Source organism: Ambystoma mexicanum, chromosome 3q, assembly GCF_040938575.1.
Source record: "Ambystoma mexicanum isolate Mex_15411 chromosome 3q, UKY_AmexF1_1, whole genome shotgun sequence".
NCBI classification, from domain to species: domain Eukaryota; kingdom Metazoa; phylum Chordata; class Amphibia; order Caudata; family Ambystomatidae; genus Ambystoma; species Ambystoma mexicanum.
Window position 1 is genome coordinate 840,045,166 of NC_090926.1, and position 144,179 is coordinate 840,189,344.

Genomic DNA, 144,179 nt, shown 5'->3' on the forward strand with positions numbered 1-144,179 from the left:
ATGCCAAGCAGCTTAGTCAAAGCTCTCCAAAAGCGAGAGGTGAACTGCGACCCTCGGTCGGAGATAATGACAGAAGGGAGCCCAAACAACGTGAAAACAGATTCGAGAAACAAATCAGCCAAGACCGGGGCTGAAGGGATCCCCTTACAGGGGACAAAGCGAGCCTTTTTGGTGAATGTATCCACCACCACCCAGATGGTATTGAAACCCAGCACCCTGGGGAGATCGGTCACGAAATACATAGTCAGTGTGTGCCAAGGTCTTGGTGTACCGGTAGCGGAAGCAGCAGGCCGATTGGGCGACCTCTTCGATGTTTAGCCTGAGCGCAAACAGAGCAAGAGTTGACATAGCATTCCATGTCTCGCTTCATAGAAGGCCACCAGCACGAGCGCTTTAGGAGATCCATGGTGCGCTCCTGGCCAGGATGGGCATTAAAGGGGGCATCATGAGACCATTCAAGGGCCAGGTTACGGGTGTCAGGCATGGGGAGAAACAAGCGATCATGCACGAAAGGCAAACCGTCACAATACACCGGATCCCAATCTCACAGTTGGTCAGAGTGACTGCTCGTCCATGCTCTCACAGAATCCAACAATGAGAGAGAGGGAGTGCAGAGACAAATCACGTGACTTTGACCTAGAACAGTATCAGGGAAGGTTGGCAATGAGACCCCACCCGGAGAGCGTGACAAGGCGTCTGCTTTTCCATGAGTGACCCCAAGACGATGAGTGATGTGAAAATCAAAGGCGGAAAAGAAGAGATGCCATTGGACCTGTCTGCTGTTGATGCACTTTAGGGAGGTCAAGTCCTGCAGGTTCTGATGATCGGAGTAGACAGTGATTGGATGCTTAGCCCCCAGGAGATGATGGCGCCAGACACGAAAGGCGTCCATGACAGCCAGAAGTTCCTTTTCTGTTACAGTATAATGGGCCTCAGTACTGGAAAACTTGCGGGAGTGGTATGCCACCAGGTGCAACTTGCCAGTAGTTGGGCATGTCTGAGACAACACCGCACCGAGGGCGAAAGAAGAGGCGTCCGCCTCGACTATGAATGGAAGTTCGGGATTGGGGTGCTGAAAGATCGGTGCGGTGGTGAAAGCGGTCTTCAGAGCCTCGAAGGATTCCTGATGTTCCTTTTGCCACTGATAGGGTACTTGAGGGCTAGTCATTGCCGTGAGTGGGGCCACAATTGTAGAAAAGGATGAAATAAAGCGCCTGTAGAAGTTGGCGAAATCCAAAAAGGCCTGCAAGGCCTTGAGTGTCCGAGGAACCAGCCAATCTAGGACCGCCCTCACCTTGGATTCGTTCATGGATAAGGCCCCAGGGGTGATGTGGAAGCCCAGAAACTCAACAGACATTTTATGGAACTGACATTTCTCGGGTTTGGCAAACAGCGAATGTTTCCTCAGACGGGATAGGACCTCCCGAACATGCTGTATGTGGTCATCAAGATCCCGCGAAAAGATCAGGATGTCGTCCAGATAAACAACGATGTATACGTCCAGAATGTCCCTGAATATGTCATTCATAAAACGCTGGAATGTGGCCGGGGCATTGCATAGGCCGAAGGGCATGACTAGGTATTCATACAACCCATAACGGGTACAAAAGGCAGTTTTCCACTCATCGCCCTCGCGGACGAGCACTAGATTGTATGCGCCCCGAAGGTCCAGCTTGGTAAAAACTGAGGCATGGGATAAGCGGTCCAGGAGGGGGGTGATCAGAGGTATTGGATACCTGTCCTTTTTCGTAATGGCATTAAGGTGCCGGTAATCCACACAAGGACGTAGATCTCCATCTTTCTTGGGGACAAAAAGAATAGGACTTGCGGCTGGTGAAGTAGAGGGGCGGATGTGGCCTAGTCGTAGGGCGTTCTGGACATACTGTTTCAGAGCCTGTTCTTCCGAGGGGGACAGAGAATAGATCCTGCCCGAAGGAACGGTAGAACCCGGGATTAGTTCAATTGGGCAGTCATATGGTCTGTGGGGAGGAAGCACCTCGGAAGAACCGCGATCGAACACTGATTCAAATGCTTTGGGGGGAATTCCGCTAATTACCCTCCGATAGTATGGGAATTCACAACCACAGATCCACCGTCATTCAATGTGAGCTGAGCGAGGGCTCCCAAGGCTCATGACGGAGTATCTGTTTCCTGATGGGTTGGGAGACAATATTTCTGGCAGATATCTGACTCAAAGAGGACCATGCCTGTTTGCCAATTAATGAGGGGATTGTGCTCATGCAACCAGGGTATTCCTAATATGATACCGAACTGGGGTGTGGTAATCAGGTCAAAACTTAACGTCTCTGTGTGAATATCTTGTATGGTCAATATGAGGGGGGCAGTTTGGTGCCTAACGGGACCAGAGACTAGGGCAGTGCCGTCTACAGCCTGAACCGGTTCGGGTCGGGTTTTCAACACTAAAGGCAGGTTGAGAGAATGGGCTAAAGCAATGTCTACGTAGTTCCCCGTGGCACCAGAATCAATAATGATCGTGACTGCGTGGGAGATACCCGCAGAGGGACAAAGAGTGGCCTGTACAGAGATGGGTTGAACACGAGCGAAAGCAGGAGAGGCACCCGGAGATGAGGACTGGAAGCTCGACCTGGTCTCTGGGTCTAGGGTGGAGCTGTCCGAAAAACCTGGGACTTCTTGGGACGTCGAGGGCATTCCTTAACATAATGACCCGTGGTGCCACAATAAAAGCATGCATTATCCACCCTCCTACGTTCTCTCTCGGATGTCGTGATGGGACTACGTAAACCTCCCACTTGCATGGGTTCTTCAGTGTTGGAGGTGGAAGTACTGACCGCTGTAGGATTGGAAAAGCCCAACTCAGCCCAGCGCTCTGAGCGACGTGCATCTACCTGCAGGGCAAGATCCACTAGTTCTTGATACTGAGTGGGCACGGAAGGGACCACTGCTAAGGCATCTTTCATTGGATTACTCAACCCTCTATAGAAGACGACCGCCCACTTGCTTTCTGGCCATGATGTCTCGGCAACCTATTGGTTAAAGCGGGTGATGTAGACTATCAAGGTCCCTCTACCCTGGGTTAGTTCTAACAACTCCAGATCCCTGGATTGTGCCTTATGTCGGGTGTCGAAGACTCGGGACGTCTCGGTAACTAGCAGATCAAAATCATAGAGAACCGGGCTATTGTTCTCCAATAAAGGATTAGCCCAAGCGGCAGCCGTTCCGGCCAGGTGTGAGAGGGTAAAGGCCACTTTAGCAGTGGAGTTAGGGAAGGCCAGAGGTCTGCACAGGAAGTGTAACTTGCACTGATTGATGAAGGTCCTGAACTTCTTGGGGTCGCCTTGATAACGTTCAGGAGCAGCCAAGGGAGAAGGGGCTGGAAGGACCACCGGGATTGGAGCTGGGGTACTAGCCAATGGAGGAGGTGTGGCTGGAGTGGCAACATCCCCGAATTCAGAGTCTGCAGGGAGGGAATGCTGGACACTCTGTATGGAATCTAGCCTTTGGTGAATCACAGTGTTTGCGGCGGCCATATCTGCCCTTAATAATGTAATTGCCTGTAATAAAGCAGCAATGGGTTCTTCCGTGGATCCCTGGATTGGTCAACACGACTATACGGCTTCTCAGTCTGTTCTGACTTGAGTGTCGTGTAGACCGTTGAGACCTCCGTCCCCAAGTGACGCACAGGGGAATCAAAAGAACCCCACTGTGCGACCTTTGGAGCCACAGGTGGGAGATGTTACTTCCCGGATCCACGGAACCTCTGGAACACCGATGCTGCTGAAAGAAAGCGGGGTTAAGTACCAGGCAAATACAATGGAATACAAGAATCACAGGATCAGAATAATCTTACCTATCCGGTGATTGGAAAACCCGGGAGACCTAGTGAGGGAGGTTCGAGACTCAGATGAGAGGCGGTCCCCAGCACAACAGGGACCGGAGTCACACGTGGACACAGGACAGCCCACCTGAAAGTAGAGCTGGAGGCGTAGTGTGAGTCCCCAAAGGGCAATGGCGTAGAAGTCCAACAAAGTTCCAAGGGAAGATCCAAAGGCAGGTAAGTGACGGGCCGAGGTTCAGCAATGAGTAAACAGTTCCAAGCAAAGGTACAAAAGTATAATCCGAGGGAGTCCAGGTGCGTGATCCAAAGTCAAGGTAACCAGCAGAGTAAGTTCAAACGTAGCGCCAAACAGAGTCGAAAGACAGCTGAGAAGCGGTGAGTGCTTCGTGCATCAAGCGTTATATACTGTGCTCTTCCGAGTCATGTGACGCCTTCCATCGTCACGTGGAAAACGCCGCTCTGAATCACGTGAGCGGATGAATGATCGATGCGGAAGTGTTCCGCCGCCCCTTCTGCTGTATGCTCTCCATGGCAACAGCCAATGCAGGAAGGGCTGCAACCGGGCACGTACATTGTACCCGGTACGGAGTTTTCGGTCCTTTGGGGTAACCACATCACGTGAGTCTCGAAACCTGGAGGGAGTAGTGTGGGAACCCGGGGAAGGTGTTGTGGAGATGTTAGCAGTGTTCTGGTGTGCAGAGGAGCGTCTAACAGGTGGTGGCATGATTTGGTTAGCTGACCATAACTGGCAAATTTCAGGGGTTTTTCGGTTTTACTTGGAACCAAAATGTCCCTTTAACAAAGTTGTTTTACTGAATTTCATAGGTTTTTAGTAGCGCAACTTAACCATAATGTCCCTTTAACAAAGTTTTTTTACTGAATATATAAACGGTCAATTATGCAAAGGTCAATTCAGACTCTTGAAATTCTGTCAATTCGGGCATTCTAACAATTGTGTTTGAACAATTTGAGTAATACCTGTGTGCCGCCAGATATGTATAGCTTTACCGCCAGGTATGCTGTTGTGCTACTCGTGACTGCTTTGTAGATGATACATGCAGTCTTGAACTGTATCCTGGACTGGAGTGAAAGCCAATGCAGTTTGCGTAGGATATGGGTTATTCGGTCAGATTTCCATGCTCCCTTAATAAGATGTGCTGCATCGTGGTGGACTGCTTTTAGGAAAGCCAAGAGTACAGCTGCAATCCCTGTCAGCAGAGCATTTCCCCCATCAATGTGCGAGTCATACGGTAGGATGAAGGGTTTGATTTTTCAAAGAGTAGAAATTCTGAGCCAGGCTATTTGGTCCCTCTTGGCTATGTGTTTCTGGAAGGACAGATTGCTGTCAATGGTGAAGCCTAAGGATTTTGCTGAGTCTAAGACAAGAATTATGTCTTGCACACTATTTACTCTCATGTACAACTAAGTATCACCTGCTTATTAGTGGATGGCTATATTGGGATCTTTGAGGAGAGTGCCCAGAGGCTCCATGTAAAAGTTAAAAAGGATTGGTGAGATGATGGAGCCTTCAGTGACTCTGCAGGAAACCTGTAATTGGTTAGAACACAAAGAGTTCATCGGACAGCCTGGTGTCTGCCGGAGAGGTAGGAGGTAAACCAATTCAGGACAGTGCCAGAGAATCCCTGTCAGCAAAAAGGGAGGGAAGGATGCGGCAGTTGATAGTGTTGAATGCAGCAGAGAGGCCAAGGAGGACAAGGAGGCATAAGTCACCGTTAACCATGATTTGGAGAGTATCATCCACCACCTAAAGGGTGGCATTCTCTATGCTCTACTTTGGGTGTAACCATGACGGATAGTCATTTAGGAGGTAGAGTTGTTCGATTCTGGCAAGTAGTTATGCAGCAACTACTTTTTCCAAGATTTTGCCAATAAACAGGAGGTACGTAATGGGCCTGTAGTTGGCCGGGTCACGTAGATATAGGGTTGGTTTTTTCAAAAGAGGTTGTATGAGACCAGCCTTGAGGGTGTCCGGGAATTATCCTTCTGTGAGAGAGGCATTGATGATGCTGAGGGGTGCGTTGAGCACCAGGCCCATCAATTGTTTAATGATGCAGGCCAGAATTATATCGTCAGAGTAAGAAGTAGGTTTCAGGGAGGCAATCATTTTTAGAAGATCCGGGGGTAAGAGAGGAGAGAATTTGGTCCAGAGTGGCAGTGTACGGGCCGGGGTTCAGCAAATACTAATGCTGTAAGAGGTTGATTTGATGGTCTCTCACTTTTTTTTCACAAAAAAAATGTGTTGATTCTGTTGCATTTTTCCTGCGTTGCTGGTACCTCGGGGTCGGGTGAGACAGTACAATGCTTTACTACTTCAAAGAGGGCTTTGCTCCTGTAAGAGGCTGCTGGAATGGTGGTGGAGTAGTAAGCAACTTTGGCCTCGTTAATCAGAATCCTATGGTTTACGTACAGAGATTTGAGGTTGGTGAGGTCTCCAAAGTTATGTTTTTTGTGCCACTGTTTCTCTAGGGCTCTGATTGATCCTTTGTTGGAGGCTAGCTCAAGAATGTAACATGGGGTGGATGGTGTGGTCTTAGCCCAGCTGGATTTTAGGGGGACATGATTGTCCACCAGTTTCATAGCAGAGTTGCTGTATAATTCCAGGAGATCCGAGGCACTATCTGTGGTCGGGAAGTCTGCAAAGTTTGCTTTTAGCTCATTGACCAGGAAGGTTTCGAATGAGTGGCATTGAGCAAGGGGGTGTTTAGCCTGACCTTTGTGAGCTGTACTCGAATGGGTGACCAATAATGGGATGGCAGCATGATCAGACCAGTCAAGTGTTTATGTTTATGTGGGATAGGGACTGCACAAGTGATGCAGGCAAATGATGTGAAGACTAAGTCTAGGGTGTTGCCTTTGTTGTGCGTGGGGGAGAGTACAATTTTTTTAAGATCCATGGAAGTGGTCAGTGCGAAACATCTGCTTTGAGTGTGGTTGGCAGCCTGTTACTCTGGAATGTTAAAATCACTGGAAAGACATTATTTGAATATGCTAATATGGCAGAGGAGAGTTAGTTAGAGATGTCTGCAATGAAAGAGTCACTCCTGTGAGGTTGTCTGCAGATGAGGTGGAATGTGATGGATTCCTTGTGCGATAGAGGGAACCGGCAGTCGAGGGATTCAAATGAGCTTGTTCTGGGAGAAGAGATGATGAAGCATGGCCAATCTCTCCTGTGGATGGTTGCCACTCGGCCTCCTGCCCTATCAGGCTAGTTGGCATGTTGGATGCAGTAGCCTTGGGGTAGGAGGATGCAGAAAACATGTGGGGAGGATGGGGTAAACCATGTTTCAGTGATGAACAGGGCATCAAGGCTGTTGTACGAGATGAGGTCAGCAATCTCTGCAGCGTGAGTGACTGCTGAGCAAGAATCTATCAACATGAGAGGGCATCTGCATGTGGTCCGTGGGTGTTGGATGGAGCAAGGGCAATATTGATGAGGTTTGCTAGGGTAGCTTGCTGGGGCTGACCAGGGCACTTGGCCATTCAAGCCCTAGTAAGAATGGTGGTGTCTTTTGATAAGTAGCAGTAGTAGTGATTAGTTTGTAGTTGAAATGCAGAATAGCAGGTCATTCCCTTTACCCTATCAGGACCAAACTGGCACGTGAGTTTCTTGCCTTTGCACAGCCTTTGCTGAGGACGCCAGCGATTATTAAATAGGTTGTAGGTGGAGCAACTGAGTGGCAGGGCCTGTTCATTTGAACCACTGCCTACTCGTGCTGTTTGCCTGAAGCTGGCCTGCATTTCTTAAGTAAAGGCTTGGACGGGTTGAAAACTGGAGGTGGGTGGAGCAACTGAGTGGCAGGGCCTGGTCACATGACCAGCAACCTGATCAATGCTGTCTGCATGAAGCTGGCCTACAGTCCTTAGGTAGAGGCTTGGAAGGTGCAAATACTGGTGGTGGGCAGAGCAACTGAGTGGCAGGGCATGGTCACGTGACCAACAGCCTCCTTTTGTAGCAGCCTTCTGTGTGGTTTATCTGCTTTCTGTTTTTGTTACCCTGTACAGTCTTCAGGATTCAAAAGCTCATATTCCTGTAGAACAAATACAATAAACTGTAGAAATCTAAAATACATGAAATGGTCGGATGGTCATAGTTTACACAAATCTAAGCCTAACCATCAACTAAACCAAATTTTAGATTTCGGTACTGAGAGTTATACAATGTACCAATAATTAAAGCGTTGTCGATGTGCAACGCCCCATTAAGTATTTTTGAAAATCTCACAGCTTTTGCTAATCAAGCATTTCTCTGCAAACATGACATATTTTGACGTGTTTATTATGTGAACGATACTGTGAAATACAAAGAGCCACAACAGTAAATGTTTTTATCAACTGTACTTTTATGAAAAAACACATAAGATGTCTAGTATCCAAATACTGAAAGAATTGTTATTTAAAAAACAGAAACAATGTTTAAAAGCTATATACAAATATTCATACAAAAATACCCTCTAAAATATTTAGCAGCACTGAATATTTATTATTTTAAATGAAACACATTTTGATTTCATATTTATTGAAAATGTGACAAAAAAGTGCTAAGTTTAATAAATGTAAAGTTAATATCTAGGACTTTAGCTCACCTCATACAATGAGGTCCTTACAGCGGACACAAACATTTACTCTGACTACATTTATTCAACATTTAAACAAGCAATTCATATTGCATGAAATAGTAAAACGAAGTACCACAAAACAGTTATTCACTGTAACATGCAGATTACTGGCATGACGAGGCAAATACAAACAGTTGCTTACATCGAAATAACATGAAAGCATGAATCAAACTAAATGTTTGACATTTTTAGTGTTCCAGATACTACAACTGTCTTCCCTCACATTATTATTTTATTTTCGATCCAGTTACTGGAGCACTGTGTCCTTATGTTCCTTCAATTCACTTGCTATATTCGTTTTTTATCGAAGAATCCACTTTCGTCACAGACTTATTCTTAACCATAAGTTCAGAATTTTGCTTTGAGAAAGTACAACATAACCGTGATCAAAGAAGTGCAGGTTTTTCCAAAGACATGTCACAGGGCATCTGAATTCCAATCCAGTAGATACATTGACCCTTTCTGTCTAAACACATGCCAGGGAAGCACTTCCTTGAATGGCAATATGTGCATATATCAATGTCTGTCCTTTCATAGTGCGGTCCTTCTAAGCAAATAAACTCCTCTGATTGGCCATAAGAGCAGTCTGGCTCTCTCTCCTTTTTGCCCTTTTCTTCCTTTGTCTGATTTTCCAGCACAATGCACTGGAGCACACCAAAAGAAGTCCAGAAGACAGAAGGACAAGTCCAAACACTGAAATGATTGATCCATGGGAATTGAAACTGTATGCCACTGCAGTGACAACAACACCAGCTATGAGGATGACCACACCAAAGGGAATTGTGCAGCGATAGCACGAAAGCTCAGCTCCCCCAGTGGCCGCTGTCAGCTGAGTTTCACTGACCCGAGGAACTGTTGCAATGACAACACAATCATTGTTGTTGGTCTTCTCCACTATGACTTGCTCTAAACATTTTGGCCCTCCAAGAATCTCCTTTATTGGATCTTCATTCATATTGAAATACTTGTTGATCAATGCATTTTTAGCACATGCCTCGTTGGGACTCAGAATATGTTGTGCTGCATAAAAGAAGGGCACATGTTAGATTTACAAGTAAAATCGTTTTACATTTGAATTATGCTTTAATTGAAACACTGAACAGAATAAGACGTGAGATAAATAAATGGCATACGAAATATAAATATTTCATCTAAAGAAACAAAAAATCTAAATAATATTGAATGCATTTCTGTAACTTTTTGTGTGGAAATATTGCATTTGTAACAAGTTGAAGCATTGCAAACAACAACATTACATGATGGAAAGAGAACAAAGGCAATTTAGATGTTCTAAGGATTATAATACCTTTTGGGAATACATCACCCATTCCAGGGTTAATAAAAAATATCAATATGTACAGCTCAAATGTCATTTTGGTCTGTTCATAAAGAGAACAAACATTTACAAAGTCAATGGGGGTCATTATAAGTTTGCTGGTCTGGGAAAAGTGCCGGTAAACGTGCTGGTTATCCTGTGACTGGCACTTTAACCTGGACCGTTGTGATGGGGGTGCACTGATTTACCTCCAGCCAGGCGCTGGAGGTAAATGAAGTACCCACCGGCAAAAAACAGTCAGTATTTCTGGCCTACATGGAGTCCTATGTGAATCCATAGAATGAGGAGTTTTTAGTTACCACCCTTTCCCCCGCCTGATATCATGCGGCAGAAACTGTAGGTTAGTTTGCTGGTATCCCACTGGAATCACCGGCAGAATACCGGCAAACATATAATAACACCCAATGTGAATTTGTGTTTATCATGAAAATGATTTGTGTTGTGAACTTAGAGTTGGGGGTGTAGCCTCAGGTGCGGTGAAGTATCGGGGTAAATGTTATGTTATCAGTGAGAGTTGTCTCCTCTTTGGGTGAAGGAAATGTGCTCTAGCGGTCAACCTTGTGCCTAAGGCTGAGGTCTGTGGTCTAAAATTGAAGAGACTCTCACTGGAGTCAATATTGGTGGTGGGATTCTAGTATGCAGGTGTGGTGTGTGATTTCACAGTTGTGTTTGCCATCACAGTTTAATGCACGTAGCCTCAGAGATTGTGTGCTGTTACAATGGACTGAAATTACAGTATGTTCTGTAGTCTCAACGTGTTCGTGGACTGAAATTACAGTATGTTCTGTAGTCTCAACGTGTTCGAAATCTAGTCTCTTTGATACTCAAGCAAGCGAGAATGATCTTGCTGACAATATGAATATATCATTGATCAGAACACAGTCTCACACCACATACGGGAGGGCTATATTATAGAAAAATCAATCATTTCTTACCACGATCATGCCCTAAAGCTGACCTTCCAACTAGTGCATACTTTTTTAACACTGGATCGAGCCTTCAATTAAACCACCACCCATTAATTCCTATAACATACAAGACACCAACAAGGACATTTCAGCCTGTGTTAAAGGGTCTGCTTGATGCAGTTGTAAACATTTGCAAGGTGAAGGGGAGAAGGAAAGGGTAAAGAGAAAGGAACGCACGTTTACTGTTCCATTTTCCTCTCAATCTTGTGAAAAGGAAAATGCTGACTGCACATACTACTTTCCAGGCAGCATTTACAAATGGATTTCTATGAAATCCGCTCGAGTTTGACCATGTGTAAGGATCCATTTATCTGTGAAAATGAAAGGCACTGACAAGATGAATCAGGAAAGCACGTAGGAGATCAGTGGCCAGATTACAGAAACTTTGCACCGGTGCAAGTGCAAGGTTTGTAAGGTATCAGCACTAGGGCAAAGTTTGCCCTATTTTTAAAAACACTGGGACATATTAGAAAACTAATGCACCATGACAAGTGCAGTTTGGCATGGTAAAAGCACCAGGGGAAAAATGTACCTAAAAAAACTCACGGCGGAAGCCTTGGAACCTTGGCTTGTGCCTATGACACAGGAGGTGAAGAAACCTGTAATAGCGATGATATTGACAGTGTATACCTGCAGTGAGTGCAGAAAGCCGCAGATTCCTTGGCCATCCTAAGAACCAAGCTGGTTGATGAGAAGGAAAGTAATGTCTGGTTTTCTTAGGACTTTCAAAAGCTTAAAGCTAACAAAAGCAATGCTTCTACAAATGGCGATCTTCACAAGGTGTCCATGAGAAGGCAGTTTAATGGATGGCGGCTATGGATTTTAAATTAGCAGTCATTGCAACCGAGAAATGTATGTTTGATGATAGGATTGGAAGTGCACAATGAGACTACAAGGAACTTTTTAACATTCTAAGGGAGTTGAAAGATCCAGGCAAGAATACATCAGATACAATTGCAAGATGCTGCATGGTGTGCTCTAATTCAGGAAGCCATGTTAGGGAAGTTGGATAGGATAAAAAAGAAAATTGAGGTCAATAGGAAGTCCTGTGTTGGGGTAGCCATTTCTGAAGAGGCCTCTCAGGTGCCTAAGAGTCAAGACCATCAGTTTCAACTTCAGATGTATTTCTGAGACTGAATTGGCTATGATCATTGCAAAGCTAAAACTAACAGCTGCAAGAGAGACCCTTGTCCGGCTATGATAATTAAGGACTGTGGCCCCATATTGGTGGGCAGGCTCTGCAAATGTGTCAATGCATCGTTCAATGAGAATCATGTTCCTTCAGGATTAAAGAATGTGTGTATTACACTGTGATTAAAAAAGCCAAGCCTATTTTTTTTATTATATATTTATCACGCATCGCAGCTCATAGCCATCAGGGCGCACATTAAGACAAGCACAATGGCAGGTGGAACTTTTGCTGAAGGTGGTTTAGTTAAATAGAAAAGTCTTCAGTCTCTTCCGGAAAGTGAAGAGGCATTTCTCCTTGCGCAAATCTGCTGGAAATCTATTCCTGGTCTGATCGGCCAGCACAGGAAAGGAACGTCCTTTTCCTCTTGTTCTCTTCACCTTAGGGCACAGGAGTCAAAAGGTGTCAGTAGATCTGGTCGTTCTTCTCAGGCTTTGGAGATTGAGGCTGGCTTTAAGATAGATAGGGGCTGAACCATGCAGGCATTTGTGATGTATGGTACTAATCATAAAGAGGATTTGTGACAATACTGGCAGCCAGTGTAATTCCATCCTGTCTGGAGTAATGTGCTTGCTTCTCAGAATACTCTTGATGATACATATGGCATCATTTTGGAGCACTTGAAGCTTTTGAATATTGTTTTTATTACTGGCACCCAGGAGTGTGCTGCAATAATCCAATCTAGGCATTATAATGGCCCGGACTAATGTTTTGCAATTTTTACTGGTCACAAATGGCTTCAGAAGTCTTAACAGTTTAAGATGATATTGCGATTTCATAAAAACACGATCTACCTGCACGTCGGCCACAATTGAGCTTTCAAATAAAACTGCCAAAGTCTTGACATTATTTTGGACATCGACACGATGCCCATCAACTAAAAAGTCACTAAAACTGAGGTGATCCGAAAATGTGTATCTCCATTATTGGGCCATTGAGGCAGAGTTTGTTAATTGTCATCCAGTCCTTAACTAGTTTGTACGTATTTCGGCTTTTTTTAGAGTCTTTCACATAGTTTCCACTCAGTTCAAATAACAGCTGTGTGTTGTCAGCGTAAATTGCAAATGGCAGCCTCTTTATGTCAAGAAGATCACACAAAAAAGTGCTGGTGACAAGCAAGCACCTTCAGGTACTCCACAAGTTGAGATTTCATAGTTTGAAGAAGCTTGTTCCCAGAAAATTCAAGATTTTCTGTTGGAAAGAAATCCTACAATCCATTTAATGGTTTCCAGTGAACATGGTCTGGAGATCTAACAGAGCGCTTTCTGTACCATGATTAGATCTAAAACCAGACTGCCTGGGATGCAATATGTTTGCTTGATCCAAATAATCCTATAACTGTACTGAAGCTGTTTTCTCAATCATTTTTAAAAGAAATGATATGTTAGTAATCGTCCTAAAATTATTTGTGTCTTCTGGATTCAATCCTGATTTTTTTCAAAAAAAAGAATAACAACTACATTTTTCACAATTGACTTGTGATAAAAAGTAGCATTTGCAAAATGTAAAAAGTTTTTAAAAGGGTGCAAAAAGTGTAAAATTCTCTAAAATGACTTTCTACTCAATGACATCCCCTGGTCATGATGTGGGATGCATTTTCTTTAAAATAATTTCCTTGTCCGAAATAAGGATAGGCTAAAAACTAAACAAGGGACCACCAACCATCACAGTTTTTAGAGTTTCACCCGCTGGTATATTAGAAGCAAGTTCTTGAATAATGTTCTCATGAGATGTAGCTATTTTGCTGGCAAATGCGTGCTGCATATTTATACAGTGCTCTGTAGTAGTGGATAATGTATTATATTTCACATTTTTTTTTCTAGGCTTCTCAGGATTTCAAAACGTTTTTTGTATTATTCCCTGAATTTTCAGTTTCACTATTGAAATAGTTTTTCTTAGCTCCATATATTCCTTTATTGTATTGCTTCTCAATGGCTTTCAAGGTAGAATTTCTGTTTTATTTTTAATCCAACAGCATTCTGCCTGCTGCTTTTCCTATTTAAACTTGGTTAGTTTGTCTGAGAAACATTTATGGTGGTTGGACCGATCCCTGACTAGCTTGGTCTGGGAGGATCCAGATCAGGCGTTTTGGACATAATGTCCTGCAAACACTTATCCACATCTTGTACTTACATTTCTAATAGTAATATTCTTAAGTGTTTTGCATTGCAGGGCCTGTTTTTCTTGCAAATTGACATGAATATTAGCAAAGAGGTGTTCAGACCAAATACAGGGCTCAGAAATGATGGCACTGATCTGTAGTCTCTGTGAGGCTACCCAATCCAGGACGTTGCCTTTAACATGTATCGGTGCCTTATTTTGGAATATAAAATCATTATTTTTAAAGTTTGTTCCAAACGAAGAGCTTCTTCATCAATCTTATTGCCTCTCCATCTGTTAAAATCCCCCAGCAATAGGGTTGATGAGTTAGGTTTAATAAGATCCTCATTAAAACTGTGCATCTTGTTGTGAGGGCGATAAATCAGAATAATGTTAGTACAATGTACTGGTGAGGAGATGGTGGTAAAATGCAACATCTCAAAACCCTCACAATTTACAGGAGATCTAAAGAGATTGAGATCCTCTGTGGCGATAAGTGCAGTTCCCCCTGCGCAACATCTCTATTTCCCCCCCCAAAAAGTGTCGCCTTTTGGAGTCGCTAGATCAATAATTGGTCCGCTCGAGTCTTTAAGCAATGTCTCAGTGATCGCCATGATATCAAGCTTTTTATCTAATATATTGTCATGACATCAATAGTGGAATTTCCCCAGGAATGAGTATTTATTAGTGGAATTGTTTATGTAGGACCACTGAAAGTGCATGTCATTAAGGGATCAACACTTGTGTCTTCCACATATATATACTTGGGGGAGGCAATTCCCATTTCCATGTGTGCTTTCAAACAGGAGAGAGGCTCCAATATGTCTTCTTGCGCTATTATAGCTGGAGAAGGAATCTGGGTGTTAGTTTCACCTTTAATGTTTGGTGAGGGTTGTTGTTGCAATACAATGCCTGCCCAGAACTGCTACCTGTGCTTTCTCCCCTGGTAACAGAATTAGGCAAATTTTGTATATTATTCTCAGACAAATCAGCAACATACATATCCTAGTATTTGTTTAAAATAGTTTGCCTAATTTGAGTCCGGACCTCCAGAGTGGATGACATACCTTAAAGTGGCAATAAAAAAGAGGTGAGAGTAAATATTGCACCAGGATCGGGGACAAACTGCAGAGTTGCAGGGTCTACAGGGAGGGTCTGTCAAGCACGTAAGCACAGACTTGCTTGGCCAGAGGTGCTGGCATTGACGCGCCTTACCGGAAATTAAATATTCACCCGGACTACAAAACAGAAGGGTTTGTAGTTTCGGAGTGCCGGCGTACAAAGTTAAGGAATCAAGTAAAAACGGGTGTTCAAAACACTCGAAACACAGCGTGCTGAAAATTTGAAAACACAAAACAAAGTCAAATGCTAAAAGTTTGATTCTAAAAATAATGTTCAAATAGCTTTGTAAAACATTATTTACAATTCTAAAATGCAGCCCAGATTACTCTAAAATATACAATATAAGTAGTGCAATCAACATAATACATATGAAGGGTTCTATGTCCTGTTACCCCAGCAAACTGCCATCCCATTAATAGTATGCCATTTCTTTTAAAGATTCTGAATCGTGTGGCCTAGGTGCACATTTCAGCATATCTGAATGAATACAGTATTTTAAATAAATGGCAGTGTGGTTTTTTGGGAGGGACATGGCACAGAGACAGCTTTGTTTGACTTGAAATCAAGACTACTTCAGTATATAGAAAAGGGACAGACAGCCATGCTCATGTTGCTGGATATGTCTGCAGCTTTTGACCCAGTGGACCACACTAAGCCGGTCACCAGGTTAAAAGAGGTATTGTTTCTTTCGGATAATGCTGTTCTGTGGATTGCATCCTTCCTGAGTAACCAATGGTGTAGAGTGTGTAGTAGGGAGGCTGAAGGCCACCCAGCATGCCTGGTGTATGGTGTGCCTCAAGAAGCCTGTTTATCTTCATCCTTATACAACATTTTTACAGTCCCTTTCTTCAATCTCTTGGAAGAAAATAATGTAGGTTTTAAAAACTATGTGGATGACACTCAATGTGTCATCCCACTTTCGGGATCTCATGCAGATGATGGAAGAACCATAAACAAGATATATGAAATCATCCAAACACGGATGGCGGAGAATGGTCTTGCACTCAATAAAGAAAAGACAGAGTTGATGGAGATATGCACAGAGAACAAAATAAAGATGTGTGCACAGAATATGACACTTTTTAGTGCCAGGATGCGATACTGAGACCAAAAAGAAGGTGAAGACTCTAGGCATTGTACTGGATCAAAACCTGAACTTGTGGGCTCAAGTAAGTAGTTTGGTGTCCTCTCCTGCCTACTACATCAAACTGTTAGTGCAACACTGAACTTACATCCCTCAAATAAATTGCGAGACTCTGGCTAGGGCTATTGTTGGGTTGAACATTGACTACTGCAGCAGCCTTTTGGTGGATAGCGATGTCTGACTACTTGCGGCTACAAACCATACAAAATAGTGCTGTCAGAGTTATTTCTCGACTGAAAAAGAGATATCACATCTCAGATTCTAGACACAACCTTCATTGGCTTCCCATTGAAGCAAGGATTCACTTTTTGCTGTTGATGATTACTCATAAATGTTTGGTGGGTGCTAGTCCCTGCTATCTGGCTGAGGCTTTATGCAATAAAACAAGTGTTAGGACATTGAGGTCCAATAACTCTAACCAGTTAAAAAAAAAAAACACGGTTTTGTAATCTGGCTCAGTTCATGAGATGCCATTCTGCCGGATCTAAGAGAATTAAAATCTACAGCAATTTTCAGAAAGAAGATTAAGACACTGCTATTCAGATAAAGGGGCCAGTTCCTTCTGCTTTTTTTTGTCTTTTCATTCTGGATGGATCCCCCCTATCTTAGGTCTTGGATGTGTGTATGCATCAGTGGTTTACTGTTGATGCCATGTTAGTTGTTCTATGTTGCACCCTTAATCCTCTGGGTCATATGGTGCGTATTACAAATTAATAAAGTAAAGAAAAGTAAAGGGTGGGGAACCAAGGAAGGAGGAGGCTGCAGATGGGACACCAGAGGCTTTTCCTGACTGGTGTTGTTGCTGCATATGGCAGCCACACAAGCACATTGTGGGAGGTCTCTCAGCAAAGACCACCTTACATGAAAGCCCAAGCAAGCAATTTCCTGTTTAGGATCTTGTGAATGGAGGAAATAAAATTTGCTGCCCACAGTTTTGCCAGTTACCATTTCATCCACCTATTCTACTAGTTTAAACCACTTTTCCCCCTCTCCTCTCTATAGCAATGTGTTGGACATATTTTGGTGGTTGTGCCTCCAAAATGCACCAAAACCAAAATTGAATTTCCAATGTCATGTAAAGTTATTTCCCCCAATAAATGAGTATACTGATGTTAATAAAAACCGAGTGTAAATATACTCTGTGGGATACAAAATTCAAAAAACAAACAGAAGATTGAAAATAGTTATACCTGTCAGCAAAAGATAAACTCTGTGGGTTAGCCTTGAACCTAGTTTCTAAAGGGACAACAGGAACATGGAAAAATCAAGTAGTAGTTGCAGTGCTGTGGATGATTTTCTTTACAATATTGCCATTTATAATGTAGCTTTTCCTGAAGTCCGTAGGCCGAACAGTGCATTGCTGATCATTTCTGTGGGAACTCAAGAATGTATACAATTTGGCCGTAGCAGAATTCTTCATAGCCAAATTGACTGTGGTAAATGATGCCGCGCTGACAATATTGCTGTGGGCACATCCGGCCAAACTTTAACCCCCCAATACCTCCCCCCACAAACCCCCTACTTACCTTTTCACGTCCAGTTTTCTTCTGACCCTACAGCATCAGTTCTGTTCCTCCTATGCAGTCGTAACTGATGCCACAGGGTCCCCTTTTATTCTTTTTTTTCCCCGTCCTCCGCCTCCAAACCTCACGAAGTGGGTGACACCCCTGATACCCCCAAAGGCCATCACTACCCAACACAACCTTCACTCCCCATGTTTGGTAGTGTTGACCCGATTTGATTTTTTTAATCAATCGAATGGTACTGGCCGAATTCAGCGAGATGTACCATAAGATCAATTCAAAACAATCAAATTGGGTACCTCCGGGAACTCAATAGTGACTGGTAGTGATCCCATTTTAGCAATGAAATAAAACTGATGCTACAGGTAATACATTCATTAGGAGCAGATAAATCACATGGTACTGATGGCATCCCCCTGGACTTATTTAAATTAGATATTCTATTTACGCCCTTAATGTGACAAATGTATTGAATTGAGTTATTACTAACGGGAAAATTATATCTACTGGAGACATGCTGTTGTTTTCCTTTTTAATAAGTGAGATAGTCTGGATCAGGGATGTCACCACCCTAGCTCTCTCTCTTTTTGACTCTTCTTCATACAGTCTTATAAAGAATCATGTATTCAAGATTATATGAATGGTGTATGTCAATAACATTTTGAAAAGTGCACAGTCAGATGCTGCAAGATATGTAGACATTGGTCTCTACATTTTGCAGCAAAAAAAATATATTGTGGTATTTGTATATTTTATGGCATTTAATTAGTAAATTGTAGTGTCACCACAGTTTTGGTTTTGCTTTTGCATTCCCACTGTTGTCACTCTTATCCTGCATTACTTTTAATTGCCATATGAACCTTTTTAATTTCTTCAGGTTGTCTTCTTGTCAATCAGACGTGGACTCCCTGCTCACTGTGCTTAGAGAAGCTCAGCTTCAACTCACTGATGATGCCCAACTAGGCTGAAACACGTGTATGGGGTTGCTGGTGGTACTCTTGTTCAGAGAGGAATTGCATAGCATTTCGGTGCTGGACTGCCCATTTGGGTGGGACAAAGACTGATATGCAAATGGATATTTCCCATCTGTGAAAGGTACAATGAGCAAAAAGCAGATGGCTGTGAACTCTCAATGTGGTTAACAACCACTGAACAGGTTATCATGCCTTGTTCTTCTGAGAGAGGGGCGCCTGCTACCTTTGTTGAATTTGTTGAAGGAACTTGGGGTTGGTCACCCTAGGTTACCTGGGGGCAACCAGACGTGGACTCCCTGCTCACTGTGCTTAGAGAGGCTCAGCTTCACCTCACTGATGATGCCCAACTATGCTGAAACACGTGTATGGTGTTGCTGGTGGTACTCTTGTTCAGAGAGGAATTGCCATAGCATTTTGGTGCTGGACTGCCCATGTGGGTGGGACAAAGACTGATATGCAAATGGATAGTTCCCTTCTGTGAAAGGTACAGTGAGCAAAAAGCAGATGGCTGAGAACTCTCAATGTGGTTAACAACCACTGAACAGGTTATCATGCCTTGTTCTTCTGAGAGAGGGGCGCCTGCTACCTTTGTTGAATTTGTTGAAGGAACTTGGGTTTGGTCACCCTAGGTTACCTGGGGGCAACCAGACGTGGACTCCCTGCTCACTGTGTTTAGAGAGGCTCAGCTTCACCTCACTGATGATGCCCAACTAGGCTGAAACACGTGTATGGGGTTGCTGGTGGTACTCTTGTTCAGAGAGGAATTGCCATAGCATTTCAGTGCTGGACTGCCCATGTGGGTGGGACAAAGACTGATATGCAAATGGATATTTCCCATCTGTGAAAGGTACAGTGAGCAAAAAGCAGATGGCTGCGAACTCTCAATGTGTTTAACAACCACTGAACAGGTTATCATGCCTTGTTCTTCTGAGAGAGGGGCGCCTGCTACCTTTGTTGAATTTGTAATGTTTCTGGCACATTTTTTAAAAGACCTGTCAAACCAGCAGTTATTTGAGAAGTTTGATGGATCCAGAAAAGTGCTGTCCTGTCAAACTTGGGAGTTTGAGGTCTGGAAAATGCAGATACGTTCACCGGGGAAGGTATTTCTTTTGGTAAATTCGCTTCAGCAGAATTCACATCTGAGGGTGAGTTATGCTGCCTAAAACATACTTCAGTAAAGTTTGTAATTGCTAAAAGTGTGCATAAAGTAGTGTACAAGAAGATTTCAATATAGAGGGTATTAAACAATGTATCATGATTCTCCAATGTACAGAGCCACCCCTGGGGAAAACAGCAGGTATAGATTGGTCAATAGTATCACCTGCAGCTCAGACCCAATTCATGGAGCAGGGGGCAGAAGAAGGGAATCACATTCATGAAAGACCTGGAGGTTTGAGACCAGTAAAGGGTTTTCGGGTGAGGTGAGAAGGTGTGGAGGAGGATTATGAGACCAGGCAAAGGATGCACGTGGAGCGGCATGCCGAAGAGTATGTAGACAAGTTTGATGAAGGTACAGGTGATATATTGAGTGTGAGATGGAGTGTATTAAGTGGAAAGAGTGTTCTGGGGATTGCAATAGTGTATGTGAGAGTGATTAGTAGTAGAGAAGGATTTAGAAGGGTAGTATGAGAGTACACAGTATAACGGTGATGGTACAGTATAGGACGGGAGAGTGAGAGAGTGCAAGAGAGGGAGAGAAAGGGAGGGTGAGAGAGCAGAAGAGAGAGACACATGGAGAGGAAGTAGTTGAAGAGGGGTAGACAGGAGTTGTCAGAGGAGTAGCAGAGTGGTAGAGAAAGAAGAGACAGAAAAGGAGAGGAATGTGAGAAGATTGGAGTGACAGGAGGCAATAGAGGTAAGATGAGAGAAAGTGAGATGAGAGAAGGGATGAGACACAGAGAGAGAGAGAGAGATAGAGAGAGAGAGATAGAGAGAGAAAGAGAGAGAGAGAGAGAGAGAGAGAGAGAGAGAGAGAGAGAGAGAGAGAGAGAGAGAGAAAGTGAAAGGAAAAGGCGCACACTACTTGCTATAAATTATAAAATCAACACTAACTTTGGTCACTTGGGACAAATGTGTTAGGGTGGAGGGATTGCACAGGAAGTTGAGGCATCAACCAGAGACATCCCTTAGCCAAGCCTACCTGCAGTCTCGAGAACTTTGAAACATCAATTTCAAACTACTGTTAATAAAAACTCTTGAACCATCTATCAGTCTTAAAATTGCAAAGGCTATCTGTGACACTGTTCTGTGTACCATTTCCTCATCTAGAACTTAAGTCCAAATGGCACAGTTCTTCAATTCTGACTTCAATAGCTTCAAACATGCATACATATCCTAATTAAAATGCCTGACTTTAAATTAAATCTACGGAAGGACAATCCCTTCCATCAGAAGCAGGATTGGTGATACTAAACAGAATATTGACTTTGTAGATGCAACAAAATATCATCACTGTAGGAAAGCAAGTCCAGGCTTCTTTGAGTTTTGTAACACAAAGTGTTTGTGGTACGTGCATCACAGAAAGTGAGTTCAGATAATCAGGCCTCACTTTCATATTGTTCTACGCTAAAAACAGTGCAGTGCAAACATGTATCACTGCTGGAACATTCTGCTGACATCCCCAGCAGCTGCCATGTAGTTTGTGACATGGCAGCTACAGAGTAACTAACGTGTATATTCCTATAAAGAGCCAGCATGAATCCAAAATGTCCACAGCCAGTCCCTGCCCTTAACCATGGGCACCCCTTATCCAAATTATACATAACTGTACATCCAAAGGGCTGGTGAAAGATTAGTTGCTAAAATGTAAATGAATAGCAATATCTGGTTTCAAGTGGTGGACTATTGGGAGACCAGTTGTGTTAGCGAAAACCCCTTAGTTTCTAGTTACTCATACTACTCTCAGAGTTTGTGTGTATCACTGTATGGGGCTGAATAAACCCCATAACACAGTGTTGGGTCCAGTGTTAAATTTCGCTTTCTTCTCTGCTGGGAATGCTTGCCTTGTACCCAAGATTACCGGATATACCCCAGGTGTAAGGTGGGAACCAGTGCTTAAAAGGCAGCTTTACCGGCTAAATGGGAAAATCTCACCAGAGGTTTGTTTCTTGAAGCCTCTTTGATGTATGGCAGACAGGGGTAGGAGAACTTTAAAGTAGCACTTGAGAGAAGTTACAAACACCAGAGGGTTTCCACTGCCTCAGAACTTCTCAGGCTACTCACACTTTCTGTGTCCCCTCCCTACTTCCTAAAGACAAAGCATTCTGGGAGCCAACATCAGCTGGCAATTTCCTTGTTAAATCAGAAAATATTGGCCCCTTAAAGGAGGCTTCAAATGGACCTATCCTCTGTGGAGAAATTAATATACAAGGGGGTGAGCTTTGGACTCAAGAAGACATTTTAACCTGGACCTTTATTGGGGTAGAGACTGCCCAAATCCCACAGCCATTGAGGTGACCATAAAGCATTCCAAAGAATTAGTCAGATCCTCCCCTCATCCACTTCAGTGGAGCAAATAATGTGACCTGATGTTGGACAAGTCCTGTCTGCTTTTGAGACAATGATACATAGATCCCTGCCTACTGTGCAGGAAATGCTTGTAAGTGCTCTCTGGCAACCTTCCTGGCATGGAAGGTCAAAAGAAGGACTCACCTTATTCCTTGAGACCGTGAACAAAGGTCAACAACAACCCAGAAGAAAAGCATGAGCATTAGGATTGGTGTTCCGCTACAAAGTGCTTGTAAACTTATGATTCATATTGAAGCCACTGCCAGACAAAAGTGCTGCCTTTTACACGCAATGCATTTTAAACCTCTTTGAGCCATTGTGAGCTGCTGACAAGACCAACACCTACCTGGTTCCCAGCCAATTCAATCCGATCCCCACTGCAGACTTACATCTTATCTCTGGACTGTGTCGAACTGACTTGAGTGTTTTGAGCCCCCGACTCAACCAATGCCTGCCTGTTCTCCAGCTGGTTTGAGTCAATCACTGATACATAACGGTATCACATTGCTGAGACAAATCAACTGTCTCAACACTGACTGAATCCATTGGGAAGCATGCGACTCAAAATATCAACACCTATTTGTACCACTGGAAAGTGCTAAGAAGGGAAGAAGAAGATTTCACTGTGGACCTGTCCCATTGGCGCTAGTCAACATTTAAGGCCTCACTCTATCCCTTTTTTTAAATATTGTTCGACCATAAGCATTTCTGCCAAGAAAACTGCCTGTATCCCCTGGACACCATACACAGAATGCCTCCTTTTATCGGAAGTCTGCATATGCTGTGTATTTCTTTCTAAGAATGATGGGTTATTAGTATTTGTAATAGTGTGTTTGTATTTTACATTTTAACGACGTCTATCTTTCTATGATCTTGATTGAACATTTCTTTTATTTTGCTATATCAATGCTATTGTTGTTTTGGATTCTTCCATTCTGGCTCACATATCCCCATTGAAGGGGATAGTCTGCACTACCCAAAGAGGTTAATAAGGTATACCATACATGTTGTGCCTGTTTCAACTTTTTGTTTGAGGTCACTGCTAGTTTAGTGGTGTTGTATGGGTGAGTAGGAGTGTAGAAACAATTCATATTCCCTGGGCTCCTTCAGGGAAACAGTCATTCATTGTAGAAGGGCTTAGGACACACTAGCATTGATGGATAGTGACTGCATTGATAGATGCCGAAGGAGGTATGCTTCAGAAATGTCTCACTCAATATACACCATTCTTGAAATACTGGTTGATGGCAATGGCAAAGATAGCTTGTTATGTGAGACTTATATATTTACTCCAAAATGCAGAATCTGTTTTTAGGTTTGTTGGTCACCCTTTTGGATACCTAAGCAATGTGTCATTATTTGCAATGTGTTTATCGATGAGACAGTCATCTTAAGCCCTTTCTGAATCACCTTGGTGTATAAAATCATGGATTTCTTTAATGCTTCTAGGCCTCCTTGTTGTTTTAGTTAGATTTGTATTTTGGTAGAATAACCTTGCTCATACACTGGAACATGTTTTGATTTTGTTTATTTAATCTACTTTACCCTGGGTGCAACCTCTTTTAATTTGAACATTTGTATTCATAAGAATTTCCATATCCATACAAACAAGTAAATCAGCACTCCATAGCCATAAAAGAGGAATAGAATAACACACATATAGAGCATTACATATCCTGGAGCTGATTACCCGTTCTTCTCCAACAACAATTCATTAACAACGCATCCAATTTTGGATAACACATTTGATTAAACCACATCTTCCATGCCAACCCTCCCTGCTTATAAGGAGAGGGGGAAGGGAGAAGGAACAAGGAGAAACAAGGAGAATGAAAAAGAAGCAAAAAGAAGAAGCAACCAAAGACAGGCAGAAAAAAACCAGACAGGATAGCAAAGCGAAAGAGAAGGATGGATAGAGGGTTGAAAGAGAAAGAACCATGAAGAGAGGGAAGAAAAAAAAGATGAAAGGCACAATACACAGAATTTAAAAAAGGATACCTATGAGGAAACATAGATCTACTACCGCCACTTAAAACGCCCACGCCTCAATACTAGCAAAGTGCTCCAGACATCCAGTTCTCCCGTATAAGCCTGCATAACCTTCCTAGGTGGTGGCGCCACATCAGGGGACCCAGTTTGTCACCCCATGAAGTCCTTGAGAATGGCCCAAGCCTCCAACTCATGCTCCTTGCCCTGCTCCTTTTGTAACAGAAAGGAGTCCATCCTGTGTGTATATAGCACCATGTTCCACCAGCCCATTTTGGACAAAGAGTTCACGGACTTCCAGTTGGGTGCAATGAGCATGAGAGTGATGGCAGTAAGCATGTCCAATAGCCGCACGTGAGAACCATTCCCCATGAAGTTCGGGTGCACACTGCCGCACAACAGAGAAGCCAGGGATAGAGGCAGCTGAACCGCACAAATCTGTAATATCTGTGGCCACACCAGCCCTCAGAACCCAGCATGTATCTACAGTCCAACAACATATGCCTTGACCTATCCACTGTTTCTTTACATGAGCAACCAACCCGATCTTGTGCCCTCTTCTGCCCCACTCCCAGCTCTGATGGGGTAAACAATGCTTTTTTATATATCAGAAACAGGGTCTGAGTAAGAGAAGCGAACATGGAATCTCATTTTCAACCATATGTTGCTCCACACATTCACCAGAAACTCCCAGCCACACATCCTTGCCCATACCTCCTCCTCCGCAAAATTGGCCTGCCCTCCTCTGTCCATATCTGGTTGGTGAGCATTAGTCCCAATGCATGCTACTTTGGCCAGTATACTGCTTTCCCTCTCACCTGTATGTCCTCGATATAACACAGCGGCCAAGTCTCCACCTCCCCTCTGCCAAACCCATCACCCCAAACCATGTCCTCAGCACCGCACTGTAGCCCCGATGACAGAGCACCCCTGTAGCCCTTTCTTCCCCTCAAGCTACATAATATCCCTAGTCCCATAAGGCCACACCATGGCTGACTCCCAATCAAGCCAGCAAGGTGTAAACCAGTGGGGGGTCTCCGGGAACCACTCCTGTCCCTGTTTTATGATAAAAGCACTAGATATTTCTGAAAGTGAGGGAGGTTCACTCCACACTCTGCTGGAGGTAAAGACAACAGCCACTGCAGTAAGATTCTGGGTCTCCACTTCCCCCAGAGAAATGTGGACACCAATGTATTAAGAGTCTTGAAAATGTCCCGCAGTCACCTTACCAGCAACACTGAGAGGGGATACCAGAGCTATGGACATCTTGACTGGTTCCATCCTACCCCACTACAATAAGCAGAGAGGGGACCATTTTGATAGGAGGGCCTCCACCTTCGACACAACCACCTCTCCATTTGCCTTTACTGTGCTCCCCATCTCCATCCAGAATTGTATACCCTGTAACTTGATCCCTCAAGGCTTCCACAAAAAACCATCCCCCGCACAATGAGATTGGACACAAAGAGAGTTCAAGGGCATAACTTCAGTTTTCTCTAGGTTAAGTTTGTACCCGGATACCTCTGGTATTATTTGATTTCCTGCAAAAATGGGGGCAAAGAGGGCTGCAGGTATTCCAATTGGGCGTCACACACCGGACCAAGACCATTAGCCTAGGATGTAGCGCTCAATTAGAATACTTTTTCTTTATTTCCTAGAATTCAGATTGAGCTGGCACCCAACCAATCTCACACCCCCTTTTACAAATACCTTGGGTCACAATGGACCATGAACCAGGCCGTTTGGTGGGAATGCAATATTTATTTATTTTAAATTCAAAGAAAATGACACAATTTTAATATTGGGCAGCAATCACCATAGGGGGTGATAATTACAATGTAAACTGATGAAATACACTTGGTTCGACCTTCTACTAGAACATATCCAAAGCACAGATGAATAGGAGCAATTTTACTGTTCGGGTAAATAGCACCCGAGTTAGGATTTCCCCCTGCAATGTTCCCTCAAACCCCAACTAATTGAAGGTTGAGTGGATAGAAAGGAGCAGCAATGAGTCAGGGATATTAGGCAGCAGACGGAATTAAAATCCGACCTTGCCTCACGAAATGGGAGGTAAAATCGGGTTTGAAAACCTTTGCTATTGCATAGAAAACACTCAGATTTGGTAAATAATGAATTTAATGTGCGGTTGAATACATGAGGTAAATATAAGTTATCACAGTATTAGGGATGTAATAACACTAGCAACTACAAGGCGAGGTACTAACAAAGGGCATACAATTCAAAAATCAACTTTGAAGTGACAACACAGTGCAGCCAAAATCACACCCACAGAATTTGCATTTTCCTAATTACACAGGTTTAAATGTCAAAAACGGTTTGAAAAACGGGTGAAATAGAGAGAATCGGAATATGGTGTTTATGCTGGGTGATAGATGCACATCACAGTGATAATAGGAAAGTGAAAGAGTGACTAGCTGAAGAACTGGATGAGATTTTTAAGGTGAAAGGAAATTCGGTTTTAAAAATAAAAGCAGTTAAATAAAGAAAATCGGTTTAAAAAGGAAAGGACAAGTTTCACATAAACTAGATTTAGTGGCTAGATTGTTAAAGAAAGATATGGTACGCTCCAAGGTTAATTTTCAAGGTTAACCTTTTCACCCCACGTTCAGCTGTATGTGGGAATTAATTAAATTATTCAAAATATGACTAAGGATTTACGCAAAAGAGAAATGAATGGAAGAATTGCGCTAACACTAGAAAATCAAGGAACAGAATACACATAGGATTCCGACTATCTTTAACAAGTTATCAGGGTATGGATGGGATTACTTAGAAGGTGGAACAAAGACAAGGTATCAAGTTGGGGTATACTATGTGTTGCTATGGGATGGGGTAATGCTCACAATCAGCGCTTGAGTTTGGGATTTTGGGACAGCCAACCGAGTTTCTGGACAGCAAGGCAATATCTGGTCACTGGTCACAGCAGCGGGCTCTCTTAACAGAAAACAACTGGGCAAAGGTCTGGTCACAGCACAGCAGCATGCAGGTATTGGGGCAAAAAGCCAGTCTGGTAACAAGATACTCTCAAAAAGGGTACCACAGCTTTTCCCCCTTTCTCCCTGAGTTTGTGGGATTTTGGTATGGGGTTTAGTTCTGAAGGGTGGTTCTGCCTGGATAGGAGGGCTTGTATCAACTATCCCTTTTCTGGCAGTAGAGTCTGGAATCTGCAGGGTGAGTCTGGAATGTCTGGATATGCACGATGCACAGGAGCTGGAAAATTCAAAACAGTGTGTGTCCTTTGTCTCTGTGAGCTCCCCCTTTTTATAAGGCGGATGACATTTGCATCACACTTGCCAATGCTCTTATAATGTCCAAACTTGACTATTGTAACGCGCTGTACGTGTGCATCAAAAAAATTCTTAGACAAAATTCAAAGACTACAAAACAACACCCTTAGAGCAGCCCTAAACATTCCTAACAGGGAACATATCTCCAACTTCAGAAGAGATGACCGCTGGCTAACAATAAATGACAGGATTCTCCTTAAAACATTTTCACTCACATCCAAATGCCTTAACAATATAGCACCCCCATACCTGACAGACAGAATAAAGAGGAGACCTTCAACACGCCCACAAGATCAGCCAATGCCCACCTTCTCGAGATACCGAGATTCAAACGAACCTAAGCAGGTGGATCCAGCTTCCCGGTCAAAGTAGCTACATCCTGGAATGCACTTCCCTCTAACCTGAGATCTGAACAACCTTACCGTAAATTTAGACGCAACATGCTAAATTGGCTACGTATTTCCAACCACTAATACCAGCCCAATCATAATCCATCTCTGTCCCATGGTATATGACGTTCTCTAATACTTTTATCCTTGTCTATCACTGTACCTACTGTATCTTCTGTAACCTAGCCATTAGTCCTACTGCACGTTGTCTCCACAGCACCCTGGCACTTCTGTAACCCGCACCCGGTGACTAAGGTTTTATGTTGTACCTATTGTATTTGTTGTAACTAAGTTTAAAATATACTTATCTTTGTTGCGCCCAGCTACCCAAGGGTTAGGAGCGCATTATCAAATAAATAAACAAACAAACAAACATCACAGGATTATACGGTGGAGCAGGTGTTTCTAACAACTGGATTGGTCAGGGGTGATTGTTACCGCCTTGCTTTAAGCCGGTTGGGTTTCAGAGGCATGACAACGGATTTATGATGCGTGCTTTACAATGTATACGAACATCCCACAGTTACTTTTGCTAAAACCAGCTTTGGCACAAACATGCAACTTTTTACAGTTGTGGCACTTTTGAAACTTACATAGGCAGATTACATATTTCACACAGAGCATGACAGTCCAACTCCCAAGTTTGAAGGACTTTGTTTTGTCCTTCTAATAATTTTTCGTCATTTTCAGTGGGAAATATTTTACCTACAATACTATAACTTTATACATGTACACATTATCATAAGGCATGTTAATATTGAATTGCAATGTGACACCATATACAGCTTCCTCAGAATATAGAATTTTCTGTCATTTCCGTCCCCAATATCCTAGTGAAGGCTACCACGTCTTAATTTAAAGCCACACAAATTGCATTTAAACTGTTAAACTTTTGCATTCCTGTTTTTCCTGATTACAGAAATAACAGTCTTAAAGTTTATTAATTAAAATAGTCTTTTGAGCCAGATGGCCAGCATTGTCTCCCAAATAAGGGCATCACTTCCAAGGATGCCCTGAAGTTGTCTTTGAAGCCACCCCGTTGAACTTGAGGGGAGGTTTTATTTGCAATTTCACACCTAAGTGTCCTGGAACTCTATTGTAACAGACCCAATCCCAGACACAAAGTCTGACGAGTTTATGATATGCTTCCTCTTGGTCCATTCAGAGTTTCCAAGGGGGTGGTCCCTTTTGGGGGAAGCCAACTCCTGTTCCCAGCAAGCAAATGTCCTTTGAAGCCAAGCAGGAAAACCTGTTTTTCTGGTTCCCCAGTAGAGCAAATCGATTTATTTATTTATTTTTTCTGAATCAGAAGCAAGTCTGTTGAAATAAAACATCCCATATATGTTTTCAAGCAAAACCCCCTTTACATTTCTAGGTAAGGACAGGGCCTTATTCAACATTACACTTTTAAATATACATTTTTCTTGTTTGCCAAAGCAACCATTTTTACACATGGTTAATGCTGCTGGGATGTCACTTTCAAATGAAGCCTTCTTACATCCATTTTCTGAATCTTCCCAAATCCCCAGTCATATTTCCAATGCACAAGCATCTGTCAAAATAATGATCCCTTGAAACTGACATATGCACAGAGAGATAGAGTTTCTTTTTGAAGAGTTTATCTGGGATATTTTGTAGCAAAAAGTCAAGCATTTTTCCATATGGCTGGGAGTAAAGTTGTTTGTGATTTCACAGATTTTTCCTGACACAGCCTGTCATTCAGTGAGAAATGCAAACTTTAGCTGGGGCACAACCTGAATATGGCTTGGCATAGCTGGGTCTCAATGGATCAGGACTGTGTATTGTTGAACAAATGAAAAAGGGCATCATGGCAGCATCATTTTAAATGTCAAATATTTCCTTTTTCAATGGGAAATTCTGAGCTAGCGTCAAAGCAGTGCTGCTTTTCTTTCTCTTCTTTGGTGCACATCAGGAAAAACTCTGGCAGCCTTTCTTGGTGTGTTCCTGGTTCCATCTTGCCCCATATGTGCTTTGCAAAGACAGCATAGTCATTATTTTGGTGACTGCAAAATGCAGGTTTTAAGCCAAGGCAATAGTGCTCAACAGTGCCAGTGCAGCCATTTTGCTGGTAACTGCTGAAGTGCAGATTGGTGTTCGAGGGGAATTCTGCTGGGTGGGTAAATGTACCCCACATTCCATCATGCCAGAATATTATCCACGTACACTGCCACTTTAACCTCGACCTCCCTGACCCCCACCCCTAGAATGTCCTCCCATGAGCTCCAACTCCAGAGAGAGCACGAATAAGAGCGGCAATAACGGCCAGCCCTGCTTCATCCCCCGTTTAAAGGGGAAGAATGATGACATCTGGCCATTTACATATACTGCCGATCTGGGGTGCTGATACAGGGTACCCACCAGTGCAAAAAAGCAAGGGTCTACCCCATGCCACTTCAGGGATTCCATAAGAAAAGTCCATCCTACCCTATCAAAGGCCTTTTCGGCATCTAGCATTATTGCCCCTCATGGTTTATCCGCAGACTTTGCAGGACCAATATAGAGCACAGCAAGCAGGTACCTGTCTTTATGGGTCAGTACCAGCAGTACTGGTTCAAGTTTCAAGGACAACACCTTGGTGAATATCTTCACCTCAATATTAATCAAAGATATTGGTCTGTAATTCTTCACTACCGTGGGATCTCTCCCCGGCTTCTGCATCTCAGGAATCATTGCCTCATAAAACATCCCCTGTTGGTGCTCCCTGTTGTTATACCCTCGAAAGAGATCCATAAACATAGGTGTAAGCAACCCTGAAAAGGTGTGGAACAAGTCAATCAGCAGACCATCGGGACCCGGGTCTTTACCTCCTTTCAATTTTGATATTGCAAATTCCACCTCCTCCTTTGGTGATAATCTGCTCTGTATCCTCCAGAATCCCCTCTGGCACCTTATCCTTGTTTGAGCAAGGTGCACCCCCTAGATAGTGACCAATCTGACCAATCGTAGGCTTGTATTCTGGAGTGTAAAAGAAGCAAATTCACTGGAAATTCACTCATCATCAATAATGACCCGATTTGAGCCTACCACTCCCACCACCTGGTTGTTCCGCTGCTGTACCTTCAGGTAGTTCACCAAGAGATTCCCAGTTTTGTTCGCCCCTCCATAAAATTTGGAGTTGTATTTGAGCAATATCCCAGCCACCTTTTTGGAGCACTTCTTATTATATTCAATGTTCTTGTGCATCAAGGATAGCAACCAGTCCTGGGTCGGCGATTTAACGTATTCCACTTCATTTCAATTTATAGTCAGCAGTGCCTTGTAAACTTCATTCTTTGTCACTTTATTCTGCCATGCAACATACACATTTATATTCCCTCAGAGTGCAGCCTTGTAAGCATCCCATACTAACCCCACTGTGAGGTTGCTGGACACATTGTGCCTATAGAACTCTTCCATAAAGTCTGGGCACGCCAAGAGATCCACATTTAACTGCCATCTATTACCCCTCTGCCTATCTCCCCTCCACTCACACTCTGCCACCACTGGGGCATGACCCGAGATAAGGATTGGGGAAATGATTGTGCTATGCACCCACTCCATTAGACTTTTACTTATAAAGATATAGTCAATCCTGGATTGCGAACTATGGGGGCGGAAGAAAAAGGTGAATTCTCGTGCCTCTGGGTTGCGCACCCTCCACACATCTGCTAGATATTTGTCTGACACCATCCGCTCAAACTCCTTATGCATCTTGGTCTTTCTCATCGGGCAGCGGGATTCCCTATCCAATACCAGATCCATAGGCAAGTTGCAGCCCCATCCCCCACAATGAGTGATTCCCTTTGCCCTCACTGCATTTTCAGACTCAAGGCGTTCCACAACGCCTATGTTGCTGGTTCGGCACGTACACACTCACCACAATTAGTGGAGTCCCCTCTAGCTTCCCTTCCACCAACAACCACCTCCCCCTGTATCCACCTGCAACCCCTCCACCTGGAACTGACAACCTTTATGTATCAATATCGCCACTCCCCCTTTACACCCCAAAGTCTCTGATGCCACCACCTGCCGACCCACTGGTTCTTCAGCCTATTACACCCATCCCTCGAGAGTTGTGTTTCTTGAATGAGGGCAACTTCAGCTCCCAACCTCTGCATATGGGTCAACACTTTTTGTCTCTTAATCAGTGAATGCAGGCCATTCACATTCCACAATAGGAACTTCACCATACTTCCTTACGCGCCCAGTATGTTACATGCCCAGGCCCATGAATCTTGTCTCCCTTAGAGAGCTTAGATAAACCATCCCATAGGACTCCACACTCCACCCCCATATGACCACACCAACTGTACACTCGCTCTCCATCCCTCCATCAGTAACTCCACCAGGTATCCAAGCAGAAGAAAAAAGAAAGATAAGAGATAACTTAACCTACCATTAACCAGAACCTGCGTCGACACAGCGGACACCTTGCCAGGGCACACCCCTCTCACTACTCTCATCCCTCTATGGCCCCCTTTCAGAGAACCCTGAGGATACCCTGATCTGGTGAAACATGCCCTCCCTGTCCACACCCCATTCATCGGGCCTCAGGAAAGAGGAAAAAAGGGGGAAGCTGTATCCCCCACACCAGCTAAATAGCCTCCAATAACATTGCAGCATAACGTTCACATTTTAGGACCCCCGACACCTATTACTTCCCAATCGTACCACAACCCCAATTTGCTCATCCATACCCTGGAGGAAATAAATTACTTCAAGGGGTATCGGGAGCAGCAGCTTAAACTTCAATGGGGAGTGGGATTTATCCCTTTCCTGCCCCCCCCCACCCTCTCTGATGGTTGCAACCGGGGACCTTGACCTGGCCCTGTAGGGCAGGTTCCTCTGAAATGTGTACCAAGAGAGGCGCAACAATGCCCCTGATGGCTTCCCTGGTTCAAACAACTGGGTGCCCCGTGCCCTGGGTGGACCAGTGATGCTGGGTGAGTAACATATTTCCGTATCTGCACTAGCCAGATCCATCTTGGATGCCTTTAGGTACATATTAAATGACCATCTTTAATATATGATTTGGAGTACATAAAAGTTGTATATTATACAGACTATTGAACAATTGAGCACAGGATATCTAAGTGACACTTGTGTGGCAAACTAAACTGGATATAATATCAGTGACAGTATTTGCAGATGTTTAATTTTACTTAAAATAAGGATATATAGAGAAATACAGGAAATGACATGTAAGTTCCAGTTCATTCTAACGTACATATATTTCATTTGGAGTCATTGGGCCTCATTCCGAGTATGGAGGTAATCATGGCACTTTTTGCGCCATGACTACCTCCCGTACCGAGTCCGCCCTGGTTCAATGGGGGCTTACCGGTCCCTTACCGGTCCATTCCCATTGAAAAAGGCAATCCCCATTCCCATTGAGCCCCTATGGGGCTCAATGGGAATGGGGAGCGGTACCAATATTTGCTCTCTGGCCCCTTTGTGGCTCCCTCAAATGTCCCTCAAAAGTCTCATCTCAAATGTTAATCAAACCCCGATCATCCCCACACTGTCCATATCGATTGATCAGGGTAAAATCTTGAAAGACAAAGAAAATGAGATTCCAGTGAATGCGATTTTGAGAGATGAAGCACAGATTATGGTATTCAATGCCCCTGCGTTTCCCCATCTATAGGCAACACAAAATGAAATGTTGTCAAGTCTACTTTGTATTGAGATACTTAATGTGTGCTTTAATGTGGAATTGCCTTTGTAACATTAAGTACAACTTAAAATATAATTTGTGGCTTAAGCTGCTCCAGAGTCATGGCATTTTTGCAAAATACCATTGCCTATGGTGATATTGTGTGGAGAAGCAATAGTCATTTGCACATCAACAATAAACTCTGAGGGAATTAATCCCATTCAATAAGAATTGTTTTAAATGCATTCCTCTATTTTTCAATGCACAGACAGACCGATGTGTAATATGAAAAGGAAGGGAGTTTTTAACATTGCACATGTTCCAGGGGAATTGTATATTTTCATCACGAAAATACATGCAGGCTGAACACCACACACAGATACATCAAAGTAGTTCAGGCATACATAGATGACAAGTTGCACAAACAAGTAGCTTGAACACAGTACATACGCGTACATGTTAAGCTGCATACATAGCTGTATTCACAGCCATACACACACACACACACACACACACACACACGTACATACCACAAGTAACACACTCATGTTTAGTCAAAATCACACATACATGGTTAGAGAAAGCTGCACCCATGTATTTTGAGAACACAGTATACATGCGGGTCCAGAACAGGTTAAGTAAGTCATTGAGAGCATTTTTTTAATTTAAAACTGCAGGAGCCAAATTAGGTTGACCGTTGTAGCCATAGCCAACACACTCAGTACCTCACAACTTCACATGGGAGTTGGTTGATTGTATGTAATACTATTAAGTAATTATTTGACCAACTTTCTCTGATGCCATATTTGTCTTGATACAGAGATTTTGAACTGCTAACATTGAAATGGTTCGTGTTGTTTGGAGAGAAGTCAATGTAGAATAGAAATGATTAATATGCCAAGTATCTTTTAGACTACATTATACATATCTCGCATTGAGAATAAATGCCTTTGGGGACTTATAATGTCAGATTCTAATAGGTAGGGACATTTCTTCAGTCCACTATTTGATTTTTGGTTTCGCTACATATAGCTTTGTATTGCTGGAGACCAATTTAGTTGACGTTACATTTTTCTTTTATATATGTCGATTTCTGACTACCTCACTGTCTGTGCTTGCCCAGAATTGTGAGGTGGGACTGTGTAAATGGGGATGTGAAATTGGCATGCCACAGCTGCATGAGCAAATAATTAATAACATATGGTTACATTCTTTTGTTCCCATTTTGCGATGTTCAATGGCATGTTGAACCATCCAAAGTGGGGACCAGGTGTGTGGCTGCAACACTGATCAGGAGGCGTTACCTCTATAAAAGAGCAACATTAGCAGGGCCTGTTGTGGCCTTGTCCTCTTTAACAGTGGCCACGTATGTACGAATTAACCTTTCCAGTCTCATTTGCCTTAATATGCTTAACAGTCCTTCACAGTACCCTTATCAGTCATCACTGACTGTTATATCATTATCACTGTTTTTACTTTTTCTGAATAGTGTATTAATGCAATCATGAACCCGAATATTTCAGCATTATACTGAGTGTAGAAGACACACTTATTATCATTACATATTTTGTTATTCTTATATTTATTTATTTAATTTGTTTTGACATGTATAGCAGTGCACAATGCCCTGAAGCATATAGGCGCTAATTACAGTACAAGTTTGAAAGCACAGTCCACAAGTGCAAGACATCGAAAGGCTACAAAAACGTGAATGCTCACTCTGGGAAAAGCCTCACTTCATGGTACAGGGGGCTAAGTTGGGTGAACAAAGAGACATGGAGAGCAGCAACTGAGTAAATGGACATACAGATGAAGCCACACCCCATGAATGAATATCTAAATATACAATTTCCAACCTAAATTGGGAAATCTGACAATTATCTTGCTGGTGCAGATGATATAGTCTTATTCGACCTGACCCCGATCAGTCTTCAAAGATCACTGACAGCAATTTACTCCAATTTTACATCGTTAAATTTACCACTGCTTGTGCCTAAATTCAAAGGTCATGCTAAATTACACTAAAAAAAGTAGACAACATCTGAAATAGTCAATAAACCACATAGGAAGTGGTTCCTAGTTTTACATACTTAGGAGATGAAATCTTTGAAAGACACTCAGGTCGAATGGATCTAATGAAGATGAAAAATAAAATTAGATTCAATTCTTTCGAATTATCAGCCTTTGATAAAAAAAAGTATGGAGGATTTTCAGCTCTCCCAGTCCTGAAATATTTTCATCAAAAGTCAATTCCACGTCTGTTTATTGGCAGATACAGGGCTTCTCATTAATCAATGTGACAAACTTGAGTGTATGTTATTGACGACCCTGCTTCTAGTGCTTAAGGGAACTCCTATTGCAGTTCTCTGACACACAATGGGTTTGATTTCTCTTGAGGCCTGTCCCGACTGGAGGAGACTGCAACTATTAAATGTTATTATGCAGCCCCCTGAAAACTATTTAATGTTTGAACAGCACATGGTATTGTTCACAAGTTCATGTAAAGTTCTGAGAGACTGGGTATACGACTTGTTGTTAATCATGAGAAGATACCATCTAGACCCACTAGCTCTGATGATTCCATCAATCAATATACAAAAGCTCCTCTTTTAATTTGATTGGATAAGGAATATATATTTAGCTATGTCCTATTGTCTTTTTATCATCTCAAATATGAAATAAGAGCTTTTAACACTCTGCCTTTTTATCTAAGACAACATCCATCCAGACAACACAGATTTGATATGTTATGTTTTAAATTTTATCTTTTTCCGACTAAGGTGGTTTCTGGTGCAAGGCAGGGCATTCCTCGTTTGGAGAGTGCTTGTAGCTATTGTGCATTGTGCTTTGAAACTCTTTTACATTTGATTATAGAATGCCCTGACCTGATAAATCTTCTCCGCCACCTCCTTGGTCATTTTGTGCGTGATGTTTCTTCTGGGCCCGAATTTTAAATAGCAATGACCTCTCTTTAGATATTTTTATTAAAAAATGTATTACCTCTGTATTGATTTAACCAAATTGTTGTTTTCTATTGTATCACTGATTTAATTCTGATCAATTATTGTTTATCTATCTTTTATCTTTACTATGTGTTGTGATTTTTAAATGGATTGAATTGTATTGTACTTCTACTTTTAACAAACTTTTTGATTTTATTTACAACTGTTTATTGCAAAGGTTTTCTGTAACTAAAGCAATTGATAAAATAAATGAATATCCAAATAAAACAAATATGACGTAAACATTATATTTATTCTTTGCAGTTCAACCATTGGTAGCCTCTTATTGAAATGCTTCTGTTAACCTGCACATGTATATGGCTCTTTAGCATATTTTATGCATTGCCATCTTTTTGATAAAGTCCCTGCTTCTGCTCTTTACATTTTTGGGAACATTCAGCTAAGGCAATGATATCACTAAAGGGCACAAGAGATTAAATTGAGAGGTTTCATTTTGGCTACTGTTGCTACATCATATGTCAAAGATATATATACCTGCAGTAAGGTCTGCAGATTGGCTTGCAATGGAGAGGTCAAGGGCAGCAAAGTAAAAAAGTGTCTTAATATTAAAGGAGACAGAGGATGACACATATTAGCATTTCTGGCCTCAAAAAGACTTCTTCAGCAATTGTTTTTGCAACCCCTTGTTAGAATTTGTTTATTTATATATGTTTAACATTTATAGAGCGCACCTAACCCAGAGGCAACTGGGCTATAGGTTGCATGAGGTGGCGGTTACAGTTGTTACATGATACAGTAGGTTACAGGTTATGGTTGCAACTAAAGTACATTGTATGCATAACATAGTAGTTGCGGTTGGTTACATGTACAGGTACAGGTAATTTCCAGGTTCAAAGTTTAGACAACAGCTGTATGTGAAGGAGAGTGTATAATTGCAGTTCCTCTAGATATCTTGGGAAAAGAGCCAGATTTTGAGGCCTTTGCGGAATGACCAGAGGGAAGGATCTGATCCAAGCGCTAAGATTAGGGCATTCCATTGTTTTTCACAGGGAAGCTGCTACCTCCAGCTTTTTGTCGCTTGTATCTAGGAATGGCTAGAAGGCAGGAATATGCAGATCGAGTGGGTCTGTTGGGTTGGGACTTGAAGATTTGTCTTGCTAGGTAAATCAGGGAGCTGTTTGATAGGTATTTGTGGGTCAGCAATAATGAATAATGTTATGAGGAGATTGTAAAATCTATGCAGCATATATTGACATGGAGCATGCTTTCAACAGTATCACCAGAGAGTGCCTGTGGAAGAAACTGATAACCATGAAATGACCACCAGATCTACTGTTATCCAATAAGAGTCTGTACACTGGGACATCACTGAAAATCAGGCTACACCAAGAAGGACATGACTCCAGGAGCATCCCAAACTTTAATGGATTGAAACAAGGATGCCCCCTAGCTGCAGCACTATTTAACATCTTTATTACCAACATGCAAGATGTCACAGATCCCCCGCCCTAATGTTCTCCAAAAAATAATGGATTCATGGTTGGGTGGCTCCTATATGCCTATGATCTGGTTATCCTAGACAGAAGGCAGCTTGGTCTGCAAAGGAAACCAGAAATCTTGCAACAATATGCAAACAAAATGGATTACTAATAAATGCTAGTAAGCCCGAAATATTAGTTTTGGAGAACAGACAAAGCCGAAAATTGAAGAATCTGATTTGGATCCTAAATTGACACATAATTCTGTCAGTGCCATCCATAAAATATCTGGGTGCAATGATCAGCGCAAGTGCATGTGAAACCCAGTGTAAAGAACACTTAAATTGCAAAGTTAAACAACTAACTGCCCTGGGAATCTTAATTGAACGAAAGTACAGAAGGTTTTCACTCCGCCCAGTAATCAACTTCTATGATTAAGGGTGACACCGACCCTCATCTATGCTGCTGTAGCTTCTCATGGATTGCCATGGGGAGTATGGGATTGTCTTGGGGGTAGATTTTGGAGGTGAATCCTGCGCCTGCTTAATGCCATTACAGTTCAAGTAATCAGGCACAAGATCAGCTTCCTATCACTACAGGTCTGGGTAGTCTGGAAATCACTACTTCTCTTTGCCAAGCTGCAGGCACCGGACTGTCTATCCAAATTCAAGATCATATCAACAAACAAAGCTGCAATCCTAGATTAGTCGCTGAATATGTGGCTAGAAAGATGCAACAAGTTCTTGCTAAATCTTTGACTATCTGTCAACATCTTATTACAAAACCCTACACTTGTTAAAAGGACATTGTGGGCTGATGACTGGAGAGTCACAGAATTAAAAGAGCTAACTGTAAAGTGCATACGCTTTCAAAAACCCTTTTTGCTTTGCCCAAAGTGACTCCTTCATACCTTAAAAAGTTCCAGAGTGCAATTAACAGAGATCTGTTCCTCAGATTTATATATATGGACTGACCGCAGGATCTGACAAATGTAGACTGTGTAGTGATCAAGTGGAAACTTTGAAACAATTAATCTTGTTATGCCCGGAGTTGAGATCCTATAGAACCTTGCATTTCTATAAACAACAGTTTATAAAAGGGTGCAGTCGATGCAGAAGCATGGTGGGAGGCCCTTTATGGTGGGACAAACGTGGGGTTGACTTGTGTGTTGGTCAAGTTCTTAGAGATGCTTTTTTCTAAACAATTCAAGGGAGTGGAATAATAAGAATGATTTTAATGTCTTCAATGTGTCGAAGAATTTTCGGATTGTGATTGGCAAAGGTTTGTAAATAACTATATACCTAAATAAAAAATAAAAAAGCATTTGTTGAGATGTTCCTGATTGGGTACCCCAAACCAAATTTCAATAAATGCCTGGAGTTTAGGCCGAGGACTTTGAAATCAGTAAGGTTTGGTACTTGTAACCAGTGCAATGCTAGGGTTCATCTTCATCAGGCCTCATTACACGGTAGGCGGAGAACCATGGTGCTATTAGCGCCATGGTTCTTGCCGGTAAAATATCGGCACCGCCTTGGTGGAAAGGGGGAATTACCGCCCCATGCCAAGGTTGGCGGGGCGGTAATTCCCCCTTCCACCATTGCGGTAGCGTAATTAGCTCCACTGGTCCCTTTGCGGGTTGGTCTTTAACGCCTGCAAAAAGCAGGCGTTAAATTCCCCAACCCGCAAAGGGACCTCGTAGTAAGGCGGTAAGGATTTACCGGTACCGGTAAAATACCGGTACCGATAAACCCTTACCGCCTACCGTGTAATGAGGCCCTATGATTTAGATGAAGATTAGCTTAGATACCTAATAGTGATTTACAAGTGAAATTCAGTGGTGCATTCAGAGATTGACATGCTTTGGGGAGGTGCTTATAGTGCACCTGATACCAAAGGCTCTCCAGATAAACAGAATCTGATTATACTTCTTCCATATTAGAGGCAGCTTTCAACAAATAGAAACATAATTTACACTGCCTAATCAGCTGCTTTTTGTGTGTACACCAGTGAGGAATGCTAAGATGACGCATCGGCTGTAGGTGGACAGGCCCTGCACGGTTTCCTGTTTGGCAGAGATCCACTGGCATTTTGATCAAAGGATCCAAGAAAGGAAATGTGAAAACATGAAATGTGGAACTGGGTGCATAAGTGACATCTAGCAGGACCCTTTTACGTTGCCATTTCAGTCTGACTCAGCTCCACAAACTGTCTGAATCGGAAAGAAACGGCCATATCCAGCCTCTAAATGTCTGCCTTGCGTTGAAAATGAGCACTTCCTCATGCTGCCCGCATAAAAATGGAAATATACTTTAGCAGAGAAATTGCCAATGGTGATTAGCGGCGAGGGACTCTGTCCAACTGAAGCCAATGCTTTATCGCAGCCATGTCACTCACTACCTTTGCTTCAGTGCAGCCTAACCGCCATAGGACATTGTTTTATCGAGGAGTAGCAGCGGTATTGGTTGGATTGGCCACGTGAATATACTACCTGCATGAGCAATATTCCCTTCCAGGGAAGTAGATTCACCAATGGCTGGCAGGTCAAGAAAAAGACTGTGGTAGATATGCCTTTGTTGCAACTGGTGCTCGTTCCATTAGTCTCCACACCATGCAACCAATAATGAATTATGGAAAGCAGCAAAGAAAACTTAACAAGGATGACGTAGCAGCCAACTATTGTACCACCATCTAACCTGAATCATTACTGACATAAAAACCAATGTCTTAAAATGTCAACACAAATTCGGGCAAACTGTTCTTCCATGGCTGCATTTGTGGAGAAATCATTTGTCATTGGGTACTTTTGTATTTGTAGTTTTTAAGTTCAGGCACCCCAGCACACACAAGATCAAAGAGCGTTAGGTAGTTCGTTCGAAGTACTTAGATGTTTTCAAGAAGAAACGTGTGTAGCAGTCTCATGAAGGCTGAAAGCCTTGTTTATGTGATGGCTGGTTCTCAGCAGCTTTTTGGGAATGTTTTGTTTCAGATATTAAAGATAAACGAAAACGGTGAAATGCTATGTTCTGCTGTCATGGGTAAAGGGCAAATTCATAAAGTCATGTGCCTCATTGGATGAACAATATTCCAGGTAGACAGGAAGGGTGGTTCAGATTCTGCAAATAGCACAGAACTCTAACCAAAACACGTGATGGGTGTATGGCTATGCATTAATCATATTCCACACCTTCGGTTTTTAGCCTATCTGCGCCTTTGCAGAAGGTGATAAGCCATGTGCAAAGTAGTCTTGGTCCCGCAAGCAATGGAACCGGTTGAGCTAGAACTGCTAGGCCATGTCCACGCTGCACAAAACTCAAGCAACTCCAAACATGTGTCCACCTTGTTGGGCCTCACCAGTGTGGTGCAGCTTGTTTTACTATGTCACATCCAGCAAGACCAGCCAGCATGCACAACAAACATTGACTATAGCACTTCTCTTGCCTTTGTTAGCCTGCCTATTGTGACAAGCTGAATTGACTGCATATGGACCCGTGTACAGGGTTCTTGTAAAGAACAAAGCACAACAAACCAAGCACTAAATCTTTTTCTTTTACCTGCAAATACATTGTAGCCCGAGAATTCCCATTCCTCTGCAATGTATATATTAAATAATAATAATAATAATAATAATAATAATAATATTTATTTGTATTAGTTCGAAATTCAGTTTTACAAAAATTAGTTATGCCACAAATACATATTTACCAGTATATTTACAAAAATATTTACACATTAATAAATCAAAATCAAGATACTGATATTAACGTACACAGCCAAATTTAAAGAATTAAAATGAAAATAAAAAAAAAACAAAACGTTCTTGACATTCTTAAAACAGCGGAGGCAATCAATCCGAAGTTTTTTTTTCTCCCCACCATTTTTAACTATTACAAGGGTAGTCACATGTTTATAGTGAAGCTGTGAATAGACAGTTTATTTATGAACATATGTTGAACAGTGAAATATGTACTGCATCAGAGTCTGTATTTTGGCAATAATGCCAAAAATGATCAGATCTGATGTCGTCATAGTCACCAACAAACTGTCCCAATGTACACATATATTTTTAACCCAATTTCACACATTGGGTTAGAATATGTTGTGGGCTTTCAAGTGTATCTATTCTTTTACAAATGCGTCACAGTCGGGATTTTCTGGGCATTCTTTATATAGGCGCTCTAGGTCACAAGCAATGGGAGTTGGTTAGTTCTAAGATGTAGCATGCAACTACATAGACGCGGGTTTGGGCACTTGATCAAGTAATGCTTTGTCTTAATATATTTGTGGGAGACTCCGTTGTAGAGATATAATTATGCAGCATTTCCAGGTGTACATGGTTAGTGGCGTTCCATCTTCCTCTTAAATATGTTTTAGCATTGGGAAGCCTGTACCACGTTCAAAATCTGGTACCCAGTTGATCTCACGAAAGCTTTCTACATTAAGTCACAGTAGGTTAGTTCTAAGACGTAGCATGCAACTACGTGCACGCGGGTTCGGGCACTTGATCAAGTAGTGCTTTGTCTTAATATATTTGTGGGAGACTCCCATTGTAAAGATATAATTATGCAGCATTTCTAGGTGTACATGGTTATTCAGCCAGTCGTGGCTTACCATCTTACTCTTAAATATGTGTTTTAGCATTGGGAAGCCTGTACCACGTTCAAAATCTAGTACCCAGTTGATCTACATTAAGTCACTGAAAATCCAGTGTTTTTGTTTTAGTTGTACCTTTTTTGGCACACCCAAGTATACTTAATAAGGGACATTTACCATTGGACCTTGATTCTATGTATAACAACCCACGGTGTAGCATACACTGCATTCTCACTGAGGTCAGACCAAATTCAAGTTGTAGATAAGCCATAGGTGTGGACTGGCAAAGGGACAGGATTTTCCTCCAAAAATTCCCCTCTAGAACGTGAAGCCATTTCAAATCAGGTATAGTCAGCGCATCAAGACCATATAAGATGGCGGGAGCAAAGCACTGATTGTATAGCTTGATAGTTCCAGAAAGGGAAAATCCTGTAGTAGATTTGGTGAAATTGTTTATAGCGTAGGTCAATTGACAGGCCTTACGTTTCTTTAGTTCAATAGGCTATGGTAACTACCTCCAGCCGATAGCTGAACTCCTAAATATACATATGACTACACATGATCAATAAGGCTGAGTTCAGTTTCTAATCGAACCCTTTGTACCTTACCCCCTGACACCACCATAATTTGGATTTTATTGATATTAATTTACAGCTGGTTTTACTTGGTATATTCAACCAAGATTTTGAATTTTGCTTTCACCCCTGTGTAAGGGATTTCAATCAGGCACACACCCACGTCTCGCCCAGCATGTAGTGCGCAAAGGAAACCCTTATTTATTTTTGTCTATAAGTTCAATATTCTGAATGATATACCACTCATATCACACCCTTCTCAAAATACCCTCCACCTCCCCCCCCCCCAGTCACACTGAACCAGGAATCAGGCTAGTTTGTAATGGTAAATATTTATTTATGGATTGAGAATTTAAAATTTAAAACACAATATATGTTTAATAGGTAACAACAATCACCAAGGGGTGACAATGACAATGAATAAGATCTTTAATGCACTGGGTATTAGGTTATTAACACAAAAAGAATGCAGCAAAGAAAAGAATACTTTTGGATTGGTTTGGAACAGATAGCACTGTGGTTAGAGGTTCCCCCTGCGACACCCCTCAAGCCACCAATAGAGAATTTAAATAGATGTGAGAAGAGAGACGGTACTCAGGAATAATACAGACCAAACAGAATATCACCCCCACCTTCCCCACTTAAACACAAGAGAAAAACGGATTTGAATTTTCAACTGGCAGGATGGCTTTGAAACTGGCTGAGCAAAAACACTAAATGTGGTCAAAATGCTTAAATTATTATAAATTTCTATGGAAGCCACTTTGAACAGATGCAAGCGATCAGAAGCAATGATTTAATCAAAAGAAAACAATTGGAATCTCAAAGGCAAAGTGGGAAATAATTTAAAGACAATTCACACGTGTAAAACTTTTGCAAAATGTAAAGTCGCGGCAAACTTTTACTATGCGATTTTTGATTAAAACGGGTCAACTACACTGTGGATGTAGTTAAGGATGTTAAGTATCAGTGGGTGTTGAAATTTCGTTTCTATCATTAAGACTAAGGCAGTTATGGAGGTTTTAGTGGGAGGTGTTTTTTTCAAAATAAAGACACAAATTTGGACAAGAACTTCAGTTTAAAACCAGAATTTATGGATTTTGCTTTTACTCAAGACTAGAGCATACAGGCTAGACAACCAGGTTGGGATGAAGTAAGCTCTGAGACTGATTCATAACTTCAGTAACAGATCCTCAGTGCCTTCCCCGGCGGAACCAGTCCAAACACTTGAAGTGGGATTTTTGGATCAGAGTTACACAAATAAAAATGACTATGAAACTTACGCTTTAGCAACTAGACAGAATAGGTTAGCACTAAAGATGTTGACACTGTCACTAGTTATGAAAGTAAGGATAGTTCAGATATTAGGGTGGAACAAGATAAGGCAAGGTATACAATAGTTCTCTAGCGTCCTGTTAATACTCACACTCCACTGGGATTTAAGATTTTTGGCCCGTCAAGATTCTGGTCAATGGATCGGGTCTATCAGGGAGCACATCAGCTAGGATCAGCTATGCCGGTCATGGAACTGCACGGGATCTGCCCTTCTTGTTTCTGGATCTTTCAGATCAGCGGGATGGCGAGTTCACCAGGCAAGCGTTATGGTAGCAAACCAGATAGTTTCAGGATGCTTCCCCACACCACAGTGCTTCACTGGGTTGTAAGGATTAGTTGAGAATTAATTGAGGATTGAGGCCTCGCTGAAAATGTTCAGCTACTGCTTGGCCTGGTGATTGGCATCTGGATCTGGATGGATGTTAAAGGCTGGATGTTGAATGCTGGATCAGAGTGCTTTGCTGGAATCAGAAGAGAGAGTGTGTATGTGTTGTCAGATGTCTCTATTTCTCCTTTCAAATGACATAACAAAAATGGGTGTATGGTCCGGCATAACTAAACTCGCCCATGTGAACTGGGATTGGATCAGAGCCTCATCTCTGCCTTGCAACCGAGTGATTGGATCAAACACAGATGATGTCAAGTTTATGGCTTAGTTTTTACAATCCTTAGAAACCTCCACTAGCCACTAGTATCAAAATCGAATTTTGTCCTAAATACATATTTATACATTTGTAACCTCTACGAAAATCGCATACAAGGATTACATATTTTATGGAGTATCTGTTCATCAAAATCCCACAGCTGTGAGAACTTGTTTCGCCTTTTTGCGGCATTTTGTCCATTTAGCTATGAATGCATTTGCCAAACTTTCTCCCAATTTCCACAAATATGTGTGTTTACAATAGGAATGTGTGTGCAAAGTTTAACAATTCTAGCATAAATACAGTTCCCATAAAACCACATACATTGCCATTCCTGTTCAGAATATGCTACGCAGTACCACCACCTTTTGAAATATAGGGCCAAAAATTATATTAACAAATCTGCCCTTTTTATATTTTTCACCACTACTGATAGCGAGTTTATAAGTCTCTAAAACATGTTCATTACATATTCTTAGCAGCAAATGGTCAGCATTGTGTCTGTCTCTGGAGGCAAGGAGCAGCCCCCACCTTTGGGATTTTCTTCTGCAAGCCTAGTTTACGACTTCGTCACATGTCCATTTCCTGGCCTGGAGAATATGCCATTGTTCAGTCCTTGGTAGCAGACAAAAGTCTGGCCTACCCCACAATTATCATGTGTCAGTGAGCATTTGCTGAGATCAATGGCCTCCCCTTGGGTGGAAACCTGTTTTTCAACCTCTTGCAGGCCCAGCCAGCCTAAGTACATTTTTAATTTCTTGACTTGAAATCCAGCATAAAACAAACTTGTTGCATCAAATGACATAGATACATTAAATTCTTAGGTTTAAACCTGTGGGATCAAAACAACTGAGATCCATGTGCCTTTCAAAAACAGTCCTTTTATATTTGCTAATCCGCAGATCTTTAGTTTTAGACAACTTTAAAGTTTAATCAGGCGAGCCCATTTGGCAGGGGCTGTCACTCACAGGTAGCACAGTGTAGCTGCACACAGATTTTTGACAGGAATTGTCATTCACAGGCAATCCAGTTTTGCTGAGAAAATGTTTTGCTCTTAACATTTCAGTCCTTTGTAAATTCACAGTGCTTCATTAGATTAACTGAATTTTAGCGGCAAGCAAGACTTTGAGTGTTGGAAATTGTTATGTACAGGCATTTTGAAGTTTCAGCAGCAAAGTAAATGTCATTTACAGGCAAACTTTGGAATTTCACTTGCAAAGCACTGCTTCTCCCTCTGTACTCCATGTTCACTTGTCATGGAGCCCACTGGCACTTTTTCTGCAGCATGTGCTCTGTTCCACCACACTTGCACCATGGGTGGCAGGCTGTGCATCCATCTTTTTGTGTGTTGAAAAAAAGCGGTTTTGGAGATTTTGGCGCGCACAAGGTTTTGCCGCCATTTTGCTGTTTCTTGCACCATAGATAGCAGAGTGAGGCCGCATAGTATAGCAAAGTGGGTCAATACATCCCACACCTGCTATAGTGTGATCTATAACTACAAGATCATCATCATATAAAATGCTAGATATAGCAGTATCGCCTATTTTAACAAAGCAGACACAGTTCGAGTCCAAAATCAGGGGAAGGTCTGCTAAGTACAAGTTGAACAACAGGGGTGCAAGAGACCACCCCTGTTTAACCCCCATATTTATTTCAACACTTGGGGACAGAGTTCCAGCATCATCCAACCATATGTATACTCCAGCTCAGTGTGCAGCATAATAAGCATATTCACAATCCAGTTAGGGCAACCAATAGTTCTCAGCTTTTGCCACAGTATGTCCCTATTTACCGTGAAAAGCTGCTCTGAAATCAACGAACATAAAATAAGTAGCAGAATTGCCTCTCGTTTTCGCTTCTTGGATCATTTTGCCCAGTACCCAGATATTGTGTATGGTACTTGACCCTGGTCTAAAGCCGGTCTGGATAGTGTGTAAGATGTAGCTTGTGACTCAATTTTGCAGGGTAGCTAAGGCAAAGGTAGAAAAAAGCTTCCCAGTAACGTCAAGGAGAGAGAGTAGTCTGTATTTTCCAGGTCTTCCTCTATCCCCTTTTTTGTATATGGGGAGTAAGATTGCCTGTTGCCAGAGGTACCTTGTTACAGACTTTTCTGAATAAGGTCTCTAGAATCTTAGCCCAAATAATCAGGTTTCCTTTTAGGACAGCATTTGATAAACCTTTGGGGAACTCTTTATTTTGGAAATTGCCTTAAGAATTGCATCTGCACCAATTTTCAAAGGAAAAGGGCTCCTCCCAGCTCCCCCAAGGGGTGCCCCTATGAATTTAGTTTTAAGAAAACTAATCCAATTATTCGCAGGAATGGGATTAGCTATCTGTCGTTTTGAATCACTGTTTCCTCCTGCTAACAGCTGCCATATTAACCTAGGGTTATTACCACATAATATGGAAAACATCTGTTGCCACCCCAAGGTTATGTTAGCTGTCCTTTTTCTCTTAAACCAGTTCCGATATTTATTTTTGATCTTCATTGTCCTGGCTTCTACCTCAAACTGCATACGCCCATTTGGTTGGCTTTTTAAATATGCCAACTTATTTGTCGTTTGGCATCTCTGATCTGTATGTCAAAGGTTTTTTTATGTTGGGTAGAGTGTGTACTAATGGGTTTGTTAGACATAGAGCAAGTAAATGTATATGGGCAGCCATTTCATTCGCTTCCATAAATGCAAAGCTAATGGATTCAAATTTTAACGGCCTCTATGCTGCACTTGAGGCCTTGTCAATGTTTCGAGGTATCTAGTTTAAGCTATTCCCAGCGTGGTTGATACCCGCCCCCCGGACCTCAACTAAGCATTTTTTTCAATTTGGGTATATGCAGAGAAAGGTGCTGCTCCTAATGGTAGGGTCATACTGGCAGGAGACAGCAACTCAGACTGCTGTCTGTCGAATAATGATAAAGAACCCTGGGAGGCCTTGCCAGATATGACTAAGGGAAATCATAAGCAACAATGGGGGAGAATGTGGAATCTATCACTTGAGTCTATGGGTTTGGTTTGTTTGAAAGGGGGACTGGATACCACTAACTCTATAATACCAACCTGGTAAAGAGGAGATAGCTTCTCAACCATAGACTACATTTTTGTCGATGTAATTTCCTTCAACCTCAATACAGATGTTAAGATGTTCCCTTAATGTGTGGAGTGACCATAGTGTTCTGAAAGTGGACTTATTAGTAAATAAGTTGGCTCTGTCTCTTTAATCTATATGTATCTGATATTGTTAACTATTTGGCTGAAGTAGGCCTGGTTATCCTGAAATTGGGGGAGCTGCGCATCCCTTGGCTGGCTAATGCTGATGATTTTCTGCTCATCAACTAGGTAGGCCTTTAACGTTTAATTAATACATTCTCAAATTATGCGGCAGAGAATGGACTGGTCGATAATCCTCGGAAGACCTGTGTTTTGATGCTGTCGATGGGACGGAAAAGAGAATGCAGAGCTGGAGTAGTCAAGGGGTCCCCTTAGAGAAGACATCTGGTGTGCTTTATTTGGGGTTTTACCTCCTGGCCCAGCCCTCAAAAAGAAAGCCTTAATTCTAACCAAATTGAAGCAAACATTTGGATGTTTCTCTACTAAATCCTCGGTCTGCTTCTATGAAGGAAAGGCTGTGCCTAAATTGATATATATGGTGGAGCTATTCTGGAAAACGTTAGAGGGAGGGATGTGGAGATGGACGCTAAATCTGCCTAACACTATTCCAGCAGTGGCTATCAGATATGAATTGGCAATAGCATCCCTGGAGGCCCGGATGAGATGGATATTGTTATCCGTATTTTGAAGTATGATAGCCCCACTGGCGAATACGCTTTATGCTGAGCTGGGTAAATTGGTGCCAATGTATGGATCGGGGCATGACTCTAGTAGGTTCTTTATTTCGATTCGGGACACATGTGACCAGTTTTTGCGTGACCTTAATACGGATAGAGAGACACTGATCTCAAATCCCAAAAGGGTTAAACGACTGTTATATGAGAAAGACTGGATCACAACCATAGATAGATTTCACTCTTATCCCTCTTTGAGTCATTTGCAGTAGGACCAAAAGAGACGTCAGGTTATCTCACTCCTTCTCCTACAGTTGCCAAATTGATACTATCGGGTGATTCTTTTAAAACTACATTGGAACATTTTGCCAACTCAGGAAGTGTTACTGCTCAGGAAAATTATAGTCTTGGAAGATTCATATTGCCGATTTTGCGAGAAGGAGGTCTACCCATGTGACCAAATTTGCTAAATGCGCAGTCAGCGGGGATGATAACTACATATTGTCCCGGTGTATTAACATTCAGAACACCTCAGAGGGTTTAGAAATTGCATCATTTATCACTTTGAACAGGATACAGTATAATTGGTCTTGTCCTCATTCTCTTTATCCTAAAAATACAGTAATCTATGTATCTGCCCCATATATAAAAATCAATTGGGGCAGAAATACTGTTGGAAAATGTTCCTATGATCTTTTTTTTCCTTTTTTTATATTTTATCACTTATTTGTATGTAATTTGTGATGAAATATTTGAATTTAATGGTTTTAATGTCTGGTTTATAAATGTTGATTGTGTGATATTGTTAAAAATTGATGAAATGTGCTGAAACTGTTTATCTTGGGGAATAACGCTTTTGATGATGAATTGAGATTTATGCAATGGTTTTAATATTCAGGTTTTATACATAAATACTATTTGTAAAATTGTTTATTCTGGTGCAATAACTCAAACTATGATGAATTGAGATGGATGTTATTGTTTCAATATCAAAGTTTTATAAGAGCGAGACTGTTTGATATCTTGTCTATATATAATAGAATGCACGAAGCACAAACCATGACTGTACACCTCATTACATCACTTGAGTACAACTCTTCATACAGACTCACATACACCAGGTGCTCATTCCTACACAAAATAGTAAGTACACTGTATTTATTTCTGCACATTTATTTTGCACATCTGCTTGGCATCTCCCACCCAAGGGGGTGTCTGTGGACAGCCGCTCCCTCCGCGGATATCTGGGGATGTCATCATGTGACCGCACCCATGCAGCATTACGCCCTGTCTGCGGACGATGTCTGTGACCGTGGACAGTTTAAAACTTCATTTTCGGCCAATCTACAATGTTTCAATTTGAAAGTTGACCCTTCCAGAGCTACTAGAGTCATTCTTAGTTGATCCAGCAACTTACTACCGCTTTCCAAGGCCTATTTTCGCCTTGATTGTCTGCGGACAGTCACACGGTCAGTAGAGAGTTCCTCTGAATGGACCCACCCATCACTTTTCCTCATTCTCTATCTGGCAGATCAGGAGAGAGCATATGTTTGCAGTTCCTAGGTTTCTTCTTTGATTTACCTGCAAAATACCATCTGCTAGGGCCATTCCTCCTCCCCAGCCACCACCACTACCACCATTACCATCTGCACGGCCTGGACAGGGGCACAGGCATGGAGATGTGGATGAGGAAGAAGAGGAAGAGCAAGAAGAGGTTGAGGAAGTGCCTACCTCCAGTGCCTGGAGTGGGTCATAGTGTGGTGGATTTTCACCACCGTCGGGAGTGTACCGAAGGCTCAGGCAGCCATGGTAAGATGCATTGAGTGCTGGGTTGCACTTAGTCGTGGAAAACCTGGGCTGTACTCCTACGGGTCCACCTCCATGTGCCGCCACATCAGATCCAACCACTTGGGTACTCTGAGAAAGGCTGTTACTTTCTCTGGAAGAAGCAGGTTGATGGCCTGTACCCAATCTTCCCAGACCGCTCCTGCCACCACACAGGCTACTCCTGTGGGGCAGAGGAGCGTAGCGGATGCCTTGGAGGCCATATAGAACACTGTTGCCCCTTACATTTTGAGCATCACATTACTATGTTTGTACTGTGATTAACTGATCTGCAGAGGGGAGCAATTTCAAAGTTCTTTCGAGTTTGCGGTCAATTACAATGAGAAACACCAAGACCTTCCTTAAATTTAAGGGCCGCTCAACATTTTCTCCTGTCCACCTGCCCCTCCATCTCTGTGGTTGGTGTCTCTTCCCTCCCTTCCCTCCCCCACCTTACCTTGCCTCTCCTGTTGAAAAACAAAAAAAGCCACAAAAAAGCAAAAATCACAAAATACAAAACAATATTGTTTATTAGTTGACTTAAATAAAAGGGAAAAACAGGAAAAAAAATGAGAAGCCATTTTTGTGAAAGTTAGAAAAAGTTCAGTAGAATATGTGTTATTTTAGTACATAAAACCAAGCATATAAAAGCCAGGAAGAAAAAGAAAACAGTTCCTTTAGGAGACACCTTTCACTTAAAATTTAGTACTTAAAAAATGTATTGTCGGTGGACAGTGTGGTAGTCCTCGGACACCTAGAACATTCTCAGCGTGGGGTCGGGGATTAAAAATCCTTTAAATTGTTTTTTGTTAAAAAATGGTGGCTCTTAAAAGAACCTTTGTTTTTCTTTCTGGCTTTTATATATTTGGTTTTATGTACTAAACTAACAAATGATCTACTGAACTTAATACTTTTTTCTAAATTTCACAAAAAGTCTTTTCTGTTTTTACTTTTTTCTTTACTTCAACTACTAAACAATACTTGAATCCATATTTTAGGTGATCACAGAAACTGCTTCAATGCATTTGGAAGGTTTTCATGAAAAATCTGATTGCCCACATCAGTCAGATCCACTCCACCTCTTCGAAAAATGTAGACAATATCAAATTTGATATTTTCATTATGAAAAGATGTCATGCCAACATCATGCCAAAAACCACATACAAATGTGTTCACATTGCGCCTTGATTTCAAAATTTTGGACAAAATAAATTCAAGCACACCCACATTTGTCTTTGAACTATGTAAGAAAAAAAATCTTTGCACGTGGAAATAGTTCTATCAACTTTCCAAATGTATCCTTCATTGCAAACTGCAACGAAATTCTGGTGACATAGCCCAAACTGTTGCCTCCACAGTGAACAACGATGATGTCCAGATGCTTGAAAGTAATCATATTCTCACAAAATGGAGCAGGATGGCCCACTTGATTTCTCAAACTCCATACCAGTAAATGTCAAATTCTTGAAACCCAAGATCTGCAGATAATTCACGCTGCTCACAATACACCTTCAACCAATGGACCCAAGAATTACCCATGATCCAGACAGTCTGCTTCCTCAAGGATATGGCCATCTTCACTGCACACAACAAAGATAACTCTTGCAACCCAGTCTTCCTGCTCACCACACCTACGAAACCTGATTGGCTGATCCCTGATGTCTGTAGTAATTTACGACTGTTGGCGGTTTCTGCAGTCCCCTTTAAAAGACCCGGATGGCATGTGCAGTGTCTGCAAACTACAGCGGTGTCTGCGGACACCATAGCACAGGGCAGCCCTTCTACCCTTTTTACTTTTAAATGTGTAACAGCCCCTTATTGGCTGCTTTCAAACAGTCACACATCCATCCACAAATCACATCCCAAAAGTCTACATGTAACTCTGTCATCTCAGTTCAACAATTCAGATGTACTCTTGAAATCTCAGAGTACATGTCTACTGTTACTCACACCCACCCACATCAAAAATCACTGTAAAACTTGCCAACATGTCTATTTGCAGATTCAACAACATCTGCATCTAGTGCATGTTTTAAAGTTTTTTGTTCAACTCTTTTATAAAATGTATATATACAGGGTTCTTGCCACTTACCCTGTAATAAACATCTCAATAAGCAGACAGCACAGTGAGAAAAAGTCTGGAAAACTCATTTGTGTTTATTTGATGGCTGAAAGAGGGCCTGGAAAGGTTTGGGGAGTGGCCATAAGTTGACATGGAGCTGTTTTTTATAGATGGAAAAAGTGTGCAGGTGCTGCCAAGTCTGCGGTCATTTTAAGTGCCTGCGTACATCATTTTGATGCAGGGGGGGGGTCTGTGTGAGTCTTGTTATCTGATGGTGTATTGTACATGTTATTTGGTTTAATTATATTGTGGTGGATGTGGCCAGTGGCCTGATTCTTGGGGCATTGCCATCAGCCATGCCCCCAAGTATATGGCCAGCGGAAACACATAGTATAGTAATTTATGTATAGTAATTATAGGTACTGTAGGGGAGTATACAGTTTTTGTTAAATGGTGGAATGATATAATTGAAATGTGTATATGGTATTTATGATAGTAGGACATTTGAGGATAGTGCTCCTTGATGTCTCCTCTGCCTTTCACACGGTCAATCATTCTATCCTCATTAAATGGTTAATAATACCTTTAGCATCATGGAGCAGACTCTGGACTGGCTGACCTGTTTTCCCCACTAACTGCCCTTCCCAGCTGCAACACATATATGTAGCACATTCAAAAATGTAATATGTCTACAAACTCTGTACTTATGAAACCAGAAGTACAATTACATAGGTTGCACGACATAATGGAATGCACCAAGGACAAAAATGACCTGTGCATCTAACAATATTAGAAGCAAGTCCAACCTACTAAGAAGAAAGCCATACAAAAAGTAGTAAGTACACTATATTTTTTCCTGTAACATTAGAGTCTGTTGTACGTATATGAGTTGTAAAAAATAGTATTGTTTTATTTAAACAGAAATGGCAAGCATCACCCTGGAGTGGCTAGAAGAAAATTTCCCCCACAATGAAATGAGTGACGGAAATAACTAAAGGTACACATCCCATTTACAAAGTAGGAAAAATAATGTAAATTGTTTCACATGTCACTAAAACATGCTTTTCTTTTTGACAGTACATACTACAAATGAAGAAAGTGGCCCAGAATTACCACCAAATGAGCAAGAAGGAGGGCACAGACAGAACCAAAATGCAAATGTTGCAAATTAACTAATAAGTCTCTCTGCTAAAATGGATCAGCTCAACACTAATTTGCCCAGTTAATAACATTTGTGGAAAGGCAAATTACAGACAATATTAGATACCACTGCCCCACTTGTACCTGTGCCCCTTCCCCTGTCCCAACCAATCATCCCCACCAAATCCCTTTAATCAACGATGCTACGATGAGACCTCAATCCCTTCCTCCCCTGATGACAGCCTGTGGAAAACCCCAATTCCCCCATATCCCCTATATATATTTTCCATTCTGCTACCCCTTTCCTTTCCTAATGAGTGTATTTCTGTGTGTTGATACATTTCTATGTGTTTACTGTTGGTGTTTTTTTGTTTTTTAAAAAGCCCTGTTCGGAGTCTGTGGACGGTGCGATTGCCAGGCTATCTGTAATCAAAATGAAGGTGTCCTACACTGCACCTGTCTGGATATGTCCGCAAAATCATGATGCACCTTCATATGATTCTGGGGTCCAGACCCTGTCCTGCGGACACCTGGGCGCATGCTCATCCGATCCCATGCGTCCTCCGAACACTGCTCCTGTTCGCAGATGTCCGTAAAGTTGTGATGTACTTTTAATTAGGTTGGAGGTCCCACCCCTGTCCTATCCACACCTGGGCACATGTGCATCCTATCCCCTGTGCCCTCCAATCACTGCACCTGTCCGTAGATGTCCGTAAAGTTGTGGCACACTTTTAAGCAGTTCAGGGGTCCCACTTGTTTTGGAGAAGATAATATCAATGCAGAGGAGCACCACACATCCACATGCTTTAGTGGATAAAGGATGCTCCTAAATTTGGTCTGGACAGTGATGCCTCTGTTTTTCAGTTGATTCACATATATGTAACCAGCACACATAGGAGCTACATACACATGTTTTACGCTTCCAAAGACATAAATGTGGCAAATATTGTCAATGCAGATATAAAAACAAAGGCAAATATTACACCAAATTCTGCTTTGGTTTCCCTAGACCAGTTTCAGCAAAAGGACAAGTAAGCATCTTCATGTTTTCTGTTAGACACAATGTAAAATGCAAATCACCTAAAAACACATACTGCATTAAAGGAAACAAAGCTTCAAAGTACATCAATGATTACCATGCAATCATTGCCCTCTTGTGGAATACAAACATAGCTATACAATACATTGCAGACAATTCCATTGCTGTTGCACAATATGCCACAGCTGAGAAAACAGAGCTAAAAGACCTCTGGGATGACATATCATCTGACAAAACTCTGTCACAAAAATTATACAGCTTTGGCATAAAAATGCTCTCTGATAGAGAATGTGGATGCTAAGAAGCTGCAGACCATTTAACAGGCACAGCCTTATATGACAAATCTGAACACAGTCTGGCTAAACCTTGGTCCTGCTGCATCGAGAAAGAGAGTGCTGAAAAGGTACCAAGACATAGAAACAATACCCAAAAACGATCCCAACAGCCAGGACATTTATAAGGCAGTCACCCTCAAGTCACCCAGCTGGCTTGCAAAGAAACTCAGCATCTCCATCGGACAGCACCACACCAGAAGTCAGGACACATGCAGACTTTAAATCCACTGCTGCAAAAAGGAATGGACCAGAAAACAAGCCATTTCTGCTTACACCCCAAGACTATGGAACCTCTGACTCGTCAGCATCAGACTCTCTCAGCCCTCGCACCACATGGCTCTCTAGTTTAACTCGGGTCCGGCTCCAGTAAAGGGGAATTACTGGGCAATTTCCAACCTCGGCGGGCACAGTAATTCCCCTTGCACGGGACCAAGAGCCGGTACGTCCCCATTCCCATTTGAGCCCCCATAGGGCTCAATGGGAATGGGGAGGATGGTACCATCCAGTTCTGCTCACGGGTGCCCTCTGCATGCCTGGTGTGACCATGCGTGCAGAGCGGCACCCGCGAGCCGAACTTGTATGTGGTGGCATGGTAACAACGCTGCCGGTAGCACTACCGGTGCAGTTGTTGCCATACCACCCAATGTCTCTTTTGGTGATACAGTGTGGATGGAGAGTACTCCAAATCTGTTCTTCTCTTTCAGTCTTTTTCAAACAACTGAGGAGAGGAAGATTACTAGTGATGTAATCTTCACACTTTACTTCTGATGTATTCTTTCCATTCGGTACTATGAATACAGTAACTGAGACGAGGGAGATTACTCCTGATGTCTTCTTTAGCTTCAGTTTACTTCCCCAAACCCCTACCGGGTCTCCTGTGACTCCCATTACGTCTTTGTTGTTGGAGCCATGTCGCTGGTTCTTATTGGTAGACAGGTCTTCCATTCCTATTGAACGTTCGCTTTGCTTCTCTTTCCGCTTCCCGATTTGGCTCTGCAGGGTACCTGCTCAGATGGTAACAATGCAGTTAATGGACTGCTTAGTCCACCTCCTCAACACCACCAGTGATTAATTTCCATCTTCCAGTCAGGCCTGCTGTGGGTAGGCCTGCAAAAGACTCTTGCAGTCTGATGTAGGCGTCCTCCCGACTGGAGGGTTGCTTCTGCGACATTGCTTCTTGCTCCCAGGTTTGAATTCCCGGGTCAGCCAGGCTTCATACCTGTTTTACCTTTTATTGGGTCCTTTCTCTGTTTTTATGGCATTCAGATGGTTCCTCCCCAGCGGAGTGTCACAGTCCTTTGTTTATTGGGTATTCTTCATGCCTCCTTAAGGCCACCCCTTCCCATTACCTTCTGTACTTGCCAAAGGAATAGTCTGTATAACTCCATAAATCTTCTTCTTCACAGTACTCCTTTAAGTTGAGTTGAGAGTAGACTGTATGTCCATTTTAATCTTCCTGATCTTGGTGGTATGCATATTTACAGGAAGAAAGGAAGAAGTGTTGCCATAACATAAGGTAGTGCGTTCAGATGGTTTCTTAGCAGACTTTATAGATTTCAGGGACTCAAGGGCAAGAGGGTTAGGGATTTCCATCACAGAATGGGAGTCCTTCTCCACATGAGGGAAGATTTTCCCTGTGAGATCCAGCTTTCTGCCACCCCTAGAGTGAATGTTGTGTAGTGGGTTCACCTCCGTAGCCTCCCAGGGAAGGGCTCCCCTGAGGAGAAGTGACGTGATCCCATGAATCATCACATACTCTTCCACTAACAAGATTGCCTCCCCCATCTGCACTTGGGGAAAATCTGGAAAGAAAATCTACATCCCCTTATTCCTTCCCCTTTCTATGCTGAATAGAAAAATCATGTTTGGAGATCTAAGAACCAATGCATGGGGCCTCATCACGAGTTGGGTGGTAATGTCGGCGCCAATAGCGCTGGCGTTATTGGCCCTACCGCCAAACCCACCGGCGCTATTAGCGCCGGATCACGGGTTTCGTGGAACGGGAAATCCCCATTCCCCATTGAGCCCATTCAGGAATTCCCCATGGAGCTCAATGGGGAAATTGTGCGCATTTACCGCCGGCAGATTTCCCGCCGGCGGTAAACGTGCCGAAAATCAGCAAAATCTCAGCGGATTTCACCCCAGCTCAGAGCTGTGGGGAAATCAGCCAAAGCCGTGATTTGGCAGACCCTTAAATCCGTTGGTAACAGCGCTACTGCCAGATTTAAGGGCTACGCCAAACTCGTGATGAGGCCCATAATGCGAGGATTGATGTCTTTCCTCCAACTTAGTCAAGTTAAAGGGGAATGGTCAGTTAATAATCGAAATTTGTGACCTCTGAGGTAGTATTGTAAGCATGCTATATACCATTTGATTGCTAAAGCCTCTAACTCAAAGTGGCATAGTTATTCTTACGAGGAAAGAGTTTACTGCTGATATACAGGATAGGGTGCTGAAATCCCTGATACTCTTGGGACAGCACTGTGCCAAGGCCTACCTTAGATATCACTATCTGCAGGATAAATTCCCTGTTAAAATTGGGTACCTTAAGAACAGGGTCACTGCAGAGTATCTGTTTTAACATGTGAAAGCTATCTTGATTTTGTTTTTCCCATCTAATTTTCTCGCGATCTGCATTTTTTAGTTTATCCGTTAGACATGTAGTGATAGTAGAATATCTAGGGTTATTCTGCAGTAGTATCCAGTGAGCCTCAGAAATGCCGTAAGATCCTTTGGGTTTTAGGAGGAGATGTTTCTTGGACAGCTTTTCCTTTTTCCAATTCGGGCTGCACTAACCCATTCCACACAAATAACCCAAGGTACCTGATGGCAGACTGTGCAAGATCGCACTTCTTGGGCTTAACAGTCAGTCCAGCCTTCCTTAAGGCCCTCACTATTTTTATAAAAATGGAAGAGATGTACTTCCCAAGTCTGGCTATGGATTAGAATGTGATCCAGGTATGTGCTGCAGAAGTGGGAAAAAGGTTGCAATACCTTGTCAATAATCTTTGAAAGGTGTTACGGCCCCATGCAATCCTATAGGAAGGACTCTAAATTTAAACAACGCCCAAGGTCTAAAAAAGGCTGGTTTGTCCTTGTCGGAGGGATTTAGAGGTACCTGCCAATGGCCATTTGTCAGATCATTCGTGAAGATGTATTTGGCGGGTCCCAGTTTGTCAATTAAATCGGCAATCCAGGCATAGAATAATTGTCAAACTGGAGGATGAAATTTAGCTTTCAGAAGTCAATACTGAACCACCATGACTGATCTGGTTTAGGGACAAGCACTATAGGTGAGGACATAGGGCTTTTGCTATGGCTTGATGATATCTGCCTCCAACATGCTATCTACCTCGCTGATGACTGTTTCCTTCCTACCCTCTGAGATGTGATAGGGCTTTAATTCACCACCTTTCCTAATGTGCTGCATATCGTTTTTAACCCTGCCAGGTTTTTCATTTAAGAAATCGGGAAACTTGGACAATAGATCTTGAATATCCCCATGGTGTTCAGATGTTAAATCAGGGGAAACTAAATTTGATTCAGTGCTTCTGTCTATCAATAATTTGTCTATGGCAACAGATGTTTCCACTTTTAAAATATTTAGGTGGTCGATTTGTGTTTTTAATCTCTGATCATATTGGGAGACGAGATAGTTATAAGGCCCTTTTTCAGTATCTCATTTGGCCCAAACCACTAAGAAAGCATATTTTGGTCCGAGGTTGGCAACAGAACTAACAACTTCTGTCCAATGGAAAAAGAACGATGGACCAATTTCCGATCATATTGTGCTTTCTGCGTTTCTTGAGCCTGTCCCAGATATTTAACAACTATTTCCCAGGCAATATCCATATGTTTCTTTAGGCGTTTGATGGTCTGGAAAATAGGGAGAATAGCTTCTTCTCTCTCCTCCCAGTTTTCACGGAGCATGTCTAACACATCCCTCGGTTCCCACCCATAAAGAAGTTCAAAAGGTGAAAACCACAAAGAAGCCTGTGGCGATTTACGAACCACAAACAGCGCCCAAGGAATCTTGATGTGCCAATTTTGCCCATTTGCTTCAACTGGTTTTTGTTGAATATTCTTTATAGTCTGGTTGAATCTCTCCACCATGCGGTCTAATTGCACATGGTGCGAAAGAGGTATGCAAGGTCTTAATTTGCAATATCTCATTTACCTCGGCAAACAGTTTGTACATGAAGGTACTACCATGGTTTGTCAGAATTTCCAGAAGATACTCAACCCTAGATAAAAAGGGGATCAGATGTTTTAAGATCTGTTAGGAGAAGTTATTTAAAAGGGATCGAGTACCATGATCGAGTATGACCAGGATATACTTATTTCCCAACTTAGTGGGTTCCAATGGTCCTATTATGTCCATTCCAATCTGAGAAAAGGCAATACCGTGCGGGGGCAGACCTCCGGCACAACATTTTTCACATTGGCATGGACCCCTGGCCAGTAAAAATTGTGGGATAACCGCACTCTGAGTTTTCGTAACCGCTATGTGTCCTGATGTAACATATGAGTGGGCCAATTCCAAGACCAATCAACAATGACTGTTAAGGTCTACTAACTGAGTTCTTGCTAATCCCTGAGGGGGCACGTCTCAACTGTAGAGGGGTGCATGTATGAAAAGAAAGAAAGAACCTCCCTGTGCCTGGCCCTCAACCTCTGGAAAACTTTCAAGAAAGCTTCTGCTAAGATTGGATCGGATCATTATGTTGGGCAAACACTAAGTCGGGAATGAGTTTTGTCTCTTCCGAAGGAGATTTAGATTAATCTGGTATTACTATATCAGCCTCTCAAAAACCCTTACTACCTCTCAGTGGTGCTGGAAATGATTTGGAGGGACAAGGTTTCCATGTCCTTGTCCTGTACTCCTTTTATCATGTGTCTCCTGTGTTATTTTCTGCACAGGAGTCAATGTGGGACTTTTGACAGTGCAGCTCTTCCTCTTTTTGGTTTGGTTTACAGACCCTTGGGATACCCTTATGGCAACCATGCGTGGGGGTACAACCCTGTACCCCTAGTGGATGTTTTTGGGCACCTGTGTGTAGCCCACAGAGCAGGCTATGGGCTGGTGGCAGCTCCATGCTGAATTTGACAGGTGCTCTCAGTATCCTCCATTTTGGGATACCCAGGCCCTGCCATTGGAATCAGTTGATTCCTGATAGGAGACAACATGGCCCCTGAGGCCTCTTGCTTTCTATTGCCTGTTACCCTGTTTCCCAAAGTCCTGGGAAGCCCTGACTCTGTCCTTTTCCCTGACTGGCTGTTGGGTGGAGGTTCCATATATTGTATTGGGGGGAAGTCCAGGTCAGACTGGCTGGAGCCTTCCCAATGACTGTATGTTATGGGTACGCCCTTGGGGTAGGACCTTGGTGAATAGAGTGTGTGACCAATATGCACTTGTTATGGGTGTCTGGTTTCTGGTATGTGATACAAAGACTGAGACAGCCCTGCCAGAAACTGGTATGAATGCAGTGTGGAGTACTGAATGACTGGGTACTTGTCTCAATACACATTCCTTGTTGTGTGTGTCTGGAGGGAGGAGAATTGCCTGAATGCACTGTGAGCCTGATTGGCTGGCTGCCTGCCTGCCTGCCTGCCTGCCTGCCTGCCTGCCTGCCTGCCTGCCTGAATGCCCTTCTGGATGATTGGTTGCCTGAATGTGATCCAGCAGAGTGAATGAGAGACCAAACGGTATATCTGGTGACCTCTCACTGATGGAAATCATTCAGAAGCTGAAGTCGATACGTGATGCTTACTCTCGAAGCCAAGCCGGAAGATGAAGCTAAGCTTATGTTCCCTTCAACGTAATCTGAAAGATGCTGTGCCTTCAAGAAACTGATCCAAGAGAGGACCTGGCTAGGAGACCTCTTCCAGAGCTACGAGAGACCATCGTGAACCAGCTGCTTTTTGCCAAATCTCCCTGGAAAACAGACCCTCGAAAGGCTGCCGACCGGAGAAGGGGGCCGCCGTGGAATCCGAAGTGAAACACCCGGACATCCTTCCATCGTCGTTGACCAGGGTTCACAGGTTTGCTATAACAGCTGGAAGCCCATCGAAGTGTTGCCCAGAAGCGGGGACAACTTGACGTCATGCTGCTCAAGGACCGGAGCTGCTACTCTCCACCTTTGTCTAAGACATTTAATGCAAGGACTCCCTTGTTCATCCTCGTCGACCACTTTGTCCGACTGGAAAAAGTCAAGGTCACCGGCAACTGAGAAGCATCTGCCGGTGGGTTTCCCACCATCCGTAGACCTCAAAGACGCTGAAGAAGAGCAGAGAGACAGCCGTGGTAATGTCCCAATCGTCGATGCCAGGCGCTGATGACCCGACACCCTTGCTGGTTCAAAGTTTTTAATTGACTCTGTGCGCCAACAAACTGTCAGCATCGAGGTATACTGCATGCCTCATCTTCATAGAACGTTCACAAGCTTTTATCGACGAGCACCGCAAAGATCAAAGCTGTTTCCCCGATGACAGCATTCAGTCTTTCTTCACTTGGAATCTCAATGACCCGTGGCTCCTGTCGTAAAGGGAGTTCACTCAAGAAGGGCCCGTCGACAACTTATCGAAGAAATCTCTAAAACCAGGTAATTTGGGATCGTAGAACCTTTTAGAAGAGATTGAGACTATATTAAGCATTTCTGGACTGGGCTTGTCAATACGCTTTATTTACAGGTTACCCAGGTGGGGGGATCATCACACGGAATGGTCTCTAGGTAACGGGAGTCCGTACTCTGCCATTGCTTGATTTAACTTGCTTTCTTTCTGTGGTCTAGCGTTGATTCATCTGACCATATGATTTGTATGTTATTGGGGCTGTTAGCCCTGAGACGCATTTTAAATGAATCGATAGTTAAGAGTGGTACCACGTAGACCTGTGTATATTTCCCATTATATGTTATGTTAAGTTATGTTATGTTATTTTGCATTTATATAGCGCCTTATGTACCATTGGTATGATCTGAAGGTGCTGGTAGGTTGAACGCCCTCGGGAACCGAAGTTCTAGTCAGTAGAGAGAGAGGGAGAGTCGTAAGGTGCATGTGAGCACCGGATATGTGTGCAGCAGGTGTGGTATTCATGTGATAGCTCCTTTTTAGCGGTAGGTGTGGTGATTGGGAGATCTGGAATATGTGTTTGTTCTGGCAGGTTGTTATCCAGACCAATTCTGGCTGCGTTAGGCCTCAGGAGAACGCCTAGGCTGGAGGGTGTGTAACCAGCTGTGTTTTAGTTAGGATGATGTGCAGTATGAGACAAGTGATGGTATGAGAACAGCTATACCGAATGGTGTCATAGTATCGCTGTGTTCTAGTTGAGTGGTGGTGTAAAGAACAGAGTAAGCGTGGAGATGTGATATGGTGGTTTACCTTAGGTGCTTGAGATTGAGCACATTCGAATAGTTCTATGCACTCAACCGTTCCCTGTACCCCGTCCATTCCAGGCACTCCAAACTGTTCCATGCACTCCAAGCCGTTCCATGCATCCAAGCTGTTCCATTCACTCTACAGCATTCTATTCACTCTACAGCATTCTATTCACTCCATTTTATGCGTTCCAATCATTCTATGGACTCCAACCATTCTTTGCATACACATACTTCACCCGTTCCAGCCACATATTTCACCCATTCCATCTACATACTTCACCCATTCCATCCACATACTTCACCCATTCCATCCACATACTTCACCCGTTCCATCCACATATTTCACCCGTCCCATTCCATCCACATACTTCACTCATTCCATCCACATACTTCACCTGTTCCATCCACATACTTCAGGTATCCTTCCACATACTTCAGCCGTCTGTCCACTTAATTCCACATACTCCAGTCATCCTTCCACATACTTTAGACATTCTTCCACATACTTTAGCCGTCCTTCAACATACTTTAGCCGTCCTTCCACATACTTCAGCCATCCTTCCACATACTTCAGCCGTCCTTCCACATACTGCAGTCGTTCATCCATCTACATCATCGGTTCCATCCATCCACATTACCCGTTCCAACTACATACTTCACTCGTTCCGTTCACACATTTTATCCGTTCCATCCACATAATTGACCTGTTCCATCCCCCAGCTTCACCCGTTCCACCCTCCCACTTTCTCCGCTCCATCCACATATTTCACCTGTTCCTTCCACATAATTCATCATTCCATCCATCCACCAACTTCACCCTTTCCATCTACATACTTCACCCGTTCCATCTACGTGCTTCACCCCTTCCATCTACGTGCTTCACCCCTTCCATCTACGTGCTTCACCCCTTCCATCTACGTGCTTCACCCCTTCCATCTACGTGCTTCACCCCTTCCATCTACATGCTTCACCCGTTCCATCTACATGCTTTACCCGTTCCATCCACATACTTCTCCCGTTCCATCCACATACTTCTCCCGTTCCATCCACATACTTCACCCGTTCCATCCACATACTTCACCCGTTCCATCCACATACTTCACCCGTTCCATCTATCTATTTCTCCCGTTCCATCTACATATTTCACCCGTCCTTCCACATACTTCAGCTGTCCTATATACTTCATCCAGTCAATCTATCTACAACATCCGTTGTAGCCATCCAACTCGCCCGTTCCAACTACATACTTGACCCGTGCGTTCCATCCACATACTAGATCCATTCCATCCACATACTAGATCCGTTCTATCCACATACTTGATCCGATCCATCCTCTGGCTTCACCCGTTCCATCCTCCCACTTTCTCTGTTCCATCCACATATTTCACCTGTTACTTCCACATATTTCACCTGTTACTTCCACATATTTCACCTGTTCCTTCCACAAACTTCATCCGTTCCTTCCACAAACTTTGTCCGTTTTTTATCACATATTTCATCCGTTCCATCCATCCATTATAGTATTGCCAGAGTACAAAGTGCGTTATTGTGATTGTGTATATAAGGTGAATCTTATTTATATAAAGACTGTGTTATATCACTAACATAGTGTGTGGACATTCCTTTGTGGGTGCTTGGGGATTACACTGTATGGAGGAACCAGCTTGCATCACCTCCTGAGAGCTTAAACCTTGATTGCTCGACCTTCGCTACCCTATAGAGTAACTTGGCCGGGGTGCTCTGTGCTTCTACTCTGCCATATAGCGAACAGGAGTACAGATACCCCCTCCTGTCTTTACACTCTCTCAGTAATATCATGCGCCTGGCTTTCTACAGGTACATACAATACTGCACTTTCTAAGAACCCTTGAGCAATCTGTTTTCCAGTTTTAACATAGTAGGCCTGTTTCCCATTGTTATGGATTAGGATTTTGTTGTCACCTCGGATGTCAGGATCTATTACACTAGCAATGACATACAGTCCATATTTCCAAGCCTGACCAAGGCTGGTAGGGATCAACTGTCATTCTCCCACTTATATAGTAACCTTGAGATGAAAGATGAAAACCTATAGATTCACTTCTAGCGACTGTTGGATTTGTGGCTCTGCAAGGTACCCAATTTCTATCAGTTGGGCCAGATCCCACCTCTAACGCCATATATGACATGCTGAAATAAGGTGTCGGACAAAAGGGTGGCATGTTTAGAACAATCCTTCTACAGAAATTATGTACACACTGGAAACTCTTATTTACAGTAAAGAGTAATAAAACAGAGCAACTTCTGGCCCTAGCCAACACATATTTCGACCCTTCTGGGTCCTTCTCAAGTCTTAACATTAGCAAGCCAATCGTGTTATATTTGTGATTAACACATAGTTCAATCACATTGTTTAAATATCTAGCAGTTCATGATAGTCAGTAACATTGAAAACCCAGCTTAGAAGAGAAAAAGAGAAGAGAGGCCTGGACAATTAAAAGGAACATAATGTTAATGCGGCCATGTCTGATACATCTTGTTTATGTTATACAGGGCAATTGACTCAATCTCAATCAGTAACTATTTCAAACAAAGTGATTATCTCGAATAAAACCAGATCAGTACACTGCCCACATAATGTGTACCAATAACACCAATCTATTTATCCAGCATAAAGGCGCATATTATATCTGGAGAAAGGATGCAGCATTTACAGTGAAAAATAAGTATCCCCTTAGCTATCAGTGAGAAATTGTTAATCAATATTCATTATAGCATCCTTTCACGTGAAAACAGATAACAGTAGTGCACTGAGGAGCTCACCTATTGATTAAGAGAGTGGTTCTTGTCAGTAAGTCATGATGCCATGATGGCATTGCCAGTGTCTATATCAAAGTATAAATGGAACCACATATTTGGTAATGAGAAAAAGACGTTGGAATAAACATGCAAATGTATCAATGAATATACATTGCATCATGTTGTAAGTATGTCCTACTCACCGAACTTACAAGGTGAGTAGGAGCTTGCAACATGCACAAGCACCACCCACAGATCAGGGATATGCATCACAGCCTTTAATTGTCTGTGGAACACTCTGCAACTCTGCTGGGCACAGACAGGTTGTGTGGGCTTTACAGAGCTCCCCAACACCCCCATGATTGGAACTCACAGATGGATGGACAGTGAAGTAATTTTGGACAGCGGCATGAGGGGAGAGCTCCAACCCGGGTAGCGGAATAAGGAGAGTTACATTGATGACCTAGTATTCACCTACGAACAAGAAGGTAACCCTCATTGAAAGCAGTCAATACAGGGAAGCCCAGATAGGCTGGTGCCTGGATATGCTGAAGGAAGCAGTCTGGTGCTAGAGCATGTGGAATTTGGATGGTGAGACTCAATGGCTCTGGCAAGCAATCACAATGGTAATCCAGGTAATACATGGCAATCCCAGAGGTGAGAGCCTTGGACTGCCCAGGGCCCGGGAGAGACTGATTGCTCAGGTGAGGATGCCTCTTCCTGCATGAAGCAGCCCAGTGCTTTCATCTGCTGACCTTCCTTATGTGGAATCTTGGTTGGTGATCACTGACCAGTGCACACCTCAGGAGGCCAATTACAGGCTTTACATTATGCTGGGAATCTAGACTGGCGGTGGTGTAACCGAGATAGAAGAAGAGGAAAGAAGTCCCTCAGTGTGAATTTTGTTTTTGAGTAGGTTTGCCGGACCTCCGGGGCAACTCCCTTAGCCTCTTCGATGAGCAAGCTTTCTGTCTGCTGCCAGACTCTCTTCACTGGTCTAGACTTCCTACTTGTGCACCTGATTCGTCTGCTCCTGGCTTGCTGCTAGGCCACCTAGTGAGTTTGTCATGCATTTTGCAGTTTCTCTTCCCATCTCTTTTCTTCCCTTTCTATCCCTCTGCTGTCTCCCTCCATGATGCTTTCTTTCTCCCCTATCTTCTCTAACTGCTACTCTATGACATATCCTACTCTCTTTCGAAGCTTGGAAGGAAAAGTTCAAGAAAGATCTCCTGGTCTCCAATCCTGGACTTCCCATCATGGACACATATGTCAACTCTTCTTCCAGGCAGACTGTCACTGACATCCTCTTTGTCGTTCCCTCTCCGGACCTTTGGATTCTCCATATGGTCTCAGTGCCTCTCCCCTTTCTCTTATTTGCCAATTAATGATGAAAACTGATGGGAAGTATTCATGGAAAATGTCCCATCCTCTATGGGCATAATTAATGTCTACCAGAATCGCACTGTCATGGTCCAGGGCTCTCATCCCCAATTTCCTCCTTCTTGATAAGTGCCTTCTGTCTCTCAACAACTTCTCCCCTTCTCCTACCACTCCTCCTTCTGCCTCCCCTCTGGCCCCTTTGTACCAGCAGCGGACATACCGCATTCCTGTACCCCTTCCCAGAAGACCTTCAAAGGTGGCAATTGACTATACTTAGCTACACTCACCACTCCCTATACCGTTTAACACTCCTCTGACACCTGCCATCACCTTGAAGACTTTGCCGTTGATGTTCTAGATCTCACTGAGATGTGGTTCATGGCTAGCTCTGTCACTATTTTTGACACACTCCTCCTGGAGGGCTACAAGATGAGTGGGTTAATGCCCATGGCCCAATGTTTTGGCACATCATCCCCATGTTAGATGGTCTGTGGTATGAGTGTCACAAGGTTAGATGCAATACTCTGTAAGAATGTGTGACAGAGAAGGCCTGGGTTCTGATTGCTTCCTTCACATGGCCTGGCTTCTGGTGGAATATATGGCTGAGGAGATGAGTAGGTTATCAGCACTGTGGTTTATTGACTTGAGGGAAATAGCCTTTTAGATGGTGCATGCTATTTTGAAGGAGAGCGGTCTTTGACGTGGAACCCTCTGATGTTCAATTAATGTTGTTTAGCTGTGTTAGATGCTGCAGTCCTGTGATGAATTATGCTTCTACACGTAGTACATCTTTCAGGTGCATCAGTGTGGTGTCCAGAAAGACTTAAGGTGGGTAATAGACCTTAGATGGAAGGAGACCAGGATTTGAACAGCAGGTGTGATTCATTTAGCTGTGCTGAGGGAATTGTGTTATTATGGGTGCATGTTGATAGTGATATTTTTCCTGGTTCATTGCGTTGTGTACCTTGAAGGAGAGGTGCCTGCCATTGTGGAAGACAAGGGCTTTGGACACATGGGCAGCTGGTGAAAGTTCTTGTAGGTGACACGACTTGTGCCTCACCCACCTGTGCTCCTGTGCCCCTTGCTTTCCTTTTCCTCACAGTTAGATCACTTCCCATCCCTGTCTTAGGTGTCCTGTGGGTAGTACAGACATACTGCAGGGTAGTTCCTGTGCAAACCAGGGGGTAGCACAATCAGGTGCCCTGTTTATCAACCATCACACAACACCCCTTTCTCTCCTGCCAGCCCAGACACGCTATCTCCACTCAATGGTGACACTGTTGCTTACAGATATTTTCATGGGCAAGACCACATGGCTACCTCACACATGCCAGCATAGGGACCTTTACCACTGCAACTGCCAACACTACATAAGGAGTTATGTTCACCTATATGCACTCAACTACTTAACAAGCATCATATGTTGCCAAGCTGAACCCCACACATGGCTTTTACACCTTATTCATGACAGAGATTGTACATTTTCCATCTACTTCTGTGGCCAGAGATCATTTTTCCCCCCAATGCCTACAGCCTACTATGAATAGATGGTCCACAGAAGATAGGGACACCTCTCACCAGGGATATCAAAACCAGTGGCCCTTTGTTCGTACATGCAGGTAAAGTCCTATTTTCAGCAACAGACACAGTCACCTTAATCATTATGTCACTTTCACCCAAGTACAGTTAATGTTTCATTAGACTTCATGGACTTGCTCCCCAACATGTCTCTCATTCACCCTAACACCTTCTTCCTAAGTCTCTTGGATATTCATTCCAATCCCGGTAAAAAATTGGCTGAAGGAAAGTGCTCAATGCATTGTCAATACTCTGAATCAGACATAGTACACAATAGATGCAACACGTATACAAGGTTGTATCCTCTTCCTCATCATGTACACACTATACTCTCTCTGTCAAGGATGTCAAATCAAACTGTACTTATTGGTGAATGGAACAAATGACTTTCACATTAGTCACAGCACTCTAGTCTGGCACACCCATAGCTAAGGCAGCAAGAAGGCATTCAGATCATTCAGTGGGTTTTGTGTGTTAGCTGTCAGAGTAGACCTCAGCAACATCCTCCTCACATGGCCCGATGTCTGTGAAAGTACCATGACTGGTCTCATGCGACCTACTTTGAAAAAATGCACCCTTGATCCAGACAACCTGGCCAACTGCAGTCCCATCACAAACCCTCTGTTTAATGGAAAAATAAATTGCTACACAATAACTCACCAGAATCAGACAACTGCACCTCCTAAATGACTACCAGTCAGTGTTTCGCTCCAAGCATAGCATCGAGAAAGCCACCATCCTGGTCTTGGATGTCGCCCCCCAAATCATGGATAAGGGTGACTCATGGCTCATCATCCTCCTTGGCTTTTCAGCTGCATTTGACACTGTCGACCACCAGATCCTTTTCCCCCTTCTCTCCCACAAGATGGGATTCACTGGCACTGCCCTGAATTGGATTACCTCCTACCTCTGGGGCAGAGACTGTTAGGGAGAATTCTTTGTTTAGGCTGAATTTCCTAACCTAGTGAGTCCCCCAGCAGCTTTGCTGGATTTTTGGGGTTTATTTTTTTTCTCCTGCCAAGAGTGAGACTCTTTTACCCTCACTCTTGGGCATGATTTGAGTGTGTTTCTTTGAATCTAGATGTGTTCAATGGGCTATGGGGTCTTTTACTCCATAGGGCTTCATGTGTTTTTGTGATGTGTGTTACACAGCACCCTCAGTGCAGTAACACAGGGGTGTCATAGTGACCCCCCAGTATAGACTCCATAGCCTGGGAGTGACTACTGTCTCCCAGGGCATGTAAAGTCACCATTGACTTTACTAGTCTTAAATTCTGAACAGAACCAGTACAAGCCATCATATTGTGGACGTACTGGCTGGGGCAATTCGATTGCCCCAGGGTCTGTTAGTCGAAGGGGCATGTCTCCGTCCCCCCTGATCGAGTTTTGGCTGGTGGCAGTGGATACTACTTTTTATATTTAACCGCAAATATTTTCCTATGGGATTTCCCATTGTTTTAGGCTACTATCTTTATTTAATTATTTACGGTAGCCTCGAACATACTGCCGGTTTATTTAATTAATATTAATTCTCCGGTTGGTATTTCTTGCCAAAACTTGATTCTAAAATGGCGTTTGTGTTCTCTTCTGTGACTCCAACCCAAGTCGAGCCCTTTGTTCCACTTTTCTGGCAGGCTTCTCCACAGAAGCCCTCCAAAGTGGTGTCACTCTGTCTGGGGTACTTAGGAGGAGTGGAGGGGAATTTAGGCACCGTGGACTGAGTTGCCTAGGCAACTCAAGTCCCACTCCATCCTGATTGGCCCAAGTGGTGAGCCGGCCGGCTCACCACTTAGCATGTTTGAGTGACAGCTAGGCTGAGTGAATGGGGGTTTGCTGCATAAAAGCAGGGCTTTGGGGACTGGAACTTCAGATGTCGCCACAGGACCTAAGAATCTGACGAGGGAGAAGCTGAGCCGACCTGCCAAGACACCACCACCGGCGGAACCCTGCTGGACCGTCTCACCACTTTTTCCCAACGACAGAGGAGATCTCCCGCCGGAGAGTCTTCTTCCTTTGACTGGTGGGGATAACCAGTTTCACCGTCTTTTCGCCTTCCCGACGTACCTCGTGGCCGCCTTGCCTGTGCCAAGCACACGGGCAACCGGGATACCACGTTTTACCACGACCGCGAAACAAAGGTACCACCTTTAACCGGAAAACTCCGCGGCTGGTTTCTTCCCTGGTAGTGCAACAACCTTCATCTTTCCTCCAAGTCGAGATCTTCTCTTCCCCTGGACGACGACACAACTTGCACCCACTGCCAGGAACAACTGCCACCGCTGATGGATCCTTCCCACTTAAGGTACCGTGTACCACCTGGCTTCCCTTGCTACCGACTGTACGGGGTAGATTTAGCCTCCGGCTTTCGAACCTGGGTTAGCTGGGACACCCTGGCTAAACTTTCCTAAGCCTCTCTAAACTCTTTTTGAACCCTCTGCAAGACTTTCAAAGACTAGTGTAACTGTGTGATCTTGGGCGCATTTGTGCTCTGCTCTCTCTAAGAGTGGGCCCAGCCTTTGGACTTTGGCTCACCGGTGACTTTTGCTCTTCTGCCTTGCTAACAGTGTTCCTGAAATCTTAGAGTGGTGTACCTTTCCATTTTCTGTCTTTTTCCCTCCCTTTCTCACAAACTTATTGGAGTGCCATCTAGTTAAGCACTCACCTCTGTATGAAAATAAGTGGTGTTTTACTGTGATTTATCTGATAAGGAAAAAGGGGTGTATATATTACAATTGTAACTGTGTTTAGAATATTTTACAACAAGAGTGCTGGAGTGTTTCAAACAGTGTGTTTTTAAATAAATAATTATATACTTTGATACCAAAGCTCTGTTCAGTGTTTGCTTGTATTGTTGTATCTGAATGCCTATTGTGTATACTTTGCATACTGCCTAACTCTTCTTGAGGGAAGTCTGACTGCTTAGCCACAGCTACCAGGTAAATCCGGGTGGTACAGACTGGTACCAAGTGGGTTTACTGCCAACACCTGTAGTCTTAAATCTTTTGCAGTGGTCCCTAAGGGAACTGCACAGGTTTCTGCCTAACAGAAACCAGGCAGTCCAGTTGAACTCTGTTAGCTCTAACCAACTCCAGGTCTGCTGCGGAGTCCCGCTGCGGAGTCCCGTTAAGGCTCCATCCTCTCACCAATTCTTTTTAAACTTTACATGGAGCTTCTGGGTACTCTCCTCAAAGATCCCAATATAGCCATCCACAAATACGCGGATGACACTCAGTTGTACAAGAGAGCAAATAGCCTGCAGGGCATCATTGGTCTCCGTGATTGGTTAGCCATCATCTAGTCCTGGATTTCGATGGCAAACCTCAAACGGCATACCTCACACTAAACCCATCCAAGACTGAATTCATCATCATCAGTCTGCCTGCTAAAAAACAACTTGTCCAACAATGGGTCAGTGATATGCACCTGGAAGGATTTGATCCACAGCTCTCGGCCCCAGCAAAATCTGTAGCCTTCACCATTGACACCAGCCTGTTGTTCCAGAAATGCTCAAGCAAGAATGCCCAAACAGCCTAGCTCCAAAACTCTATCTTTCGAAAAATCAAACCCTTCATCCCATTGCAGACACTTGTGGTCTCGCACATCGATGGGGTTAATGCTCTCCCGACAGGGTTCCCAGCTGCTCACTAAGCTCCCCTGAAAGCAGTCCACCACACTGCAGCATGTCTTATTAGGGGTGTAGACAAATATTACCTAATTACTCCCATCCTACCCGAACCACATTGGCTTCCTCTCCAGGCCAAGATAATGCTCAAGAATGCATGTATCACGTACAAAGCAGTCATGGGTAGCAAACCTTGGTACCCGGTGGCTAAGCTCCACATATCTGTATAGGCGCGTTATAAATTCCACATCATATCATATCTGGGGGTGGGGGCTCTTCTTGCAGCTAGTCTACCAACTGGCTAGAATCCAAACTTGTTCGTCAAGAGCAGACATGCAAACAATCCTTGCGTTTAATTATAATTGTGCAATTGCAAGCCATGAAGGCAGTGTGTACAATGGATCCCTATGGGGTCTGTCTGCATGAAGAAGACGGTCCCCATAGGAATTTCCGTAATTTTCACTGGCATGAAAATCTATGACGGCGCAAATGCTGAAGCTTTTGTAGGGCAGAGAGGAAGGAAGGTGGCAGAAATGGAAGTTGGGTTTCCACGCCTGCTCTCCGCGATACAAATGATTGAAAAGGAGGCGTGATGTTAAAGCAAGGCGATAAAGAATTATTCAAGGATTGTATGCCTTCCATATACTTTACGCCCGATTTGAAAACAAGCTCCTCTGTTTTTAAAAAAAATGCGGAGTCATGGATAGCAAGAGTTCTAAATCCCATCTTTGGGGTTCCATGTCATTGTATCAGTAATGAATAGCCAGTTTGGTGGCAGTGTTTCTAACAGTGAAACACAAATGGTTCAAAAGTGATGACTTGTTCTCTTCTGTATAAGAGTAAACCATGACACCATCTCTTTTCTAACATGTCCTATTCTCCTTTAACTTTTATCAGTAGATTTCTTTTTAAAAGACATGGCGATATTGCGGCTCGGGGCCCTCCACAAGCTTCATGGGCAGGCAGCCTACGCCACTGGATAACGTTCGGAGCACGAGCGCCTGCGCAGAACGGGAAAGCCGTTTAGCTCTCGCGCAGCGCTGATGAACCTTCCGCATGGCACCTCTGCAACTCTACTATGCAGGTTTCTCATTAAACTGGACACCGTCCACACTTAGCGCTCACTCGGTGCACGATGTCACTGTTGCCTCGTTGCGGGAAAACACATTCGACGTGACGTGCAGGAACATTCTTATAATTCTAAAAATAAAAACGCCTCCTGCTTGCTCAAAGTTAAAAGGCATTTCGTGGTCATCACAAGTTCGGGCTACCAGGTAACCACGGCGCAAAGTCATGAGCGGAAACATTCCTTGAAAGACCAATGAAACTTAATTTTCAAACTTAAAAAAAAAACGCTGAAACCGGAATAGGCTTTAATTGATATCAAGCACGTGCCTATGCGCTTTCTATTAACAAGGGGCTTGTGGATGGAAAGTTCCTGGACTAGGTAGGAGTTTGTCAACAACACTATTGGTACACATTACATATGAGAAGGCTTTAATATGTTATAGTGTCCCTTAATAAATATAGTAATAATAAAGTCTAATTTTATTGTTTGGCGGATCTACCAGCCCAGCCCCTCATTAGGAGTTTTAAATTAATGATAGCATTATTCACCATGAAAGATATGAAAAATTCACAATGAAGCCAATTCCTACAATGAAAGTGTATTAACCTACAACTCTTCCTTCAGGAGAAAAACATTGACTATGGGGTCACAATAGAAACATACATTGAACAATAAATAAAAACAATTCATTGTGATTTTATTTTTTTTAAAACAGTCCCCATTATTTAGTTTTCTGTTCTGTTTGCACACAGAAACATCGAATCTTGTCTTACAATCTGAAATTAAGTTGAAAGCTTAAAGAAGGAAAAAAATGAAAACACAAACGTTGGATAGCCACAAGGAACGAAAAGTGAGATAAAAAACAATAGGACTGATTAGGAGGAAGTTGTAAGGTGGGTGCAGGCTGGCGAACAAGGCGGACCGAGTGAAATAGCCTATGAAGTCAATCAAGTTAAAATGGTAGCTGCTCCTACACTCATATTCACATGTGTGGCCCGTGGAAAGAAATGAACAGGGTGATTTATCAAAGCATGTCGGATTTTTTGGCTTAAGTAATGGCTGTTCATATGAGCACAAGACACGCAGCAAAGTGCAATCATCCACTGCATTCCAAATGTGTAGCTTTGGAGACAGAAATGACCCAGTTCATGTAATATTTGCCCGGTTCAAAGTGAATTTGCACAGCTGAAAAGTGACTTTGCACTGCCGACACAAACCCTGATTCATGGAACTATGCAGTGTATTTTGTAGTGGAATTTTCTCCGTTTAAAAAAAGCCTTTTGAATAGGGATCACACATGGTTAAAGTTGGAATACCGGCTGAAGTCGGTTGTCCTGAAGAAAACGCTTCCTCGTGACCTAGCGATCATTGAAACATATGTAGACAGATCTCTGAGTACCCAGCTAATGAGATTCTCATGAATTGGAGACTAGGGCCAGGGTCGACTGGGGCATAAAACTGTCTCGGGCACCAATGAAAAAGTGGCCCACAGTTGCAAATGTCATTAATTGCGTTTGTGAGAGACTGTTTGAATAGTACACAAGGCAGAGTTTTTTGATAAAATGTGATGCAATGTAAAGAATAGTTATTCAGCAACACTGGTCAAAGCCACTAGCAGCAGAGTGAAGTAACTCCTCAAACTGGGCCACATTGGGTAAAAAAGTGGCCCACTTTGACCAAAACAAACAGGGCCCACGCTAGCATTTTGCTTTGATGGTTCGGCATTGCCCTATAGGCCAGTCTGACCCTGACTAGGGCTAAGAAATGCAATTATATTGTCAATGTTGTCCTAAAATCATACGCTTTCTCTCTCGCCTATGTTTTAATTTGCATTTTTGTAATGTGCTCTAACTTTTTGCAGTGTGAATCCTGCATGTACATTGTTTGTCAGCAATTGTTATGTAGGTTTTATAATATTAGTGCTGTACTGATTTAGCTATTAAAATGTACATATATCTATATTATAATGATCAGTGTATGTAAAATGATCTATACATTATGAAAATATATTGTGGTTTATTTGTGGGTGTGAAGCTTTTGGCTAGAACCTCACATATTTCGTGAGGTCCTGCGTAAAAAGGTAGAATACCATATATTTTGCATGTATGGTGGATGCATTATTGAGACACTGGAAACTGTAGGATTGTTTAGCGTGTTTTGGGAGCACGGAGTACAGCACCACTGCACAGGATCAATGTATAGCATGTTTTTTTTTTTTGAAGTGCAGCGCCACTGCATGGGTTTGGTGCATTGATATAATGTGGTACAGCAAGACATGTGTTATTGAGCATTTTTATGCAGCGCCACTGCATGGGTTTAATGCAATTGCTTCAAGCTATGTGTTGCCAGTGTAACATGGACATATAAGTGAGGGCAGGTTATTCAGTCAAAAACGATTTTTACATATAAAATGCAAGTCATTTTTTTTTCACAGTTAAAAGCATATTTTTACCTGAAATTCCTCAGTTGCAGGAGACACATTTTAGGATTAATGAACTAACCTCATTAACAATAAACTAACACGCTAACTCATTAATAACATAATGTGTTCTCCAGTGCAAAATGAATGGAAAATGACAGGCTCTTAAAGTCATTTTAAAAGCACATTCAGATTTTTTTTTTTTGCTTCTATCTGCGCTCTGTCCACAGTAACTGCAGGAAGCAAAGACCTCGAATAAGCAAGAAATCAGTTTGGTTACAGTTGCAACTGTATAAGCCAAGCCATTGTGTGCAGAGGGTGGTTAGGGCATGATAGAATTTTATTGGTTAGGATCCTTTGGTAGGAGGTAACCAGAGTTTTCTTGGATAATCTCGAGGAAGAAGCTGGAGAGAGACATCTTGACACAGCTCGGAGAAGGACTGAGTTGATAGCTGGGGGTGCCTGATTCCTAAAGCAGATTCAACTTGGTTGCAGAGACTGGGATTTCCAGTCAACAAGTCCCAGTTTGAGTGACAGCAAATGCTTGTCCTTGCTGGGTGAACCCCTCCAGAAGGTGACCAGCCAAAGAAGTTACATGCTGAATAAGCCTGGTAATTATCTCGCTGAAGTGTGGGGGCTGAATGTGTGCGAAAATATTCAGTCAGTGTAGGAAAGGAGATTCCTGTGCTTTACCCACGTGTTTAATGTTGCAAATTGAATTCTTGTTCCCCGCCACTCTCTTCTCAGTGTATCACAAATAATGCTGTTACTGTGCTATTTCATTTATTTCTGTAAAAAAGTGAGATCGTGTTTAAATGCAACTTTTATAATACACAAAAATATCTGAAAGCAGACGGGTGGTGTGTTTTATTTTCTCTTTCCTTTGTGCATTTACCAATACAATGCTGATGATGTGGGGAGATGTTTAGACAGTGCAATTGTCATTTTTAAGGTAGCTAAAAATAAGATTTGGCTGCAGCTGTGCGCACAATGTCATTCAGTATGAGCAATTATAACTAACTGTGTGTGTTGTAGTCTGCCGGAGGTCTATGAGTCGGCAGAAAGGGAGGCCCGGGACATAGTTCACTACCGTACATAAGTTAGTGAAAAATACCACATGATAGCTCGCTGCCGTAGATAAGACAGCGAGAAATTGCCCATGGTGGCACACTAAAAATGAAAATGTGGTGTTCCTGAAATGCAAGCCTGAGGTCTCTCTAGTGATTACATGAAAAATCTAAACAAAAATAAGGGGTTCTGGATATTGGAGCCACAAATAAAACAAAGGAATTATGCTCACCAAAGATACCACCAACCACGCATACCAACCACGCATACCCACCACGCATGTCTGTGTACTGAAATAATGCATATCCACTCATTACGAGAGTGCCAGTGTGGTACTAACATGCGGGTATTACCACATACCGGCACGTTACTGCAGTGCCACAATGCAAGTTTGCAGGTAGGGTGGTGGATTTTCCTCCAGTTCTGAGCTGGAGGTATATCGGTCACCCTACTGGCAAACAACTGCTGGTATTACCGGCATGGTAATACCAGTGCCGGTAATACTGGCAAATCCCCCCATGGAGTCCAGAATGGGGATTTACCAGAGTTTCCACCACTTGGAATCTGCCAGTCATTCCGGTCGACCAAGTGGAGGAAACGGTATTACAGTTTGCCGGTATCCTGCCACTGCAAACTTTTAATGAGGCCCACGTTAATGAAATGAAGCAACGAGTTGGGGGCAGACCTCTCTCTTCGGCTGGCGCCTCCCTCTGGAACAGCCTCCCTGCCTCTCTGAAACTTCTGCAGAACCATCTCTGGTTCCGGAAGAAGCTCAAGACTTTTCTTGTTGCTTCCACCTTCTCCCTTCCACTACCCTACTGATCTCCTACTTGGTACTGCAATTGTTACCTGGCAACCCTCTGTACCAGGGGCCCAGGCTCTTGCCCTCCCAGTTACTCACCTACACTGCCCTCTGTCAACCCTGCACTTGGGGTTTTATCTGCAACCTTACAACCCCCCCTTCCTGGCACTTATCTATTACCTGTTTTCTGCACTTATCCCTTGCGCTGCCAACCGCTTGCCGCACTTCATGTTTTTTAATGTTTGATCCTATGTCTTGCACTTGCTCCTCCTCCCCTTCTCCTGGCACTTCTCCCCACCCCTCTCCCCTGCACTTGCGCGATCTCAATGTCACTGGCCTCGTAAGAGCATTGTCTTGTTCCCTCTTGTTCCCCCTCCCTTGCCTTGTCGCGCCTTGAAACACTTGTGTATAGGCGCAATATAAATAAAATATCATATCATATCACTGAGAACCATAATTGCGTGATAACCTTTTGCTGGACTAAGATCAATGAAACAGATTTAGGATGAAGAGGGGATGCATAACTTCGGGGTGGGCGGGTCTTCATTTATTTGTTTTCCAACCTATCAATGTTTTTTTTCTTTTTCTTTTTTCTGAAAAATTAAAATAAAGTTTCTTTTAAAAAATAAACATGTTTTGAAAAATCCAGTCTAAAAGGAGAAGAGGGTGTGGGAGGGGGGGGCTGTTCTATTGTTTAAATGACCACCCGACCACAGAAAGGGATACATGAATTAGAAGAAAGAAAGGAGAAATCAGGAGTGCAGGCGTGGGAAGCAAACATGTAACTCAACATTGACAAATGAAATGTATCAACTAACGGCATAACAATCCATCGTATAAGAAGTATAAGAAGGGGCGAGGATCTATGGTTCCAAGAATCGGGCTTTCAAACATGTTTTCCAACTAATCACTTACAATCAGAAACACATGTGGGCTCCCTCAACCAATCCCGAAGGCACAGGGATCTGTGTAAATTAAGTGAAACAACAAAATGAAAGGAATACATGCATTGTTCTATGACATACTGAGCCTGACTAGCAGAGCACTTTCCAATAAGATTTTGGGCGTAATAATTCATGGAACTTTTAGCACGGTGCAAAGTGACTTTGCACTGCTGCTTACTATTTCGCGCATTGAAACACTTATAGTAAAGTGCAATATCATATCATATTGACTTTTCCAGTGCCAACAAACACCCTGGGCCTTATTCATGGATTTTTTTGCACAGTGACAAGTCGCTTTGCACTGCAAAAGTACTCTTTGCACCGTGCTAAATTGGTGATGCAAAAAGTACTTTTGCAGTGCAAAGTGACTATGCTCCGCACACATACACTTTGCACCACTCTGTGAATCGCGGTATGTGTTGGCAGTGCAAAGTCGCCTAGCGCCCTGCTAAATGTCCCATGAATTGGGCCCTGTGCCGTTATAAAACGTTTCTGTTAATCAGGTCTTCGGAGCTCTGCTGAAATGTATGATTTGCCCAACAATCAGAATGTTTGTATGACAATCAGTGGAGGCGAATATACACGCAAGAATGACTGATTAATTCTGTATGACATGACACATTTACAAAATCCAAAATCCCCCCCCGAACGTGGAGTGTGCTCTTCATTTCACAGCAGCATCTGTTTCTGTTCAGTCTGGGGCCTCAATCACCTCACGTCAGTTACTTTCAAAGCATATTGTTTATATTTAAAACATGATTATATATATATATATATATATATATATATATGTTTCAGATGTTGTTTGAAATTCTACTAAACATGAAACTGGATATACTATTCCGACCGTACAATCTGTGTTTTTTGGTGTGTTACCATGTTCAAATATTCCGTTTCGTTATTCAGATCAAACAAACAGAAATTAATCCATGCATACACACCTCATCACACCTGGTGCTGTGGACAATCACAGGGCCCACCAACCATCTAGGAACCCTTCCATAGGAAACAAAGTTACACGCTGATCTTAACCAACCATAAATGTGATTGCAACATTGAGTTGTGCAGTAACAACACCCTTTATTAAAGCACATAGAAGTAGAAGGCATGTGGCATACAGCTCTATTTAAGAACATAAAGTACTATCCTCGCCTCTCGGTGAAACCAACCACACACCAAGGGAGTTGAGCAAGATCTCCAATTTCACTAGGCCCCCTGATGAAATGACAGCTGAAGGCTAGAACCGTCTTTTAGGCCCACTTGATACCAGACATGCTATAAACAAGACTTGTGTTAAAAAAAAATGAAAGACATGACCTAACAAATTAGGGAAAGATGCAAACCAGGACATACATTTATCTCTAGGGAACGCACCTCCAGCTGTTCTTAACCTGCCAAAACCCAACTGGACAACCCTGCATTACCACAATACAATGACCTACAATCAGGGCTCCAGTCGAGGGTACACGCGGATGGACGGAGACCACCCACTTTTTTCAGAGGATGGACTCAGTCCCCCTCGGCTAAAATGAGACCCTTGAATGTCTTCTTTGAATTTATGAATTAAAGCCGACATCGGGGATCTAACCGCAGTCATCAGGTTGGACATTTCACCACTGCACCATATATCCTGATGAAAAATAACAAACAACTAAAGGTGGAATGTCCCATTTCGGTACAGCATGTTCCAGGGAAAATATTTGTATTGGTTCTTGGAGTTTCAAACATGCACACCTTTTAACGTTTTCAAAAACACCATTATAAGAAAGTATACACTCTTGGTTTTGTGTGTGTGTTGATTTTATGAAAGGCAAATGGCATTTGTCCTGTGCAATTTGGGTGGTTATGCAAAGCCAATTTAATGAAATATCCATATTTCACCTTGATATGCTAATTTCTGGTGACGTCACATCCCTTTGTGTTTGTTGATGAGTCCCCCCAACTTTTATTTTTGGGACTTGACCCCTGCCTACAATCGCACACAACCGACTGACAACTGGGGGACCCCCCTCAAGGCTCGGCTCCCACATGACTCCGTTCTGGGAATCCATCCATCACAAAGTTAAGAGTACTCCAAAACTGCAATGATTTGCCATGAAAGAGGTTTGAACCCACCATGCAGAACTCAGACTGCCCAGAGCATCAAGAGGTGAGGCCTTGACTGCCCAGAGCATCAAGAGGTGAGGCCATGACTGCCCAGAGCATCAAGAGGTGAGGCCATGACTGCCCAGAGCATCAAGAGGTGAGGCCATGACTGCCCAGAGCATCAAGAGGTGAGGCCATGACTGCTCAGAGCATCAAGAGGTGAGGCCATGACTGCCCACAGCATCAAGAAGTGAGGCCATGACTGCCCACAGCATCAAGAGGTGAGGCCATGACTGCCCAGATCATCAATAGGTGAGGCCATGACTGCCCAGAGCATCAAGAGGTGAGGCCATGACTGCCCAGAGCATCAAGAGGTGAGGCAGACTGCCCACAGCATCAAGAGGTGAGGCCATGACTGCCCAGAGCATCAAGAGGTGAGGCCATGACTGCCCACAGCATCAAGAGGTGAGGCCATGACTGCCCAGAGCATCAAGAGGTGAGGCCAATGGAGAACGTGGCACTTTACCGACACAGTCACTTGGCATCGCAGCCACGTGCCCATGGGATTACTGAAGCAGAGAGGCTTCGGGGTTTGTAAGAACATCAATTCTGAATATATACCCCAAAGCATAGCAGAAGAGGCCGCTGGAGGAAAGGCTCATTTCCCCAGAGTCGCCAAAAGAACATTTGCAGGACCCGTGTTCATGAAGGCAGAGTCCCAGTTCCAGGAAATGCAATGCCATAATCCGCTTGGTGATGGGTTCAGGCACGTGCAAATACATTAATGGGGGAGTTTTCATGCTATGGCAAGACTGGAGGCGAGCATTATGCTTCAACTTCTTTATTCACTACTCTCCAGCAGTTTCAACAAACATAACACCAAAACACACAAAAATGCCCAAAGTGGCGTTTTTTGTGTTTTTTTCTTTAAACTACAAACTCTATGGTCTCTGTAGTCCATTATCTCCTCTGCTCAGCTATGACCACATCCTGTCCCTGAGCTCCTCCTCTTCTTTTACTGCTCTTCAAGCAGATAAGTACCTTTTCTCTCACCTCCTTCTAGTTATCATTATTGAAGTTATTGTATAGTGTCAGAGAGGGTGGGAAGGACTAGATTATAGTGAGCATAATGCTTTCTGATGAAGAACAGTCTTGACAGATGTCTAGAAATACATTTTACTAGGAATGTTATATCATGCGTGCGTAGGTCGTGAGTTAGCAGACCAGACCTTCCGGCGGATCGTTGCTTCGCGTCGCGTGCGAGAACGTAGTAAATATAATTTCGGTGATTTAGTGATCCAGCAGCGTGCCGGCCCCGTGCCGCATGACCGGCACCCTAGGGGTCTCGGCAGCTGCCGCATAGCTTTCCTCTTCGAGTCCCTCGCAGCCAAGGGAACAACACAGAGCCTCTGGCCCCCACCGTTGTGGAGGCAGAGCCGAGAGCAAGGCTCCAGACCTCCCCAGCCTTCTAAACAGAAGGGAGCAACGCCAGGGCCCTCTGGCTCCCACCCTCGTGGGGGCTGAGCCAATAGCAGAGCTCTGAGTTATCTGCGTTGCAACGCGACACATAGACAGAGAGAGCAAGGCCTGGCGGCGAACACCCCTAACATGAGGAAAGGGGCTTAGAATACCAATACACGGGAAATAAGTGTATTGAAGAAGCGCTCGACACCCCATACGCGGAACACTCGGAGAGCAGACCTAGAGAATTAAGGAGCAGGAAGCTCCTTTTCCACACAATAAGAGAAGTGATTGAGCATCCCGCATAAACGCAGAGCCCACCAATCGGGCTGGAAGACTGACACAGCCACCCCAGGCAATACCAAAGAAGAAGTCAGGTGCAGCCACATGTAAAATAAAAATAAAAATAATAATAATAAATAATTACAAAAGAAAGAGTATAAGGGATTGATAACAGAGACTCTGATTACGCATCTGACTGAGAAGTGAGCGTGCACAGACACCTGCTAAAGGTATTTAGGCACACAGCACCCTATCCGAAAATGTCGGAATTTGAGTGGAGTGAAGAGGAACAGTCATGGGACTTAGCTGCCAGCTTCAAAGAGGTGCTGGGAAATTATCTAGTCGATGCTGTGGCACAAGGGGTGAGACCCCTGCAAGAAAGGCTGGAGAATTTGGAAGCAATGTGGAACCAGCCCAAAGATAGCACCACTGGGACAGAGCTCACACCCTCCGAACCCGCTGAAGCAGGGTCTAAGGGGAGTAATAAGGCCTGGAAGAAGAAAGCCCCTTCTGGCCCCCAGGGCCCTTCGGGTGGGGCGAAAGAAAAGGCCCCGGAGGTCGTCAATGCTTTTGCGAAGCTCAGAGAAGCATATTTGCAGCGTCAGACAGTGCCAGACCTCACAGCGCTCTCCGCCGGGGAAAGAAAATATGGGAGCTGATGACCCAGGCTCGGAAGAGGAGCCAGGAGAAGAAGACCCAACCTCACAAGACGAGGAAGGGGCACCAGAGGAATATTGGGCTAAGCACAGGGGAGGTAAAGAACCCGCAAGGAGAAGCACCTCGAGGAGGAACAAGAGGATATGTTTGACCCGGACAGCATTAGGAATCCCAGATCTTCAGACTGGCAGCCCTCCCCCAAGGTCGCTCAATACATGACCATAAGGTTGAGGAAGGCACTCGATAAGGAAGTAAGACAGCGCCTTAGAGCAGAGTGTCCGAGACCAGACCTCACGGGAAAGTAGCGGAGACCCCCCCGAGCTGGACCCCAAGATGCTAACTTTCGTGTCTAAGACCAGCAAGGATCCCCAAAAGGGCATTGACCGCTCATGGAAGAGTTGCCAGGAGAAAGTCCTGGACCTAGCAGGTCCGCTAGCTAAAATCATGGATCTAGCAGAGAGGGCGAAAGATACGGGGAAAGAAGTAGACCCCCGACGCCCTAGCAGGCTGGGCCCAGAGAGTCGTCTGCTTACTGGGGAACTCTAATTGCACTATTGACTCTGAAAGAAGGAGAGGCTTGCTATTGAAGATTGACCCTAAGCTCAGTGACCTCACTTCTTACGAAGCAGGAGAAGCAGCGCAAGGTTTTCTTTTCAGCGACATCTTAAGAAAAGATATGGGTTGCTTCGTGGGAACTTATACTTCACTGGAGAAGGCGCAAGCGTCTATCAGGAAGATCTTCCCGAACAGACTATTTGGCAGGACCGGTCGCTTCAGGGGTCACGCGTCTGGTCGAAACCAAGGCAGTAGGAGACCCCCCCAACCCCAGAGCCCAATACTGGGAGAACAGGCAACAGGATTCCTTCTTCCCGGCCAGGGGACGTTTCCTTAGACGGCGTAGAGGAAGAGGAGCCGGTCGAGGAATATCATTCACTCAAGGTGAGAAAGGCTCATTACCCTCTGGTGGGAGGGAGGACCGCTATGTTCTGGGGAAACTGACGCTCACTTTCCAGCGATGCCTGGGTTTTGCAAACCGTGAAAAGGCTGTGATTAGAATTTATAGAGCTGCCAAGAAAAAAGTGCAGGCCCTTTCAACAGCACCAGTCGCAAATAGAGCAGGACTGCTTAGACCACGAGTTAGCGCAACTTGCACAAAAGGAAGCTATAGAGAGATGCCCGAAGCCTCCCAGCTTTGTGAGCAACATGTTCCTGGTACACAGGAAAGAGAAGGTGAGACCAGTAATAAATCTGAAGGAACTGAACGGCTGGATAGTCTAGCGCCATTTCAAAATGGAAGGCATCCACCAGATCCGAGACTCTCTCAGAGAAGGAGACTGGTTGACGAGGTTAGACTTGAAAGATGCGTACCTGACAGTTCCAGTGCTAGAGGAGTATAGAGAATTCCTAGCTTTTCATTGGGCAGGGCAGCTTTGGCGATTCAAGACGATGCCCTTAGGTCTTGCGTCAGCAACCTGGGCTTTTACCAAGCTCATGAAGCCAGTAGCAGCAGCAATCTGAGAGAAAGGTATAAGATTAATTATATACCTAGGCGACCTACTGCTGCTGGCTGAGGACCGGGAGACGCTGGTCTACCAGATGAAATGGGTACAAGACCTATTACAGTCACTGTGATTTCTAGTGAATGTAGTGAAGTCAGACATGACTCCAGCGCAAAGACTGGACTTCCTAGGGTTTGCTCTAGACATCAGGAAGGCCACGTTAGAGTTTCCTGCGCTGAAGATAAGAGACATCAAAAGAGAAATACGAGGATGTCTACAGAAGCAAGTAGTCTCCCTCAGGGTTCTAGCGATGATAGTGGGAATGCTAGCAGCCTCTATCCAAGCTATATTTCCAGGGCCATTACATTATCGGGTTCTGCAGAGATAGAAGATTCGACATCTGCATCAAGGACTGAAATATCATCAGTCAGTGCCTTTGGAACAAGATTCCATAACAGAGTTGGAATGGTGGTTGAAGAATATGGACGCCTGGAATGGGCGAGCCATTTTCGGAGATCGACCGGACCTAATCATAGAATCAAACGCCAATCGCCTGGGCTGGGAACACGATGCGGAGACCTGCAGACAGGAGGTAAATGGAGCGAGGAAGAGCTTTGCCTCCACATAAACTGTCTAGAGCTGCTAGCGGGCTCTTTCGCGATCAAGGACTTTACAAAAGGGAAGATGAAATTGTGCGTACTGCTAAAGATGGCCAATATTTCAGCAGTACGCTACATAAATCACCTCAGTGGGACAAGGTCCAAGATGCTAGCCGAGCTGGCAAAGGACTTTTGGCATTTTTGTCTCCAGTCAGGGACGTCAGTGACGGCGGAATACCTATCCGGAGTGCTGAATGTAGTAGCCGACTGGAAATCGAGGTACCTCACAGACTCCAGCGACTGGAGATTGAATCCGACAGTGTTTCAGACTCTGAATCGGAGATGGGGCCCATTGTACATAGACCTGTTTGCATCGTGCCTCAACGTACAGACAGCGGATTACTTCAGCTGGAGACTGGATCCGGGAGCACGCGGCACGGATGTGTTCCTGCAGGAATGGATAGGTGGGCCGCATTACGCTTTTCCTCCATTCATGATGCTGAGCAGAGTGCTAGCGAAGTGTCGGAGGAAGAGAGCGCAGCTACTGTTAGTCGCACCACTGTGGAAGTCAAAAGTATGGTTTCCCACACTAATGGAATTAACAGTGGACCTTCCGAGGATTCTGCCGGAAGGAGAATGACTACTCACGGACCCAGCTGGGTTGTATTATCCTCTGAGAGTGAGAGGGACACTCCCGCTCATCGCGTGCAGGATATCAGGAGACGCTGGTCGTTGCCAGGCATTTCGACGCAGGCTGCAGAGTTTATCGCAGAATCTTGGGCTCCTTCCACTAGAAGGAGCTACGACGCGGCTTGGGCCAAATGGACTAGCTGGTGCAAAGGGAGAAGTGTTCATCCCATTTCAGCCCCTGTGGTAGTGATTCTGAATTGCCTGGCACAACTGCTGCAAGACAGCATAGCTTTCCGGACCATAGGAGTGTATAGGTCGGCAATATCGGCAGGACACCTACCAATTGAAGGGATCCCAGCGGGGGATCAAACATCTGTATCAGGGTGGCGTCTTGTATTGTTATCATCAAACAACATCAAACAACATCATCAATCACAATACATATACGGGCGGGAAATTAATGCTCGCCTCCTAGTCTTTAATAGAATTAATACTCCCTGCCCAGTTAGCAGGGGTAATCTTTATTACTCTCCCTTTGCATCTTGAAAAACCCTGAACCTCTCCATTGCCATTACCAAGGCCAACCAACCCATAAGAAGCTATCAAGCGAAGAGGTGTGCATTGCTAATGCTTACCGTGTATGTTCATGGCCCATGTCAGCCGAATCTGCTTGCTAGCTTGAAATGGTGTTGTCCCCTCCAAAACCTGACCTCTGCAACAGTATGTCTGAAAAAAATGCACACACAAATAAGTGTAAGAGTTGTGCGTTCAACATGAAGGGTCGACACAAGTACGCCCTCCAACACACCATCGCCTAGGTAAACATCACGAGGTAGCCTCAGCACGCGGATGCTTAATGTTGGAAATAGCTGCCTGCTTTAAAGCGAACCAGAAGTGCGACTAATGCCCCTCACTCGCGCCTACTAATTTTGCCTGGGAACGTACTGCCCTGCTTTCTTCGCAGGCACATTTGTATTCTCACTTAACTCTGTACCGGTGGTGATTTTGAAACGGAACCTTCGATTCAGATTCCGCGACCCAAGTTCCAAGGAACGTATTTGGGTCGCGGTGCTTCCTCGGGTTGCGGCTACAGGCTCCGGCTGTAAACAGCTCCCGCCTTCCGTGCCACATGAGCCTGCAGCCGGAGGCAAGGCAGAACGCGGGAGAGACCGCTGCAAGTGTCAGCACTACATATGCTACACCAGAGCTGTTCCCCTGGGGGTACAGCCCCTACGCAGCACATCGTTATATTTCTGATCCAATGTATGAACAGTGCAATGCATAGCAATGAACAGAGGGGGGGGGGGGAATTCAGGCATGCACGGTCGGTATTTAAACTCTTGTTTGGACTTTGCAATGCTGTGCAACGCGTTTGCAAGGACTTCACAATGGCAGCTTTCCATGAAATGTATGAAGCACGAACCAAAGGGCCGCTGTACATAGGGGACGCCCGGGTCGTGTGCCACACGCTAACAACGCTAGCTTCAAATGTGATTCTTTCTATCAGCCAAATGCAACATTCTCTCAACGACGCTAATCAATCACAAACTGGTTTGCACCGGTTATGACACCAATGATGTGATGTACAAAGTTGTTAGGCTTTGAGAATGCCCAATTTCTTTGGGTATGTCACAGCGAGATTAACATATTTGCGCAAGAACACACACTCTTTGTTTCAGCTGCGAATCTGTGATTCGCGCACACCTCCACAATCTGAATACGCATAGGCAAGCAGGCTTTCCTTTGTGCGTGGCACTGGCAGACATCATAGACATACGCTAAGCGGTGAAAGGGGAGCGTTATTATTGCTTGCGATCAATGCAGTTCAGTTACATGAGAAGATTTCATTCTCACCGAGTCCCGTAGCCGAGCAAGGGCTCTCTTCTCGACGGATTGAGAAGTGCAGGTACTCAGATTGTCAAACATAATAAGTGCAGGTACTGAGAGCCGTAGGATTGGCCCATTTATAGCCCAACAAATAGCTCAACACATCATAACATAAAGTATCACAACATAAAAAACAAAGCACAAAATAACACTGGAAGACAGCCATCTAATAGGGAGTTACAAATGGGCGAAACTTTTCTAAAGTATGCCCATCACCTCTCTAACTGAGCTCCGTATCTCCGTGTTCTGCTCAGCCCTTTTACACAACGGGTGACAAAGAGGGAATACCCGCCTCGGTACTTCTGAGCACCAGACGGATATTAATTAACCTGTGTGTCTGTATTTATTCAAATGTTAGCATTTGCAGCCGGGCAGAGGGCATTCAATATGCAGATGGAATTTAATATCGAGTGCTGCATATTCACGCGAGGAAATGCTGCTGACCTTTCCCCAGCCAGGGAACAGCCCCGCTCTTTATGAATCACACAGAAGGATGTTTAAGGTCACGCCGATATTCTGACCACATTATATTTAAAACAGGGCGCGGTGCCGTGTGCAACGTGCAACACATGGTTGCCATAAAGAGACAAACGCGCCGAGGACCAACAAACATTCCAGCGGCAACTAGTAGCCAAATGGAATTTCAGTCATTACATTAAATGACCAATTGGACTGGACTATTAGAAAAGACACTAGAGATGACAACATGGCACCCCACATTTGCAGAGCCACAGACACAGTATATCAGGAGAGGGCACCAGCCCCAAGCGTTTCAGAAGAGAGTAAGCGTTTCGGAATGGCTAAGTGGCTTGAAACACAGCAACAACAAAGCGATGGGTGATATAACATCTGGTGCCTGATGCTGCCAGGCTCTCGCAGAGTTACAGGCAGGGGGATATGCCACGCTCTTGCACATCTCGAGAAAGCGAGAGAGCGCGCGAGGAAGAGAAAGAGCGAGAGAGCGCGAGTGTGTGTGTGTGTGTGTGTGTGTGTGTGCTGCTCGCGCACGCATAAAGGGGTTTGGGAAATACGGTAGTGTCTATTCAGACAGCCTGCACAGATGACTTTCATTTGTCAGCGGACACATGTAGCATATGACCCACAAGAAAGGAACAACGTGGAGAAAGCGACATTTCTGCTGTGCATACCTTCAGTTAACGGCGTCACGGTTTATGCCCCCCTAAAAGACTGACTAGGCAGTGCCAGCCAATGTCTGCCATACAGTGTTGCGCTCGTCACAGCATGCCAGGAGGGCACATGGGCACACCTGAGCACTGTCGCTTCTGTTCGGAACACTGCTACTATGGGCTACATGTAGGAATAACATTAAGGAACAACAGACGTCTCCAGCGTGGTTCCTCGACTAACTGTAGAATGCACTGCAAATAGATACCAGAGCAAAATCCCCACTGCCCGCGCCTCTCGCAGTACGGGCGGCCCACTCCTCACACGAGGAAAAATAAACCGTGGAAGTCTGCTCTGAAAACTCCCCAGCGACTTCCATGGCTTATTTGGCAACAAATATAAAAGCAGCTTATCAACCACACGCAACATTACTTTTACACCCCAGCACATTGTCCCTGTTGTATAAAACTTATGAAACATCTTGCATCAAAATGAACGCAATCCACACACAAAAACTTTGCTGGAATTGCTATCCCCGCGTATAGGCTAACACATCACTTGTGGGGCTTCCCTTAATCCTTCCCCCAACCGCCCAGCTCCGTGCTTACCTTTCTGAGGCCAGAAGGGAACTGAAGCAGGCACTTGCACAGCAGGAACATGTGAGGGGATGCAAATCAGTCTGCCAGGGACTGTCTAAAAAGTGCACCCGTGACTTGAAACGACCAAGAGACCGAGGGAAAATGTTCTGAGCGCGTGAAACGGGGAAATCACTTTTTTAACTTGCAGATTCACCCGATTGTGCACAAGATAAACAACTCATACTGCTCCTTGCATACAGATTTTTTTAAAATAAATCACGCTTGTTTTGTCATATCCAATTCCTCTGAATGAGATTCCATATGTGCAAGCATATGTTTTCAAGAAGTCCTAAATCTATGCCTCTCATTCAGCCGAGGTAACTGTTTAGCTACAGTTCCAAGAAGAAAGTTAGGTGTATTCTTTATTAATTCACCTGTACAGTGTCATCAGGGTCAATGCACCTTACAATAGTGTTGGAGATCCTATTTCACATGATATCTCAGACCCTACCGCATTCTGATCCCAGTACATAAAAAAGGCCTTTGTTCTCTGGCACAGAATTATCACATTCTCTTGCTGCTGGATGTATCAGGCAACATATTTGCGTCCTTTGTACTTCGAAACCTACAGAAGTGGGCTGAGACTAGCTCGATCTTGGATGATCTCTTAATTATTTTCCCACCAGGTAATTCTACATTATATAATGTCCGTTTAGTAAACTATAAAACATCTAGATTAAAGACCGGAGGGGCAGGTCCTTATGCTGCATTTATCGATTTTCGAGCAGTTTTTGACAAAATCCACTCTATTCACCTCTGGCAAAAATTATCAAGGATGGGGTGCCCTGATTACTTATGTCATAATATTATACTACACTATGCTAATACTGAGGTACAGCTCAAGCTAGATGGAATAGGCCATGTTACTATGTGGCCAACCACAACACAAAGGGTTAGGCAGGTGTGTATCCTAGCCCCTCTGTTATTTAATTTATACATGTCGGATCTCCCTCAATTATTAAGAGCATGGGGTCGTGGCCCACCAACAGTAAACAGTATTCCAATCCATTTTATGATATATGCAGACGATATTGTGATCTTCGAGCATACATACTCAGGAATGAACAGGATTTTGAAAGAATTGGGCAAAGATTCTTTAGAAAACAACCTAGAAATAAATTATATTTCACTGAGGATGATAGCCAGAGGTCAAGGCTCTCTGATTCCCAAGCTTTTGGCTTAACAATGTCCAGTTTGTAGAGGTATATCGTGATCCTAGATCTGAGATTATGGTGGTCATTAAGCCATGAAGACGAAAGATGGAATGTAGAAGACTTCGGCCATGCTTTTTGGCAGTTGGAATACACGGAAGAGCGATGAAATGATCCATCTTAGTGAGAGAGTCTACCGTCATGTTAGACGATCCTCTGCACACCAGAACACTGCTAACATCTCCACAACACCTCCCCCGCGTTCCCACACGACTCCCTCCAGGGTTCGAGACTCACGTGATTTGGTTACCCCAAAGGACCGAAAGTTCTGTACCAGGTACAATTTACGTGCCCGGTTGCAGCCCTTTCTGCATTGGCAGTTGCCATGGAGAACATACAGCAGAGGGGGCAGCGGAACACCTCCGCATCGATCATTCATTTGCTCACGTGATTCAGAGCGGCGTTTCCCATGTGACCTTGGTGGACGTCACATGACCCAGAAGCGCACAGTATATAAAGCCTGATGCACGGAGCACTCATCGCTTCTCAGCTGTCTTCTGACCCTGTTTGGCGCTACGTTTGATAAACTCTGTTGGTTTACCTTGATCTTGGATCTCTCACCTGGACTCCTTTGGACTACCCTTTTGTACCTTTGCTTGGAACTGTTTACCTATTGCTGAATCTCGACACAACCCTCATCTGTCTTCGGATCATCCCTTGGTACTTTGTTGGACTTCTACGCCATTTCCCTTTTGGGTACTCAAGTTACGTCTTCAGCTCTACAGGTGGCCTATCCTGTGTCCACGCTTGTCTGCGTTCCCTCTTGTTCTGGGGACTGCCTCTCATCTGAGTCTCGAACCTCCTTCCTAGGTTTTCCGGGTTTTCCAAACACCGGATAGGTAAGATTATTCAGATCCTTTGGTTCTTGTGCTATATTGTATTTGTCTGGTACTTAACCTCGTTCTTTTTGCAGCAGCATCGGTGTTCCAGAGGTTCCGTGGATCCGGGAAGTAACATCTCCCACCTGTGGCCCCAAAGGTCGCACAGCGGGGTTCTTTTGGTTCCCCTGTGCGTCACTTGGGGACGGAGGTCTCAACAGTCTACACGACACTCAAGTCAGAACAGACTGAGAAGCCGTATAGTCGTGTTAGATAATGCAGGGGTCCACGGAAGAACCCATAGCTGCTTTAGTTCAGGCAATTACAGTATTAAGGGCAGATATGGCCGCCGCTAACACGGTGATTCACCAAAGGCTAGATTCTATACACAGTGTCCAGCATCCCCTCCCTGCAGACTCTGAATTCGGGGATGCTGCCACTTCAACCACACCTTCTCCGTTGGCAAGTACCCCAGCTCCAACCCCGGTGGTCCTCCCAACCCCTTCTCCCTTGGCCGCTCCTGAACGTTATCAAGGCGACCCCAAGAAGTTCAGGACCTTCATCAATCAGTGCAAGTTACACTTCCTGTGTAGACCTCTGGCCTTTCCTAATTCCACTGCTAAAGCGGCCTTTACCCTTTCCCACCTGGCCGGAACGGCTGCCGCTTGGGCTAATCCTTTACTGGAGAACAATAGCCCGGTTCTCTATGATTTTGATTTGTTAGTTACAGAGATGTCTCGAGTCTTCGACACCCGACACAAGGCACAATCTAGGGATCTGGAGTTGTTAGAGCTAACCAAGTGTAGAGGGACCTTGATAGATTACATCACCCGCTTCAACCAATTAGTCGCCGAGACATCATGGCCAGAAAGCAAGCAGGCGGTCATATTCTATAGGGGGTTGAATAATCCAATGAAAGATGCCTTAGCAGTGATTCCTTCCGTGCCCACTCAGTATCAGGAACTAGTGGATCTTGCCCTGCAGGTAGATGCACGTCGTTCAGAGCGCAGGGCTGAGTTGGGTTTTTCTCAGCTGTTAGTACTCCCGCTTCCAGCACTGAGGAACCTATGCAAGTGGGAGTTTTACGTAGTCCTATCACGACATCCGAGAGAGAACGTAGGAGGGTGGATAATGCATGCTTTTATTGTGGCACCACGGGACATTATGTTAAGGAATGCCCTCAGCGTCCCAAGAAGTCCCAGGTTTTTCGGACAACTCGACCTTAGATCCGGAGTCCAGGTCGAGTTTCCAGTCCTCATCTCCGGGTGCCACTCATGCTTTCGCTCGTGTCCAGCCCATCCTTGTACAAGCCACTCTTTGTCCCTCTACGGGTATCTCTCACGCAGTCACGATCATCATTGACTCTGGTGCCACTGGGAACTACATAGACATTGCTTTAGCCCATTCTCTCAATCTACCTTTAGTGGTGAAAACCAGACCTGAACCGGTTCAGGCTGTAGATGGCACTGCCCTAGTCTCTGGTCCCGTTAGACACCAAACTGCTCCTTTATTATTGACTATACAAGACGTTCACACAGAGACGCTAAGTTTTGACTTGATCACCACACCCCAGTTCGGTATCATATTAGGAATACCATGGTTGCGTGAACACAATCCTCTGATTAATTGGCAAACATGCACGATGCTCTTTGAGTCGGATATCTGTCAGAACTTTTGTCTTCCAACCCATCAAGAAACAGATACTCCTTCACGGGCCTTGGGAGCTCTTGCTCAACTCACATTGAATGATGGTGGATCAGAGGTTGTGAATTCCCATACCGTCGGAGGGGTAGTTACCGGGATTCCCTCTGAGTACAAAGCATTCGAGTCAGTTTTCGATCGCGGTTCTTCCGAGGTGTTTCCTCCACCCAGACCATATGATTGCCCGATTGAACTAATCCCGGGTTCTACCATTCCTTCGGGCAGGATTTATTCTCTGTCCCCCTCGGAAGAACAAGCTCTGAAACAGTATGTACAGAACGCCCTACGACTAGGACACATTCGCCCCTCTACTTCACCAGCTGCAAGTCCCATTTTCTTTGTACCCAAGAAAGAGGGGGACTTACGTCCCTGTGTGGATTACCGGCGCCTTAACGCCATCACGAAAAAGGATAGGTATCCAATCCCTTTGATCACCCCTCTTCTGGACCGCTTATCCAATGCCTCCGTTTTTACCAAGCTGGATCTTCACGGCGCATACAATCTAGTGCGCGTCCGCAAGGGCGATGAGTGGAAAACTGCCTTTTGCACCAGTTACGGCTTGTATGAATATCTAGTCATGCCCTTCGGTCTATGCAACGCCCCGGCAACATTCCAGCGTTTTATGAATGACATATTCAGGAACATTCTGGACGTTTACATGGTTGTTTATCTGGACGACATCCTGATCTTTTCACAGAATCTTGATGACCATGTAAAGCATATTCGGGAGGTCTTATCCCGTCTGAGGGAACATTCGCTATTTGCTAAACCCGAGAAATGTCAATTCCATAAAACGTCTGTTGAGTTTCTGGGCTTCCACATTACCCCTGGGGCACTATCCATGAACGAATCCAAGGTTAAGGCAGTCCTAGATTGGCCAGTTCCTCAGACACTCAAGGCCTTGCAGGCCTTTTTGGGCTTCGCCAACTTTTATAGGCGCTTTATTTCGTCCTTTTCCACAATTGTGGCCCCACTTACGGCTCTGACCAGCCCTCAAGTACCCCCCTATCAGTGGCAAAAGGAACATCAGGAATCATTTGAGGCTTTGAAAACCGCTTTCACCACCGCACCGATTCTTCAGCACCCCAATCCCGAACTTCCATTCATAGTCGAGGCGGATGCCTCTTCTTTTGCCCTCGGTGCGGTGTTGTCTCAGACATGTCCTACGACAGGCAAGTTGCACCCGGTGGCATACCATTCCCGCAAGTTTTCCAATACTGAGACCCATTATACTGTAACGGAGAAGGAACTTCTGGCTGTCATGGACGCCTTTCTTGTCTGGCGCCATCATCTCCTGGGGGCTAAGCATCCAATCACTGTCTACTCCGATCATCGGAATCTACAGGATCTGGCCTCCTTAAAGTGCATCAACAGCAGACAGGTCCGGTGGCATCTCTTTTTTTCCGCTTTTGATTTTCACATTACTCATCGTCCTGGAATCACTCATGGAAAAGCGGATGCCTTGTCACGCTCTCCGGGTGGAGTCTCGTTGCCAACCTTCCCCGATACTGTTCTAGGTAAGAGTCATGTGATTTGTCTCTGCACTCCCTCTCTGTCATTGTTGGATTCTGTGCGGGCATGGACGAGCAATCATTCTGACCAATTGCGGGATTGGGATCCCGTATATTGTGATGGTTTGCCTTTCGTGCATGATCGCCTGTTCCTCCCCACGCCTGACACCCGTAAACTGGACCTTGAGTGGTCTCATGATGCCCCCTTTAATGCCCATCCCGGCCAGGAGCGTACCATGGATCTCCTAAAGCGCTGGTGCTGGTGGCCCTCTATGAAGCGCGACGTGGAATGCTATGTCAACTCTTGCTCTGTCTGCGCTCAGGCCAAACATCGAAGAGGTTGTCCAATCGGCCTGCTGCTTCCGCTACCGGTACCCCCAATACCTTGGCATACACTGACTATGGATTACGTGACCGATCTCCCCAAGGTACGGGGTTTTGATACCATCTGGGTGGTGGTGGACACATTCACAAAAATGGCTTGCTTTGTTCCCTGTAAGGGGATCCCTTCGGCCCCGGCCCTGGCTGAGTTGTTTTTTGAATCTGTCTTCATGTTGTTTGGGCTTCCTTCTGTCATTATTTCCGATCATGGGTCGCAGTTCACATCTCGTTTTTGGAGATCTTTGACTAAGCTACTTGGCATCAATACCAGGTATTCCTCGGCCTATCACCCTGAGACTGATGGGCAGACTGAAAGGACAAATCAATCTATGGAGCAGTATCTTCGGTGCCTTATCCTGCAGCAGCAGTCCTCCTGGTTGAGTGCTTTACGGCTTGCCGAGTTCGCATACAATAACGCAGCTCACTCTGCTACAGGTTTTTCTCCTTTCTACGCCCTCTATGGCCAACACCCCAAGGTCTTGCCTGTCCCTGACGCCTCTGTCTCTTTGAATCCTGCGGCCACGGCCTGTCTTAGGGATCTGTCTGCTGTTCATGCTCATACTTTGGTCCATCTTACTGAAGCAAAGGCCTCTATGAAGTCCCGTGTTGACAGCAAGCGCTTGGCTGCTCCTCCCCTTGCGGTGGGTTCCAGGGTGTGGATGTCTTCCCGTCACCTTCGCCTGGTTGGTTGTCGGAAACTTCTGCCTCACTTTGTTGGCCCGTATGTGATCTCTCAGGTGGTGAATCCAGTGGCTTTTCGTCTGGTTCTCCCGAACTCTTGGCAAATCCATCCTGTTTTTCTCTCTCCTCAAGCCATGCCATGATTCCTCCCGCCTTCGGACCCCAGCAGCCCCGGTGTCCCTGGCCTTCCCTGATGTTTTTGAAGTGTCAGCTATTTTGGGTTCCCGTTAGTTTAGGGGTGGGCTCCAGTATTTGGTGGATTGGAAGGGTTATGGCCCGGAGGAGCGTTCTTGGGTTTCCGCCTTGGATGTTAACGCTCCTCGGTTGGTAGCCCAGTTCCATAGGGATCACCCATCCTGCCCACAAGGTCATGGGCCGTTTGGGGGGGGCTATGTTAGACGATCCTCTGCACACCAGAACACTGCTAACATCTCCACAACACCTTCCCCGCGTTCCCACACGACTCCCTCCAGGGTTCGAGACTCACGTGATTTGGTTACCCCAAAGGACCGAAAGTTCCGTACCAGGTACAATTTACGTGCCCGGTTGCAGCCCTTTCTGCATTGGCAGTTGCCATGGAGAACATACAGCAGAGGGGGCAGCGGAACACCTCCGCATCGATCATTCATTTGCTCACGTGATTCAGAGCGGCGTTTCCCATGTGACCTTGGTGGACGTCACATGACCCAGAAGCGCACAGTATATAAAGCCTGATGCACGGAGAACTCATCGCTTCTCACCTGTCTTCTGACCCTGTTTGGCGCTACGTTTGATAAACTCTGTTGGTTTACCTTGATCTTGGATCTCTCACCTGGACTCCTTCAGACTACCCTTTTGTACCTTTGCTTGGAACTGTTTACCTATTGCTGAATCTCGACACGACCCTCACCTGTCTTCGGATCATCCCTTGGTACTTTGTTGGACTTCTACGCCATTTCCCTTTTGGGAACTCAAGTTACGTCTTCAGCTCTACAGGTGGCCTATCCTGTGTCCACGCTTGTCTGCGTTCCCTCTTGTTCTGGGGACTGCCTCTCATCTGAGTCTCGAACCTCCTTCCTAGGTTTCCCGGGTTTTCCAAACACCGGATAGGTAAGATTATTCAGATCCTTTGGTTCTTGTGCTATATTGTATTTGCCTGGTACTTAACCTTGTTCTTTTTGCAGCAGCATCGGTGTTCCAGAGGTTCCGAAGATCCGGGAAGTAACATCTCCCACCTGTGGCCCCAAAGGTCGCACAGCGGGGTTCTTTTGGTTCCCCTGTGCGTCACTTGGGGACGAAGGTCTCAACGGTCTACACGACACTCAAGTCAGAACACGTCATCATGATTGTGGTCTGATTTTCGGAAAGGGGTAATTCAACTATGAAATCTGTACTGATGTGTTGCAATGGACGGGAAGGTAAGAGAGGGTGTGTTAGTTTTCCCAAGTGGAGCCAACGTGGTGTTTTGCTTTGCTGACAAAATGGCACAAGAAGCTACGTATTCTTGAACTTTGTTGTTGAGGTTGGGCCACCAAAAATATCTGTTGACGTTTTCCAAGGTTACACGGATACCACAATGACCTACTGTCTTGATATCATGGCCCATGTATAGTGCTTCTTGTTGTAAGATTGAGATGGGAATGGAAAGCTTCTGACCATGAAATAGAAGACAATGTTCCTCGAACAACCTGTAGAATTGAATGGTGGTTAATATTGATGGATCTTAAAGGTCAGTTGCTCATTTCACCCATTAGAGAAAGGTGGAGATGGAAAATTGAAAAGAGCTTTGGGAAGCAGCTTTTATTGCAGAAGATGAACTCCAGCTTCGGAGTCAGTGCGAGACAATGTGTCTGCCATTTGATTATCAGCACCAGGCAGAAAGGTGAAAAGAAGATCCTAGGGGGGAAAAAATATGCCCATCGGGCCTGTCTGCTGTTTTGACATTCGTGTTGTTGTAGGACTTTCAGATTGCGGTGGTCTGTTCTCACTGTGACCTGGAATTTGGAACCTAGCAACAGATGTCACCATATGGTACGGGCCCTTTTTATTGCTGAAAGTTCCTTTTCCAGAATGGTATAGTTCTGTTCAGAGCGTGATAATGTCTTGGACATATAAACAATATTCACAGTTCACAGTTGTCCTCGATAAGTTTTTTTAGTACAGGTCCTAATGTTGCATTGGAAGCATCTGTTTCTAGAATAAATGGCCTATTTTGGTCAGGGAGGTGCAATATGGGAGCTTTAGTAAAATGGATTTTTAAGTCCTAAAGCGCCTGACTCGCTTCGTCGTTCCATGAGAAATTGAATCCCTTCTTCAAGAGAGCAGTCAAGGGTTGGATTTTCAAAGACAAATTTGGAATGAATTTCCTGTAAAGTTGGTAAAGCCCAGAAATCTCTGTATGCCTTTAACCAAAGCAGGCTCTTTCCATTGCAAAATAGACTGTACCATGGGGGATCCATTGAAGCTCCATCAGTGGATAGAACAAAACACAAATAACGAACAGAAGTTTACTGAAAGTGCAATTTTTCCAGTTTCACGTACAATTTGTTCTACAAAAGGCATGTAAGGACTTCAGTAACGTGAACCTGATGTTCTTGAAAATATTAGAATATCATCAGTATACACGGCTACGGAATGGAACATGAGATCTGAAAAAAGGTGAACCATATATCGCTGAAAATCAGCGGGTGCGTTAGCCAATCTGAAGGGCATGACTCAGTATTCGTAGTGGGCGAAGGGAGTGCACATTTTTTTTCTCCATTCGTCACCACTACAAATCCATAAGAGATGATATGCGCCTCTAAGGTCCAATTTAGCAAATATCAAGGCCCCCCCTAATGGCTTCCAAAATGTCGGGGATCAAAGGAAGAGGGTATTTATCTTTTACAGTAATCTTATTCAGTCCTCTGTGATCGATACACGGATGTAATTTAGAGAAATCTTTCTTTGCCACGAAGAACATTGAGGTGGCCGTGGAGGATTGTGATTCTGTTATCAGTCCGTTTTGTAGATCAGTCTCTTGGTAGGCACATAAGGCCTCTTTCTCAGTCTCAGAGAGAGTATACATCCTACCGAAAGGACTTGCATGTTGGGCAAGATTTCAATGGAACAGTTCTCTTCTCGATGTGGAGGTAATTCCTTGTATTCATCTTCCAAGAATACTTGTTGATATACCTGGTAATCTTTGGGCAATTTTTGGAGATGGGATATTGATTGGTTTTCATTTGTGTTAAGTTGAGTGTGAAAGCTGATGGCTCCTTCGTGAAGGCAATGTTGAAGGCAATATTCTGAGTACAAAAAACATGGTTCCAGCTGCCCAATTCACATAGGGGTTGTGAAGCCAAAGCCAGGGAAGACCCAATATAATTGGGTATTGTGCTGACTTTACTAGATAAAATGTGATGGCATCAGTATGTGAAGACAACCGCAACAGGATTTTGGAGGTTTGTTCTTTTATGGGGCCTGAAGACAATGGCCCCATGGATTTAAAGACACGGCACACTCCAGGCCAGGACACTTTCCACTGGCAAGGGATGTGGCGCACAATAAAAACGCTTTCAATTTTATTAATTTCAGATTCTGCTTTGAGAAAGCAGCCAACCTATCTCACACCCCCCTTGATGAACACCCCGTGTTGCAATGGACCATGAACCAGGCCGATGTGAAATAATTAAATATTTATTTATTTTTAAATTCAAATGAAAATCAAACATATTCAATATAGGGCAGCAATCACCAGTGTGGTGATACTTACACAGCAAAATGATATGATACACTTTATTTAACTTTCTGACATCAGATACATCAATGCAAATATGAATGGAAGCAAGCTCACTTTTTGGTCATACTTTTAGATGGCACACCTGTTATGCATTCCCACTGCAACACTCCCCCAAACATGGTTAACCAAGTTTTGTGTGGGTGGAAAGGAGTAGCAAGGAGTCAGATATAAGAGGGAGAAATTGGATTTTTAATTCGATCTACCACCTCAGAATGGGAGGCCAACATGAAATTAAAACCCTTGAAAAATGAGCAAAATAGCACTCGGAATTCACTTGATGATTAGAGGTCAGTTTACATGTGCGGTAGAATGGATAAAACAGGAACTTGTGTGGCTGCGTTAAAGAGGCAAGAAATCTTACAAGCTACAAGAGAAGGTACTAAACAACATGAATACAGGTGAGAAAATCGACTTTGGGAAGGAAAGCAGTGCAGCAAAAATCACATGTTGCAGAATTGCAATTTCTTATTTTTCACAGGTTTAAAACAAGCAAACAGCTTAGGAAATGAGCTTAACAGTCAAAATCGGAAATTGGTGTTTCTAATGAGGTACAAAGGCACATAACAGGGATGAGACTGAAGTGAAAGGATTACTTTTTATGGGTGATAGTATGGGATTCTTTACAGGAAAGGAAAATTAGATTTTCGAATGGAAACAATTTCACTGGCAAACTCGGTTTTGTTAGCAAAATGATTTGTTCTACTGCAACTGTACTTTAGTGGCTAAATTAATAAAGAAAGAAACTGCACGCTAGGTGGTTAATTTGCAATGTTAACCAATTCGCGCTGCATTCATCCTTAAAGAAAAATTAATAAATGTATTAAAAAATAGTACTAAGGACTTACACAAAGGACCGAAATTATTTGAAAAGAATTACGCTAACACAGAGAGACTAACACAGATTCTTCTTAGGACAATATGCACAGAGGATGCTGACAATTTAGGAAGTTAGGAGGGTGCTTATAGGATTTTTTTATAGGATTGGACAGAATGCAAGGTAACAGAGCAGGGTATGCAGTTTTTGTACTGGGGCAGGTGATACGTACCAATGCACTTGAGAAGGTAGTTTGGACAGCTAACCGGGTCATTGGACAGCGGGATAAGGATCTGGTCACCTGGGTAGTGGCTGGGCTCTCCTTTAAGGGAACAGCAGGGCAACAGGGGTCTGGTCACTGTGGACAGTGGGATGCATCAGCTGGGCAAAGACAGGTCTGGTCACTGGATTCTCCCAAAGGGATCAGCAGCCTTTCATGCCTTTCCCCTGAATTATTGTGATTTTTGTAGGGTTTAGTTCTGGATAGGTGGTTCTGTCTGGATAGGAGGTTCTGGATAGGTGGTTCTGCCTGGATCTGGATCAGTTACCTCTGGGCCTGGCTCTGGAGTCTGTAGTCTTGCAAGGTGGATTTTTGAATGTTGAATGCCTTGAATGTTTGGATTTGGAATGTGCTGAATCTCCCTATGCCTCCCTCTTATATAAGCAGGATGACATCAGAGAATTTTTACTATCTGGGCGGAAGTAACTTGGACACACATTTTGGATGGGATAGGTCAGGCTATGGATGTCGCCATCTCCCTGAAGGTGGAATGGTTCCAGGGAAGTGACATCAGTTTTGGTGTGTGTGTTTTATGATGTGCTTTGTTTCACCACAGTTACCATTCACTATATAAGTTATGGAAGAAAACCCTTATATTTACATTTGTCACTGTTAGGCAGAATCACATGCAGTACCCTTTGGGAACACTACATACAATTAAAACTACAGGTGTAAGTACAATTTCACCTTTGGTACAAGCCCGTACTACACAGTTATGCGGTAGGAGTGGTTGAGCAGCCAGACTTATCTCAAGAGGGAAGTGAGTAGTACAAGATGTTACACAAAGGACTTGCAATTACAGTGGTTCAAGCAAACACTTACTCAAGGTTTCTTGGTAAAAAAAAAAGGAAATACGCTGTCATGATTCCTGCCCATCATGTCCCCAGCCCTCCAAGATATCAGGCTGGTGCCAGGCCACGATCACCTACATCGCCCTCAAGGGCCTCTCCTTCCCTCCAAAGACCCACTTGGAGTCAGACTTGGCGCTTGTGGCACCAGACTCACTCACTCCCATAGGATAACATTGGGGATTGGACTTGTAGTGCATTGATGGGGACATGATGGATGCCCCCACATATTTCGGTTCCCAGAACTGCACGTGCAGTCTAGTCTTTTGGGTGTGGTTCAACCCAGAGACAACTGGGATACCCAGAGACTATTTAAGCCATGCCCAGGCTGAGAAACATGCTTTGTGTTTTCTGCACCTCCAGCGTGACACCGTGTTCGGATGGGTCTCCAGTAGGCCTTCATCTTTCTTCTGCGCTCAGCTCCTGCAAGAACAAGAACACCGTTAGGAATAGCCTTACCTTGCAGCGCTTCTGCCCATCATTTACGCTTCTTCTGTTCTGCGGGCATCTTCGGCAGTGTCATTCCCATCCCAGCACGCCGCTTCCTAAGGAAAATGGAAAAGAACAGAAAAAAGGCATTAGTAAGCATTCAGCAAATCTTTGCTTATTTTTAAAGACTGTACAAGTTTCAAACGCTTACCTGAATCCCAGCCGCTCTGGGGGAACTCTGTCTCCGGAACTTCTCATCCATCTGCAAGAGGGAAAAGACACTCCAGGTTAGCGTGGAAACATCTAGAGGCGCCGCATACCGCGCTTACTCACCGCATTTCTTCTTCTTAACTGGCATCCACGCTGCAAACGTCGCGGCACCTAAAAGACACTCACTTCAATACAAATACGAAAGGGTCGCATCGCGCATCGCACTCTCACTCACCTTCAGCGCTACTCATCTCAGCAGCACGTCGCCATCCCCGGATGCCGGCCATCATCTAAGGAAGGAAAGGAACGAAGTTAGAGAACTGTTCAAAAGACTCATTATACTTAGCTGTCGCACTCTTGCCAGTGAAGTAACTAGGCAGCAACGAGCCTGCATCAATCAACGCGCCCCTGTGCTGAAAGCAGGACGGAGAGCACACTTTCCAAGAAAATAAGGCCCACTCACCAGTCGACTAGACTCCAGGGAAGCGTTCGAGATCGTAAGAGGTCAGAACAGGCTGAGTGACGTCCCCATGGATACCAGGTGAGGGTTACAAAATTTATTTACACATTTGGTTAGAAAACATTCCTCTGGCAAGAGCAGCTCAATATCACACTACAATACAATATAATACTAAATCAATATGTTTCTGAACAATTTAAGCTCCCATGAAGTGGAACTTCAGTTACTTTCAAATGGGATAGAAAGACAAAAGTAGGATAGCCCAGTTCTGATAGTAAACGGTTAAGTCTTTGCCACTGTCCTTAGAAGTAGTTTGCCAGAAGAAAAGTTATACATCGGTTTAGGGAAGGACAAGCCTTCAAATTTGGGAACATTTCACAAACCTTCCCCACGGCAGAAAGGATTTCCTGACCGCACTTGCACAATACATTTTAAGTGAATAAAAGCTGTAGCTGATGCAGTTGTTCCTGGCAGTTCCTGCAGATCTCGCAGTTCCTGAACTTCAGTCGTGGGGACAAGAAGAAGGACATCAGGAGGTTCCTGCACTGTCCAGGGAAGAAGCCACAAGCTTGGCAAAACATTGGTTTAAGGTGGGAGTGCCTTAAAGTCCACAAACTGGTTTCCTTCTCACTGGCTGTCCGGTTTTCAACAGCACTATGAAGAAAATTCGACCAGTATGGAGATGGTGTCCAGGTGGCTTGTGAGTTGGTTGTTCCCATCAAACTCAAGGGAACAAGTTAACCTTGAAGGGCTTCACTGTCGATGGGGTTTCAGGCAATTCGGACCTGCAGCAGGGCTTCACCGGTGGACCAAGAGTTGCAGCAGTCAACTTCCTTCATATTGTCTTTGGTTCTTTCATTCCAGTGGTTGACTCTGCTTTTCAAGTCCCAGAGACCTGCTTTTAAACAGTTTAACCCCATTCATTCCAGCCTAGCTGTCACTCAACCAGCAGGGTGGCTGTCCTTGCCGGACAGTCAGCCAGCCAATCACGCCAGCGTGCATTCAGGTTTCCTAGGAGACGAAGCACAAGGAGTTTCGTGCACCTCCCTCACATCCTGTCCACCCCAGACACTCAGGTGCCAGAGGAGGGCTTCAGCACTGAAGCCTGCCAAAGGCAAATGAACAAAGGGACCAAACCCTGGTTTGGCGTGCAGAGGCAAGCACTAGAAGGACCTGTCCTAAAAGAAACGGTGAAAAAAGTTGACTGAGTCTGTTTTTTACAGATAGGTCTATTGAAGAACATGGCTAACCGATTTTTAGATACCATTGTTCGAGGTCGGGAAAAATCATGGTAGTTCGTTCTAAAACCACTGCAACCAGCCATTTCAAGAGGAAAGGGTAACATTTTACTGTTACATGTGTGTTAAGACACAGAGGATACTAGGCAACCTCTTCAGCACTCTATAGGAAGATAGGGTGTACTGGGCCTATGCATTTAAAAAGACAATAAAGTCAATTTAATCTCACATGCTCTAGGAGACAATAGTCAGTCCCAGAGAAGGTGTTTAAACCTTGGGGAGTCGGAAAGACACCCCCGTGCCACTCCACTGAAGGTGCTGTGAGACACACAAGAAAAATATGATGCCTATGGAGTTGTTTAAATCTCCATATCCAGAGAACACAAAAGTAAAACACACAACAAAATACATGAAAGAGTGGAAAAAAAGAGGTTCACACTGTTTCCAGGTAAAAATGTAAATCCTAGAAATCCAGCAAAGTTGCTGAGGGTCTCAAAAGGTAAGGGAAATTAGCACATTCTTGAGAATTCTCCCTAACACTCGCCCCCCCCCCAGACTAAGGGACAGGAGGATTGAATCCACTCCTGGATGAATAGCCTTACTCCAGTTGGTCAAACATCCTAGAGCGACCATCAGAATTTTGGTGGTGACACCCAGACCTGTTTTCAATGGTAAAATCAAACCCTTGCAGGCTGATTGACCATCTCAGTAGTTTAGGGGTTTCCCCTTTCATTTGCATCAACCATCTCAAGGGTTGGTGGTCAGTCTGAATCACAAAAGTAGATCCATACAGGTATGGTCTAAACTTCTTGAGTGACCACACAATAGCAAAACATTCACGTTCAATGGTTTCCCACCTTGTTTCAGGTTCCTCCAGCGTCCTGGTGATGAAGCAAATGGTGTGCTCTCTACCTTTCTCATCCAGCTCACTCAGAACTGCACCTATACCTGTATTTGAAGCACGAGTTTGCACAATGAAGGTTTGGTTGTAGTCAGGAGCTCTTAGAACTGGAGCTTGACAAAGGGCTTTCTTTAAGCCTTCAAATACTTGAGTGCACTCCTTATTCCATCTGACCTTTTTAGGAAATTTGGGTGAGGAGATCACATTCAAGGGAGAAGCTATGGTCCTATAGTTCTCTATGAAGTTCCTATATTAACCAGTGAGGCATAGGAAGGCTCTCACCTGGGTTTGAGTAGTAGGGGTGGCACAGTTTTGTACAGCTTGTACTTTGCTAGGCAATGGCCTGATTTCACCTGCCCCTACCTCATACTCCAAGAGTAGACCACTTTACTCTGACCAATTTGACACTTACTTGCCTTTATGGTCAGATGGGCCTGCTCAAGAGCCTGCAAAACATATCCTAAGTGGTCAACATGTTCTTTCCAAGTAGGGCTGAATACCGCAATGTCATCCACGTATGCCATGCAGAAGTCCTCCATCCCAATCAGAACTTAGTTAACCATCCTTTGCGGTACCGTTATTAACTCCTTCCCCATTCCCATTGAGCCCTATGAGGGCTCAAATGGGAACGGGGAATGGTTCCCGGAATGGGGACTTACCGGTCCCGCAAAGGTCGGAATAGACCGGTAAGTCCCTATTCCGGGAACCCGGACTCCGATGACGGTAGGGGGTAGCCATGGCGCTAATAACGCCATGGCTTCCGCATACCGTGTAATGAGGCCCATTGACTCATTCTATCTTCTCATCTAAAGGCTGTCCTCTGAGTAGGTCAGGTTCAGGTTCACTCTCCTCCTCCTCTTGAGCTGAAACTAGAAGCAAAGCTCCTACTTCTGGTCTTGAGACATAAGCTTTTAGACGGTTGGTGTGAAAGACTCTGGGACCCTCCTTAGGATTGCCTAAGTCCACCAGATAGATGGCCTATCCAAGTTTTCCCACAACCTTAAAGGGTCCTATCCATTTGTCTTGAAAGGCCCTCTGCCTTGTAGAGACCATAACTAGAACGTGCTGGTCTTGAGTAAACTCAACCATGTTGGCCTTCTGGTCATGCCAATGCTTCACCAGAGCCTGACTTGCTTTCAAGTTATCTGATGCTTCTGTCATCATATGTGACATTCGCCTCTGGGGACCTATCACATAGTCAGTGTCTCTCACTGGCTTGGGGGAAGGAGCACTCTCCAGCCCCTCCTTAATTAGGGCCAATGGACTTCTAACTGGATGGCCATAGAGAAGCTCAAAGGGACTAAATCCAACTCCCGCCTGAGGGACAGATCTATAAGCAAATAGAAGGCATGGCAGTAGAAGGTCCCACTTTCTAATAAGTGGTTCCTCTAAAGCACCTATCATGCTCTTCATTGTTCTGTTAAACCTCTCTACCAACCCATTTGTTTGAGGATAATAGGCAGTTGGGAACTTGTTGAAGTTATTCCACAGTTCTTCCACATGGCCTGCATATAGTGGGACATAACATTGGATCCCCTGTCAGAGATAATTTCCTTAGGAAAACTTACCCTGGTAAAAATACCAAGTAGGGCCTTAGCAACAGCCTGAGCTGTAACAGTCCTCATAAGTATTGCTTCAGGATACCTAGTAGCATGATCTACTACAACCTGGATAAACCTGTTTCCTGAAGAGGTTGGAGGGTCTAAGGGACCAACAATGTCGATTCCTACCCTCTCAAAAGGGACTCCCACCACTGGGAGAGGTACCAAAGGTGCCACATTCTTGGCCCCACTCTTGCCAGAGGTCTGACAAGTGTGACAGCTCCTACATAATTTATCTACATCAGACCCCAACTTAGGCCAGTAGAAATACAGAGAAAGCCTTTCCTTAATCTTCTTGAAACTCAAGTGAACAGCCAAAGGAATCTCATCGGCTAACTGTAGGAACTGTTGTCTGCTTGCCAAAGGCACTACAAGCCTCCTGTAGTCCCCTGGAATAGACTCAGTAGGTTCACTGTAGAAGAGGCCATCTTCTCAGTATAACCTGTGCTTCCCTGGCTCTTGCCCTTCCAGCTGGGAAGCTGCCTGTTGACGAAGACCTTCAAGAGTAGGACACTCTTCATTACTGTACCTGTTGTTATTCTGTAAAGCACTTTGGTGTAAAGCGCTATATAAACTCAATAAACATAAGCACTCTCTTTCACCTCTGCTGAAGTCTGCCCTGCAGGGCCCACCTTCTGCCAGTAAAGACTGCAGCTCAGGATGGTCTGCAGGACCCAGATCTCCAACAGGATCAAGGTCCTCTTCCAGCTCTGATTCCTCAGCAGCTGATTCAACCACACTAGGTTGTTTCTCACATTCTGGCTCTGCTGGGGTGGGGGGAGGAGTCACAAGTGTTACTTTGGACAATCCCCTTGCGGATGTCCTTATTGGTAGCACAGGAGAGCTGGCTGATTTCTACCTTGAGGCTTTAGGTCTCCCTTTTTCCTCTTTCTTTTTTAGAAATTGCAGTCAGTAAGTCTGTGGACTGGGGGTTATAGTTTCCTCTATAATTTCCCCTGGAGAGCCCCTTAAGGTACTCTCTCTGGCCTTCTTTGTCTGCTCCTGTTTCCTTTTGCTGGGAGGCCTGGGGGTGCTTGATACAACTCCAAGAGTTTTTACGTCATTCCCCAACAGGACTCTCCCAGGTACTTCATTCTGCACACTGACAGTCATGTCATTGCACTGGATGAGAGATGGTAACTGTGAAAGCATTTGGGCAGGGCCTCCAGCAATCTTAGTGAGGTATTTGGGTGCCTTAGCAACATCCTCTACGTTGAACCATTCACAAGAACACTGTCTTTGTAATACTCTTTAGTATTGTATAGAATGGAATTGTAGACATCTAAGTTCTGTTGTTCCCACAGACCCACAGACCGAGGGACACTAATGAAACACTGGCTGAGACTTTCATGGGTTCCTCAGCCAGTAGGTGAAAGTTGTCTGGGGAGAAGGCTAAGGAGACAGTGTGGATCCCCGAAGGTTTACCCTTACATCTGGGATCCCTTTCACATGGTCAGTTGACCCACAAGCATAACATTTTCCCTGATTCGGTTTCCCTTGTGGCTTACCCTTGTTATGCTTGTGGCCCTCTTTTGGGTTGGAGGTATTAGAATACTCTTTGTTATCTTTCTTGTGCTGTTTTCCCTCATCCTTCTTCTGAGTTGCCCCAGAATCCTCGTGAGTAGCCCTGTTGGCAACTTGCAAGTCAGCAGCATTTGCTGACCTCTTTGGATCAATTTCCTTAGAGTCAGCCAAGTGCTGTCTCAGCTCAGGATAGCAGGCATCATAGATAGATTCCTACATAAACAGATTTATCATACATTCATAACTGTTAACTCGTAACCCTTAACCCAACCATCTAAGTTTTTCAATCATTCACACACCCAGGTAGCCCAAGGCGTACCATTATGCTTTTTGAGGGTTCTAAACCTCTTAAGATACTGAGAAGGGGTTTTCCCAAACCTAGTTATCAAAGCTAGTTTCACACTTTCGTACTCCATTCTGTCTACTTCTCCCATCTACATTACAACATCAGATGCAACCGGGGGTAGCCTAGGAAGATGCCAGGGAATCAGCTGATTCCCTGTAATGTTCTGAATCCCATGGTTATATTCAAAAGTAGCCAACCAATCCAAAATATCAAGCGTAACCTCATACACACTTACTGCATCTTTGGGCATGCGAGGCCGCTTAGGGTTGGAAGACCTAGAAGACTCTGGGAGAGAACCATTCTCAAGAGACAACTTTTTCATTTCAAGATCATGATTCAACTCCATTTCTCTGAGCTTAAGTTCCTGATGTTTGCTTTCATTTTGCATTTGGATCCTTTTAAACTCTAACTCCAATCTCATCTTCTCAAGAGAGACAAATTCAGGACTTAGGGCCTCATCACGACCCATGCGGTAATTAATGGACATTACCGGCATGGCGCAACTAACGTGTCCGTGCTGGCCAGAAACAGTTAAAAGCGGTACATTACGACCTCTCAGGCACGAGTATTGCGCCATGCCGGTAATGTAATCTGCGCCATGCCGGTAACGTCCCAAAAACGGCACCTACCGGCATCGTATGCCATGCAAGGTGCACTACCGCCACCCTACCCACCGATATTAGCGCTCACTGCAAATAGCGGTGACCGCTATTAGCGGTGACCGTAAAGAAGCGGATCTGGAAGTTGCGCCATCGCACCGGAACGGGAAAGAGCACGGCGGCCATCTTTGAAAACACAATCCATTGCCATCCTCCACAACCATTGCACATCTGACCCCGAGACCCGCCACAAACCTTCACCCACATCCACCCATTGTCAGAATGCCGAAAGTTGTTAAAAAAAGTTGCGATCGGCTGCGGCAGGAGTGCTTCACTAGGGAAGAGCTCATCATGTTGGCGGAAACCCTACAGGAAAACGCGGACGTTGTATTCTCAACTGAAATGACCAGACCGGCAATAGCACGGAAGAAGGCCATATGGGACCTAGGCGCACAGCGGGTCAGTGCAGTTGGAACAACACCCCGCACCACAAGACAGTGCCGGAAAAGGTGGGATGACCTCCGGCTCCGTGTAAGGAGTATACTGTATGCCAACAGAAACCTGGGCATGGCAACTGGTGGAGGAGCAGACTCACCGATAAAATTGCAGCCGTGGGAGGAGATATGTGCCACAACCATTGGCATCGAGAGCATCGAGGGGGTCGGGGAAATGGAGAGAGGAGCCCCCACATCAGGTGACGCAGGTAGGTGCCTCAAATCAAGCCATGCAAAACTCTCTGAAGTCCAGTTTCATGGGAAGCACAATGTTGCCTAATAGGGTTAACGTGACACATCAGCAGAAGACTGCCTACAGGCATTATTGACCTACACCCTGTACACATGCAGTATACACACTCTCACTGTAGGCACCCACATTCCTGCATGCTTCTCCCACCCAAAAGGGAGACAACCTGTATGTCACTGCCTCCAATATGCACCATCTAGTTATCAAAATGATGGCAGTCATCACAATGCCTGCTTGTCCGCAGACCCATCAATAACACTTTCCCTTCTTTTCTCCACCACAGGCTCCCATTCGGACCTTGGCGAGGAAGACACTGGCACCACACCTGCCAAGAAGGCCAGGCCCGAAGTGACACCACACCAACTCTCTACCTCTGCTGGACCAAACAAACCCCCACAGCAGCCAAAATCGACGGCCACAACACAGGCCAGGGCACCGATAAGCACCAAGGCAAGCAGCACAGTACCACCAGCAACAGACATCCAACCACTGGTTGCCACTGAAGGGACTGTGTCTGCAGGAAGCAGCACGATTGGGGAGACTGCTGCCATTGCAGCTTGCTCGGATAGTGATGTGGGGAATGATGATGATGTCGTAGAATGTCCCCCCACTGCCCACCTTCATTCCCCCTACCTGTCCCCATGTAGCCTGCATGATGATGGCACACAGGGGCAATCCCCTGATGACTCCTGGTCAGCCACTCCATGCCCAGTGGAAGGTGTGGAGGAGGGGAGCAGCCCAATGAACACGCCACTGGCATTATCCAATGCCCAAAAAAACCAAGAGTCGCTGGATCAAATCTTAACACGCCAACACCAACTGTCCACACTCCTGACTCAGCATGTGGCCGAATGTGGAGGTGCAAGTGCGGAAATGCTAAAATGTGCCGAGACTGTGAAGGCAGCCATACAATCCTCCACCAAGGATATCTGTGCCGAACTTGCTGCGGTGCGGCACGTGCTCTCGGAGCTTGTACAGACAATGAGGGACATGCGTCCTAGCGAGCAGCCGAGTACCTCCTCCGCTGCCAGTTCTGCCCCAAGCAGCCCCGTCCGCATGTCGCCGAGGAACCTGCGGAGTACAGGCAGGGGTGCCCCGGGGGCCGGCAGAGGGGGCTGCCAATAGAGCCCGCCCAGTGGAACAATCCCACATTAGGTACTTCATCACAGGCATCCACGTACTTTTGTGGGGAGTTGAGGGGGGAGGGGGGAGTGGGTGTGTTGGGGGTTTGAGGGGGGAGGGGGGAGTGGGTGTGTTGGGGGGTTGAGGGGGGAGGGGGGAGTGGGTGTGTTGGGGGGTTGATGGGGGATGGGGGAGTGGGTGTGTTGGGGTGTTGAAGGGGGAGGGGGGAGTGGGTGTGTTGGTAAATTGAGGGGGGGAGTGGGTGTGCTAATTGAATTCACATTTACAATACAATTTTTACTTGAGCACAAATCACATGTGTGGACATTGCTCATTGCGTATGTGTGCTTTATTGGTGAACAGTCCACAGTGTGCATATACCAGACACACACAGTGCCCCAATTGCCTTCTCCATGTGACACCCCCCATCCGTGTGTGCTAGAAACATTGGTTGATCAGAGTCTGACGCATGACACATCCCTCCTGTGCATCGCTGCCTCCCTGAGGTGCTGCCCCATCCCCACCCTCCTCATCCTCATTGTAAGGTGGTTGCAGTTCAGCGTCAGGGGGCAGGGGCACATTCCGTCTGATGAACATATTGTTTAGCATGACACATGCAGTGACGATCTTTGCCACCTTCTCATGGCGGTACAGGAGTGCCCCACCAGACCTGCTGAGGCAGCGAAACCGTGCCTTCAATAGGCCAAATGTCTGCTCAATCACCACACGGGTTCGTGTATGTGCACGGTTGAAGTCCTCCTCGTGCTGGGTCTGTGGGTTCCGGACTGGGGTAAGGAGCCACCTCTTCAGGGGATAGCCTGCATCACATGTATGTGGGCAACAATGTATGTGTCAGTCATGACATCAAATCTCAAATCTTGACGTGCCACAATGGCATGCATTCATCTCTTGCTTTGTACCACATTTACATGCACAAATGGAGTCACACTATGTGACCGGTATATGTGTATTCCTCTCATGGACTGTTTTGCATGCCATCAACCAGTGTATGCAGGGGGGTCCAGTGCCTTGTGAGTGCCCATCCACTGTGTTAGTCCATGGCGTTTGTTTTGTTGACCTGGCAGGTGTCCAGTGATATCAATGCTCTCATCATGGCAACATTTTTGTCAGCCTCATGATGACCCCACTGAGCACTACTAATGTTGCTAGTCAATTATTTGGGGCCTCGGTGTCTGTGTAGTGGTGTATTGATGTTTTTGTCCGTCATGTGCCTCCTTTGTGCACAGTTATGGGGGACTGGCCTTTCAGTTGATGGTGTTTGGTGCTGTGTATTGGCTGAAGTCATTGCATGTAGGTGCATTTCGTTGAGGTCGATGTGGTCCGATTTGGTACAGTGCACTTGCAGATGGTTGTGTCATGGTTGGGACACACCTTCATTCACATGGTAGGGCTGCTTACATCGGGCATTATGTGTTCAGGTGTCAGTTGACGTTTGGGCTGCTTTAGGGTATGAGCTGGCTCCATTGCCTCTGGTACTCGCAGCCACGTAAGGTATGCATCACTCCCCCACCTTTCAGCCAGGTAAAGTATGCATCTCTCCCCACCCCTTTCAGCCAGGTAAAGTATGCATCTCCCCCCCCTTTCAGCCAGTTAAAGTATGCATTGATACGTCAATCACCTACCCACTTCACATTTCCATGGCTATGACATGAGACTCACCGAGTAGCCAGGATCTTGGCCCTGCATGTCGCTTCATGTAGCGTGGTATTGTGGAGTTACACAGGACCATTGAATTATGGGTTGATCCGGGGAATCGGGCACAACAATGTGTGATGATCCTGTTGGAGTCACATACCATTTGCACGCTGATTGAGTGGAATAGTTTACGGTTGCGGTATGCTACCTCATTGGCATGTGGGACCACCAATTCCACATGGGTGCAATCGATGGGACCAATGCAACCAGGTATGCCGGCTAGTGCATGGAAACCCACTTTGGTGTTTGCAATCTCCTGGGCAGACCGTGGTAAGGAAATGTGGTCGTCTGTGTGCTTGAGGAGGGCATCGAGCACTTGGATCAGCATACGTGAGAATAATGGTAGTGAAATGCCATGCAAGTGCCCCACTGTGTGCTGGTAGGTGCCTGTGGCCAGGAAGTGGAGAACGGACACTACCTTCAGTAGGGAGGGGATGGGGTGGGTGTTTCAATCATGCTGACGATGTCGTTGTGTATCATGTCCACAATGGTGGTGATGGTGTCCCGGTCCAAATGGTACAAGGTGTGGATCTGCTCAGCTGTGAGGTTGAATGGACTGGCTCTGATGCGTGTGATTGGGGGCTGCCTGCGTAGTGGCATTGGCTGTGCTGGTGGGGCTTGCTGGCCCTGCCTTGCCCTCCTTCTCCTCCTGCGTCTCCTCTGTGCTGCCTGTTGTTGTTGTTGTTGTTGTAGCACTTGCATTGCAATCAGGTCCTCCAGCCCCAACATTGCTAGTCCTATTGGAATCATTGTGGAGTGTGACTGTGTGTGGGAAGGGGTGGGGTGTGCTCTTTTTGTACTTGGTGAGTCTGTATTGCCTCCACATGTGCTGATTGTGTGCACCTGTGGCAGCTGGGAGCACTGCACATGGCCATTTACGGTTGGTCCGCGATGGCGGTATTTGCACCATGGCGGTAAGGTACTTTACAGCCTTTGCTAATTGCACTTACTCGGATCGTAATCGGACCTAGCGGTAAGCGATGCCGGTAATCCTTTACCGACATCATTTTCCACTTACCGCCAGGGTCGTAATGAGGCCCTTAGTGTTGAACCTGTTGGGGTCCCTGTGGTTAAAGCTTGAGGCCTATGAGCAGGTAGAGGTAAAATAGGGCCTACATTTTGAGACTTTTTTGCCTCATCTACCATTTGAGTTGCACTCTGAAACATTATCATCTTCCTAATTATTTTCCACATTTGCTGTAGGAGTAGGTATATCAGACCCACTTCTCAGACTTTGGTATCCAACAAATTTTCTATCAATTGAAACTATTTTTGCCTTTTATAGTGAGGCTCCTAGCTTTACACATTTCTCTCAATTGATCAACTGTTAAAGTGGCTAGGGTATCCTGTTTGTAGCTTTCCATATCAGGCATGATAAAACAATTGCTTGTCTAGTGGTGTTTAGCCTTTTGAGGGTTATTTGAACAAAGGTAAATAGCAGCACTCTAAGTGTTATAACTATACTTTTATCCTCATCACTTGCCACCAGTGTTAGGCAGAATCACATGCAGTACCCTTTGGGAACACTACATACAATTAAGACTACAGGTGTAAGTACAATTTCACCTTTGGTACAAGCCCTTACTACACAGTTATGTGGTAGCAGTGGCTGAGCAGCCAGATTTATCTGAAGAGGGAAGTGAGCAGTACAAGATGTTACACAAAGGACTTGCAATTACAGTGGTTCAAACAAACACTTACTTAAGGTTTCTTGGTAAATAAGGGATATACATTTATTTACACATTTGGTTAGAAAACATTCCCCTAGCAAGAGCAGCTCAATGTCACACTATAATACAATACAATACTAAACCAATACGTTTTTGAACAAGTTAAGCTCCCCTGAAGTGGGAGCAAATGGCACTTCAGTTACTTTCAAAAGGGATAGAAAGACAAAGGTTATAAGAATCAACACACAGTTATTTTAATAGGCAGGGCAAATAGATAGAGTTCACTACAACAGACAATTCAATTCAATAGTCCTGGGCCAAAGTCAATGGTTCAGTGTCTTGGATAGGACAGCACAGTTCCGATAGTAAACAGTTAAGTCTTTGCCACTGTACCTAGAAATAGTTTGCCAGAAGAAAAGTTATACGTCAGTTTAGGGAAGGAAAAGCCGTCAAAGTTGGGAAAGTTTCACAAACTTTCACCGCATCAGAAAGGATTAGCCGACAGCACTTGCACAGTACCTTTAAAGTGAAGAAAAGCTGTAGCTGAGGCAGTTGTTCCTGGCAGATTCTGCAGATCTCGCAGATCCTGAGCTTCAGTCGTGGGGACAAGAAGGAGGACGTTGTGAGGTTCCTGCACCGCACAGGGAAGAGGCAACAAGCTTGGCAAAACATTGGTTTAAGGTGTGAGTGCCTTAAAGTCCACAAACTGTTTTCCTTCTCACTGGCTACACGGTTTTCAACAGCACTCTGAAGAAAATTCGACCAGTATGGAGACAGTGTCCAGGTGGCTTGTGAGTTGGTTGTTCCCATCAAACTCAAGGGAAGAAGTTAACCTTGAAGGGCTTCGCTGTCGATGGAGTTTCAGGTAACTCGGACCTGCAACAGGGCTTTACCGGTGGGCCAGGAGTTGCAGCAGTCATCTTCCTTCAGCTCGTCTTCGGTTCTTTCGTTCCAGTGGTCGACTCTGCTTTACAAGTCCCAGAGACCTGCTTTTAAACAGTTTCCCCCCCATTCATTCCAGCCTGTCTTTCACTCACCCAGCAAGGTGGCTGTCCTTGCCGGACAGTCAGCCAGCCAATCATGCCAGAGTGCATTCAGGTCTCCTAGGAGACTAAGCACAGGGAGTTTCGGGCACCTCCCACACATCCTGTCCACCCCAGACACTCAGGCGCCAGAGGAAGGCTTCAGAACTGAAGCCCGCCAAAGACCAACGAACAAAGGGACCAAACCAGGTTTAGCATGCAGAGACAAACACTAGAAGGACCTTTCCTAAAAGAAATGGCGAAAAAAGTTGACCGAGTCTGTTTTTACAGATTTATTTATTTATTTATTATGTTTATTATAACATAATTATGTTATGACCCAGAGCCGGAGGTATCACGGCGTAGTTACAAACAGTGGGTAAGTACAATCTTTATAATATAGCAGAGACACAATAGAACAATGATAATATTACAACCAGTGTATATACAAGTGAAGGGTGGAGTCAGAATGGGTTGGTGATCTTAGCTTAGTTTAATATTGGTTGAATAAACACGTTTTCAATGATTTTTTGAATTGTGGGTAGGATGTTTCATTCTTGTTATTGGTAGGTAAGGAATTCCAGTGCCTAGGAGCAAGGACTTTGAAGCTGCTGCCCCCCGCTTTCTCTCTTTTGTATCGTGGGATTTCAAGGTGTGAGTAATTGTTGGATCTGAGAAGTCTGGTCTGAGATTTCTTCATGACTAAGTTAATGAGGTATCTGGGAGCTTTGTTGGCAATGCCTTTATGTGTAATGCTTAGGGTTTTTAATAGAATTTTGGCTTGGATGGGGAGCCAGTGGTTGTCTCTCTTGATATGTGTTCAGATTGTTTTATGCCTAGGGCAGCTCTGAGGGCTTTATTCTGCATGAGTTGGAGTTTGGCTATGTTGGTTTTGGATGTGCCAGGGAAGAGGATGTTACAATAGTCAGACTTGGAATGTATAAGTGCTCTTGCTAATGTAACACAGTTATCAGGTGAGAGGAATTTACAACTTAGGGAAATGAGTTTAGAAGTATAGGAGGTGGAGGAGGATAGGTTATTTACTTGTTTTGACATAGTTAAGGTGGTGTCTAAATAGACACCAAGTGTCTTAACTTAAGTACTGGGATCGAGGTGCCATCAATGATGAATGATTTATAAACAGGCTGAACAGAGTCAATTTTGGAGGATGAACCTAATATGAGTAGCTCTATTTTGTCATCATTGAGGCAAAGGCTATTGTTAGCCATCCAATTTTGGATAAGAGAGTAGATTTGGTTGATGAGCAGTGAGTCATGCTCGTGGTTTCCTGTCAGTGGGATGAGGATCTGGGTGTCATCTGCAAAGTTGGTGTAGATGACACCGATGGCATCCAGGGCTGCAAAGAGCAACTTGGTATAGGCATTGTACAATGTGGGAGATAGGCAGGAACCTTGTGGGACACCTACGGGAACTGGTATGGCGTTGTCTCATTCTTTGCCGATGGACACTCTTCACACTCTTGATGTCCTGTCTGCTAAAAAGGATTTGATCCAGTCAGTGGCATCCCTAGATAGATTGAAGTTATTGGCTAGTGTGTCACAGAGTTGGTCATGGTCGACCAAATCGAATGCCGCAGAGAGATACAAAAGCATTGGTAGGCAGAGTTTGATTACTTCTCGGGTGGCATCCATTTGGATCTTCAGATCAAGAAGGGCTGTCTCCATGCTATGATTAGGGCGGAATCCTGACTGTCGGTTCCACCGTAGTTGATAATGCTCTAGGTGGTTTTGTATTTGGCAGTATGCTATTTTATCAATTATTTTCAGGAGAAACAGGACCGTTGTAATAGGTTGGTAGTTTGTGGGGATAGATGATTCCAAGGTCGTTCCTTTTAGGAGGGGGGTCACCCATGATTTATAATGCTGGTGGGGACTGTGTTGGTGTGGAAGGAAGCATTAACACATTTGGTGATGATGGGTGTTAGGGCGGGGGCGCAGAGTTTAACTAAGTGGGATGGGAATTGGTCTTCTTTGCAGTTGGAGGCATTGAGTTTGGCTATGGTTTCTAACACTTCTTTGTGTGAGACAGGTGTGAAATGAAATGGAGTGCCTGTAGTGGTGTTAGATAGGTTCACTGTGATGGTGGGTGTTTTTCCCGCTAAGAGAGCTTTTTTGCTATCAATTTTCTTTTGTAGTAGTAGGATTTTGGATGCTAAGGCGTCTTGTATTGTGGTACACCAGTCTTTGCTGGCATGAGTGGGTGCTAAAACTTGACAAGGATTTTCTAGCTCTCTAAGCATAGAGAACAGTTCTTTGCTGTCTGAGGAAGCATTAGTGATGCGAAGGTTAAAGGCATTGGCCTTTTGTGTGATTATAGCTGATTTGTATTTTGTATTAGCTTCATCAAAGGCTTAGGCTGATTCTGGGGTGTTAATATTTCTGTGGAGGTGCTCGGGTGATCTTTTTATGCGTCTCAGGGACACTAGTTCTTCATTGAACCAAAAACAGGATCTTTTGTCTGGCCTTCGAGTTTTGGTAGCGATGGGAGCGAGTAGGTCAATAGTATGGGTGAGGCTTTGTTGGTATAATTCTGCTAGGTAAGCAGGATTGTTGGTGTCTGGCGTCATATTGGCTAGCGCTGCATTCAGAGCGGGGGAGAGGTTGTCTGCTGAGAGCTTTTTGATATTTCTGGTTTCAAAGGTATCAGGTTTTTTGGGGATAGTGTGGTCTATGATGTTGTTCAGTGTAAAATTGATAACAAAATGGTCTGACCACTCTATGGGGAGGATGTAGTCAATAGTGACTTGTGAGTTAAGAGTGAGGAGCCAATCCAGAGTTCTACCTTTGGAATGGGTGGGTTCATTTATCAGCTGTGCGAAATTCATATCTAACATAGCTGTGTGGAATGTTAATGCGGTCAAGATCTAGGGGATCACTGAAGCCTAAATTAATGTCTCCGAGGATGATACATTTAGTGTTAGGCTTGATAATGGGAGTTAATAGTAATCTATACATTACCAGGAAATTGGTGGTGGTTTTATGGTTGGATGTACATTTTACTAGTAGTAGTTCATAGCCTGTTTTTGTTCCATTGGGCAGGCTCTGATTTGCAAGGTGGTTCTGGCTATTATGGCGACTCTGCCTCCTAGAGTGTTTGTCCTGTCTGTCGTGAGGATGCTGCATCCTGGGGGGATAGCAAGAGCTAGGATTGGGCCTGCAGCAGAGTGTAGCCATTTTTCAGTGACTACCAAGATATCAAGTTGTTGGTCCACAATGAGATCGTGGATTTCTATAGCATGAGATCCAAGGGATCACGCGTTTATAAGAGCGCCTTTGAGAGTAGATATGGGGGCACAAGACAGTGTATTACCTGGTGTAATACCTGGGTTTGGGGTGTGAATAAAGGTTTTGGAATTAGTTTGGTGTTTTTTGTGTTTCTTGGAGAGGTCTTTGAATTGGCAGTTATTAGTGATGGTGTCTAACTTGGTAGATGTGTTGGTGGTTGTGGTGAGTGTGAAGGCTCGGTGGGTGGTTTTGGTTCTAGTCCTAAGTCTGTTGAGCCTGTCAATACCCAAGGCTTTTGTTTGTCTCGTTCGGTCGGGGGTGTTTGGGAGAATTGTGGCTGAGGCTCGGGATGGTTAGGACTACTTTATTTGTGGCATTGGAGGCAGTATTATTTATGGGTACAATGTGTATGGGGAATGGGGGTAGTGAAGGAAGGAATGGGGTTAGGGCAGGTGATCGGGTGGTGGCGCTGGCATCCCAATCTGGCTAGTCCTTCAACGATCTTGATGAAGTATCCTCTTGTGCATGGTGTGGAGTGGGCTATTATACAGAAAAGGAACATGATGGTGGTTAGGAATACCAACATTATGTGGATAAAGTTGGCTGCATTCAATTCACTTGCTATTACAAGAAATAGGCTAGTGCGGCTGATGAGCAACTGCAATCAAATCAATCACAATTACAGGATAGGCTACTTCAGTTGAGGAGCTATTGCATACAGTTCAGTCAGTATTACAAGGTAGGCTAGTACGACTGATGAGCAACTGCAATCAAATCAATCACAATTACAGGATAGGCTACTTTGGCTGAGGAGCTATTGCATACAGTTCAGTCAGTATTACAAGGTAGGCTAGTGCGGCTGAGGAGCAGCTGCAAACAATTGTATCACAATTGCAAGATAGGCTTGGTCAATAGACTGGTCAAAAGTAGGCGAGTTCAACATTTGCAAACATACAAGGTAGAGTTGGCAGTGTGGGCTAACGCACAATCTTGTGGTAGACTGGTTTAGTGGTAGAGGCAGGACAATGAACAGGTAGGCTGGTCCGCCGTAGTCTGATAGGGGAGTTGGCTACGAGGGGATAAGCAGTACAGACTAAACATGCTATTATAGTAAGTGTATTGTGTAAATAATCTAGCAATGCAAACAGGCAATGTTTAAAATAGGCAAATCAGCAGTACTAATGTAGGGATCAGTGATGGTAAATGATAGTAGTCAGAAAGCAAACAATTACTGTGAGGAGTTATAAAGGTGAAGTTCAGTAAATACTCGTCAGGGTGTTCAGGAGCCGTGTTTGTTAGTGGCTCACAAGTTTTTATTCGGGCAGGGGCCGTTATAGAAACATTGTAGTAAATTTGTGTAGGCTATAGTATCCCGCAGATACAAGGAATGCAGAGGGATTCTCACATACGGGACATGCAGACTATTTGCAAGGTTGTGAAACATGCACTGCTAGGGTACACTAACAGGTGCTAACAATTATTACATCTCTTGCCCGGATTGGCTGACCGATCACATATTCTGCCAATCCATAGCCAATCAACAAGTTTGAAAAATATCTAGACGTAAAATGAAATCCCTTACTGTTAGGTTTTTTGGAACAGCACTCATGCAAGATCCAGAGAGCCAGGCAGTTGGGAAAGTATGCTTGTCTTAAATACGAATCGCTTCGTATTAACAAAGCCATTGCCTTCAAAGAAATCAGTCCCAGTTCCAGCTTAACACGGCCATTGGAACAGCTAGTTTTACGATTACATTTAGCCAGTCATAATCAGATAATAATACTGTGTCTGGGCTGTACAAGACAGCAGGACAGAAGGATTGAATGTAAAGTTTCTTTATGCCACTTAAGCTATAACCTGCTGTCTTACAAGCAAAATTAGTGAATAAGGAGATCAATTGTCTTGCTCTTACAGTTTAAAAAGATGGTTGTTAGGACATCTCGCAATTCATGGTCCATTTGACAGCATTGGAGGTAACAGCACAATCACAGTGTTTAGCCCTTAAAGATGGCGCCAGATTGGGTCTCTGCTCGAGAAGCCTAGTAACATTGCAGTTGTTTCCAAGATTGCGCCCAGAATGCAATCCGTTCCAGGGATCCCATTGACAGAAGAGAACAACATAAGACTGATCCTACCTTTAAGCACCTTTGCTTCACTTTGTGCATCCTCACTAAGCACTGACACTGTTTTGTTACTTGCCAATATTCTTGCCTTACCCTGCCTCCTCTCTATCCAATTCCCCTCCTTTTCTGCCCTTCTGTATTCCACGCTGCCTCCTATTCTTCCTTGCACCCTACAATTCCTGCCTCTCTGTTCCAAAGGAGATACTTCTCTACTCTCCAGTTCACTTGCCACCTTTTGTGCTTCGGTACAAATCCTTAAACATTGGGACAAAGTCATAACTCGGCAGTTTGCTGGAAAGAGGAACCAATCATCTTCCATCTGTGTTTCCTCGTCTCTTCAAGGGTTTTCCCTTTGGGCATCGCCCATTTAGCACACACTCTGCCCTATTGTTGTCAGGCTATTTGGATGCTTTTTGTGGCGTTGTCAATTTGCATCTCTCTTAATCCAGACATCGGGTGACCTTGAACAAGAAGTACAGGTCAGTCGCCTATTGCTAATCCTTACAGTAAGCAACGCCCAAAACATCAAAATGGATTAGATGCAACAAGTATTAGCTGCACTTCAGGACCTCGCCAGGTTAAAAAATGTAAATGCTGCACTTTGACACATGGTTGCAGCTGCACACCCTCAATCTGAGTTACCTCCAACCTCCCTAATTTCTGGGAAATTCGAAAGAAATCTAAAAGAACTCAGGGAATTCTTGGAATCTTGTATTGTATAGTTTACATTGAAGCCATGCTATTTTCCCACAGATCACTCCAAAGTGAGTTATATTGTATCCAATTTGGCATAGAGTGCCCTGACATGGGTGACTCCCCTTTTACTGACAAATAATCAAATTCTGGATTCTTATCCTGCCTTTGTTAATAGTCTACAAACAATGTTTAGCTGACAAGAACTCACTGTTTCAGCCCGGGAAAACATACTTGACATCAGACAAGGCTCTTTGGATGTACTGAATTGCAGCACCAATTTCAAACAAATAGCTGCTGAGACTGCTTGACCTGATGATGCGTTGGTGACCCTTTTTCAATGCAGATTGTCTGAGGAACTCAAAGATGAGGTCTCACGAGTGCCAAGACCTCCAAACCTGAAAGAGATTATAGAATTAACACTACAGATTGACTTTCATTTGCAAGAACGATAGTCGGGAAGCTGTAAAGGATGCCCACACAAGGCATCTGATGCTTTTCAATCTAGTCCCAGACAGCACACAGAAGAGGAGCCCATGCAGGTTGGCATTGCCCGTGGAACTCTGACCCCAGAAGAACGGAATAGACGCAGGACGCTCAGCATCTGCATGTATTGTGGATCCAATGAGCATGTGCTAAAGGACTGCGCAATCTCCCCACTTTGGCAGTCGGGAAATGCCAGACCCTGCCCATAAAGGGAACCACGGACAAGGGAGAAGTCGTATGCTCCCACACTCATAATACTCTGGATACCCTCAAGATGGTTCTTAAAGTAGATTTGAATCTCGAAGACAAGATCATTCATGATGTTCCTGCCCTCATTTATCGTGGGGCAGCTGGAAATGTCCTCGATGATAATTGGGCTCGGTAACACCATGTCCCTTGGGAACCCAATCTACTTCCGATGGCAGTGGAAGGGGTTGATTCTGTGGGGTACATTTACCAGCCAAACAGAAATCCCCTGCATCACAAAACTGCATTTTAGCCGTTACAGGAATAATGGCTGCGCTCTGTCTTCTGAGCACATATGGGGCGAGATGGAACATAGACACCCGAGAATGGCTACATTTTATTTTCTTCATGTGAATCCAAAGAGAAGAATTCAAAGGCAGAATGGCTCAGCGCTGCTTTGCTGTCATCTCAGAAACTTAAAGGTATAGTCCAGTAAAAAATGTTATTGGCCCTCATTACGACCCTGGCGGAAAGGGGTTTACGCCAGCGTAAACCATGGCGTACCTTTCCGCCCGACTACGAGTTCCCGTAGCGCCATGGTGATTTTTACGCCTGCTTTTTGCAGGCGAAAAATCCATGGCGCTACGGGACTTGTCGTTAATTACGCCACCGTAATTTACGGTGGCGTAATTAACGCCTTCCCCACTCCCATTATACCCTATGGGGCAAAAATGGGAATGGGGAAGGGTAAATTGGGATTGGGGACTTACCGCCCCGCCAAGGTCGGAATGGGGCGGTAAGTCCGCCAACCCCCATGGCGGAGTTGGCAGCTTTGCGCCATGGACCATGGTGCAAATTGCACCATGGTTCTCCGCCAGGGTCGTAATGAGGGCCATTGTCCCTATGGGTCGGCCATGTTTTTTTAAGCCTAAGTGGCTCGATTTTAGAAAAATTTCCTATGGACCTTACCCGAGTTTTCGTCCATTAAACGCACGCGAAAACAGGCACCAGGGAGCCGCCATTTTGTGATAATCCTATCACTTGCCGCATCGCCCTGGCTGACCTGCTTCTGCGGCACTAAATCAATTCCCCCGCCCCTGACCCTGACATTATCAAAACATTCATATTCCCTGCCTCTCTCCGTGACGTTACTGTGCTGCGTAGGCAAACGCGCCCAGTCGTCTTCTACGCGACTCCACACAGAACCCAGAAACCAACACAGACCATCTCACAACACAGCGCGCCACAATTCGGAATATAAAACTGTACTTTAAAATCAAACAGCAACACGGTACATTTGGTAAAGTACATTTATTTGACATTAAATGTTTCGAGAATATTCAGCAATTGCCATATGAACTCCGAAAGCCATTTATTCTCTTTTATCTGTATCCGCAATGGTACACAGGGTGTTGCTTTTCGTTAAAAGAAGCACTTTGGAAGCACGGTGAACCGCAAGGCTGTTCCATCAACTAGGCACTAGTCCATCGTAAAGGTTGATATGTTGCTTCTAGCCACTAGTACAGCGTAAGGGCATGTGGGTCCTTGGCGATCGTCCCATAAAATTGTCAGTGTGCTCCAGTTGTTCACACGAAGCTGCAGGTGTCTGACGAAAAAACCGTCTACCGGTGTCTCAAACCGATGACAGTAGCAGAAGGGGAGCAAATACCTGTTATGAAAACAAAAAAATTATAATTAGTCTCGCCAGCCGATCTTCATTAATATTACTCATTTTATTTATTACGGCCGATCAGAAACTATTTGCTTGCAAGGATAGTTCAATGGAGTATGTCCGGCTCTAAAATCAATGCGAAAAGTAACAAAATAAATCGAGGCCAACACACAATGAGAAACGACAGTTAGTCTACATGCGTGTGGAATGATATGATATATGATATGGCATTTGTAACGCGCCTATACACAAGTGTTTCAAGGTGCAACGAGGCAGGGGGGAACAAGGGCAGACAGACAACGATCCTACCAGGCCAGGTGTCTTTCAGATCGCGCATGGGGAAGGGGAGAGGGGGGTAAAAGTGCTGTACATGGTTAGTAGAATACAAGATACATAATAGGGCCAGCTGGTGGCAAGTGCAAGGTAAATGCCGGGAGAAACGACCTAAAGGATACAGAGACAGTCCCGTAGTGCAGGTAGGCAGTGCAGGGAAAAGTGGCTGGGCCAAGGACCGAGATCGGTGAGACCAGTGGACCTGCATGCCCATGTGCCCACTACGAACACGTTTTCCTTGCTTTTCCTAGCTCTTCATTTATTCATTTATTCATGCATCCATTCATTAATTTTTCATTCTGGTATAAAAGCGTCTAAAGATTTACTCACATTATATTTTAAATTTCCATTGTGTCTCTTCGTAATGCAGTCTGTAAAACGGACCGTGCTCTTGACAACGATTTTTCGTATAGTGAACTGAAATTAAACTCGGTCTAGTTTCTGAATTTTCTGCCTTATCGTCTCTTAAGTTATTGCGCACCCCCTTCAAATGAAGTTCTTTCGGCATGGTCCCTGTCTCAAGGTCAAAAAACAATAGACCCTTATACTTGCAGTGCGACTTGTGGGCCTCTTCTGGGCGCAAGCTGAAAATCAAAGCCGCTGTCATTCGCATTCTTTATTTGCAACATCACGTAGTAAAGGCATCTGAGAAGTTTAGAATCCCTCTATGTAGTGCGCCTCAATGTGCAAATGTGAACTGGCTTCTCTCCCAAATGCCACGGCCTGCTTGGCGCGTTCTAAGGCTCCCAATTTTGTCCCCGTTGTCTGCAAGCTTTGCAGCCGCAAAAAATCATAACCATGGAGACATTTAATTTTTGGCGGAAGGTCAGGGAAAGTATAAAGTACCACAGGAGTTGAGTTAAAAGTGAGATTTATTGTTTGTTTGTTTGTTTTATTATTTGCAATACGCAAGCCTCCCCTCCGTTAACAGTGCACAACAGTGCGCAGCATTTACATTTACATGAGATGAGACATGAGAAAAATATATACATACACATATATGAGGTGAATAGAGAGAATTCAAAGATGACACCCAGCTTGTTTGCCACCCATGATGGTGAAGGTAGGGGTTAGGGTTACAGGTACACTGTACAATAACATTTATTTACAAAAAGACAATCGTATTGCAATTATTTAAACCAGGATTTGTACTTCACAACCAGCTGTGCTTCGGGTGGACATGGCACAGTTGCAATGTTCGGTGGCAATAGATCACTCCTCTGCACAGAAATGTCCAAAATTCCATATCTGTGCTTCTCTAACACTGCAACAATAAGGCCTTTCACAAAGTCGAACTGCATTTCATCATAGACTGGTTTGATCACCCATTGCTTACTTCGTTTTGAAAACACCTTATTGTAGCCAGGCATCCTTACTTTACCCCTAGTCCTAGATTGTTCACGCCCGACATTGCTGTTATGGGCCAAGACCGCTAGTAGAGTGCGATGTTTCATGCCCCGAAAGCTAAAATGCAAGCGCTTTGGCCTGTACTTTAGGCACATATTGTGGAACACCTCCAAATCTCCTGTGTGACAGAATTCTGTCAGTCCTCTCAAATCTCTTGATAGAGTTTTGTCGAAAACAATCTTCTCAATGGCTTTGTGTGTCGGTGAAGATGGAATCAACCACTTCTTCTTCCGTGCCTCCTCTGGGGACAAAGGGCCATGTTCACATTGGTGGAAATGTAGGTTTTCTGACCAGCGGTGAATGTTGGCACAGTGGTGCATCAGTGACCGCCATTTTTCAAGTAGTATTTCCACTGACCCTTCACAAGTTTCTGAGCTCCACCAAAGATGGTTGGTGATAGACTGAGACCACGGCAAAATACTTTCAAAACCTTTTTTTTTTCCTGCAGCCGAGATTTTCTTACTGATTGATTTAGCAAGATGCCATACGTGAAATTGATGATTAATATGTGGGAACTGCTCTCTCATTGTCTTGGCAATTGAAACGTGTCTGTCCATGGCTGTGAGGTCGATGTGCATTCCCCTTGATTATAGATATTCCACTGATTATATAAATCCTAGTTTCTCCATGGCCAGTGAGGAAGTACATTGTGTTACCCGCACGACCACCGAACTCACAATTGTCTTAATATCCATGTCCTGAAAGTGGTAGGTGCAGTACTTGGCAGAAAATACAGGGCTGTCGCACTGTCCATCGCCAGCTAGCCTGAAACGTTTCCGTTCGAATGTACTTACTAGAGACAATTGTTCAATTTTCCAAGCATCACTAATGGCCGGAAACAGATAATCACGTTGGTATATGTAGTACAGCGATTTAGAAATGAAATGGAGTCCCACAAACTGAAAGAAAGCCTCTAACTTTCTAAAACTGGAGCCACTAAAAAGTGATGCAGCTGCACACAGTAGATTGCCTGCTGGCATCTTCCCCAGCATCGTTTGTGCAGACCATGAGACCTATGATTTAATCTACAGGCGGCATTTATTTTGACGTTACTGCCTTTTATTTGACAAGTCACATTAATCAATGGCTTCCCACATACTTTCCCTCTAACAGAATGCACACATTTCAGCATACTTATAATTTCCATCAAACAACTGTCGAATACAATGTATTTGCTCTCTTTCATTAGACTGTCATCCTGCGTCAACGTTGTTTCGGACTGTGACGTTGCGGAGATTTCAACACATTGGAAAGTAATATCTCTGATATCAAGTTCTGATGCGTCTATGGATGCTGCGGCTGGTTCATTCTCTGTCATTTCGACATCTGTTACTTCAACATTGATGGGAGAGCACAACAATGTCGACAGGTTTTTGGGTGGCAATTTTCTGGCGGGTTTAGATTGTGTGAATTGATCTGCAACTACTTCAGAGCTATCTTAAATACATTCAATATCATCTTCTTGTGGTGGTGCGGTCGCACTGTAGCAATGGTCCAATGCAACTTTGCTGTATTCTCCAAACACAGTTAATTCATGTTCTGGCCATTGGACATGAGCATCTCGAGCCTGAACACGCCTCGCCTCAATTAATAGTTCCTCCATAGTGTACATGGTCTGGCAAGCAACATCTCTCATTCGCTTCACTGTCTGTGTATGTATAGTTCTGACACCCACAGGTAACTGGAGGAGAGATTGGAAAAGGGATGTTCAGTTTAAACACAAGATAAAGTGTAGTCCAATTGACTGCAAAAAAACATAAAATAGTCCCCAGCACAAACATTTTTTTAAAGTTATGAACTGTCTGTAACTAACCTTTTTGTTTTTTTTCTTTGCAACTTTTTTGACTCGACCTTCAACATCTGCACGCTGCACCTCCGATTCGTTTACGCATGTCCTCCCTTCCTCTTGCGCTGCAACAACTATATTTTCTGTATAAGCATAGACAGCACGGAATGAGGCTCCATCGTCTCCCTGAAACATAGTACTTTCATTACTATGTATCAAAATATTGTTAGCATAAAACACACGTGAGGACGAACACACAGGTACATCTCAATAGCCAAACACGATTTAAACATTGTGTGCAACAATCAAACGACAAGTATTCGACCAGTGATGATCTATTTCGATGGAGCTGTCAGTATCCATACATCTGGCTCTGCATGAACTGCCATGAACGGTTGTATTGGAGAGGAGGCATCAGCATCTCCCTGAAACACAGTACTTGCATTAGTATGGTTTTCAATATTGGAAACATAACACACACTTGGGGTCGACGGCACAGGTACATATAAAGAGATAACCACAAATGATGCATTGTCTAAAAGAATCAAGGAAAATATAAATATGCAGATTTCATCGACTTATTTCTCCGATTCCTTTACATCTGCATCACCAAAATGGGATGTTGTGATTGTAGTGGAAGCTCCGTCGTCTCCCTGAAACACAGTACTTGCATTAGTATGGTTTTCAATATTGGAAACATAACACACACTTGGGGTCGAACGCACAGGTACATATAAAGAGATAACCACAAATGATGCATTGTGTAAAAGAATCAAGGAAAATCTAAATATGATCACATTTCATCGACTTATTTCTCCGATTTATTTACATCTGCATCATCTAAATGGGATGTTGTGATTGTAGTGGAAGCTCTGTCGTCTCCCTGAAACACAGCACTTGCGTTAATAGGGAAGAAAGTATAGCAAATGGAATCATGTTATATGATCACACATGATGGAGCTGTCAGTATCCTTACCTCGTGCTGCTGAAGAATATCTATGGATGTTGCAAATGTAGTGCGCACTTCCGAAAGCTTTTGCGCCGATTCGTATACGCATGGTCCCGCTTCCACTTCCCCTGGAATTACTTGAATGTCAGGCTCTGCATCAAGTGCAGGGGTTGACGCTCCATCAACTGCCTGAAACATAGTACTTGCATTAGTGAGGATTACAATAGTGAAAACATAACACACACCTGGGGTCGACAGCACAGGTACATATCAACGGCTAACCACGAATGAAACATTGTGTAGAACAATCAAACGACAGGAATTCCAGCTCTGATGATGACGCTCGATGGAGCTGTCAGTATCCATACCTCCTGCTGGTGAAGAACATCTAGAAATGTTGTAGATGTGGCGGACGCTTCAGCATATCCCTGAAAGACAGTACTTGCATTAGTATGGATAAAACTAATTATAACTGAAAACAAACAGCAGTGGACGATAACTAAGGTGTACATCAATTGGAAAGCACTAACCAAACATTCGGTAAAATAATTACACAATAGAATAAAACTATTACTTGACATGCATAAAACAAGTCTGTAGCGGATTAGCCTAGTAAGATTACCTGATACGCGCTAGAAGTGGTTGATAACTGCGACCACGTCAAGGATGTAGAATGTTCTTGCTTCAGATTCAAGGGATAGTCAAGAAGTTGTAAAGGTAAATTAATGATTGATAATGAAATGCCAATATTAAAAATAGCCATGTAAGGCGACAGAATACTTGAAAAATGCTCAATACAGCACAGTTCCCCGTTCCCATATATATACATTGCGTTTGTGGGTTATGAAATCGAAAAAGAATATATTGATAAATGTCATTATTCAAAAAACTATACACTCATATCAATATCGAAATTATTACAAGGGATAGAACACCTACAATATCAATTAATCCATTCGGCACCCTACACACTACCGCAAGGCCTAAAGCTTAATCAGGACACTTGACTCACCGGTGGCGGAATGTGGACGAATAGAGAGGAAATAGCGTTTTCGAGCAATTTCCGTGTCGCTCGCCGTTTATTCTTCTTTGTTACCCAAGATGTTGTGTACATGTCCAAGGAAAAGTGCCGGCTGCAGATGTGGTATCGATCACCCCTCTTGTCCTGTAAGACTTGTTGGACTCTACTTTCCAGCTCATCCAGTGGATATCCGCAATGTCTGACCCATTCTCCTATTCGATCAACAGTTTTCGGGAACACATGCATTGTAGTGCCGTCAGATTTCGCATGGGTCTTCGAAGGGCAACCGCTAATCGAACAGGCAGGCATTGTTGATAAATCTGAAAAGTAAATATCAACATTATTATACAATCTTCAAGAATAAAGATTTGATACAAAAGTAAATGAATCATAGAATGATCAATGCAAGGTTTGTTTTGGTCGCAGGAACTATACCAGTTCATTATGTGCGGCTTAGTATTTGCATAAGTTGCAGAAATGTATAAATGATGTGACTAAAATCTGAACATGTGACTCGTCCCTTGGATGTTCTGTCTTGCACGAGTAGGAAACATGCTTACATTATAGACTGGACCCCCGAAGGATGCAATTCGATGACAATAGACACAGATGAAAATAAATAGATCTATTGATAGCATAGCAATGGAAACTCAAGTCAATAGCAATGAGACCAATGAACATAGCACTATTGTGTACTCTACTCGCAAATAGATAGAAATTTAAAAATCTGCGAAATATGACTAGGATACATGGCCTTACCTTGACCAACAAACAGTTGGATTCAGCAATCAGAGCAGTATGTTGCAGGATAATAGGTGGGTGGTCACAGGTAGCACACTGATGGGTTTGCTCTAAGCGGTCACAGAAGTTCACGGATAGCACGACGACGAGCAGATTAGCGTAGATCTCAGTGGTTGCCAGGTAACACGTTCAGGAGTTGACTTGCAAAGCACAAAGATGTTCTCATGAGACATATCAAGTGGTTTATAAAGTATTAGAAACAGGGGCGTGTTTGTGAATGAATGACGTATGTATGTCGTGGTATTAGCGGGGCGGCCTGCTTCAAGGGGAGGCGTGGCTGGAGACACGGGGTCTGAGGAGGCCATGTGACCGATGGCCCCTTGGCGTGGGATACCTTTTGAAGTGTACATGTAGTTTGGCACCTTGGCTTTTCGCGCCCCTGACAGCGCGCATCCACTGGCGCAAACCGCCTTTGATAGAGGGTGGTTGGGATGGAGGGGCCTGGGGCGTGCAGATAAGGCACAGGAAGACTGTTGAATGGAGGCACACTTATGTGGATTGCAGGGGGCGGCCTGCTTCAAGGGGAGGCCTGGCTGGAGACACGGGGTCTGAGGAGACCATGTGACCGATGGCCCCTTGGCGTGGGATACCTTTTGAAGTGTACATGTAGTTTGGCACCTTGGCCTTTCGCGCCCCTGACAGCGCGCATCCACTGGTGCGAACCGCCTTTGATAGAGGGTGGGTGGGATGGAGGGACCTGGGGCATGCAGATAAGGCACAGGAAGACTGCTGAATGGAGACACACTTATGTGGATTGCAGGGGGGCGGCCTGCTTCAAGGGGAGGCCTGGCTGGAGACACGGGGTCTGAGGAGACCATGTGACTGATGGCCCCTTGGCGTGGGATACTTTTGAAGTGTACATGCAGTTTGGCACCTTGGCCTTTCGCGTCCGTGACAGCCCCCCATGCCAGCGCTCATCCACTGGCACGAACCGCCTTTGATAGTATATCGTTGCTTATCAATAACAAATGCCACATACCGGAGATTCTTGTGAGCACAGACCCACACTTCAACCGGTGTATTATAGTGGTCAAGACCCTAAGGCCTGTATAATGCAATGGTAATTGTTAGTATAGATATATGTCTGACTTTTATAGAGACATAACCTACTGAAAGACTTTGAACAAGTGTTATTTAGTGCATGCATTAACGAGAATATGTTATGTTAGCTTAGATAGATAGTGACCACCCTGCTTCACAGCAACCAGACCTTCACCCATTTGGAGCACTGATGAATGACGTCCATCCTTGAATGGAGACACACTTGATTCATTTAAAAAATTGAAACAACCGTTGTTAAAGTATATGTGGTGTTTTATTTTGTATCTTATTTTCATGACACAAAAATACAAGACTTTAAAGATTATACAGGTCAGGTTGCAGCACAGCGAGAGAAAATCCCCTGTACTGACCGCTGTCACTCGGGAACGTTTCTCTTATGGCACGAACGGCACAGGCGGGTATCACTCTTCGAACGCGGTGTCCAAGCCTCCCGTGGAGCCACCATGTAAAGGAACGATAGGCCACCAGCCTGTACCACCTGTGAAAAGGAATGAAACTAACTGTTTTTAAATGACCAAGATAAGTTTAATAAACGTTTGTTGTCAATGACAATTCTTGTAACTAATGGCATTCTGCACGGACAAATGCTATCTAGACAATGCACACTATTGAACGACTTTTATGCGTTACGATGATATGAATATCTAATTTTGGATATAGTAGAAGACCATGAAATAGGAGTGGCATGACAAGCAGAGTATACTTACTCGTTACTCGGATTACGAGGACGAACAGTTGCGCGAAGTTCGTGCATAAGCACCATCATTATTCTCAACACGGCCGTGTGAGGCAGGCTGCCCTGAAGTCTGGCAGCTCGGTGATGCATTGCGGTCGTGGCTCGCCTTCCGAAATGTAGGCCAGGCATCCCGAGTTTTCTCGGCAGCAGCAGTTCTCCTCCTCGGTTGGCATTAGCTCACACCGATTGCATGTGCACCAGGTGGCGACGTCGTCCATGCGACTAGGCCCAGGCTCTTCATCTGTTGATTTGTCCTGCCAACTGCCGTCCGAATCCCCATCGTTTTCGCGTGCTTCCCTTTCCAGTAGTTCCTCTTCGGTATACTCGGGCTCGTACATGTAGGGCATTATTGTAGCCATTGTGTGGTAAACAAAGTAAAATAATTTACCGAGATGGTACAGGTGTTCACACGGGCTTCAAGCGGCGAAGGTAGCTGACCAGAGCACAGAAACGAGTCACAAAATACTCTAAGTAACACAGAGAGAGGAATGGAATCGAAAATCTGCTGCTGTGTGTTGTGAAACGGTTTGTTTATACTTATTGAGGAAAGAGGCGTCCTGCCATTTCCATGGCGACACGTCATTAGCTGAAGCGCAGCGAATGTTGACACAAGACGTGCTTTGGCATTGGGAAATGGGCGGTACGAGTCTGCTGATGACAGGCTCGGGGGCGGGGAAATTGATTTAGTGCCGCAGAAGCAGGTCAGCCAGGGCAATGCGGCAAGTGATAGGATTATCACAAAATGGCGGCTCCCTGGTGCCTGTTTTCGCGTGCGTTTAATGGACGAAAACTCGGGTAAGGTCCATAGGAAGGTTTTCTAAAATCGAGCCACTTAGGCTTAAAAAAACATGGCCGACCCGTAGGGACAATAACATTTTTTTACTGGACTATGCCTTTAAAACTTCACAAGAAAATATCCTGTCTTTAAAGCGACCTTGCACTGGAGCTACTTTCATCTTTAAACATCACACAGGTTCTCATAAAACGCAGCCATGTCCATCCATTTCAGGTTGAACACCATCAAATGAGGGCCATCCTCCCTGAACAGCATTGTTTTGTCAAATAAAGTCTGTGAAAAGCAGGGAATTAGATTTCAGTCCGCACGGCTAGCATACACTTTCGAAACAAATTAACACACTCAGAGCACTTCAAAAGAAGCTCTCTCTTTTGCCTGGTATTAGTTTCAAAGAACTAATTTCCAAGCATATCCCTGTGTATAGAAATTGACCAGAGCTATGAAAAGCTTTCAGAAAGATAATGCCAAAGAAAATGTGTGCTACAGAAACCGCATTGGGAATCTCAAAATGAACTGAAATAAACACACGTGTGAAATCGGCTTTTGCAAAAGCAAGGAAACTGCTCTTTCGAAAGCTAAATGTGAAATCATCCCAACATTTGCACAGCAACTGTATGATATGTGTGGGGCTGGGGTGGTTTAAATGTATATTATATTTATTTTAAAAAAGGACTTGGGTCTGGGGAAGAAAGAGAGAAAAAGAAAAAAAAATGTTTGAAGACTCCATAACCAGTTTTGCAAGGCAGGCACTTCAAAGGCATCCAGCCCCTTTGGGAAAGGAAGCCCCTTTACAAATGTGAGAGGGCCAAGGTGTGGACATTTGTGACCTCATCAGATGGGCTGGCTTTTCCCTAGCAAGGGAACAGTGGACCAAGTGAATTAGCACTTCACAAAGAAGTGTGAGTTCCCTTCCATTCCAACTGAAGGACTTCAAAGGAGGAGTCATGGCAGCCCCTGTGCAATATGATCAGGGAAAGACATTTGGCTGAGGGTTGGAAAGACTGCCCACATTTAGGGACACATCCAGCCCATTTGAATTAAAAGACTTTTTACATTAAAACATTTATTTCAATGATCTGAATAAGCAGTAATGCGGAATTAAAACAGTTTTTATGGGATTTTTAGATACACAGAATGAGACTGGGTGTGTCTTTGTAGCCCCGGGAGTACTGGAATGGCAGAAAAATTGTATTTCAGTGTGAATCATAAATGGTACAGACATGATACTTGAGGAAAATATGCCCAATACTAATATGCATATATGGAGCCAGATGTAGAGTTTTAGGTGTTTTGTTTCCCCGGAAAACAGTGAAATTTTGCCTAAAGGGCAAAGCAGCATCGCACAGAATTGCTAGTTGTACCGGCACATTCCTTGTGAAATATGGCAGTTGCCTATCTGATTTCTATAATGGTGACTGTTAGGGAGAATTCACAAGAATGTGCTAATTTCCCTTACATTTTTTCACCCCCAGCAACTTTGCTGGAATTCTAGGATTTTAATTTTTACCCGGAAAGAGTGTGAGCCTTTTTTTACCACTCTTTCGTGTATTTTGTTGTGCGTTTTACTTTTGTGTTCTCTGGATATGGAGTTTTAACAGCTCCATAGGCATCATCTTTTTCTTGTGTGTCACACAACACCTTCAGTGCAGTGGAACGGGGGTGTTTTCCGACTCCCCAGGGTTTAAATACCTTCTCTGGGACTGACTACTGTCTCCCAGAGCATGTGAAGTTAAATTGACTTTGCTAGTGTTTCAAATTCATAAACCCAGCACACACTATCTTCCTATAGAGTGTTGGAGGGGTTGCCTAGCATCCCCTGTGTCTAAACACTCATGTAACAGTCAAATGTTACCCTTTCCTCTTGAAATGGCTGGTGGCAGTGGTTTTAGAACAAACTACCATGATTTCTCTAGACCGCGAACAACGGTAGCTAAAAATCGGGTCAGCCATGTTTTTCAATATGGCGCCCAAGACCTATCTATCTATAGGATCAAATAGGATAGACCCATGAGCATACGGCTGCCTATTTTGTATACATTGTGCTCTTATCTGCTCCCCTAACCCTCCGGAGCCACTCACAGCTGATCTCTGACACTCGCCAGCATTGGAAATTGAAACAAAATACCAGGCGCTTCACGGGCTGAAAACAAGGCTTGGATGCCTCTACGTTGCTAAGCAACAACGTTCTGTAGATTACTTGAATCTACAATTTCCGCTGTCAGGCAGAAAGCCGACAGCCCGGAGAAGGCCAGGAAAAGGTCATGTTAGCCCCTGTTGGCGCACAGAAGTCGCGGCACATTCCTTTGGTCTTGCAGTCTAAAAGATCCAATATAGAGCCATTAAATTTAGCTAGTTTATTTATTTATTTATAACATTTGTTGTACGCCCAGATCCAAGGGTATCACAGCGTATTTACAATATTATTTAGGCTTAAGGTTACATGACAATTAGCACAAAATTACATTTAGATTATCTCAGTACATAAATTACAAACTGTGCATGCTTAATAGTTACAGGTCACTTTGTACACAGGAATAAGCTTGGTAGTTACATTAACACTATTTCCATTTGTTCTGTGTACTTACAGGGCATTTGTGGCAGGAATTTAGAATTCATTAAACAGCCATGTTTTAAGGAGTTTTTGAAGTTGACTATGGAAGGCTCATTGATTATGTTGGCTGGCAGAGTGTTCCATAGTCTTGGGGCAGCTACAGGGAAGCTGGCGTTTCCAGTTCTAGTGTTTTTGAAGCGCGATATATCCAAGTGTAAGTTGGCAGTGGATCTCAGGGTCCTCATAGATTCTTTGTGACTTATACAATCATTAAGGTAGCTAGGGGCATGGCCTGTTACACATTTGTGTGTGAGTGGGAGCTTTTTGTGGTGTATCCTTGCTTGGATGGGAAGCCAGTGTGCTTCTCTCCTAAGATGAGTTATGTGCTACCTTTTTTTATGCCTAGCGCTGATTTTAGGGCTTTGTTCTGCAGTAGTTGCATTTTGTTGACATTTTTTTTTGGAGGTGCCTAGTAAGAGTATTTTACAATAGTCTAGTTTGGTTAGTATCAACGCTCTTGCTAGAGTTATGCAATTTTGCTGTGTGAGGAAGGGCCTGCTTAAAGAAACAGTTTGGTGGTGTATGCTGTGGAAGATGCCAGGGCGCTGATATGTTTATTCATGGTGAGGCTCGAGTCAAGGTAAACTCCTAGAGTTTTTACTTGATTTGAGATGGGTATTGTGGTATTATCGATGATAATACTTTTATAGAGTGGGTGGAGATTGGCTAGACGGGTGGGAGAGCCTACTATGAGGTTTTTCGTTTTTTTCTCCATTTAGGCAGAGGCTGTTGGCTGCCATCCAGATTTCGATGATGGTGTATATTTTATTTACTAAGATGGTTTCTTGTTCTATGTTGCCTGAGATAGGTATAAGTATTTGTGTATCGTCTGCAAAATTGGTGTAAATTGCTCCCATAGCATATAAAGCTGCGAAGAATAATTTAGTGTATGCATTGTAGAGCATTGGTGAGAGGCAGGATCCTTGAGGGACTCCTATTGGTACTGGTATCGGGTCAGCTGCTATGTCACCTATTGCTACTCTAGAGGTTCGGTCAGAGAGGAAAGAGTTGATCCATGTGGATGCTTCCTTGGAGAAGTGGAAGTTATCGGTTAGGGTTTGGCACAGTTTACTGTGATCAACTAAATCAAATGCAGCGGACAGGTCCAACAATAATAGGATGCAGAGTTTGCCTCCATCCCTGAGTGCATCCATTTGATTTTTCAGATCCAATAGTGCTGTTTCAGTGCTGTGACTAGGGCGAAAGCCTGATTGTCTCTCTTCTAATAGGTGGTTATTTTCAAGGTGGGTTTGAACTTGTGTGTAGGATATTTTGTCTATAATTTTCAGGAGGAAGGTCCCTGTGGTGATAGGTCTATAGTTGGTTGGTATGGTAGGGTCTAATGTGGGTTTTTTAAGTAATGGAGTGACCCATGCTTCTTTGATGTTGGGGGAGATAGAGTTAGTTTGGAAGGAGGCATTAACAAAGTTAGTTATGGTGGGAGCTAGCGTGGGGGCACGATCTTTGACTAGTTTAGCAGGGAAGTTATCTCCTTGCAATTAGAGGGTTTCAGTGATGCTATTGTTTTAGATACTTGCTTGATGGTAACTGCAGTAAAGTGGAATTCTAGTATATTGTTAGTAGGAGTGGTGACTACTAATGGTATTGTCTTGTTTGCAGAATCTAATATTTTTCTTTGCGATTCAATTTTATTTTGCAGAGTATTAATTTTTGTGGCTAGAGCACCTTTGATGGCAGTGCACCAGATTTTATTTACTACCTCTCTGCTGGGAGGATGGGAGGGTGTTTCTAGTTCCTTTACGATGGAGAAAAATTACTTGCTGTTAGATGAGGCATTTGCTATGCGGGTATTGAGTGAGTTGGCTTTCTGTGTGTATGCTTGTGTCTTATAGGAATTGGAGATTAGATGTAATTCTTTTTTGTTTTCCATTGTTGGGTTTTTTCTACATAGCTGTTCTAGTGCTCTCTTTTTTCTTCTTAGTTCAATGAGGTCCTCGTTAAACCAGGGGTTGCTGGGCTTCTGTTTTGGTCATTTGGGCCTGAGTGGACTTATTTCATCAATGGCTAGTTTAAGACAGGAATGGTAGTGTGATGAGATTTCAGCTGGGTTATGTAGAGGGGAAGGATGAGTGGTGAGTAGTTTGTTGACTAAAGGAGATAGGTTTTCTGCGATGAGTTTCTTAGAATTTCTCATCATGGTGGGTAAGGGAGGGGGAGTGTGTGTGGTGGGGTCTCTTGTTCTAATGATGTCAATTATAATGAGGGAGTGGTCCGTCCAGGATATCTCTAGGATGTTTTCTATATGTATTATAGTGTTTAGCATTAGGATCCAGTCAAGTGTGCGACCCTTTCTATGTGTTGGAGCCTTGACATTTTGTTTGAATTGCATTTCTAGGAAGGCGTTGTCGAATGCAGTGGCTCTATGGTCGCTGGGGTCCTCATATCCGAAATGGATGTCACCTAAGAGGATACATTTGGTATTTGGCTTAATTAGAGGGGTGATAAGTAGTGGTATTTCTAGGTCTGGGTTGTTAGTGGTGCTTGGTGTTCTATATAGTATTAGGACGTTGATAGTAGTGTTGGGGTCTGTAGCAATTTTGAGCGATAGCAGTTCATAGCCTGGTAATGTTTCTATTTTGCATTCTCTAAACTTGAGAATTGTTTTAAAGATTATGGCGACTCCACCTCCTGTGGTTTCTTGTCAATCTGATCTGAGTATTGAGTAGTCAGAAGGTAATGTTAAGGAGAGCAGTGGGCCTGAGGCTGCGTGAAGCCAAGTCTCAGTTATGGCAATGAAATCTAAGTCATACTCAAGGATCAAATCGTGGGTATCTGTAGCGTGAGTGCTTAGAGATTTGACGTTGAGAAGGGCACCTTTTCGTGGATTGGCTTTGGTTGGCAAGCTATTGATGGGGAGTGGTTGTGGTGAGCCTTTCATGGCTGCAGTCTGTGATGGGAGGTGGCAGGGGGGTTGGTTAGGGTTATTTGTGTACTTGGATTTGGGAGATGGCTTGTCCTGAGTCGGAGCAATAGGTATGATGGTGGGTTTGCTGCTGGTCTGGTGGTGTTTAATACTGTCTTTGGGAAATGTGGTAGTCAGGGTGCAGGAGGATAGTCTATTTGTTCTTTGTTTACCTAAAATAGGTTTAGAGCGTGGGATAAGAGTATGGGTCCTTGTAGTGAACAGGAGGCATCAGGTTTTGCCCAAAATGGGCTTGGAGGTAGGTGTACTGTGGGGGGTAGGTGCTATAGTGGTGAATGCTGGTGTCCTAGGTAGAAATGACATGGGACAAGGTATGGTGTGATGTCTAGGACAAAGTAAGTGTGCTAGACCTCTTCCTAACTGAATAAATGTCCCTTGGGTGCAGAGTGTTGAGAGGTTGGTAGAATGGGGCATTGTTGCCAATTTGTAACAGTAATGGGTATATTGTTGATTGTGGTAGTTATGTTGTGTTGATGTTTGGTGTGCTCCCAATAATGTGCAAGCTATAGAAAAGGTAAGTATGAGAGCTATGTAATGAAGTATACCTTGGCTAGAGATTATCATGGTTGGGCGAATTGGATATAAGTGTGTTTATAGCTGACCGATTATATCTTTGGATAGTACTAAATAAGGCTAGCTAGGGGCAAAGTTCGGGATGATATAGGTTTCACAGAGCTTGGGTTAATTAAGCAGTGTAACCATAAAATGTGAGTAAGACAAAACGTATAATTCCTAGTGTCTGTAGGGTGCGGCTAAGCAAAGTGTATTACCATGCACCAGCAGTACATACCAGCAGTACATAGGCATAAAGATGGGTAATATGGGCTGATGTGAGGAGGCGTCAACCAGATAATTGCTGTGTGTCATTGCTACTATAGTACGTGTACATTAGTGGATATTGGATGTGTCTCTTTGACTATACATGAGCAGTAGAATATGCAGGCATGTATAAACTATGCATGAGCAACACAATGTGCAGGCAATGTATAAAATCAGCTTTGTTACTTCAGCGGTACAATATTAGTGCAGACAATAATTATTCATGACTAATAGCAATGCATGGTGCAATAAGGGGAGGTGGTTACAGGTCAGTGCAATCGCCTATATCGACACGGGTAAACATATTTTGAGGTTAACATTAAGCATTAGAATATTAAAAATATGGCATGGTGATTTCATATTGTAATTGTTACTGAGGGGGTGACCGGTACTGCCTCATTTTGTCACTAAATACAAATCACTTAACAGACATATGGACATGAAGTTACTGTTGTGTCAGACTTTATAAATATGGGGATGTTTGCAAAGTACTTACTCCTGAGTCCTCTGTCGGGAAAAAAGTTAACAGGGCAGAGTGACTTACAAAGGCGCATTGGCGGCACGGACCGGTGTCCTTGTTGTGAGGTCCTTTGGGCGAGAGTCTGGCTCCACCTACCGGCTATGGATTGGCAGGGATATGCGATAGGTCAGCCAATCCGGGCAAGAGATGTAGGGCAGTGTATCTCGTCGGTACTCTTGCTCCGGTCATGCGTCTGTGGCGCCCGTCTTTACACGGGGCAACCTTGTGTTAGATAATGGCAGATATTAATTTCTTCGTGCTGCTAACAGATGGTAAATCGCTGGAGGAGTGCTATTGTGCTTACCTCTGCTAGCACAGTATTGGATGGAATTATGGCAACATCCACTCTGGAGGTGGGATCTAGGTGAGGTGTAGCCCGATGGCTTGCCTCTGGATCCCTGGGACTCTGGGGGGGGCTCTGCACTGCTCTGGCAGTGATAGGGAGCTCCTACTCCACTGCCGCTCACTAGCTGCAGCAAGGGTTCTGGCACGGGACAGGTGTTGTCCTTGTTGCGAGGTCCTTGTAAGATTGCCATTGAGACAGAATACTATAGAATTAAATCAACTGTCAATAAGAAAATTAATTTGTAGCACTGGAATTTGAATTTCTCACATCTTGGCAAAAAACCCTCTTATAACAGAGTCAGCAAAATGGCATATAATGCTTATAGGTCGCATAAATATTTGATGGAATGCTCAGATCCACGGGTCTGAGAACTAATTTGGAGATTACGGACCAATCAATTATCGGTCCTTTCAATTACAGTCCAAAGACTTGTGCAATTGTCACTGCCGAATGTGTAAAATATCACATCTCTTTGGAACTCAGAGGCATGTGTAAACCAGATGTAAGCAATTGGGGAACATTTATATATGTAACCTCAGAAAATTTGTGACAGATCTTAATGATGTTAAGAGTAAGAGATTTTGGTTTTGGTTTCTCAGTTCGGGTTTATATATATATTGCTTTATACATTATGTGGAACATTGTTGAGAAATTGTTGATAGCTGAATTAAGTTAAATATTTTATCATTTAGATTGTAAAATACTTAGTGTGTAAACTGTTATAATTTAATATTGTTTTGTCTTTTCTAAAATTCTTTATATGTTATATATGTGAAAGGTTCCTGGTGAACTAGACACATTAAATAAAAAATAAAAATGCCACTTTACAAACAAACTTGCCCAGAAAATGTATTCCATTAATATGTGAAGGAATATTTCGTTCAGCAAGAGATTTCAAATGTGTACACCCTCCATGCCATACAAACCACACTGATACTTTTTACGCCCACACTTTGTGACACCCCTATGCATTTCCAGCACTACCCCATCCTTCTTTTGCCCCTCGTCTTCTGCATTATTTAAAAATTCCCACTCCACACTTGCAAGGCACATAATCAAGACACTGGTGAAGTCAGTTTGCACTAGCATGGATTACACAAACTCAGACTGAAGATACTTCTTTGAAATGTCCACCATGTCTGATTTACTAGCTAAGATCCAGGGACGTCATTTGGGGGTCGCCAGGAGTCACATCTGCAACCCATGAGATCTCCCTTGCTACCCTGTGGTCTCGCTTGCTACCCCTAAAAAAAGAAAAGAATATATATATTTCTTTTTTACAAATGGAAGCTCCTTGGCTGTGGCCAGCGCCGTGTGGCTCTTTGTTTCTGGAGTGGCTGGCTTTCTTGTTCAAGCCTCTTAAAAAAACAGGTGGTTCCACAAGTGTAACACTTTGAGCAGTGACCCTAAATTAGAAAGAAAAAGAATATCAAATAATTAGTCTTTCTGGAATTCTATATAATAATTGCTACACCCCTTAAAGGTTTATTTCAGGCACACTTCAGGGGGTGAGTCACTGATTTAGTCTGTTCTTAAACACCTCAAATTCATGATGCAGATAAGAACTTCTGAAAAGCATTTAAAGTAGAATAAGCATCCATTTCGGAATATGTATTTTGCTTTTCACAAGTTGCTGTTGTATCTGTTACGATCATCCCAAAACATTCCATCTCGGTGTCCTTGATCACTTGACAACATCCTTGTTTACAGTGTAGAAATGTTTGACCATAGCACACGGAGTGGCCCTTGATTTAATTGTGCCACAATTAATGCTTTGTTGTAATATGCCTGTCTTTCCTATCTCCCCAGCATGCTGTTCAGGATGTTTATTTGAATCTACTAGGTAAAGAGTGACCAGAGTATGGGCTCCTGTGTGAGTGTGCTGCATTCACTGCACTAATATACATTATTTAATACAGTGTTATGAACCCTCCCATTGTTATGTATTTTGCCAACCTTTGAAGCTTGAAAAGTAGATCTACACAGGCTCGACATGTGGCCAGCTTTGCACCAGACCTGCAGATGAACTGGCCTGCTGTCAAATCGCAGTTACCAGTTTAATGGTATCCGTTACAGAGTGTCATTTGCTTCCTGACTTTGAGAACATTCAGACATGTAATTGCTCATTTTAATATTGCCGGTAAAATAGATATAGCCAGTAAGATAGCTTAGTGGGTTGAGCGCTCGCTGATGCAATGTGTGTGTGTTCTACAGGGTGCAGGTTTGAAACCTGGCAAGGCCAGCTCAGCCTTTCATCCTTCTTAGGTTGATAAATGAGAACCAACACAGGTTGGGTGATATTTTATGTATATTTGTTCTATATTTAAATGCTTAAAGGAATAGTGCTCTCAAAAATGTTATCATCCCGATCTTTCGGGCAAGTCGTTATAAGCATACGGTGATAGATCGTAAAAATGTTTCTGATGCATCTTACCTTAGTTTTCCTCACTTTTACACATGTGAAAACAACGCGTTGGGAACAGCCATCTTGTGCTAATCTTATCCGTGGATCAATCGCCCTAAGTTCAAGTGCGCATACGGCAATAAATCAAAACACACGCCCCTGAAGCTGACATCACTTGTCCCAACAATCTGCTTGACCTATTTTCATTATGTTTGTGTCCAGAGTAGCCCAACGTGCCACGTCATCACCCACGCTTGCAGAAACAGGAAGATTAACACAAGGTCATCACAGACATCCTCTCACAGAGCGTACCTTCTCTGTCTGGCCCTGAATAGCATTTGTGTATACAATATTTCAATAATACATCAACAATAGTCTGCAATGTTGCAAGTGGTTGTATTTTTCAAAGAATGTTCACAAGAAATTATAAACTCCAGGAAACAAACGATTTTTACATTTTGCAGGTAAGTTAGAACTGACGACCATCGCATGACACACTAGCTACACATATTATGATGAACGCTCAATGTTCTTTGTCCTTGTGTGTCCTTGTCTTGACATATGGCACAACAGCAAAACAATTCAATGACCCCCTTTGGTGGTCAGTGTGGGTGAAGCCATTTCTTTTTTGCACTTTCAAAGCCCAATGCTCTTGCTTCTCTGCGTTCTTGCATCATGAATGCTGACATGTTGCTCCTTATTGCAGGAAACGCCAATGGGCATATAGGGCCATATCGATCGTCCCACATAACGCTGATCAAAAAAACACTGCTTATGGTAATCCACCAGTGTTGATTGAAGAAGCATCTGCTGGCATGTGTAAGCGATGGCACGGGCAGTATGGTGCAAAGTTTCTGCAAACAAAACACAATAAAAATACATTTCAGTAGCCATTCTTTATTTTAATATAACAAGTTACGGTATAATTCATAGCTGTTTGAAACCTAATCATAAGCACAACACAACCAATATTTAACACATGAATGAAAACAAGGTGTACTACTTGAGACCACGAGTTGCATACAATTTGAGCGATGTGAAGTAGGTGTAGCTCCCAATGTGATGGAAAACCACATGCAGACAATGAAGAACAAACATAGCAACCATTCAGCTTGAACCCCGGACAGGTGTCATTATAAGGAAGCTTGCAAGATTACTGTTCGACAAGTGATCATAGTGCACACAGACAACATTTACCCCACCGTCAATTATTCATTATGCATACAGCACCGCACCCTACTAGTTTTTCATCCCAATAGAAATGCTATGTAAACTTGAATTTACATAATTTCTGGAAATTCCATGGTTAGTTTCTGGCGATGAGCAACTGCGCTGTACGATGTATCACACACTTTCACACTAACTTGGCGGTACATGTCCACTCTCAATATAGTTAAATTTATCATTTTAGTTTCTATTCCCCACAAGTTATGTCCTTCGAGCAATTTCTGCCTAGTGTCCAAGCCCAAATTGCAATAAGGCACTTGTCTTATTCAAAGGCAGAGACGTTTAGCTTTCGCTTTCGGCAAGAAAAAGCAGAAAAAAAAGGCATTGAGGGTAGTACAGTGTTTCAGAACAGGAAAGACAGCTTGAAACATCCATGGAAAAGGTGCCAAGGGGTCACGCTACCTTCCACGGTGTCAGTGATCGGCTTGTCTAATTCCCCATGACCTCCCGAAACCACCTATCTATTTCTCATGGCAGTGTCTAATATAAATTGGAAGTTATGTTACATAACTCAGTTTTGCTAGAAATTTGGCTAAGAGAACAAAGAAATGTCATAAATGTCAAATAGGCAGATGGTGATCCCTCCCCTTGAACCAATGATGCCAGGGGGCGGGGAAAGGGATGGTAGACTGTCCTATCCCAGGGTAGGAGTAATTCTAGGTACTTGCCCCAGATTGTAAAATAAATGATGTCATTTTGGGCTATATAAGGGGGGACTGTACTAGACACAGGATCAAACACACACATCAGAATCCAGGGAGTCAGGAGAAAGAGGACGGCGGCAGCTGCTCTCATCGAAGAGAATGAAGAGACCAGACCCTTGCCTAGCTGTCCAGAGAGTCCTGAGGTCCAGCCTGCCTGTCCAAAATCCCATCGAGGAGAGTGCAGAGATCAGACCCCTTGCCTAGCTGTCCAGAGAGTCATGAGATCCCACTGACTTTCCAGAATCCCACACCAAGGATTACTTTGTAAGTAGCAAATAACCCCAGTCCCAAATTGCATACCCCTCTATTTTGTAACCTCAAATTAAAAATTGCATAGAAAATCCTATTGAAAATCCCATTGAAATTCCAAATTGGCAGTATAATTCATTCCCTT

The 144,179-nt window shown here is 44.1% G+C and overlaps 1 protein-coding gene across 1 annotated transcript; it reads right to left on the reverse strand.

Annotated features, from left to right (window-relative positions):
* Positions 1-8,100: 8,100 nt before the first annotated feature.
* Positions 8,101-89,408, reverse strand: TMEM100 (transmembrane protein 100). The gene is made up of 3 exons (XM_069654936.1): positions 89,298-89,408; positions 86,313-86,403; positions 8,101-9,474 (listed from the first exon to the last, which is right to left on the reverse strand). Exons 1-3 carry the CDS (start codon positions 89,346-89,348, stop codon positions 9,002-9,004), a joined length of 615 nt encoding a protein of 204 aa, XP_069511037.1. The 5' UTR covers positions 89,349-89,408; the 3' UTR covers positions 8,101-9,001.
* Positions 89,409-144,179: the final 54,771 nt, after the last annotated feature.

Coding starts and splice junctions, on each gene's coding strand:
- TMEM100 (XM_069654936.1), bottom strand. CDS start 89,348: ATGTTCCTGCTGTGCAAGTGCCTGCTTCAGTTCCCTTCTGGCCTCAGA. Junction 86,404..89,297: donor TCCCTTCTGGCCTCAGAAAG/GTAAGCACGGAG, acceptor CATTTTTTTCAG/ACATACTGTTGCAGAGGTCA. Junction 9,475..86,312: donor ATGGGCCATGAACATACACG/GTAAGCATTAGC, acceptor TCTTTTATGCAG/CACAACATATTCTGAGTCCC.